The sequence below is a fragment of the Cibotium barometz genome, chromosome 10 (assembly GCF_041138505.1).
Source record: "Cibotium barometz isolate CiBa-2024 chromosome 10, ASM4113850v1, whole genome shotgun sequence".
Taxonomy (NCBI): domain Eukaryota; kingdom Viridiplantae; phylum Streptophyta; class Polypodiopsida; order Cyatheales; family Cibotiaceae; genus Cibotium; species Cibotium barometz.
In genome coordinates, this window is record NC_141055.1 from 32,441,284 (window position 1) to 32,585,462 (window position 144,179).

Consider the following 144,179-nt stretch of genomic DNA (forward strand, 5'->3'; position numbering starts at 1 on the left):
GATGAGACGTCGACACAATCATCAGAACGAGAGAGTGAATCTCAATTCCTCATTTGATGCATTAAAATGATGTAAATGCAGCTTCTTGATTGTTAATTTCCCTATTGTTACAAGACTTTGTTAAATGATCTTGAAGTGGACATGTCCCTTTATTCTTCATCCCATGTGCTTTTTATTTTTTAATGTATAAATATATTGTGTGCTCTTACTAGCAAATATATAACAAAGTGTATTAAAGTGAGTCAAGTAGACGCTTAATGTAGCTACTGTTGAAAGTCAAAATAATTAGAGAGGCATGGAAGAATTCATTCAACTTTGTGAGGTTAATAAAAAAGTTATTCACTTTTTTGAGAGAAGTGTGGGATTCTATAGTGAAGAAATTCTTATGAAGAGGTATGCTAGCAAGGTTTGAATGAGTGTCATTGAGAACAGCCTATTGTGCTTGCACCTTTAAAGGGAAATCCACGTGATGGGGTATATCATTGACCAAGCTTTCGCCCACCATGGCAAAAGCTTGGTGGGGCGAAAGGATATTGATGAGGATATGGTGCATACAAACTTGCATTTTTTTCCCGTGCCAATGGGTGAGTAATTATGTTTACTTTTGCTACTATAGTTGTTAGCCAATTGAAAGAAGAATGGTAAGCCGATCAAGAACTTATCTTAGCCTTGCCGAAGCATGTGTTGTTGGGTCTTGCCTTAGAGCCATAATTATAACTTCCCTATGGATGCACTAGCCATCACATCCTCATTCCATGGTCACACTGGAATGCTTGGCTGATGGGGTGAAGGGAGAACTTCTATGCCTAGATGGAGGTAACAAGAGATCCGTCTTCACAGTGGTTCTGTCTTATAATAGAGGAAAACCTACAAACAAACCTATCTAGCATGCATCCATCAAGTAAGCAAGATTCAAAGCAAGCAAGAGTAGAGAAAAAGGGGAGCTCACAAGTATTCTATTGTAAGGAAGTGATTGTGTAAAGGTAGGGAAAGAAGAAGATGCTAATGTTAGAGGAAAACCTATAAACAAACCTATCTAGCATACATCCATCTAGTGTGTATCCATCAAGCAAGCATATAAGCAACCAAGAGTAGAGAAGAAGGAGAGCTCAAAAGTATTCTATTGTAAGGTAGTGATTGTGTATTTCTTATTGTAAAAAATAACTATGTATTGCAAGGGAATGATTGTGTATTATTTATAATAAAAAATGGCATATACAAGTGACTAATTTTCACACAAGGAGAAGGGAACTCAGGGGATTGTAGAGAGTGTGATTTTGGAGCGAGCTTTTCTTGACAACCCTTTGACCCTTATTAAATGTGAGTTTATCCACCTATAATAAGAGGTGGTTCACACACGAATACTCTAAAGCACACTTACAGCCATTAAAGGGGTTGTTCACACACATACAAGCTCCGATATATCCCAACAATCGGAGTAAAGGTGGTGAGACCCGAACATAAAAGAAAGATACTACCTTCTAATCCCATCACATATTGTGTAAGAGTCAACTCATCATGCACACCTCTGTGTCATGATAACCCTCCAATAACATAATGTGACCAAGGAAGCAAGGTTAGAACTTCAGTCATCCCTTTGCTTCCCAAGTGGGATAAATGAGAAAAGGAGCCTTTTAAAGCATCAAGGCTTTTGTTACCCACAGGAAAGGAAAACACACACAAACAAAGATACAATCATATTTTCAAGGAAATTCCTAAGGCGGAGAAACCTTATTTGACACACACATTGATAAAGGCAGCTAGAATGCCCACTCATCATCTACCTCATCAAGGAAGACTTGGGCCATTGCTCCAAATATGTTTTCTTCAACAGGTTCCTCTTCATCTTCATCACATCAAGATTTGTGTGGTGGTGTTTCTCTTGCCCTTTCTCTGGCTTTTTGAAGCAGTTGGCCTCCTTATGCCCTATTCTCTTGCAGTAATTGCACTAAATCTTCTTGTTGGTCCTCCAATTCTGCTCTCCTACAAAAGCTTTGTCATATTTCACATTGTTTCTTATTTTACTTTCTTTGTTTCTTCTGTCTTTTTCAAGCAGCAGGTTACCATATCTTCAAATGATGTTGAAGCTATCTGCATGACTTTGATGGTTTGCTGAAATGGGGTAACATCTTGCATACTTTTTGTGAGAATTACCACCTTGTCCTCATCATCAGTAACCTGTTGAATTAGTGAGTAGAACTTGGCAAGGTGATCACTTAATTCTTCATTATCTAGCATTTTCAAATCATAGAACTTCAACTTCAAGAAAACCTTAGAATTAGTGATTTTGTTACCGAAAAGAGTCTCCAATTTTTCCCAAATTTGCTTGGAGGTTTGTGTGAAGTCTATGTGATGAGCGAGAGTGTCTACCAAACTGAGGCCGATTAGTGCAACAGCTCTCTCGTTGCATTGTCGCCATAGCTTCTGCTTTTTTGGCTCGTTGGATCCTCGGTATTCATCATCTACAAAGATTATTCTCCAGACACCCTCCCTCATCAAGAGAAGATGTATCTTTGGTTTGCCATGTAGGGAACTGAGCACCAAAGAACCCGTCGATTGCAGTGGTTGTTGTAGTGGCTTCAATGTTGATGCAGAGGGCTGATTGTTACCATATTATAGTAGTGATGTGTGTGAACACACTTAGGACCGCCGGGGCACTTTTTCCCTCACTAGGAGGTTTTTTCCCCCGTGCATTGTATATACGCCCATTATCTTCTAGGGCTTGTTATCTTTCATTTTTGGCACTCATAATACACTACTGTGTTGTGCTCAAGCTTCCTCATCTTCTTGAAGTTGTGTGTGCATTCCTGCAACCCTAATTCCAACAATTGGTATCAGAGCAGGCTTCCTCCTCCCGGGCAGCATCACCGGCACCTGCCGCTTCATCTCCTCCGATTGCGACGAGGTTTCACGAGCGTCTGCAGGTTAGTATATGCCGTGGGAGAATTTTGATCTGAAGTCATTTCGCCCTCCGTTTTTGCATTCCAAGTACTGCGCAGGCAAAATCGTCCTACTGTGCAGATTTTCTGTCAAGATTAAAATCTGCAGGACAGGTGCCCATTCGTCTGTTTTGGGCTGTGCTACATAGCACAGGTCGATTTTATACAGGTTTACCTCTTACAGACAGCATTTACATCTAGTAGTACAGTCATTGGCCATGGCTGACAACAATGATGTATTCCGCATGTTGGCTGCTGAGGATAAGTTGGATGGCACCAACTATCCATTGTGGGCATATATGATGCGACATGTATTGGTAGCAAAGGGGTTATGGAACATTGTGCAGGGTATTGATGCACGTCCTATTGTGGCTGGGAATGCTGCAAACACATCAGAAACAGGTACTGTTGATGATGGTGCAGGCACAAGTGCTGTAGCAGCTGTTCGAGAATCACCACTTTCAGCAGAGCAGATTCGTTGGGATGGTAGAGATGCGCAGGCTCATGCCTTGATTGCGCTGTCTGTCAAACGTACCATTATCCCACATATTCGCTCCTGCAGGACTTCTAAGGATGCTTGGGATGTACTTGCCACATTGTATCAGGCAAGAAATGAGGCTCGTGTTGCTTACCTCCGAAAACAGTTGGAGAGTGAGCATATGAACGAAGGTGATTCTATGGATAGCTTTTTGACAAAGATCAAGGATTTCAAAGAGCAGCTCATTTCTGCAGATGAAATCCTGTCAGACAGTTCACTTGTGCAGACTGTTTTGAATGGTCTACCAGATTCTTATCAGGGTTTTGCTTCCACTCTTCGCTTGATGATGAAAGGCAATCCCAATGCCTTATCATTTGAGGAGTTAGTTTCTGTTTTGCTGCAAGAAGACCAGTCAAGGCAAAACAGGAATATTATGCGTGTCGCAGATCAAGCTTTCGTTGCTAGTCAGAGAAGCGGGAAAGGTAAAGCTGGCTTTTCTTCTAGTAAGCAGAAATCTGCAAATGCTGCGCAACCAAAGAAGGAAGACAAAGATGAGAAGAAGGGTGACAAACAGAAGACATTTTGCAAGTACTGTAAGGGAAATGATCATGTCATCAAAGCGTGTCCTAAGCTGGCTGCGAAAGAGGCTAAAAAGAAAGAGGCTGGTATGGCTGTTGCAGATGCCTCTCCTTCTAACAATGAATCTGCTAATGTTGTTCAAGATACAGAATGGGCATTCAATGCGCAGTGCAGTTATGACCCATCTTTGCATGACACATGTATGTCTGCAATAGATTCAGATGTATGGTACTTTGACAGTGGTGCCACTAAGCATATCACCTCGCAGCGCAGTTTATTCACTTTCCTTGAGTCTGCTCCCACAGGGAATACTGTCACTTGTGCCAATAACTCCTCTTATCCCGTTAAAGGAGTTGGACAGATTGTGCTGAATGTTGCAAATTGCAACACCTTTACACTTTTTGATGCATTGTATGTGCCAGGGATCAAAAAGAATCTGCTGTCAGTCTCCGCATTTGCCAAAACAGGTTTGGTTGTAAAATTTGTGGATGACAGATGTACTGTTCATGATCTCTCTTGTGGTGACATCATTGTAGCATCTGGTTCACTATGTCGAGGGCTGTATAAGCTCAATATGGATGGCAAATGTGTAGAGGATTCAGCATGTGCTATTATGGATACGCAGGCTATTTCAAATGCAAAACTGTGGCATGCACGTTTTGGTCATCTGAATTTTGCAAGTTTGCTGCGCCTGCAGAAATCTGAAATGGTGTCTTCTTTGCCTAAGCTTGAGGCACCTGTCAAGCATGTTTGTGAGGGCTGCATATTGGGTAAAATGCAGCGTGCTTCCTTTCCCAAAGATGGATCAGTGCGAGCTGAACGCAGATTGCAGCTTGTTCACAGTGATGTTTGTGGTCCCATGCAAACTCCATCATTTGGAAACTACCTTTACTTCGTGACTTTCATTGATGATTTTACCAGGCATGCATGGGTATATCCTTTGAAGGCAAAGTCCGAAGTGTTTTTGTGCTTCAAACAGTTTTTGGTTATGGCTGAAAATGTGTCAGAAAGTAAGATGGGCACCCTCCGTTCAGATCGAGGGGGGGAGTATATGTCTTCAGAATTTAATGCATTTCTGGCTGAGCGTGGGATAAAACACCAATGTACAGTGCCGTATACACCACAGCAAAATGGTGTGGCTGAGAGAAAAAACAGGTCTCTCATGGAAATGGCAAGATGTATGGTTAAGAGTCAAAGTCTACCACATGGTTTTTGGCTTGAGGCTGTCATGTGTGCCACTTATGTACTAAACAGGTGTCCCACCAAAGCATTACAGGTTGTCACTCCATATGAGGCTTGGCATAGCCGCAAGCCATCTGTTGGCCATTTACGTGTTTTTGGTTGCCTGGCATATGCATTAGTGCCTGTGCAACATCGCAGAAAATTGGATGACAAAGTTGTCAAATATATTTTTGTTGGATATAGTGGTGAGAGCAAAGGCTATCGTTTGTATCATCCACAGACAAAGCGCATTTTGGTTAGCCGTGATGTTGTATTTGTGGAAGATGCAGTTCAGCCCTTGGTTTCATGTACTAAGGAGACAGATATCAGCTCACGTGATGTCTATGATACATTGTTGCCTCTTTTCAGTGGTGCACAGTCAAGTGAAATACCTCATGAGGCAGTTTTTCAGCCTATGCAGGTTTTAAATGATGGCACAGATCAGCCTATATCTGATGCAGATGTGCATGATGCACTTGAGGATGAGAGACAAGAGATTGAGGGCTCTAGGAACATGCCTAGATGGCCGGTGCAGACTTTGCGTGACAGCAAGTTGGATGCCCCTTTGTCTAGTCGCACTCGTTCTGGCTCTCATGGTGCCTCTTATGCGTCAGATTGTTATGCATTGGCTGTTTCTAGTATGTGCGATGAAAGTGAGCCTGTTTCATTTGATGAGGCACAAAGTTCAGAAAATTGGATGGCTGCTATGCAAGCAGAATACGATGCTATTATGAAGAATAGTACATGGTCTTTATGTGACTTGCCCCCTGGCAAGAAGGCCATTGGCACTAAGTGGGTATACAAATTGAAGCGTAAGCCTGATGGCACAGTGGATCGCCATAAGGTAGGCTTGTTGCAAAAGGTTATGCTCAAGAGAAGGGCATTGATTTTGATGAGACTTTTGCTCCCACATGTCGTATGACCACTGTTCGTAGCATCTGTGCATTAGCAGCTCATAATGGTTGGAATGTACATCAGCTGGACATAAAGACTGCGTTCTTAAATGGAGATTTGCATGAGGAGGTGTATGTATCGCAGCCTCGTGGTTTTGTTCAAAGAGGGCAGGAAAACAAAGTGTGCAGGTTAAAAAAGGCTTTATATGGTTTAAAGCAAGCTCCACGAGCTTGGTATGAAAAAATACATGCATATTTGACTGCACATGGGTTTCAGAATAGTCCAACAGAAAGCACTTTGTATGTTAAACGTGTGGATGGTGTACATCTAATCATTGCTCTCTATGTCGATGACATGCTGCTCACAGGACCAAATGAGAGTCATATTGCTGATTTTAAGGCTGATTTGAATGCCTCTTTTGAGATGTCAGATTTGGGGCATTTGCATCATTATTTGGGGATACAATTTAAGCAGTGTGATGGAGGTATTGCTTTGTGTCAGACAAAGTATATTGAAACATTGTTGCGGAGATTTGGCCTTGAAGACTGCAAGCCTATTGCTACTCCAATGGAGACAGGTTTGAAGTTGAGTCTTCATGATGCTGGAGATCACTTTGATGTCACACTCTATCAGACAGCTGTTGGTTGCCTCATTTATGTATGCATTACGAGGCCAGACATTCAGTTTGCAGTCTCACAGGTGAGCAGATTTATGCATAGCCCAGGCATTAAGCATTGGCAGGCAGTGAAGCGTATCTTTCGCTATTTGAGTGGTACTCGGCATCTTGGGTTGTTTTATCCCAAGGGGGGATCATTGCCGCCAGATTTACATGTTTTTTCAGATTCTGACTGGGCTGGTTGTTATGACACACGCGTGTCCACGAGTGGTTTTTGCTTCATGCTTGGAAGCTCATGCATATCATGGTTGAGCAAGAAGCAGCCTACTGTGGCCACTTCTAGTTGTGAAGCTGAGTACAGGGCAGCTTTCACAGCTACGGTTGAGTGTGTGTGGCTCACACGCCTTATGGCTGATTTGGGTGTTGGGCAGCCATCTGCCACCACCATCTTCACTGACAGTCAGAGCGCATTGGCAGTTGCGCGGAACCCAGTGTTCCATGCTCGTACGAAGCACATTGAGGTGCACTACCATTATGTCAGGGAGAGACTCTCTGCAGGAGAGATCAGTTTGGCTTATGTGCCAACACAGGATAACCTTGCAGACCTTTTCACAAAGGCTCTGCCTCGTGAGAAGTTCGAAGCTTTTCGCAAAGCTTTGGGCTTACTCCCTTTTGTGGATTCGTCCACATAGCTAGACACTTCCCTATACATGAGTGCTAGCTCTTGTTCACCGCATCACTCCAGGGGGGATTTGTTACCATATTATAGTAGTGATGTGTGTGAACACACTTAGGACCGCCGGGGCACTTTTTCCCTCACTAGGAGGTTTTTTCCCCTGTGCATTGTATATACGCCCATTATCTTCTAGGGCTTGTTATCTTTCATTTTTGGCACTCATAATACACTACTGTGTTGTGCTCAAGCTTCCTCATCTTCTTGAAGTTGTGTGTGCATTCCTGCAACCCTAATTCCAACACTGATTTTTACAAAAAGTCCTTTTTTTGGCAATTGCAGGCTTTGATTAGGTCAATTTCTCTTGTTTTTAGAGAAACTCCCAATTTTTGTAAAGTGTAGGAGCTTCAATTTTTACCTATTTTGCTGATTTGTTGAAAATAAAAAATGCCTCAATTTTTTGTAGTTGTAAGATGCTTTTTTTACCTTATCTTATGAAAGCCCCAAATTTTCAAACCTGAATTTTGTTGATTGTTGACTTTGGTGTTATTGCTGTAGATAAAGCTTCTAAATTTGCTGAGCATCTACTATTGCTGTGGGTGGTGATGAAATGTTTCAAAGTTTAAAAAAAAATGCCAATTGCACTGCACATAGGTAGTGTCGCTAAACGTAGGCGTGGGTTGCGACTGAGGTAGTGATTACTGGTGTGGGTGGTCATGCTCCAAGTAGCGTAGCCTCATAATAAAGGCTTAACACGCTACTACTCATCAACAGTTCGTGAAACAAAGGAAGGAAGAGAGATAACCATTAACATGGACTCGAGAAGACATCATTTACATGGAGTCCATACATGCATGAAAGCTTGCATGTGCAAGGCTTGATTGATATTGAGTAAAAGTGATTATTTACAACTTGGCCTTATAATTCTCTTATATACCTTTGGCCCCTTTTCACACCTATTAATGCCTTGGCCTCCACATTCGGCCATGCCCAAATCCAATAGTCCTTTAGCACTTCATTTTTACAAACCATCTCCACCTCAAAGGTTTCGTCCTCGAAACCTTATAACATTTAAGCTTCCATATGGGTTGGGTATGTGGAAAAAAATGACTTATGTGAGAACATTCCCAAGTGATTCATGGTTGTAAATTGCTTCCAACGGCCAAAACATTTGCATCTTAAGCATGCAAAATAGCCCCAAACTTGTTCTCCATGATGGTACCTCCTTTAGCAACACTTTTAAATGCAAGTTCCATGATCTCCAAGTAGTATGAAGGTCTCTAACAATGATTTATAGAAAATTCTAGCAAGCAAAATCACTATTATGCCTCCTCTTTTGATCCACTAAATACATCGATAATGCTCATAAGCTTCCAAGATTGAGGTGGGTTGCTATATGAAGCTTCGTCTCGTTGGGTAAACCTCTCCATTTGACAAGGTATTCCACCAAAGGACGGCTGCATGGCACCTTCTCTCTAGTGCCCAACACCTTTCTTGGTACATACTTGAACATACCTTCCTCATTCATTGGAGATAACTCACCTTGTACTTCCATTAGGGGCCCCATATACGCTTTCAATTGAGAGAGATGAAGCACATCATGTATATGTGTGGGTTTCGGTAGCAAGATCTTATAAGCTACTTGCACAACCCTTCTCTTAATCTTATATGGTCCATAGTACCTATGAGCAAATTTGGTGTTTGTACTACCCTTGAGAGATGCATATCTTGATTTTGGTATGTGTAAAAGCACCCAGCCACCCACATTGAATCCCACAAATCTCCTATGGGCATCAGCATATTGCTTCATACTCGTTTGGGCATTCTTCAAATTATCCTTGCATTGTTGTATGAGGATTTGAATTTTATCCACCTCATCCTTTGCATTTTAATTTGTAATCTCCTCTTTGTTGATCATTATTGGCACATTCACTTTGTATCCATAAGTAGCCTCAAAAGGTGACATACCAATGCTTACATGATTTGTGCTATTGAAAGCAAATTCTACCAAAGGTAACGACTCATCCCAAGCATGTTGAGTATCATGGCAAAAGTGTCTCAAATATGTATCCACCCACTTTTATTGACTCTCTTCGTTTGCCCATCCATTTCTGAGTGATAGGCGGGTTAACTTTATACCCATGAGTTCAAATAGCATTCTCCAAAATGAACCCATAAACTTGGCATCTCTATCACTCATAATTTGTTGAGGCATTCCATGCAACTTGAATACAAACTCCACAAATTGTCTTGCAACCATAGATACCGAATGGGTAATCTTGGTTGGAATAAAGTGCACCTTCTTTGTCAATCAATCCACCATCTTGATACAATACGGCCCCAATGCCTCTTCCACATGCATCGACTTATATTGTGAATGGCTTTGAAAAGTTGGGGCACACTTAAATAGGGGCTAATGTAAGCATTCTTTTGAGCTCTTCAAAACTCTTATTTGCAATTACATCCCAAAAGAATGTTTCCTTCTTGAGTTGTCCATCTCAATGATGTGGCCGTGTGCATAATTCTCAATGAATCTCCTATAAAATGAAGAGAGTCCCAAGAAACCCCTCAATTGTGTTGTATTGGTTGGAATAGACCACTTTTGCACATATTCCACCTTCTTGAGATCCACTCTTATACGTACTTCACTTCACTAACCATGAATGTGCACTTGCTTTCCTTGGCATATAATTAATTGGCATACAAAGCATCAAAAACCATGTGCACATGCTTAAAATGCTCTTCTTCACCCTTGCTATACACCAAAATGCCGTCAAAGAAGACCATCACAAACTTGTAGAGAAATGGTTTTGTGAAGAACTTGTAGAGAAATGGTTTTGTGAAGAACTTGATTCATCAAGGCTTGAAAAGTGGCAGGTGCATTTCATAACCTTGTTGATCCGACAGGGGTTGATTGGTGGGACTTGAGGAACTAGCTGGAGGATATAGGCCGACAATAAAAGGCCAATACACTAATAGCCGTGTATAGACAACAATGCACATGCATGCATGTTGTAATCATATGTACTTTATTGCAGTATTTTCATAACAGAATGAGTCTTATAATAGTAAGAGCAATGGCTAGATGGGACATGAAGAAGGTCCTTCCAAGATAGTAAAGAAGAAAGTAGTTAGCAGTTAGCAGTTATTAGGAGATAGATATATAGAGGGATAGAAGAGAATAGTAGACACAAAGTTAGTCTGGAGGAGCAGAATAGCATTGTACAAGTTTAACAGTAGTAGTACAGAGCCCTTAAGCATTATTTCATTATGTACTATCTAAGTGAGTGAGTGAGAGAGTGAGCTTTGTAGTCCTGGGTGCATTCTCTATTTAGGCTAATGGCTTGTGAGTTCTGAACCCATTCGACCTAGGCATTGCCAAAATTACTTCTAACTCTCACAAAGGCAACATTTTGGAGCAACACTCCAAAAGGGGGGAGGAACTTTTTGAAGAAGAAATAGCAAGACAGCTCATTACCCATCCCGTGCAGAATCAACTGCACCAGAAGCACGCCCCACTCGGCTTGGCAAACGCTTCACATCTCCCCACAATTCATCAGCATCAAATAGCTCACCAAGGTGGAAACAACAAATACCCAACTTTAAGGGTAAGAAGGCGAAAGACCCTAACACCCATGTCATGAAATTTGAGGTTGTGTGGAAGGTAAATCACACTTGTGCCAATGTTCTTGATCAAAGAAAACGGGACCAGTTCCAAGTCACATTCAAGGAATACCAACTAAATGTATCCCAGAATGACCTGGACCACTTCCACACCTTCCATGCACTAAAAGAAGAATTCCTCAAAAGATTTAGAATTGTCAAAACTAACTCTAAACTGTAGAACAAGCTGTAAAGTCTAAAACAGAAGATGCTACCAATGGAAGATTATGCAGCCAAGTTTCACACTCTACGTGCATGACTTTCTCTAGCTGACAGACCATCTGAAACAGTTCTTACATACTGGTTTCTGCATGGTCTCAACAAGAAACTAAAACCGATAGTGGCAGCCACCAACATTGACATAGAAGGGTTTAACAGGCTCGTGGAAGTTGCTAAAAGAGCGGAACACAACATTGTAAAAGAAGTCAAAAAAAAAGAGCAAGAAGTACTACTCTTCAGATAGTGACTCCGGAAGAGAGTCAGGAATAAAAAAACTCAGAATCTAAGTTAGACACTAAGGAGGAAACCAAACGCAGAAGAAGAGAAAACAAAAATGCAACAAGGTGGATGTCCTAGCCAAGAAGGTTGCCGAGAAGCTCGTTGTGCACTTTGGTAAGACCTCTAACTCTCTGACTATAGAACAGGTGTCTTCTGCCCCGACCTATAAAAATGAAGGACATCTGAAAGAGGAATGTAAAATGTAACCAACATGTGCCATCTGCCATACATTCACACACCTGACACATCAAGCTGCCGATACAATGTTAGAAATAGGGAAAGCACAACCGTCAATGTAGTAACAACAACAACACCCATAGCCACCGGCACCTTATAGACCTTACTATGGATAAGGGCAAGGTAGAGGACGAGGTGGCACTAGGCAGCCAGATGGGTTCCAATGTTATTACTGTCGAAAACCTGGACACCAGTGACATGATTGTTAGGTATTTCACAAGCACAACAAGAGCTATAAGAAAAGGTAGGAGGGGTGGATGCACTAGCCACCCATCAATAAACATCATTGACATCAAAGAGCTAGAAGGTGTATAGCCAACTATGGCCGTCATCACCAGATCCCAAAAGGGAAAAGAGAAGTTGGCTGTGTCAAATGAACTAGCTAGTCAGAAGAAAAATAATGTGGAATGGGAAAAACAAAAACAAGTTAGAGATTATGCAACAAAGGAGGTGCAAGAAGCACAGAAAAAGAATACCCTTCAGATCGGACAACATCCAAGAGGAATAGAGGGAAGCCACGAGAAGATAAGACTCACAAGGAGTCAGATGAAGAAGGGATGCAGGATAATAATCCTCACATGATGGCCATGACAGTAGACCAAGAGAAGGTGCGAGATGAGAAGGTAAGCCTTGCAAGGTACATGAACAAGTTGACAAACCAAAGGAAGAAGAGGAACCCAAGAAGCCAATGGTTAGCAGAAGACAGTGTGCTCATGAAGTAGGCACAACTTGCACAAGAGCAGCAGAATGGAGTGAGGGCAGACAAGTCCACAAAAAGAGCTCAAGCAACACAACAAGAAGAAACTATGAGGCATAATCCTCAGGTGCTATGCGGAAAGAAGACAACAGTAAGCAACAAAACAAGTTTTGCCACAAAACAATAGGCCATAGGAAAAGGTAGGATAATATGACATATGGGAAGATATGAAGGGGTTAAAACTAGACATATCCCTTGATCAACTTCTATCCTTAGTGCCCAACTATACAGGAGGAAGTTGCTGAGCAATCTGCTAGGTCCCAAGGAAGAACACAACAACTTGCATTAGAAAGCCTTTGGACATCTTTTGGGAACTTTGCTAATGACCCTCATTAGCAATGGACCAATGGGAAGAGAGCAGTGTGCACATTTGGTCTCCTCCAAAAGGAGGGGGCAACTAGGCTTGTCTTCCTCATTAATACGAATGTGGGTTCAAAAAGTAGGGGCTGGCCTTCATAAATTGGGGGGGGGGGAAGTAGGGGGCTCCATCATTTTCAGCCCCCATCAATCTCGTGGATCAAAAAACCCTAAATAATTGGGTTTTTTCAAAAATTTCAAAAAAGTGATTTTCCCTCCCTAAAAACCCAAACCAAACCATACTATATCAAAAAAGAGTTTTTTTTCACCTCCATCTTCTCTCTCTACACTCCAATATCACCCTACACTCCATCCCCCCCCCCCCAAAACCAACAGCTCAAATCTCCATAGCTCTCTCTCTCTCTCTCTCTCTCTCTCTCTCTCTCTCTCTCTCTCTCTCTCTCTCTCTCTCTCTCTCTCTCTCTCTCTCTCTCTCCAATTATTGTAGCATAAGAAACCATGGAGGATAGTGCATCTTCGCATCGAGGAGAAGGCCAAGAGACATAATAGAGTCTACGCTCTTGCACAATGTGAGGGATGAGCACGATGCTTGGATTGGGATGCAATTTCACAAGGGAGATTGGGTCTATTTGTAACCTAGTGCCACTAGACCCCATCGAGTTCGACGTCGCGAGATGTGGTTGAGCACCATTGGAAGGGGCGTCTACAAGGTTTCAAGGAATCAAGGCGTGATGGGTTGGTGGACCTTGTACAACATGTGTACTTAGCAAAACGAATGTTTCATTGCGGCCCCAATGGCTCACTCCTCTTTTTCCTTATAAGTGTATGGATTTCTCTCTAGTAGGTTGGTTTACATGGGCTCTTGTTTTCAACATCGTTTGATGGGTTTGTTTGTTTCTAGATATTTTCCCTTCCAACTTCATTGAGGAGCAGCCTGTATGAAGCCTAACAGGGACGTTCTATATCGTTGATGCTCATATAGGAGATGGAATACTATCCAACATTTCCCCTTCTAACCTTGCTCGTTGGAAAGTTTTCTTCTACACACACAACTATGTCGTGCCCACACAGGCCAACGGGTTTGGTAAGCTTTGAAGAGATCCCCTCCCCTCCTCTCTTTGGCATTGAGTGGCCAATGCCTGATGTTTGGACTGTGATTGGTCTTAAGGCAAAGATGGCTAGTGATATACAAGCCTCTTTTAAGTACATCAAGGCCTCAAGACAAGTGGGTCTTACTTGGGCATGCCATATGCATGTGTTTGCCCACATGTTTCAGGCTTTTGAGTGCACCCAAACACCCACCATGTACATGTGCAAGGTTGTGGGTGTTGAAGAGATGGTTAATTTACTTGGCCAAGGGTGGGACCTTGTGGAGGGGAAGCACAAAGGGGAGAATTCAAGTACAATGTAGTACAATCCAGTGTCTACATTGCAAGTGCAATATAGTACAATCCAGTGTCTCCTTTCTATTCTTCGAGCACGTGCCACTTTGTGCATTCGATTTTGTTGATGAGGGGTGGATGAGGAAGAAGGGAGCATGGATTCCCTTACAAAGCTCAAGAGGAGGTTGTGGAGTCCATAGCTCTCTCGATATGCTTACCAAATGTGGGGGTAGAGATTGTCCAAGAAAGCAAGCATTGGAGCCTATTGAATGTTCGTGATTACCTATGCATCCTGGGGTACGAGGGAATCAGTAATGCTTGCTTTAAATTACAAGGCAAGAAGGTAAGGGTTGTTTGCTCTTTAAATAAATGTATTTTCTCATAAATATCATAGTTCACTTACAATGAGGTGTGTTTGGATAGGTTGGAAGGCAGCTAGAAGTAAGGTGTCCTCGGATTGGGGATAGGATGACGTCATTAACAAGCTCTTGTAATAACTGAGGAGTTTTAGACTGCCTAGAAAAATCTCCAACTTGAGGTCATGCCATACCGAGAGATGGGTGGCGAGAGTCCAAAGAGGGAAAATTTGGATAAGACCAGGTCCAAGATTGATTTGGAACGCAAAGCTGACAAAGATGAAGATAAAAAGGAGGTCGATAGATAGGACATGCGAGGTGGGGGAATGAGTAGTTCCATTGACCTATACCCGGCCCTGAACCATTATATTTCCCTTCTCCATGTGGATAATTTTGTTATAATCCATAAGGACCACCCCATCTACCACTTTCCCACTTTTTTCATTCAAAGCGTTGTCAAAGCAACTGTGCATGGCCACTTTAGGCCGGTCAGTTAGCTATGTGATATTAGTTAAGAAGTCTCTTGTAATGACTACATTAGAGAAAAGTGTTCACCCAACAAATAGGAATTGCACAATCCGTAGGCCAAAACTTGCCCAAGGATATAGCAGAAGACATCTTAACAAGGGAGATACCCATATCTAAAAAGCGTCAGACAGACCTTGTAGGACGAATCTCACCCTCTTATATGTAAAGTCTTATGTAAACGATCTCTTTCAAATTGTTTTGTTGCAATCTCTATGAATCGTTGTTGTTGAACTGTATTGCAATCTATATAAATGGGCTCTTTCAAATTGTAATTCATCTTTTGTGGAGTTTGTATATGATTCATCTTTTTATATTCTTTGTGAGCTTCTCTGTGTGTTTGAATTGCATAAAACATCAAAATCCAAAGGGGCCAGAGGAGTATAAAAATGCCCTGTGTGGTACGGGCCTTTTTTGCTCCCTTCTGGCCCATCATGTGGATAGGTCTTCTTGCTAGTAAACATAGTATAGCGATCTTTGGACACATATTAAAGCGTTGATATGCACAAAAAAATCCACAAACATTGATATGTGTATCACATAAAGTCTCACGTGCGTCTAGAACCACATGGATGGCTTAGGTGTCAATAGAGAGAGAAGGCTTTTCACAAATTAAATGGTACCATTACTTTGAGGTGGGAATATGAATAGAATTAACATGAGATTTTGAGTTATTTAATTCTTACATGGATGTATTAGTGTTTTTTGATCCAACTTCAAGTTGGTCATTTGGCCTATAGATGATTAGATTGTAAGAAATATCATGATTGCATGCACTATTGTTACAAAGGTATGGAACACAAAATAAATGTATTTGAAAATCTTGAACTCAAATTACAAGGTATAACTGGAGAAACAATTGCTTTCCTCTTGACTTATGTGACAATGTATGGAAAATGGGTGAGGACTACAAATTTGAAGTGACTTAAGCATTAACTCTCATGCCATATTAAATGAAAGTGGTACAAAGCCCATTAGCTCCATTAGTGCAAAGGGCTAGTATAGTTGGAGCTTCGTATTTGCCTTCGCTCCAAACTTGTCTCGTCAGTGTTGAAAGACGATGTCAAAGAGCATTGTAAGTTAAGTTGAGCTAATTTTAAGTCATCTTAAATGTAAACATCACTATTTGCAGAAAAAATCCATAAACTTTACACAAAACATCGAAATCCAAAGGGGCTAGAGGGGTGCAAAAAAGCCTTGTGTGGGCCTCCCGCATAGGCCTTTTTTGCACCCTTGCAGCCCATCTTTTGCATACGTTGTTCTTCCATTTAAACGAATGTAGTGAACTCATAGACCGAGAATCGCGTAAATTTATCAATCGAGCGTAGGGTAAACTCATAGACCAACCATACCCTAAATTCATCAATCGAGTTTAGCGTAAATTCATAGACCAAGTATATCATTCATCGCATCAAACACTCAATTGCAGAATATGAAACAAAGACAAAAAAAGTTATCTTGCATTGATAATTGCAAAAATATTGCATTTGTACTTGATAGGCCAATTACATTAAAAGTTAGATGGCCTATTTTTGCAGCCCTTTTTCTTTGCGAATTTGTCGTGCCAATTGCATGTCCTTCATCACTCACTTAGCATGAATTGCGTAGAGGTCAGTGTCTAAAAAAAGAGCGACCATGTAGGCCTCTGCCGCCTCGTGCAACGCTTCGAGGGCAACAGACTGCATGCGACATTCCATCTTATAATCCTTACATGTCCGTGCAAATGGAGCTCTCCAGATTAATAGCTCCGTTGACTTATGCTAATGGTGTATCTCCTAGAATACTCTAAAGACAGAGCACATTTTGCATCATGGACCATGTGGAAAAGCTTGGGGGGGTCAGGCCATGCATGCGGGGGGCTTGAAAAACTTGCTCTTATAACGGCGGTGTTGCGGAGGTTACTCTGGCCGTTTGGGCTCTTTGGGAGTCTTGGTGGCCTATGGCTATCTAGGAGGGGCATGACCTTTGGGAAGAGTTTTCAAGGCTACGACCGGGTGTGCTGGAATCTCCATGCCAGCCCATGTGGGCTCCCCCAATGGCCTATTGTCCTCTAACTTAGTCCTCTCTGAATCGGTCTCCGAATGGAGTCACTCCTCTACATGGTGTCACTACTGCTATCGGTGTTGTCATAATCCACAATCACCCTCCTTTTCTTTTTATTGATGGAGGCGTTAAATTCCTCCGTGATGCCCTTGCCAGCTACTTCCCTTGTTCTTATCTCCTCTTCTATGACTTTCTTCACAGTCTGCTTCATGCGCACCGTAGCCTCAAATGTATAAATGGCCCAAAGAGAATGTATGCTCTCAAATGTATGAAATGGCCCAAAGAGGAAAATCTTCTTATATAGAGCTTTAAAAAATGTCATCATTGCAAGAAATCTTAATTTTAGGAGGTGTTTCACATGGACCAAAAGGGTGCGAAAATGCCCAGTCTGGGCACCTCGCACATGGCATTTTTGCACCCTTTTGGCCCACATTTGTTTTTTTGTCCAAAAATGCAATTCTACAATACTTGATAATCCACAATTTCGACATTAAATGACAGTTGGAAAAACTGAAAACAAAAATTGTGGCAAAATGACACTTGAATCTATACATGGCAAAAAAACAAAATTATCATTTATTGGTATTGTATTACATATAGGGTAGAAGTGAGTATTGCAAGCCTAAATTTGCCATCAAAATTCCATTCCTTATAAGATCCTAACTAGGGAAATAGATCATTCGAAGCAAGCTTAGAGCGACACTAGATTTAATTATGCTTGAAACAGTAGGGGACTCCAATACTTGGACAATGTTATGCACCATAGCTTCCCGGTGTTGTGCAATGTTTGCGGCAAAGCGCAAGGCCAAGGCTTGGTCTTCTTGTGGCACTATGGGGTAACTGGGGGCTCTACCACCTATGATGTGGTGGAATGCACTTCGGTTTACATTGCAAACTTGTAAAACAAGTTTTTAATCATAAAAAATTTATACCATGAAACAAATGATGCTCAGGCTCTTACACATTACTTACCCAAGAAGTATGGCTAATGCGGCCACCAAGGTTTTGCAAATACTGGATGTGGGAACACAATCACCCTCTCTCCAAGCATGCTTCTTGGGATAGGGAGGCAGCCTCCTCTTCAGTTAGAATGGGTAGCTGTAGGTCAACAAGCAAATATCGTGCAAGCTCCTCAGTGTTCATGGTTGCCATGACAAGGAGTGCTCAGAGAAGCAATGGAATGAAAAATGAGAGGGGGGGTCCTAGGGAGGCTATTTATAAGCATTGGAAGAGCCAACCCTATAACCTAACTCTTAGACCCTAGACCAAAACCCTAGATCATATAACCAAAACCCTAGATGTCAATAGGGGCCCAAATGTTTCCGACTCTCCATGTTATCCTCCATCCCCGCCCTCCACCATGGTGCATTCTTTCCCTTCCATGTCTTCTTGGCAAGCTGGGCCAATTTGGACCTTTGAGCCCTCTCCCTTAAAATGTTTCTTCCAAAGGTGTATCGAAAGAATCAATCAAACATTTCCTTGAGATAGTTTATGCAAGTTTTACTATCTCCATGTCGTGTGTTCTTGAAGTACACTCCTCTTGCACGGTAATGACTCTTCTCCATTCCTTGGGTACTCCACATGTCAAGGGAGCCATATGTGTTCATGAACCATGCGCCATGATTGTACAATATGTGCTATAGTCAAAGAACAAAACCACATTTCTCTAAAATGCATTAATAGAAGATATCTTTAGTGCAAACCTTAGAAATTTATGGAATACCATGTAATGCACGATATTCAATTCACCCCATGTGTTAACTACTGCTTTAATGAAGCTTTGCAACTCTGCTTGTGAAATTGTTTGCAACTCTGCTTGAAATTGTTTGCGTTACACACCAAAACGAAAGCATTGACATTTCGAACTTGGAAGTGCATTGATAGTGCATCGACATTACGAGTGGAATGGTTAAGAGCCATACCGTGTTGCGTGAACTCTTTGCTTACGAGCACTCCCTCCCACGTAAGTGTTTCAATGTGGTTGAGTGGCCTCTTACGCTCCCTAGCTCCAACAAGGGTGCTCTTCATGTGGTCGATGGTCTATCTTAGCTTTTCAATGCATGATGCACCCTCTTGATTTGCATCCTCAAGCTCCTTAACCTTGGCATGAGACTGAAGTAGGGCTTAGTACAAACCACCTAACGTACTGTGACACAAAGTTGGGGTTTGGACTTCGGTCACTTCTTAGAATCAAAACATACTTGTATGAAACCTCACAGTCTTCTCACCTTCCTTTCTCTCCCTAGGTTAAGATAAAGATATATACATCAAAGGTGAGATCATAATTCATGGAAGGAAAGATGAAAGGCTTAGGAGAAGCAAGAATTTCTGCCAGTCTGGTAGCTCCAAACAAGAGGGCAGTTCTTTGTTGAAAGAAAATCTTCCGACTCAGGATTATGTGAACGGAAACATACGGGGAATGTTGGTAAGGTTCATCCGTTCGAATTGGGTGATTTGGACGGAACATATTAAAGCAAAAGAATATAGCAATTACTTACAAGAGGATAAGACACATAGGATTGGCCTTTTGATAAGAGATTAAGAGGAATTAATCATTATTAAGAAGAAAGAATTGCCAAAAAGAGATACACAGAGAATTATAGTTTTAAATCCATATAGACTATGCAAAAGAGGATTACATAGGTACGTGAAGCTTGAAGAGAGCTTTGCACCCATGTAAAAACTTTAAAAAACGGACAACCGAGCGAAAAGTTATGAGCATTTTACTACAAGACTATAAAACTGCCAAAATTTGCCTAAAAGTTAGCAACTTTGGGAGAAATTCTGATTCTCAATGAAGTAAAGGATTAAGAAATTAGTTACATGAGTGGAAAGAGCATATAAAGAGCTTTCTAGCCATATGATCAATTTTAGAAATCAATACCCGAGTGATGAGTAATTACCGGTTGAAATTTGGATATTGGACCACAAAAACTGCACTTCCCTCTCTTTGCATGAAACCTCAATTTTCACATAGCCTCTTGCTTCTCATCTCCTTCATGATTCAAGCTAGAGGGTAAGGGTTAACATTGCTCAGTGGACAATCGTAAAGATTTACCTATGGTCCCCAAAGTCTTTCCACATGCTCATTACCGCTAAAACCCTTGGTATCTCCAAAGGAGGGCGGCAATAAGGCAAGGGCTACCTTGAGAAGTCACAGGCCCACCAAGATAATAACTCCTTATCCCATTATCATGAATCATCAAGAGGTCCAAAATTGGGTTAAGCATGAGGAGCTAATGCTAAATGAGATATTCACATGTAAAGAGAGTGTTTGAATAAGGGTTTGAAAGATAAGAGAATGGCAATGACACAAAATGCTCCATTAAGGAGGCTTCATTCATTGATTTGAAAGGGAGAGGAGGGCTCCTTTTATAGGTGGAGAATCACCCTCTCTTCCATTGTTACAAATTACAACATAAAAATCTTCAACCCTTCAGTGACATAAGGGTAGATGTCACCATCAATTGTCCTCTTAGGCTAAGTCTTCTATTGATTATTAAATTGAAGACTTTTTGACTTTGAAAGTGTGATGAGATAATAGCCAAGTCTAAGTGGCATGTAGGTGGAGATCCCTTATACATGGTGGAATTCTCCTCTTCCATGTAGGCATTCTAGAAGAATCTTTCCCAATTATGCACCTACACACACTCCTCCACATGCCTTCCACACTCTCCAACTTGTAGCCTTATGGGTGAATACCATATTAATAATACAATTAAAATCTATGTGAGCATAAAGGCCCACTTTTATTTTCTACATCACTAGCCTATCTACCATATCAAAGTATTTATTAAGCATACTTGTGGCATTTACAATGTGTGCACCCTAAATCAAGTAAAACCATTATATTTGAAGATAGAATGTTGTTATTAGGGTAGCCACCAATCCGCCGTATCACCAAGCCGCCGTTATTCCGTTGTGGGTGCCGCAATCTTCTTGGACAAGCTTCCACCTTATTACCATTGAGAAACCATTAAAATATGCACAAAATTGAAAATGAAAGATATCAATTTTTCATGTCACATCTTTCCAACCCCAGTAGATCCTCCATGCTTGTCTTGGGGATTTGTTGTCCATGGTGCTCGAGGGTAAAATATATGATATAGCCTTTGGAAATTTCCTACCCTTGGCCCACACCTCTTTTCCTCCTGGATCAAATAAAACTATTCCCCCAACCCCACATTGCCTGGAAGGGCTAAAGGCTCCATCAAAATGCATAGTGAAAGCAGTTGGTGGTGTCTCCAAATCTTCATATACTTCTTCCTTTGTTCCTGTTTCTTCTTCTTCTTCCTTCCTTGTAAGCAAATCTGCAAGAGAGGCCCTAGTAGTGTTTTCTATAATAAAAGTGAAAGAGAATTCTTGAAGCTCGCAAATCCACTTTACAAACTTCCCTCCTGCTGCCTGCAAGATTGGGTTTGCGGACCAAGAATTGTAAAGAAGGTTGAGATGTGAGGAAGAGAAAAGGGCGAGGTAACAAGTATGACCTGAACTTCTTTACTGCAAAAACAAGAGACAAACCACCTTTCTCCATTTCACCATACCTCTCCTCGGCATCAGTCAGTTGTCGAAAAAAGGGCGAGGTAACAAGTATGACCTGAACTTCTTTACTGCAAAAACAAGAGACAAACCACCTTTCTCCATTTCACCATACCTCTCCTCGACATTAGTCAGTTGTCGGCTTGCATAATACACTGGTTGCATACGCCCTTGCTCTCCCTTTTGCAAGAGTATAGCACCCACTGAATGTGATGAGACACTTGGGTTCACATAAAAGTCCTCCCCCCACCTAGGAGGCTGCACAATTGGACTTTGACTCATGCATTCCTTGAGCAAACAAAAAGATTGAATTTGATCGGGCCCCCATTGGAAAGAAACATTCTTCTTTGTTAATAGATTTATAGGATACATCTTCTCAGAGAACATGTCAACAAAGCGTTGGTAATACTTTGTTTTACCTAAAATCCTCCTTACCTCCCTTACATTGGTAGGTGGTGGGAGGGCCACAATTGCCTACACCTTCTCAGGATCTATCTCTATGCCTTCTTCTGAGATAACATGTCCCAAGAGAACCACCTTCCTTCGTGCCAAGCGGCATTTTCCAAGATTAAGACACCCTTTTGCATCATCAATACTTTGCAAGGTCAATCTCAACTTTTCCAAATGATCCATGCGACTTGAATAAATGCAAAAATCATCCAGAAAGACCCTTATAAACTTTCCCAAGTAAGGTATAAATACCTGACTCATGAAGCGTTGAGAAGTTGCTGGTGCATTGGTCAAGCCAAATGGCATCATCCTATAGGCATGCACTCCCCAAGGGGTGATAAATGAGGTTTTCCTTTGATCTTCTTCACAAATCCAGATTTGAAAGTATCCAGAGTATCCATCACACACTGAATACAATTCATAACTTGCAACTTGATCCAAAATCTCATCCTGAAAGGGTAGAGGATAATAATCCCTCTTTGTGCATGCATTCAAAGGGCGAAAGTCCACACACACACACACCATTTTCCACCCTTTTTGGGAGTGACTACAACTGGGGAAATCCACTCTGAATTCTCTGCCTACTGGAAAAATAAATCCAGCTTCAAGCAAATTAGTTACCTCCTTCTTAAGCACCTCTGCTTGCACTACTCCCAAACGCCTTAGTCGCAGTACCACTGGCTTACTTTGGGGCTTGAGAGATCAATCTTGTGCTCTACTAGGGTAACTTGGCATACTTGTGAGTAGCTGTTTGCAAAAAGGTTAGGAAATCCATCCAACATTTTTAAGTAATTCTCCCTTTCAGTACCTGCTATATGGACTCATCAAGAAGAAGTTCATTTTGTTGGTGAAGACTAGTGAGGTCCACATCTCCTTTCTTGTACATGGTTGAAGAAGCTTCCCCTTCCAAGGCTCCATTGTCTTCAGCGTCTCCTCGATCCCTTCCCAGGGAAAGACCAAATGCAACTCCCTCCACCTCCCCTTCTGAGATGAAATCCTCGGAGCTACCACTTGTCCCCTCTTCATCGGATGACTCTGACTCTGAACTTTTGGAAGTTGAAGGTTCACCTCTTATTACCACTTTCTTGCGACGACTCTTGATGTTGTAGTGGACCTTCTTATTCTCACCTTGTAGAATAAAATTACCTGTCTTCCACTTTTGAATTGCCTTCACTTGGCGAAGCCATGGCCTACCCAATATCAATGGGTAAGCCCTAGCATCAGGCTTTGTAGGAATGACCTGAAAAGTTGTAGGCACAGAAATACCACATACATCCACTCCCAAATTCCTGATAATTCCTAAGGTTTTCACCCTAGTATTATCAGCAAGTTTGATGCGATAGGGAGAGTTGGTAGAAGACAACTTTAAATCAGCATCTTTCATTATTTTTTCACTCATGACATTGATTGACACACCTCCATCAATGTATGCATTAGAAATTGTTTGCCTCTCAATGATGACATCAATCACAGGCACATAATCTTCTACATCAATATCCACCTTTTGAGCCATAGGAGTCCCATTATCCCTCTTCTTCTTTTTCTTAGATTCCCTTGTGCTAGCCAGCTTACCCCATTCCTTTCTGAGCTTTGGAGAGAGTGCCAAAAGCTGCCCAAATGTGATTTGTGCTGTTTTTTCCCTAAGATCTGTTAAGAGATCCTTGTCCAAGAGGAAAGTCAGATTGTCCAATTTTTCTTCTAGATGACTTCTTCTTCTTCTTATTTTTCTCCTCTTCTTTAGATTTATCTTCTTGTTCTTCTTCTTCTTGACTCCTAGTTTTATGACCCCTTTTTGCCATTAATGGCATCAATGTTTCCTCTTCTTCTTCTGAGCATGTTTCCTCTAAAAGTGCTAAACTTTTATCCTCTCTTTTCCTCAATTTTGGACACTCCGTGTGATAGTGCCCCTTCTCTTGACATTCATAGCATGTGAGGCTACTTCTATCCCTAGGTTTATCCTCAGCTCGTGGAACCCTAGGTGGCCTTGCATTGACTAAGTGTAACTTCAAATCAGCAAATTCTGCCATAAGTTGTGCAATGTTATGATCCAAGGATGGAGCTTGTACCTGAGATGTTGAGGCTATCTCTACTCGTGGTGGGGTTGGCACACTCGGAGAAATGAATCATCAAGAGGTCCAAAATTGGGTTAAGCATGAGGAGCTAATGCTAAATGAGATATTCACATGTAAAGAGAGTGTTTGAATAAGGGTTTGAAAGATAAGAGAATGGCAATGACACAAAATACTCAATTGAGGAGGCTTCATTCATTGATTTGAAAGGGAGAGGAGGGCTCCTTTTATAGGTGGAGAATCACCCTCTCTTCCATTGTTACAAATTACAACATAAAAATCTTCAACCCTTCAGTGACATAAGGGTAGATGTCACCATCAATTGTCCTCTTAGGCTAAGTCTTCTATTGATTATTAAATTGAAGATTTTTTGACTTTGAAAGTGTGATGAGATAATAGCCAAGTCTAAGTTACATGTAGGTGGAGATCCCACTTACACATGGGAGAATTCTCCTCTTCCATGTAGGCATTCTAGAAGAATCTTTTCCAATTATGCACATACACACACTCCTCCACATGCCTTCCACACTCTCCAACTTGTAGCCTTATGGTGAATACCATATTAATAATACAATTAAAATCCATGTGAGCATGAAGGCCCACTTTTATTTTCTACATCACTAGCCTATCTACCATACCAAAGTATTTATCAAGCATACTTGTGGCATTTACAATGTGTGCATCCTAAATCAAGTAAAACCATTATATTTGAACATAGAATATTGTTATTAGGGTAGCCGCCAAGCCACCGTATCACCACGCCGTTATTCCATTGTGGGTGCCGCAATCTTCTTGGACAAGCTTCCACCTTATTACCATTGTGAGAAACCATTAAAATATGCACAAAATTGAAAATGAAAGATATCAAATTTTCATGTCACAGTACCTTGAAGAGTGTGCAATTGCAAGAATAAATAGAATACTCTACCAGCATCACTTGTTAATAATCTCTTGCAATAACCAAGCATCCCATTGTTACCATCTCCCACATACTGAATAAATGAGGGCAAGTATTTGAAAGTTGGTGGGTGTCGTGTAGAAGGGTTTGCTGGGTATAGACTTCCATCAATCCACAGATCCACATTTGTGTGACCACCTTGTCTCCATGCAATCTTCTCTTACTCTATGATGGCACATTCGCATACTCTTCCAACACTCGAACATGTAAATACACCTAGCTTCTTGTGATGGAATATTCACATATTGATGATTTTGTGCAAGGCAACGATTCTACTTAGGTGAAAAGGCACACAACCGAGTGGAGAAAAGAATTAATAGGCCGAGTAATGTTGGATTAATAGCTCTATGTTGATGTTAAGCCAGAAAAGCACAATAGAGAGAGAGAGAGAGAGAGAGAGAGAGAGAGAGAGAGAGGAGGCTGATTTGGAGAACAAAAGGTAGGGTAGAGATGGTTTTAGGTGTAAATTGAGTTTAAAAATCAACTTTTATATATATATATATATATATATATATATATATATATATATATATATATATATATATATATATGGATTTAGATGTAAATTGAGTTTAAAAATCAACTTATATATATATATATATATATATATATATATATATATATATATATATATGGATTTGGGTTAAGTTTTAAGGAGAATTCAAAAAAGATGAAAAAAATCACTAATTTTGGTCCCCACCTAGTTGCGAGAATGATAATGTGGAAAGTGATAGGATAATTTGGAGGCATTAAATGAGGGTGATTTGGTGGGAAAGTGGAGGCAATAAATGAGGGAGAAAAAGATGTCACATTTAAGGGGATAGAGGAGGTTTTGGGGGGAAACGAAGGTTGAAAATTGATTTTTTGATATATATAAGGGAAACGGAGGTTTTGGGGGGAAACGAAGGTTGAAAATTGATTTTTTGATATATATAAGGGAAACTGAGGTTTTGGGGAGAAACGAAGGTTGAAAATTGATTTTTTGATATATATATAAGGGTCTTGGATAAGTTTCAAAGCTCAAAAACTTGCTAAATGAAAAACAAAATCACTATTTTACCCCCCCCCCTTAGTTACGAGCTTGGTGATGTGGAAAGTGCTTGCTACAAGAGACAGAAAATGACTACTTTAGACCCTAAACTTTTGGTGGGGAATTATAGGCTAAAAAGAGTAAACTATAAGTAGGTCTCTTTATTACCTTTGTCTCTAAGTTAAGAATGCTCAAAATTAACCTTAATCCCTAAAAATTAGGAATCCTTACAAGGCTACCTAATGGTCTGATTTCTCCAACAGCAATGAGTCAAAAGCCGAATGCAAGTCAATCAAAACAACAAAAATCACAATAACAAACAATGATGTACCCTAGATAACAATAATGTTAAAAGGGAAGCAGATCCATGGAGCGATACTAGATGGAGGCTCGGGAGTAAACATATTGTCATAATCCATAGAAAATAACTCAACCTCACAAACTATGACCATGCTCCTTTTGCTGTGAAGGTAGCAGATCAACACCACAGAGTCCAACCAGTAGGATTAGTCCGAGAGGGGAGCACATTTGGATCACTGGGGATATGATTTCCCTATTATTTTTCTTTTTCTCTGAATGGAAAATGAGGGATCGTACTCTGACAAGGCAAGATCAAACACAATTGGCATAGGGAACAAATCATAATTAGAAAAGGAAAAAAAGAAGGTAAAAATCTCCATAAATCCTAAGAGGGAATTCAATCCTGCTGTGTATGTAGAAGGACTAAACATGTTGGAAGGAATTGAGGAGGATGGGGAGGAAAGAATCCTCAGAGAAAACTCACATCTCATGTACTTATTCTAACTAGACATAGAAAAGATCGTGTCCAAATGCTCAGCAAAAGTACTAAACGTCTAGCTAGCGGAGAAACTGCAATAATTGACACACAATGAGCAAGGGAGCATACAAGAGAAGCTGAATCTTCAAAAAAAGAAGCTGCAACTCACACAGAAGTAGTGTCAGAAGAGCAGACAGCTGAAGAAGCTGAAGCCTCAGCAGGGAATACAAAAGAAGACCTATCAGCCAAGGGGCTAAAGGAATGGATGGAAGCAATGCGCTACAAAGACAGGGAGCAACATCAATCCATCCGAGTACAAGAAGAGGAGCTCATGGAGCTTAATCTGGGGACAGAAGAGAAACCATAGACAATTAAAATCAGTGTAACACTAGAAGAAGTAACGTAGAACAAACTCCAAGAACTATTGATGTAGTATGAAGAACACAAAATAAACATGAAGAAAGATGCAGTTCCAGGCAACAATGGTATATGATGAATCCCAACTACACAAAGCAAGTCAAGGAGGAAATCAACAAACTATTGGCAGTAGGATTCATCCAACCTATAAAAAAATGCAACTTGGCTAAGCCCCATTGTGATCATGCCAAAAATGAATGGCAAGCTCAAAGTATGTGTGGATTACAGGAAGCTGAATGCAGCAACCATACTAGATCCATTCCTTCGCCATTCATAGACTCTACTAGAAGATGTATAGTAGGCCACAAACTCAACTCACCAAGATCTTTCATGTCAAATTGCCCACTCAAAGCTTTCTTGACATGCATCACATCTGCACCATGAACACCTGTGATAATCAAGTCATCCACATAGATGACTAGTAAAACAATCCCATGCTCTGTCTTCTTCACATAGAGTGAAGAATCTACTGTAGAAATCTAAAAACCAAGTGAGATAAGATATCTGCTCATCTTATCACTCCAAGCATGAGGTGCTTGCTTTAGACCATACAATGCCTTTTTCAATCTGCATACGTGAGTGGGATATCTTGGGTGTACATACCCTTCTGGCTGTGCCATGTACACTTCCTCTTGTAGATTTCCATTTAGAAATACATTTTTGACATCCATATGATGCATTTCCCAGCCATTAGCTGCAGCCATAGCAATGACTGCTCTCACTGTGCCCATCTTAGCCACTGGACTAAAGGTTTCATCATAGTCCAAACCTTGGGTTTGTGCATAACCGTTTGCTACCAATCTTGCTTTATGTCTCTCAATAGAACCATCAGATTTGCACTTCACTTTGTAAACCCATTTACAGCCAATAACATTCTTGTTCTTTGGTAATGCAACCAAGTCCCATGTATCATTATGGACCAATGTGTCCATCTCAACATCCATTGCTTTCTCCCATACATGCTCTCCAATAGCCTCTGTGTAGCATGTAGGTTCCACATGCTTCACCATAGATGTCATATATGCATAGTGCATAGCAAAATCTTGATATGTCAATCTGTCTCAACGGGATATCTGACCCTCTGTGATCTCCGTAATGCATGCGGATCACTCTGTACACCTGTAACTCTAGCATGTGGTGGCACATATCTGTCTTGCTAGCACCAGGTGTGCGTAAAACAGGTATGCCAAGCTCCTCATCCAAACTCTCTGAACTAGATGACTCATAACTTGTGATTCCAATTCCTTCGACCTTCTTCTTTCCTTTGTCCATAGCACTACTCCGAGTGCTCACACTCTCATGCCTCAAACATCCTGACCATGGACATACACTGCTACTCTCAGCTTCTGCTTGCTGCTGGCCCAGACATAGTAGTAGAACTAGAACTTGCTTGTGGCAAGTTCACAGGCACATCAGCTTCAAGTGACTCAATGACTCCCTCATCTTTTGCTTTGTACCAACTAGTAAGCTCATCAAACACCACATCTCGTGAGATGACCACTTGTCTAGTTTGTGGGTTATAACATTTGTATGCCTTTCGATCCTGTGCATATCCAACAAATACACATTTCTCTGCCTTAGGATCCAACTTCCTTCTTCTTTCATCAGGCACATGTACATAAGCTATGCATCCAAAAACTTTAAGGTGTCCAATATCTGGTCTGTAACCTGTAAGCCGCATCTCTGGCGTGCTTCTATGAATGGCTGCGGTAAGTGTTTTGTTCAGTATATACACTGTAGTAGCACATGCTTCTGCCCAATAGTAATCTGGCATGCTCTTTTCATTGAGCATCGCCCTAGCCACTTCACATATAACTCTATTCTTTCTCTCAGCCACACCATTCTGCTGAGGTGTATACCTGCAAGTCAATTGTCTTCTTATTCCATGCTTCCTCAAGAAATGCTCAAAAGCTTTTGAGGTGTATTCACCACCTCCATCTGTCCTCAAACATTTAATCCAACAGCCATATTGCTTTTCTGCAAAAGCTTTGAAATCCATGAACTTTTCCAACACTTCACTCTTCTCTCTGAGAAAGTATATCCATGTCATCCTGCTGAAATCATCTATGAATGTCACATAGTATAAACTGCCTTTGATAGATGGGTTTTGTGCAGGACCCCATTCATCACTATGTACGATCTCAAGTGGCCTGCAACTCATATTTCCTTCTCTAGGAAACCTCAACCTTGCCTGCTTCCCAAACTGACAGGCTTCACAAACATGCATATGTCCATCATATTTGAACCTAGGCAATCCACTGACAATGCCTCTTGTTTGCATGTTCTTTAATCTCTGTATATTGACATGTCCAATCCTTTTATGCCACATATCAATGTCCTGTACCACATTTTTACTTTTAGAGAACATGGTTGATTTTAGCTCAGGAATTCCAGCATCCAGCTTAAACAATCTGCCTTCTTTCTTTCCTTTAGCAATGACTCTACATCCATGTTTGAAATCTTCAACGAAGCATCCATGCTTGTTTAAACGAACCTGTGATCCCTGTTCCACCATTTGACCAAGCTCTTTGTGATAGAAGGCACGTATAACACATCTGACATAGACTTTGTTTGACCATTGTGCATGACCAATGGTACACTTCCAACATGTGTAATGACATGCTGGGTATCATCACCTGTTTCCACATAGCCTTTGACATCCATAGGCTTCATATGCTCAAACCATTCACCATGACATGTCATATGGTTTGATGCTCTCGAGTCCATATACCATGTATCATCATTCTCAGCATTTGTCATCATCGATCCAACAACATGCTTCATGGCAAACAAATGATTTGCAGTGCCATCATTAATGCTTGATGCATAGTTTCCACCATGTTGTGTATAATTTCCACCATAATGACTACCACGTTGTGCTCTACCCCCTCTCAAATCATTCTGTTTGCGGAAACAATCTCTCGCCATATATCCAAATTTGCCACAATAATGGCATTCCACATCTTGCATAGAATTTTGTTGGCCTTGCCAATGTCCTCGACCATGGGGGTTACCTCTGTCTCTCTGAGGTGCATATCCACGACCACCTCGAGCACCATATGAAGGCTGAAAATTCTGTTGTGGAGACCTGTCCTGCCATCCACGACCATTACCACCACGTCCATGTGATGCGAATCTCCCCCTGCCTCTAAAGCCTCTTTGAGAATAGAAAGCCTAATTTCTGCCATCATCATGGCTAGTAGATGCATCCAGAAATGAATCATTGAGTTTGTATTCCTCAACAAGTAAGAGGGAAACCAACTCATCAAAGTCCGGTAAACCTGTACTCCAGATGTATCAAAAGATTTGTATTCCTTGCCAAGACTACGCAAGGTAATATCCACCAAATCATCATCAGGCATGGGGGCATTTATTGTGGCCAATGCATCTGCAAACTTCTTGATTTCTTGCACATAATCATGTATGCTCCTTTTATTCCTTTTCACATTATGTATCTGCTGTCGCCAACTGAGACTTGCGAGCACTCGTATCTGTATCAAACATCTTGACCAAAGTATCCCATGCATCTTTGGGATTCTTAGCATCATGTATGTGTATGAGCATAGCATCAGAAATATATATAGATAGATAATGCAGCACTTTGAATGCTCTCTCTGACCATTGCTTATGAGCAATAAGCTGCTGCTGTGTAGGTTGTCGAGGTAGCTCAGGCTCTGGCTCAGCACCTGTAATGAGATTCCAAAATCCTTTTCCTTTCAAGAAACTCTTTATCCTGTACTTCCATGCTTGGAAGTTCTTCCTATCCAGCTTTTCACCAACAATCTGTACTGGATTATCCGACATGTTTGCTCAATGTGCACCTTCCGCACTCGTCCAAATCTATAACCAAGCCTTCCTCAGCTTAACCACACTCCAATGAATACTCCAAATACTCCAAAGTGATCAACAAACTCCAAATTTGATGTAGAAAATCAACCTGTATGCATCCAAGATGAACTGTCTCACGCAGTCCGGGATACCCTGCTTTGATGCGCTTTCCAAGGCTCCAAATCACAATGTAGTGGTGCAATCAAGTATGGGCAACTTGCATTGACACCTAAACAACCTCAATGTAGAGTATCAACACCATCTGACATGTGTACAGATCAATTTTTGAAAACCCCTTTCTCTGTTTTGGGAAAAACCAGAAAAACCAGTAGTAATTTGGCTCTAATTTCTTCAATATTTGTCCAAATTGAGCAACCATGCATTCATTAGCTTAGCAATAGTGGTAAGAGGAATTTGTCCAATTGTATAAGACCAAAGATTAATTGCTCAATTAAAATGACCCTGTTTCTCTGCAACCAGTGGACAGCCTGTTTAATCAGCTCATTCTCAGCTCAATTAGGCATAATTCATCAATCCAATCACATATCCCTCTTCTCCAAAGTGTATAGCAATCAATTGCTGAAGAAAACTTGAAATGTATCAAGCAACCAATGATTAATTGGCCTCCTCGCTCCAAAAAGATCAAATTCTACTCTGTTTTCTCTGTTCTGGCTATGCCGCCTGCTCTACAGTGATTTGGGAAGGTTTATAATATTAATTGATGATAGAATGAAGTTCCCAACACACCTAGGCAAGTGTGTGACCCATCTATGCTTTGATTTTTGCCAAAAATATGCTCCAAATGCATCAAATCTTCACCTCCTTTTCTCTGTTTTGTGAGAGCTCAAAAAACTAGAGTTTTTCACTCAATCAAATGCTTCCAAATTGCTCCAAAATTAGTTTAAGGCTTGCATAGGGGTTGCCAATACATCCCTCTTTTTCAAATACATGTTTGCTTTGCCAGATTTACATGTATTTCCACCATACATCAATGTTGCCAAGCTTTAATGGAAAGCTTTCAAAAACCAGAATTTTGCTTTGCTTTGATTTGCTCTAACTTGCCTTGTTTTTGCCTGTATCACCTGCAATCCGCTCAAGGATGTTTAGAAGACCTTACCTGGTAGGCTAAGCTCTTAGATCCGATAGTATTTGGTGTGCTCCAAGCTTCACAGCTCCAATGGCAAGCTTCATAGCTTCTCTTCACAGCTTCTTCTCCCTCTTCACTCACTCACTCACTCATAAACCCTAATAAACAGCACAAGGCTAATGTCCACACACTATGACCAGCTGGACACCTGGTCATTTATGTCTCACATATGTTCCTACCTAATCTGCCATCACATAGCATAGCTAACTCATACTGACATCGAGCTTGAATCTCAACACTTGTTGTGGCAGAGGTGTTCGATGTATGGCTCACCTTTGAGTTGTGTATGTCATTCTCCAAAATTTACTACACCTTTGATTCACTTGCTAATCCCTTTGCATTGTGACCACCTTTTGCTGAAGGAATAGTGGGTGGAAAGTTTAATCTCCTACCTTGTTTCTTTTGTGGTTGGTTTTCCATGACATAATCTGAACATTGTGATGAGTTATCTTCCTCAAGATTTATAACTATGGGATTTCGACGTCAGTTAACTATAATGTTATCACCATTATAGTTTGGTTGTACATGTATTGGAGTGCCACTCACTACTTTCCCCACACCAATCTGGTTGGTTGATGGACTTGGAGCCTTTGACGTTCTAGCCTTCTTCAACTTTGTGATTGTAGGGCCTGCTTTGTGATATTTACCTTGCATGAATGCATTATTCTTTGTGGAGGGCATTAACGAGATCTGAAAGAGCATCATTATATAAAGAGATGGCTCCCTTGAAAACCTCTTCTGCTAACCAACTTGCATGTTTCATTTTTGCTAGATTGGTGGTCGAGATGTGCAAACTTTTGTTAGATTGGTGGTCGAAATGTTGTCCACCTCCTATAACAAAAGATTAACTGATGAGAATCAAAGTTGTACCAACCACATTCCATCAAAGATTAGCTTAACAATTCAAATTACAAATCCAAAAAAGTAATACTTACCCCTACAAGGTGCTTCCTTCAATGGGGATATCTAGTATGCCGTCAACTAAGGCAACAATCCATGGTTGGTAAGTTCACATCAACAACTTTAACGTTCATCCACCATGATCTAGTGTGTCTGTATTTCAAGAGTGTCTCTTCTTCACTCAATGCACAATGCCCTGACGATAGAGTTGCTTGTGCTCTTCTTAAAAATTCATGACTACATATTGTACTGTATGGATGTTCAAGTTTTGTTCCCAATGAAAAAGACAAGAATGGTCATGACCTTCCAATATATTCTCTGGTCCATTATTATAGATTGTTGTAATTGCCCTCCAATTGGCTTCAACCTCATCAACCACACCATGAAGCCGAAAAATTCTAGTTTGGAAAAGCCTTTTTGCACCACAACATTGTTAATCATTTCCCCAAAAAGAACTTGTGCCACTGTGTCCTCCTCTTTCATTTCACAAGTCACAATTATCATGAGCTCTTGCAGGCTACATGCCATCATATAGCAGTTAGAAAGCAATTGAAAAAAAGTTCAAAACAGCTGGAAAGTAGCTGAAAACAAGTTCAAAACAGTTGGAAAGCAACTAAAAACAAGTTTAAAACAACTGAAAATGAGTTTAAAATTTTGAAGAATTTTACAAGACCAAACCGTACCTTGGATTATATACATGTGTAACCATTTTTGTCCATCCCTGCACATGCCTGACATGATCTAGACAAACCCAAGCCTTCTTCAAATCACCATCTCATGTTTGGCAGGTCTAAACAAACCCAAGCCTTCTTTAAATCACCATCTCATGTTTGGCATACAGTTCACCAGATCTAAACCCCAATGCGGGTCCTGTGGTTGACATTTTAAACACATAACACCGCTCTAACTCGCTTGCCTAGGAAAATGACTACCATCGAAGAACTCAAAAGCGAATTGTCTCTTCAATTCTAAGATACTGGACTTTGCTCCTTGCACTGAACTGTTGATCCTAGAAGCAGGTACCATCCTCCTGAAGAGAATTAGACAACTTAACAAACTATGTAAACTTAAGTTGACAAGAATAATTAAAAAATTAAAATCAATATGGAATACGCATTACCTTTGACATTGAATTAGGGGATGTATGTGTTCCAATAATAGTGAGACGACAACTCCATGTTACTGATATTTGATCCATCCTTCGTATGCCTCCTGAACAATTGCATCTAATACAAGTTGTTTATTGATATCCATTTGTATCTTCCTTGGACTACTTGTAGCCACCTCTGAAATTTCCTCTTGTACAAGTTCTCTTATCTTTTGCAATGCATGCCTTGATGTGCCCCTTTACAATGTATGCAAATGTTCCCCTTGATGTATCATCAATCTGGTCATATGTGGGTTAGCAGACATACAATAGTACACCGTAGTATCATAGATTTTTCTACATATAGGTTTGTTCTTGCAAAAGTAGAAACAAGCTAGAGAGCTATATCCATCCGTTGTTAAGCCCACACAATGAGGGAAGCTTCTGTGTGAGGTTGCCTATTATTTGAAAAATTACAAAGTCCCAATAAATACTCTTATTAATCAAGGTTTATTGAAATTGAGCCAAGATAATAAGCTTACCAATCCTCCATGATATTGTATTCGGTATGCCGTTCATAGTTCTACTTCCACACAAGGAATCAGTGCACTCAAATAAGCCTCCACAGGAACTCTTTCATACTACTCCAGAAAACTTCACATAACTCTCCGTGTAGGTTTTACGCAACAATGGCCATCATGTGCTTGCTCCATTACTTACATTGGAGAGGCTGAAGGATCACGTACATTCGATAACTCAAAAGTCACATTGCCATTATAGATTTGGGAAATCTCTTCTACCTTCTCAATATGCGTGCTTGCTAATAACATTCTACAAAGAACACCTGCATGAGATTCCTCAGACAATAAGTATTTGACCACACTCTTGTGAAGTGGTGTACGTGTGGGAGAATCTTCTATTGTAAGATCAATAATGACTTACTTTGGTGTGCTTACTATAGTGTTGCTTGACTCTTCTATTATTGAAACAACTAGGTATTCTATTATTATATCTTTATCAAAGATATAACATCGTTCCTCTCTAGTGGGTCTAGCTGACTGGATGGATAGATATAAGATGATATAACCATCATCTTGTGGTTTGATTGGAAAAACTTTCAATCCAGAATGAGGACATAACATTCCATCAAAATCATTAAGTTTAGTAATATAAAAATGTCCCTACACAGTTCTAACAATAGGATCACTCTCCAAACCTCCTACAAAAATGTGAAAAGTTGTGTTCTCCATGTCAATGAAAAAAATATAGACTAAAAGAAGATAGGAGAGAGAAAGAGATCTGTATTTGACAAGCACTATATCTCACAAAATCAACTCACAAACACACAACAAACTAATGAAAATGAATTCAAAATTTGAACACTAAATCTATAAATATTAGAATCAATTTTAAAAAATATATTCATTTAAAAAAAAGATTATTTTTGACAAACATAAATACATTCTTCAATTATTATAAATAGTGTCATTAATATATAAAATCTAACATTTGTTTTCAATAACTATATTTAATAATAAATGCTTACGTAACTAACTCTCATTAATAATTACTTATTTAACTATCTTGAATATTCATGAATACATGTAATTTATACGTGATGGTCATATTGTTATGATTAAAATCATAATTTTGAATAATTATTCTATTTAATATATAAAATTTTGAATAATAATATCTCCTTTTTTTAGAGAGAGAGATGTGGTTTCCCTAAGTGAGGGGAGGGTCCCCTCACAAAGGGTGACATTGCCCTTAGTGGGGGGCCTCACTAAGGGCGACGTCACCCTTAGTGAGGTGTCCCCCACTAAGGACGATTGCCCTTAGTGAGATGTCCCCCCCACTAAGGGCGACTGCCCTTAGTGAGGGGACCCTTCCCTCACTTAAGGCCACAACCTCTTATTGAGATTCAAGCTCGATGTCAATGTGAGCCAGCTATGCTATGTGCTAGCATGTTAGATAGGAACATGTGTGAGACATAAATGACCGCGTCCAGCTGGTCATAGTGTGTGGACAGTAGCTAGGGTTAGATGTGTGTGGACACAACTCATAGAGTGTTGTCTGTATTATGGATTATGGCTTTATGCATTGTGTGAGAAGGGAGATGGCTTCCCTATATGGTTAGGGTTTGCAATATACATTAGGGTTTGCTCCTGTGTGTGTGTCTCCTCTCCCTCTACCACTTTTTCAACATGGTATCAAAGCCTTATGCTGTCTATTAGGGTTTATGAGTGAGTGAGAGAAGAGGGAGAAGAAGCTGTGAAGCTTGCCATTGAAGCTGTGAAGCACCGATTACTATCAGATCTGAGAGTTTGGCCTACCGGGTAAGGTCTTCTAAACATCCTTGAGCGGATTGCAGGTGATTCAGGCAAAAACAAAGCAAATTAGAGCAACTCAAAGCAAAGAAAAATTCTGGTTTTTTGGAAGCTTTCCATTAAAGCTTGGAAACACTGATGTATGGTGAAATAGAAGTGATTCTGGCAAAAGACACATGTATGTGACAAGGAGGAATGTATTGGCAACTCCTATGCAAGCCCTACTGTGATTTTGGAGCAATTTACATGCATTTGAATGAGTGAAAAATTTTGGTTTTTTGAGCTCTCACAAAACAGAGAAAAGCAACTCAAAATTTGATGCATTTGGAGCATGTTTTTGGTAAAAATCAAAGCATTGACTGGTTGCACACATACCTAGGTGTGTTGGGCACTTGTATACCTCATCAATTAGCATTTCAAACACTCCCAAAGCCCTCTACAGCAGGCGGCACATTCTGCACAGAGAAACAGGGTAGTTTTGTGATATTTTTGGTACGAGGAGGTCGATTATCACTTGGGTGTTTGGTTACTTCCACAATTGACTTAAAAATTGGTTGCTACACACACTAGAGAAGAGGGCTATATGGTTGGTTTGATCAATTATGCCTAATTGAGTTGGGAATGAGCTGATTAAAAAGCCTGTCCACTGGTTGTGCAGAGAAACAGAGTGAGCTTAATCGAGCAATTAATCTTTGGTCTTAAACAATTGGACAAATTCCTCTTACATGGAGTTAGTGGACATCATTGCTAAGCTAATGAATTCTTGCTTGCTCAATTTGGACAAATATTGAAGAATTTAGAGCAAAATTACTACTGGTTTTCTGGTTTTTCCCAAAACAGAGAAAGGGGTTTTCAAAAATTGATATGTACACATGTCGGATGGTGTTGATATTTAACATTGAGGTTGTTTAGGTGTCAATGCAAGTTAGCCATACTTGATTACACCACTACATTGCAAGTTGGAGCCTTGGAAGGCGCATCAAATCAGGGTATCTCGGACTACGTGAGCCAGTTCATTTTGGATGCATATAGGTTGATTTTCTACATCAAATTTGAAGATTGTTGGCTAATTTGGAGTATCTGGAACACTCATTGGAGTGTGGTTGAGCTGAGGAAGGCTCGGTTATAGATTTGGAAGTGTACGCAAGGTGTTTTTGCATTGAGCAACATGTCGGATAATCCAGTATAGATTGTTGGTGAAAAGCTGGATAGGAAGAACTTCCAAGCATGGAAGTACAGGATCAAAAGTTTCTTGAAAGGAAAAGGTTTTTGGAATCTCATTACAGGTGCTGAGCCAGAGCCTGAACTACCCCGACAACCTACACAGCTACACAGCAGGTTATCACTCATTAAGCAATGGTCAGAAAGAGCATTCAAAGTGTTGCATTATCTGTCTATATGTATTTCGGATGCTATGCTTATACACATACATGATGCTGAGAATCCCAAGGATGCATGGGATACATTGGTGAAGTTGTTTGATATAGACACGAGTGCTCGCAAGTCTCAGTTTTGCGACAACAGATACATAATGTGAAGCGGAATAGAAGGAGCATCCATGATTATGTGCAAGAAATAAAGAAGTTTGCAGATACATAATGTGAAGCGGAATAGAAGGAGCATCCATGATTATGTGCAAGAAATAAAGAAGTTTGCAGATGCATTGGAAATAATAAATGCCCCCATGCCTGGAGATGATTTGGTGGATATTACCTTGCGTGGTCTTGGCAACAAGGAATATAAATCTTTTGATACATCTATCTCGGTTCGGAGTACAGGTTTACCAGACTTTGATGAGTTGGTTTCACTCTTGCTTGTTGAGGAAATCAAACTCAGTGATTCATTTCAGGATGCATCTACTAGCCATGATGATAATGGCAGAAATCAGGCTTTCTACTCGCAAAGAGGTTTTAGAGGCAAAGGGAGATTCACATCACGTGGATGTGGTGGTAATGGTCGTAGATGGCAAGACAGGTCTCCACAATAGAATTTTCAGCCTTCATATGGTACTAGAGGTGGTCGTGGATATACACCTCAGAGAGGCAGAGGTAATCCTCATGGTAGAGGACGTTGGCAAGGCCAACAAACATCTATGCAAGATGTTTGGTAGAGGACGTTGGCAAGACCAACAAACATCTATGCAAGATGTGGAATGCCATTATTGTGGGAAATATGGTCATATGGCGAGAGATTGTTTCCGCAAATAGGATGATTTGAGAGGGGGTAGAGCACAACGTGGTGGACACTATGGTGAAAATTATGCACAACATGGTGGTGGAAACTATGCATCAAGCAGTAATGATGGCACTGCAAATCACTTGTTTGCCATATAACTGGTTGTTGGATCTATGATGACAAATGCTAAGAATGATGATACTTGGTATATGGACTCCGGAGCATCAAACCATATGACTTGTCATGGTGAATGGTTTGAGCATATGAAGTCTATGGATGTGAAAGACTATGTGGAAACAGGAGATGATACTCAGCATGCCATTACACATGTTGGAAGTGTACCATTGGTTATGCACAATGGTCAAACAAAATCTATGTCAGATGTATTGTACGTGCCTTCTATCACAAAAAGCTTGGCCTCAGTTGGTCAAATGGTGGAACAGGGATTACAGGTTCGTTTCAACGAGCATGGTTGCTTCGTTGAGGATTTTAAACATGGATGTAGAGTCATTGCGAAAGGCAAGAAAGAAGGCAGGTTGTTTAAGCTGGATGCTAGAATTCCTGAGCTAAAATCAGCCATGTTCTCTAAAAGCAGAAATGTGGTACAGGACATTGATATGTGACATAAGAGGATTGGACATGCCAATATACAAAGATTGAAGAACATGCAGGCAAGAGGCATTGTTAGTGGGCTGCCTAGATTCAAGTATGATGGGCATATGCATGTTTGTGAAGCCTGTCAGTTTGGAAAGCAAGCAAGGTTGCGGTTTCCTAGAGAAGGAAATATGAGTAGCAGGCCACTTGAGATAGTACATAGTGATGTATGGGATCCTGCACAAAACCCATCTATCAAAGGCAGTTTATTCTATGTGACATTTATTGATGATTTCAGCAGGATGACATGGATATACTTTCTCAAGAGAGAAGAGTGAAGTGTTGGAAAAGTTCATGGATTTCAAAGCTTTTATGCAGAAAAGCAATATGGCTGTTGGATTAAATGTTTGAGGATAGATGGAGGTGGTGAATACACCTCAAATAGTTTTGAGCATTTCTTGAGGAAGCATGGTATAAGAAGGCAATTGACTTGCAGGTATACACCTCAGTAAAATGGTGTGGCTGAGAGAAAGAATAGAGTCATATGTGAAGTGGCTAGGGCAATGCTCAATGAAAAGAGCATGCCAGATTACTATTGGGCAGAAGCATGTGCTACTGTAGTGTATATACTGAATAAAACACCTACAGTAGCCATTCATGGAAGTACGCCAGAGATGCAGCTTACAGGTTATAGACCAGACATTGGACACCTCAAAGTTTTTGGATGCATAGCGTATGTACATGTGCCTGATGAAAGAAGAAGGAAGTTGGATCCTAAGGCAGAAAAATGTGTATTTGTTGGATATGCACAGGATCGAAAGGCATACAAATATTATAATCCACAAACTAGACAAGTGGTCATCTCATGAGATGTGGTGTTTGATGAGCTTGCTAGTTGGTACAAAGCAAAGGATGAGGGTGTCATTGAGTCACTTGAAGCTGATGTGCATGTGAACTTGCCACCACAAGCAAGTTCTAGTTCTACTTCTATGTTTGGGCCAGCAGTAGCAGCAGAGGCTGAGAGTAGTACTGTATGTCCATGGTCAAGACGATTGAGGCATGAGAGTGTGAGCACTCGGAGCAGTGCTGTGGAGAAAGGAAAGAAGAAGGTTGAAGGCATTGGAATTACAGGTTATGAGTCATCGAGTTTAGAAAGCTTGGATGAGGAGCTTGGCATACCTGTTTTACGCACACCTGGTGCTAGGCAGGATAGATATGTGCCACCACATGCTAGAGTGACAGGTGTACAGAGTGATCCGCATGCATTGCGGAGATCCCAAAGGGTCATATTTCCAGTGGATAGATTGACATATCGAGATTTTGCTATGCACTATGCATATATGACATCTATGGTGAAGCATGTGGAACCTACATGCTATATAGAAGGTGTTGGAAAGCATGTATGGGAGAAAGCAATGGATGTTGAGATGGACGCATTAGTTCTTAATGACACATGGAATTTGGCTGCACTACCACAGGACAAAAATGTTATTGGTTGTAAATGGGTTTACAAAGTGAAGTGCAAGTCTGATGGTTCCATTGAAAGACATAAAGCAAGATTGGTAGCAAAGGGTTATGCACAAACCCAAGGTCTGGACTATGATGAAACATTCAGTCCAGTGGCAAAGATGGGAACTGTGAGAGCAGTCATTGCTATAGCTATAGCTAATGGTTGGGAAATGCATCAAATGGATGTCAAAAATGCATTTCTCAATGGTGATCTACAAGAGGAAGTGTATATGGAACAGCCAGAAGGTTATGTACACCCAAGATATCCCACTCATGTATGCAGATTGAAAAAGGCATTATATGGTTTGAAACAAGCACTCGTGCTTGGAGTGATAAGATGAGCAGATATCTTATCTCTCTTAGATTTCAGATTACTACAGTAGATTCTTCACTCTATGTGAAGAAGACAAATCATGGGATTGTTTTACTTGTCATCTATGTGGATGACTTGATTATCACAGGTGATCATGGTACAGATGTGATGCATGTCAAGAAAGCATTGAGTGGACAATTTGACATGAAAGATTTGGGTGAGTTGAGATACTTTCTTGGAATTCAAGTGATCAAAGACCATGTAGGTACATGGTTAGTACAGAGCCAATATGCATTGGATTTGTTGGCAAAATATGGCATGACAGGGTGTAAGCCTATGAGTACACCTTTGGAGCAAAATATGAAGTTGCGGGCTGATTTTGGTGAGGAGTTGGATGATCCATCTATGTACAGAAAGATGGTTATGGTAGTCTCGTTTACATGACTATCACACGCCCAGATTTGAGTTATGCTATGGGGCTAGTAAGTCAGTTTATGCAGAGCCCCAGGAAACCTCATTTGGATGCAGTGAGACGCATTATGTGATATGTAAATTATGGTCTACTTTATGAGAGTGGTAAAAGCTTGGATATACATGGCTACACAGCTCATATGACAGGAGGTCTACTAGTGGTTATACTTTTACACTTGGAAGTGCCGTGGTGAGTTGGAGTAGCAAGAAGCAACCTATAGTTGCTTTATCTAGTACAGAGGTTGAATATAGAGGTGCAGCCATTGCTACTTGTGAGGCAGTATGGTTAAAGAATCTCTTGGCAGATTTGGGTGAGCCTATTGATGGCAAAGTTATCATTCATTGTGACAATATGAGCAGTATACAGTGGCAAAGAATCTAGTGTTTCATGCGAGGACCAAACACATAGAGGTCCATTATCACTTTGTCAGAGAGAAAGTGCTGGATGGTACAGTTGATCTACAGTATGTGAAGACTGATGAGCAGGTGGCATACATCTTTACAAAGCCACTTAGCAGGGAGAAGTTTGAGTACTTCCGTACTATGTTGGGAGTACATGGGATGAGCTTGAGGGGGAGTAATGAGAGCCTTGATATCCCAAGCTCATCTACATCTTCATCTATGGCAGTACATCATGAGCTTGAGAGGGGCTGTTGAGATTCAAGCTCGATGTCAGTGTGAGCCAGCTATGCTATGTGCTGGCATGTTAGGTAGGAACATGTGAGACATAAATGACCGCGTCCAGCTGGTCATAGTGTGTGGACAGTAGCTAGGGTTAGTTGTGTGTGGACACAACTCATAGAGTGTTGTGTGTATTATGGATTATGGCTTTATGCATTGTGTGAGAAGGGAGATGGCTTCCCTCTATGGTTAGGGTTTGCAATATACATTAGGGTTTACTCCTATGTGTGTGTCTCCTCTCCCTCTACCGCTTTTTCAACCTCTCTCTCTCTCTCTCTCTCTCTCTCTCTCTCTCTCAAACGCCTCTCCTTTTCTTTGTTCCCTACCTCTCTCTCTAACCCTAAAATTTTTCAAGCCCTAATTTTTTTAATATTTATCTTTTTTTTTCTATTTATATCTTTCTCTCTATTTATATCTCTTCTTCCTTTTTTATATCTTCTTAGTTTCTTTCTTTTTTGTTCACTTTGTTTGTTCGGTCTCTTTCTTTGCTCTTCCAATATCCTTTCAAGCGGTCTTATTTAGCAATCTCTTACTTATCTCTCTCATCTCTTGCTACTCTTCTTTTCTACATGGCACCTTCCCAACTCGAAAGAGAGACACAAATGTTCTTAGTGTTCAATAATACCAAAGTAGCTACTGGGATGAGTTGCATGTAAACCACATTGTGGATACCATCCATGGAATTCCTTTGCCACACCTGGTTATGTTGGCATGTCGATTGAAGATGTCAAAGTGGGAGAAGTACCTCTTCCTTTTCCCCTCAAAGGTGGGGATATCGTCACGTTAAATCAAACCATAGCCTACATCATTGTATGCCCAGCAAAGCGATTACATAAGTGTTGTTATATCTCTCTCCCACCTTTGCAATTATGCTCTTTTTTGGTGGTTTTGCTGAGAGTAATTTGTAGCAAGCGATTGTGCTAGTGTTGTTATATCTATCTCCCACCTTTGCAATTATGCTCTTTTTTGTGGTTTTGTTGAGAGTAATTTTTAGCAAGCGATTGATAATTTATCTTGTATATGTCGATGTGTTTAGATTGATCCAAACATATAAAAGGAAACCCCACATCCAAAGCACGCACAACGCTTAAAGAGCACACTTGCCAAGAAGGATGTGAGGTGAAAAAAAGAAGAAAGAACCTGCCTCTATAGCCCTTCCACCTCCCAAACTTGGAAACACTACCACGAACGGGGCACCACCAGCCACCGGCTGGAACACTCTCTCACCATTTGCCACCCACCCACACCATAAGACAGCTCAAAATCACAACGAACAGATGATCATTCAGCACAAAACACAGCAACATACACACTGTATAAACACAGCAAATACACCAAAGACTAGGACTCTGGCCAGGATTTACTGGCAAGTGAGTCACACCCTTGCGTCTGACGACCAAGCCTCTGTCTCCCGGTCCCTGTAATCTCCAGAGGGCGCCCACACCAGCTAACCCTTCTTCACTTCCTCTGTAGCTCGGCTACTCTCTGTCCCCAGCTGCTACCTGCCAATTATCGTAGGCGAGCCCCCCTGTCTCCGGCCCACACATCAGCACCTCTACTGCAACCAATCCACACAAAAACCCAAGGCTCCCTCTCTGGTCACGCATCCATGCACTGCCTGCAATCATCGCCCACACAAGACCAGCTACTCTCACCAGAAGGTGCCCACACCAGCTAACCTTCAACTCAGCAGCTCCCACTCTTTGTGTGTCGTGACCAGCAGTTTCACCAACCACCAGAGCCTTGCACAATCTCTTCAGCACCACGAACCACTGCTCAACGTAGCATCACCAGATATCTAGCCCAAGCCACATCACCCAATCCTTTCCCGGTCGCCACCACGGCTCTCTTCTCATACGGCCCACATCAGCCCATGAGTTCACTTGCAGAACCCCCCAGTAAAACACTAGGTGGCCATCCTCTTCTGCACTGCCCCAGCCAGTGTATTTTCCTTTATCCGGCGGCCAGTTCACTTTGGTTCTCTTCGCATATATGGCTGCACTCCAGCCCTTCACACCTGGACTGTTCCACGCTGGTTTCACCAGCCCAAGCCAACCACTAGGCGGCCACCTTTCAAATTGCTCCAACTGCGCTTCACTTCGTTGCTATGACCAAGGTGCTTCACTCGTCCAGGAGGCGGCTGCTCCCAGTCGCTGCTAATGCCCAGAGCTGCCTCAGCCTCAGGGCTCTTCACGGGTCTGACTGCTCTTGGCAAGGCGATTCTACGTATCCTTTGATGACCACTATGCCTTCTTCATGCCCGTCTGCTACTTACCTCCACGCACCAGAGTCACCGAGGGAGGCCCACCACCAGCCTTTGTTGCATCATGGCGTAGCCCAGTCGCCTGCAACTCCTCTGCGCTCCTCAGCTCTTCACACGGAGGGCCCAGCCAATCTTCACGTCAGCTGCTCTCCTCTCAGTCCACTACTGCTTCCTTCGGCCACGAGCACATCAGTCAAAGGCGGCTCCTCTCGCACCTACACTCCAGCCCTTCACACCTGGAACTCTCTCTCCTCTTTTTTGAGCGGCCGTCTTATCTTCCTTTATGCCTTCGACGCCTTCACCAGCTTCTAGAGCTTCAAGCTGGCGACCACCTAAGCTTCCAAGTGGCCCCTTTGCCACCTAGTCAATATATTTTTATTATTTTTTTAAGGCTCCAAAATGATTGTCACACTCAATGCTAAAAAACCCCTCCTCTTCCTCGTACTTCGGATCATATCACCGCGTCCATAACCTTCCAATACCAGAACTACTCCCGGCCACCCTCATCAGCATCATAACTACCAAGCCCATCAATTTCCAGTCAGTGCTGTGCTTTTAGTAACCATCCGCACACCATGCTGATGCAATAAAAACTTCAGATCTCCAGCATTTTCTCCGGAAAAAAACACGTGCAAATACCGGCTCACAACCAAACCACTCGGCCTGTACACTTGCCAGGGCATTCAGGGCAAAGTTTATTCGCACACCACGCATCCCATATGTACACAGACCAAAAACACCTTTCAAATTTTAGTCTGACATACTTTGCCCAACCCCTAGCCTGCTGAATCATTTATGATCAGCAGAAAGCATATGACCACGTTTCCCTCCGTCTATCGTTTGAGCACCATACAGTGTAACCAACACATCTCTGTTCCAAATGATCCAAGAAACTCTTTCATCCTCCCCAGGTATAATTTTCCATCCCGTTTCCCACAACATAACACCAGAACCTCTGGAGACAAAGCTCTTGACATACACACCATCCTGCCTCATCTCAACTCCAAAATCACTGATATGGTCAGCACCAATATCGGAGAACCAATGCAGCAACTCCTGCTGAGGGTAAAAATTGATAAAAGCTTCATCAAGAAAAACCTGCCATGCCATAACATTTTCCTGTCCATCAGCATAAGAAACATCACCATCAAAACCAGCCACCACAGCAAAACAAACTCCCCTTCGAAAGGCACCATTGCCAAAGCATCCACCTCAGTTCCTGTATGCTCATCTTCATCAAGACCACCAAGAAATTCATCTATTATAGCATCCATAGACTCATCTATAACAGCAGCATCATTCAAAGTCTTCTGGTGTTTCTCTTCCTTCATAGCCTCAATTCTGGTCATGGCTTTCTTAACATTAATGCACATCTGATTATCTAACTCCGACTCAGGCTCATCATCCTGTAGACTGTCTATTTCCCACTCATCCCACACAGGTTCATCATCCAAAGACTTAAAAGCAAGCTCTTTCACATCACATGCATACCTTTGTTCATGATCCACTTGTACCTCCTCGCATTCTTCATGTATGGCTTCTTCCTGTTCAGCAACCTCATCACCAAGCACTTCCTCATCAATAACCACAGCATCCATCTCTGCATCCTCCTCACTGGATGAAGTATTCATGTTTTTCGTGGACATATAACCTAACTAGAACAATTAGGGTATTGATCAGGATATCTATTACAAATGATTATTAATCAACCCTTTTGCCCATTAGCATAGGTTACATCAACACTACTTTTCTAAGTTGGATTAACCCTTGCTTGATCAAAGTGTGATAGTGGCTCTTATGTGTATGAACATATCAATAGGGAGATAAGAAAATTGTTGCTTTGATATTTTGGTAATGAGCCTTCTTTCTAAGATAATATGTTCAGTAGAGTTGATTCCTACTTCTAAGAGATCGACAGATATTTTTGCAACTTCCGAGCGATGAATTTATAGGAGCTCCATCCTCAAGAGCAGATATTCATTTTTCTTCTCAGTAGAAAGCGAAGATATTCTTGTTGATTTGTCTAGGCTTTCCTCATGTCTACAATCGGTCTTAAGCTAATTTTTTTAACTAGCCATAAGTTGATTCTCTCATATGGCATTGTAATAGTAGTGGGAAAGCCTATTCAATTCTTCTAATTGTTTGCAAAGTTCTTACTTTAGATTCATTATCTCTTCATTACTTTGAGATTTCTTTTTCATGGGTACTCTGGGTGGTGACTCCGCTCTACTGCATGAAAAACCTTTTGTTATTTCTACAACTTGTTGGAGAGTGAGCTAATTTGTTTTTCCTCAAATTTGTAAGCATGTGGGAGGGGACCCCACCCACACTTGCAAAGTTCCATCACCATTACATGATGTTTAGTTAGCTAGGTAGTACCCAATGTGCGTTTTTTAAGTCTCTCGGTGCTCGAGAGACCTTCAAAAATCCCGGGCTTCCCATGACCATCATACCCAAATATCATCCAATGGTAAGGAAGCTTTGCAAGTATGTGGGGGGAAGGGGGATCCCCTCCACATGCTTGCAAAGTTCCAATATCATTAGATGATGTTTAATTAGTCAAGTAGCACCCAATGTGCATTTTTCAAGTCTCTCGGTGAGAGGCCTTGAAAAATATCTCTCTTACCCATGCCATCATTACCCATGCCATCATTCATTGGTGATAAAACTTTACAAGCCTTGAAAAAGCTCACTCTTTCCCATGTCATCATACCCAAACATCATTTATCTAGTGATAAAACTTTGCAATCATGTGGGGGTTATTGGAGTAGCATGCATAGGTGAAAGCATAGAAAAAGGAAGAGAGAGAGAGAGAGAGAGAGAGAGAGAGAGAGAGAGAGAGAGAGAGAAGAAGAAGAAGAAGAAGAAGAAGAAGAGACAAACATTGCAGACAAGAACACTTGTTTGATTAGAAGGAGGCTTACAATGGTGGGAATTACAATGTGATTAAGGATTGAATAACAAAAGTGATAAGAGGAGGCCTTTATAAAGGAGGCCATGAAGTTAGCTGGCGGGCCCCATAAAGCTGGCCGACTGGCCCATGACTAGAAAAAAAACATGAAAATACATGTGTGCCAAAATAAAGGCCATGTTCCCACAACACATGAGGCACAAAATTCTAACTCCCCCTCTACAACTCATAGTGTGCAAAAGTCTAAAAAGATAAGCTGATGAAGATGGAACCATGGACACTCCAGTATTGCACAATAATACCGGGTACACCTCAGAAAGAGCACGTGTCAACCTAACTCCTCGAAATAAAATGCCACCTTGAACAACAAAGAAAACTGCTCCGATATTACATACCATTGTGCAAGTGAGAATTCCAAGTATATAGAATGATGAGTTGTTTGACAAACCATGCCCATAATCCCCCAATATGGTGGACTGTGAACCATTCCCTTTTGACCCGGGTGGATCAAAGAAGGGATATGTTGACTATGATGATGGGTTACCATTGCCTATGTGTGCTTATCATGACAAGGACAATATGGCTACCCTATGCAATATCTCAAGTGATGCCTATGCTAGTTGAAAAGGGACAAATACATTAAGGTTGAAGGCATGCATTAATGGAAGGGTGGCACATGTTTTGAGTGATAGGGGAAGCACACATAGCTTTATCAACACCAAGTCCATGTCAAGTATGTATGCGGAGATGTGAGGTGGATTCTCACAAATGATGAGAAAATGATTATACTTGCAAGGCTGATTTACTTGTATTAGATATGGGTCCCATTGACATTGTTTTAGGATGCGATTAGTTGGCAACTCTTGGGTTGTTTCACATGAATTTACAGCAAGGGTATATGAGTTTCATGCATGAAAACCATGAGGTTACATTGACCGAAACTCATGTGCCAAGTATCAATATGATCAATATGCAACACAACTCAAGACGAAGCTAAAGAAAATGTGATGCATATATGTTTTACAACTTTGCAAAAGAAAGAAAGAAATGAGCAAAAGGGTGAGGTTATGCATAAAGGTATGAAGGAATTGTTGAAGGAGTATGAGGATATGTACCAAATGCCAAAGTTCTTGCCGCGGCCAAAAAGGGAGGTAGGTCATGGAATAGAGCTTGAGCTGCATACCAAGCCTGTTAACAAACCACCTTATAGATTGTCAAAAGTGAAGAAGGATGAAGTGGCAAAGTAAGTGCAAGAGATTATGGACATGGAATGGGTTACTCTTAGCCAATCACTTTTTACATCACTCGTTCTCTCGGTCAAGAATAAGGATGGCACTTTTCTATAGGGATTTGAATAAATATACAATCAAGAATAGATTCCCTATTCCACGGATTGATGACTTGCTTGATGAGTTGAAAGGTGCATATTTCTTCTCCAAGATTGATTTGAGATCGGGCTATCACCACTTAAGAATCACGGAAGGTGATGAGTATAAAACGGCATTTTAGACCGACAGAGGTCTCTACCATTATTTGGTTATGCCATTTGGGTTGTGCAATGCACCAACAACATTTCAAGCCTTAATGAACAAGGTGCTTGGACCTTTCCTCTATAAATGGGTGCTTGTATTCTTTGATGATATCTTTATATATAGCAAAGGGGAAAAGGATCACTTAATGCATGTAAGGGCTATTTCGGATGCTTTAAGAGCCAACAACTTGTATGCAAAGGAGAGAAAATGTACCTTTATGGCACAAAAGGTTAAGTATCCTTGACATAGTGAGCAAGGAAGGCATTATGGTGGATCCTAAGAAGGTTGAGTGTGTCAAGAATTGGCCCATGCCTATAAATACCACTCAATTAAGGGGATTCTTGGGCTTGTCATCATTTTATAGGAGGTTCATTAAGAGTATGCTCATATTACCGCTCCTCTTACCGACAAACTTAAGAAATAAGATTTCTTTTGGGATGCTATAGCTGATAAGTGCTTCCAAGAGCTCAAAGAAATGCTCACATTAGCCCCTATACTTGTATGCTCGGAGTTCCCGAAACCATTTGTGGTTCAAGCCGATGCTGCCTGTGTGGTGGAAGAGCCATTGGGGCTGTTTTGTTCCAAGAACATGGAGTGATTGCATTTGAGAGCCAAAAGTTTGATGAGAAAGAAATGGTTATGCATGTCTATGATCAAGAGATGTTGGCAATAATTCATGCAATAAAGACGTGGCATCATCACTTTTATGGGAGTCATTTCTTTGTGATCAAGAGTGATCATAGAGTGCTTCAATACTTCTTGACTCAACCTACACTCTCTTCCAAGCAAAGGTGGTGGCTACATTGCAAAATTATGATTTCTAAATCACTTACATGAAAGGGAAAGAGAATGTTGTGGTGGCGGATGCATTGTCACGTATATGGGCATGTAGATGCATGTCAATTTCGGAGGTACATAAAGATTCAATTTTGGATATCCAAGAGTCCTAATGGACTCATTTACTACAAAGACAAAGCCTACCTTGTGTCTACATCAAGCTACAAGAAGAGAGTGTTAGAAGAGATGCATTCTTCTCCATTATCGAGGCACATGGGGCTGTTTAAGATCTTTAAGAAGGTGCGGAAGAGTTTTTATTGGAAAGGAATGTGGAAAGATGTGTATATTTTTGTGATAAGTTGCTTACCTTGTCAAAACAAGACAAGGATCTCACACATAAGTGCAGTGCCTTGCTCCAGCCTTTGCCTATTCCCGATGGCAAATGGACACACATCTCTAGAGATTTCATTACAGGGCTTTCTCATAGAAGGAGGGGATTGGATAGTATATATGTGGTGGTAGATTGCTTGACAAAAGTGGCACATTTTATTCCTTCCAAGGTCAAATTTTCAGCATCTATGGTTGCAAAACATTTTGTGGATCGTGTTCAAGTTGCATGGAGTGCCACAACAAATTGTTAGTGAGTGAGATGTGAAGTTTATGAGTTGATTTTGGAGGACATTGTTTGAGATCATGGGAAATGTTTTGACACCTAGCACCACCTCTATCACCGTGAAACCGATGGACAAATCGAGAGGGTGAATAAGTGGGTGGAAAATTACTTGAGGCACTATTGCCATGATACGCAAGGTGTTTGGGATGAGTGGTTGCCGCTTGACCAGTTTGCTCATAATAGCACGTATCATGAGAGAATTGGTATGTCACCTTTTGAGGCATTCTATGGGTACAAAGTGAATATGCCAATGATGGTTCAAAAGCAAGAAGGGGTGAATCCTAATGCAAAAGAGGAGATGGAAAAGCTGGATGCACTCTTGCAGCAATGCAAAGCTAATATGAAGCAAGGTCAAGAAAGGATGAAACAATATGCTAATGCTCATTGGAGGCCATTAGAGTTCATGGAGGGTGATTGGGTATTCTTTAGGATTCCCAAGACAAGATATGGTTCTCTCAAGGGCAACACAAATACCAAGTTAGCTAATCGCTACTATCGGCCATACAAGGTGGTGAGGCACGTTGGTGACGTTGCTTATCAATTGGCACTTCCATCAACCTCAAAGATTCATGATGTATTCCATGTGTCACATCTTAAAGCTTACCTTGAGCTGGAGGTATTTGTGCAAGATGAATTACCTCTAGTGAATGAGGAGAAATGATTGAGTATGTGTCGGAAGCAATTTTGGGTACAAGAGAAAGAGTTCTTCACAACCGTACATTAGTGGAATACTTGGTCAAATGGCGAGGCAACCCACCTAAGGATTTGAAGGATTGCTGGATGCATTTTGGAAGTCCAACGAGGGTCATGAACAATGAATTAACTTACTGAAAATTCCTATAAATTCACTATGGACAGCCCTACACCCTTGAAAATTGGATGCATATTGATTGGAAGCTACTCAAGGTTCTCATGCCATTATGGGGTAGATGTTATGGCTTGTTTTGAGGTCTTATTGAGTAGTTTACAACCATATACATGCGATTTTGGGCTCCCATACATGGTGTGACATGAGCTTCAAGTTTGACATGAGTCCATTGACATATACTCTATCCATGAGGATTGTAATTGTACATATCAATGATTTCGAGGACAAAACCTTTTGGGTGGGGATGGTTTGTAACAAAGTGAAATGGTCTCATATGAATGATGGGCCTAAGGCCAATGGACCATGCCCATGGACAACATTTATGACTATTGAGGCCCCGAGGAGGGAGTTGGTTCTTATCAAAGAGAGGGGGGGAGAGGGGTATCTTATGCAAGGAAGGGGTGGTTCATGTGGATTATCTAAACTAAGAGATAGTGGAGAAGAGGGTGCAGCAAGAGGAAGAGGAGGGGAGCAAGGCTTGGATCGTTACTAATAGGACATGTTGCTCCACCCTCCTTTTCTCTCACGAGCTATCATTTTCCTTTCCTCCTCTTGAGCTTGGTGAACGAGAGAATGTAAAAGTCTAGTCTTATCACGTTTTTGACTCCTATGACTTTGAGAACCCATCCTCAAAGAAGCTAAGAGAGAAAAATTATGAGGGCTCAATGGTAAGATAGTACTAGAGATGTGTGCTTATATAGGAAAATTAGCTTATCCATCTCACATTTCATTGGATTTCCTTTCTAAATAGTACATGATTGATTGGATAATTAAGATAAATATATAGATAAATAAAAACATATTATTAAAATAAACATTTATATATTTATATATTTATCATATCTAAACATAAATTTAAAAAATAAAATTTATCTTTATTTTGATAATATAACTACATTTTCTTCCATAAGGTGTGTTTTTTTAAAAAGAAAGACTGTAAAGATATATTAAAAAGAGATAGGTAAGCATAATGTGTTTTTTTAAATTTAATTCAAAGGTTTTTTCTATAAAAATAATATCTGTATAAAATACTAAACTAAAAATTGTTACCTTTTTAAAATGAAATAACATGGACTTTTAAAAAATTTATTCTATTTTTAATTTTTAAAAAATAAATTTTAAAATTAATAATTTTAATATTTTAAATATTTTTAAATTAGATATTTTATTCTTTGAAATTTTATATTTATTTTTTATTCTATGTATATTTCTCATGTATGATGCTATCTTCAAAAGAAAAATATACAATAAATTAAAAAGTAAATAATTTTTAAATATTAAAAAATGAGAAATGAGAAGGGAGACATCCTGCCACTTGCCACATGGCACCACTATGAAACTGATGTTGCTACTCCTCTCTATGTCTACATGGTTGACATATGGATGGATAATGTGGAAGGGTACATGACATGACATTCCATGATGTGGCATGCCATGTCACCAAGTGTGAGGTGGCATGCAAAGGTGGGAAGATGGCATGGCATTAATGATGACTAAGATGATGAGGTGAAAAGTCAACTAGATTGACCATGGTGCCGGGGAGGATGGAGGTGGCAAGGTGAGGTGGCATTTGGGCCTATGTGGATCCTACCCAAGTTGATGTGGACCATGATGTCAAGGCTCAAACCCATGACCTCTTGGTTAAGGTGGGTCTTGTGATGAGCTCCGACATTATATGCTTAATTGAATCTACTCAATGTCTATAAACATAATCCTTTAACTAAAGGCAAATGGCTTTTGCGTGACTTTATTTAGCACATACAGTTCTCCATCTCTAGCGTGACAATGGGTCAAACAAAACCACCGCACATGTAGAACATCTTTGATCAATGTAGAATTCTTGTGTGATGACATGACAAGCCACCTTTACATTAAGGCTTGTGAGAAAGAACTATACATAAATGTGAATAGGAGCCAACAATGAGTAAAAAAAGAAATCCCATAAATTAAACAATAGGCACAACCTAGCAGCTAGAAAAAGGAGATCTCTCTCTCTCTCTCTCTCTCTCTCGATAATCAGCTAGCATAACGCCGCTTGATTTCTCATTTTTTTCTTTACCAAAACGAAATGGTACAACAAAGGGGCATGACCAGCACCCAAAAAAGGAGATCTCTCTCTCTTGCTAAGGAGCTAGCATGAGCCTACGTAGATTCTATTAGATCCAGCTTTGTGTACTCTTCTTGGTCTTAATCTGCTTCTATCACAAGGAATGATTTTTTAAAGGTCGAGAAGCCATTAGTATTAAAAACGTTTTTAAGTAATGATTAAGATTGCACATTTTCAATTAGAACACATTTGTTTTCCATATTTGCCCTTGTTTCCACTCCACGTTGACAAATTTTCAGTAGCCCATGCGCAAGTGTATGGGGATACCAAGTTACAAACTTGCAAAACATGTTCTCAGATTTAAAAGATCGTTTTAAAGGGTAGATCTTGTTTAATAACTTTGTTTTCAAGTTCAATTTTTAAATTTGCCAAACAATGAGTAAAATCTAAAAGATAACCACTTACAATTTGTACATAAGATTAGAATTTAAGAAGATAACTCATCTTAAAGCATCCACATCCTTCATCAAGTAACTTCAAAAATCAACATTTTTGAATAGTTATCTTTTGAGAAGGTTCAAAGGTTGGAAAGTGAAGTCTCACAACATACCACTATGCCTTCAAGCACACCAAAGACCATATTGCATGCCATCTCGCCGAGAAATACACACATTCCAAATGTGACTAGACAAGCTCAAAAGTAGACTACCACAATGTTCTATCTAGTTGCAAAAATGATTAATCTTTCATGTGTGGCATTGGTATCTTCTTGTATTCAAAGGAGTTAATATCCATTTTTTCTTGCATAGCCTGTCATTATGTAGAATGGACAAAAAGTGTTCAGGTGAATCATTATAGCATAACTATTATTCCAAGGTCCTTCCAAAAAGTTTGCCAATCCAATCACATCTCAATATTACTTGCAAAAGAGATTGTTTTATTGGACTAAAGCTTTGCTAACACCCTACGAGTCTTGATGGATCAGTCGAGACTCTGTGATCCTAACCTCAATGGTCATGTCCACTATGGTCATTGACTAAGTCATTCAAGAACCCATCATAACTATCCACAATATGCAATTATATGAAACTAAGCATGGTTGATCCCAAACACATTACGAGCTCCATATTCAAGTCAGAAGGGGATACCCAAGGAAAAGGGGGGAGAGGAGGAGGAATTGTGTGTGTGTGTGAAATTCCAAGACAAACCCCTTTTCTTCTCAACATCAAAGCGCAACCTTCCTACACCAAGAATAATTGTTTTAATCTTGATCTTTCAAGGTTATGAATTTAGATATTCGTTTTTATATTCAAATAATATTTTTAATTAAATTAACATCCTGACATGTAAAACCACAAAGTTCAATACTTCACTCATACGATACACCATACTTAGCATATGGTTTCTCCTTGAAACTAAGTTATAAATTCCTTGCAAACAATCATTAACACGTGGCAAAAGGATCTCATGTAAACGCATATTTAAAAGAAAATTTAGCCTCATGGAAGTTTATTAGCTCATAAGCTAGGCGAGAATCAAGCCCCCACCACCCCCACCCCCTAATCTTGATCTTTTAAGGTTATGAATTTAGATATTCAAATAATTTTTTTAATTAAATTAACATCCTCACATGCAAAACCACAAAGTTCAATACTTCACTCATACCATACACCATACTTAGCATATGGTTTCTCCTTGAAACTAAGTTATAAATTCCTTGCAAACAGTCATTTACACGTGGCAAAAGGATCTCATGTGAACACATATTTAAAAGAAAATTTAGCCTCATGGAAGTTTATCAGCTCATGAGCTAGGCGGGAAGCCCACACGAGATTTATTGGGCCCCAAACACTGGTCAGTGCCCCATGCCCAACTTTAATGAATGTGAACAATACAGGTTATAAAACCTTTACTATAAAGAATAAAGGTCTAGATTAATACTTACCACCTGTTCACATGCCACAAATCATGTTAGAATACAAGGCATTCACACAAACACATTTGTTTTACATATTTGCCTCTGATGCCACTCTATGTTGACAAATTTTCAGTAGCGCATGTGCAAGTGTATGGGGATACCAAGTTACCAACTTGCAGGACATGTTTTAAAATTTAAAAGATCATTTTAAAGGGTAGATCTTGTTTAACAACTTTGTTTTCAAGTACAGTTTTTTTAATTTGCCAAACAATGAGTAAAATCTAAAAAAGAACCACTTGCAATTTGTACATAAGATAAGAATTTAAGAAGATAACTCATCTTAAAGCATCCCTATCTTTCATCAAGTAGCTTCAAAAATCAACATTTTTAAATAGTTTTCTTTTGAGAAGGTTCTGAGGTTGGAAAGTGAAGTCTCACAACAACATACCACTACACCTTGAGAAACGCCAAAGACCATATTGCACCGAGAAATACACACATTCCAAATGAGACTAGACAAGCTCAAAAGTAGACCACTACAATGTTCTATCTAGTTGCAAAAATGATTAATCTTTCATCTCTGGCCTTGGTATCTTCTTGTACTCAAAGGAGTTAATATCCATTTTTTCTTGCATAGCCTGTCATCATGTAGAACGGAAAAAAAGTGCTCAGGTGAGTCATTATAACATAACTGTTATTCCAAGGTCCTTCCAAAAAGCTTGCCAATCCAACCACATCTCAATATTACTTGAAAAAGAGACTGTTTTACTGAACTAAAGCTTTGCTAACACCCTGCTAGTCTTCATGGATCAGTGTGATCCTAAACCTCCATGGTCATGTCCACTATGGTCATTGCCTAAGTCATTCAAGAACCAATCATAACTATCCACAGAATGCAATCATATGAGACTAAGCATGGTTGATTCCAAATGCATTAAGGGCTCCGTATTCAAGTCAGAAGGGGGTACCCAGGGAAAAGGGGGAAGAGCTGTGTGTGTGTGTGTGTGTGTGTGAGAGAAATTCCAAGACAAATCACTTTTCTTCTCAACATCAAAGCGCAACCTTCCTATACCCACCTTTATCCTCCCACTATCAGCCTTCAGCCCATGACGACTCCTCTAGGACCTCCACTGTCAGAACTACCCCCCTTCCCCTTCCCCTTCTTTCTCTTTTCTTCTTTCTCCTCTCTCCTCCATCTCATCTTTTTCTTTCCCTCTTCTTTCCCAAAATCCTTAAAACCCGTATCTACCAACCTTTTTTTTTATAATCCCATTACACTTTTTTTCCTTTAAATTTCCATTACCCGATCTCACTTCACCAGTTCCCCCAATTTTCCAAATTTCCCATAGATTCTTTAATTTCCTCTATTTACCCCAAATTGGCTCAACTTTCTCTATTTCCCCCTGATTCTAATCTCCAAATTTTTCCCGATTTCCCCAAATTCCAAATTTCTAAAGCTTGATCTTTTTAAGGTTACGAATTTAGATATTCATTTTTATTTCAAATATTTAAAACAAAATTAAATTAACATCCTGACGTGCAAAACCACGAAGTTCAATACTTTACTCATACCATACACATACCATAGGTGCCATACTTAGCATATGGTTTCTCCTTGAAACTAAGTTATATATATTTCTTGCAAACAGAAAAATTAGCCTCATGGATCATGAGCCTCCGTGAGAATCAAGCCGCTCAGCTTGGAAGCTCAAGCCCCCCCTACACCCCAAAAAAAATAAAAATCCCGGCATGCCACTCAAGGGTTTTAGAGCTTGCACGCCCTTTAATCTGCCACCTCAGCCTTTAGCTTCTGTTACAACTTACGGGCCCAATTGGCTGTAATGTCTGGTGTGCATTTTGAGGCTAGGCACCATCTTCTATGTGTTTGTTCTAGCATGTTTGTATGGGGCAGTTTCAATTGGTATCAAAGCCACTTGAGGGCTTTCACTTATGAGAACATCATCCTCATCACTGGGTATGTGTTGCTTTTCTAACAGCTGAAGGGGGGTTGTAACTACACGAGCTAGGTGTGAATGTCCTTGTAGCACCGTCTCGTGAATAATATGTTAAAATGTAAAAGCCACATTGCACAAAACAATTGAATGATACATCACTACACAAGATAATCCGCAAAAGAGACGGGCACTGTACAGTATACCACCACTGGGGCCACAAACGGGCCGACCCCCCCTTCATACTGAAGTATATTATTGGAGTATTTAAACGCATGCCTACGAGATAATCGAATGCAATGCAAGCATGAAGACAAGCTACCCAAACAAAAGTGTAGGAGACCGTCAATGCCAGACTCGTCGAATGAGTCAAAGTAGCATGGCCACCAATCTCATGCACCTGGAGGGAGGTGAACACAAAATTGTTGTTCCAAGACCATGCACAAGTAGGCGCTCCTGGCTCACACCCTAAGAGACCGTGGCTCAAGCCTTCCCCACACGAGTACACAAACACGTACAAGTACACGAACAGGTACTGGCACGCAGTGTTAATAGCAAGTACTCAAGCAAGTACACTTGGTGCCAGTTCACAGCATGTACATCTAGTACTCTAGATCTAGGATGATATTCAGGAGGTACTTGCCGGTACAGTAGGTTTTCAGCATGTACTTGCTCGTACAATAGGATTTTTCATGTACTTGCAAGTACAGCTAGGGTTTCAACATGTACTTGTAAGTACAATAGGGTTTCATCATGTACTCGCAAGTACAGTTAGGGTTTCAGCATGTAGAGGGAAGGTACAGTAGGGTTTCAGTATGTAACAGGTTGGGGAAGCCCACACAAAGATCTATTGGGCCCCGGGCACTCGTGCCTAATTTAATGAATGTGAACAGTAAAGGTTATAAAACCTTTACAATAAAGAATAAAGGTCTAGATTAATACTTACCACTTATTCACATGTAATAAACCATGCTAGAATACAAGGCATTGACATGGTTCATGGGTGCGCATCCCCTGCCCGTGAACTGGACACGTCATAGCAGGCAGTCACACGAAAACACGTCACGCGAACACAATTTCAAGCAGGCAGAGATGCGTGCATTTGCATTATGCAATGGATATATCTTCCGTTCCTGGAACCTATAAATAGTAGGTCCTCTTGACAACGGAACTAGCTCAGTGTGACTGGGAACCTCACAGTGGGTTCCACATCTTGGCCACACTACGGGCGACACGAGGCCTGACTTCCCGTATGTGACCAAACTCCTGGCCTTAGTCTGGGCGACACGAAGCTCCCTGGCCTCTCTTACCTTGGCACAAAATAGGGGAAAACCACTTGACAACTAGATGGTGACAGTTTGGATGAGTTGTGTGTGTTTTTTTTGTGTATAAGAGTGTGTGTGTGAGTTTTTTTTTTTTTTTTCAACTGGCTTTAGGCCCAAGATCCACCTGTAGTTATTGTCTTTTGCACGCTTTTTATCTGCCAATAGGCGATGCCGCCGAGGAAGCACCTTGAGGGGTTTTGAGCTCAAGACCTCCTGATCCTAGCAAGCACCTTTAGCACTTTAGCTATCACCTCATTGCCGTGTGAGTTCCCCGCCCCTGCCCCGAGAAAAAGATCCTTCTATTAGTCACCGATTAAACAACTAGAATGGCTAATTACAAACTCATCCCCAAATGGGAATCGAGAGTCAAGATGCATAAAAGTGAAGGATGCTCTTCTCCTCCGCTGGCCGCTCTAGGAGGAGAAGGCTGTCTCATACAATGTCGGTATGGTTTGCAGATTCCGGGTAGCTACGATGGGACGCTTTGCTTTGAAGTGCCCCTTTCCTCGCTTAGGCGGGGGAGGGGGAAACAACCACACAGGTGGTCTATAATGCCAAGTGGGCTCACCACCACTGTGTGTAAGAAAGGGACCGTGACACTAGATCCTCAGAAGGCCTTCCGATGCTTTTGCATGTGGTCGGGACTCGGAGCCACCCTGAAGCTGCCCCCACTAACCATGGAGGGTATGAATGATATCCAGCCAGATGCTTCGGTATCCAGCCAGATGCTTCGGATAGACTCCGTTGGCTGGGTGAGGGTGCCTTCAATGGCTTCGTTGCATCAAGCTCTCCATATATGCCATGCAACTATACTCTGGCTAGAATCTAGAGTCCAGCGACCCGGAGGAGGAGCTAGAACTGGGACTGCAGAAATACGAAGCTGAGAGACCTGAAGGGCTAGTCCCCCACCTTATGGCATGACGATCGCAGCTTCAATGGTCCAAGCAAATGTGCCCCACGTAACAATGGGCGAGGGCCTGATCCATAGTGAAAATGCGTAGGATCCTCTGCCAAACATGCTAAGCCTTCGGGCAATCCCAAAGACAATGACACTGAGACTCCTGGGGGATGGCCACACCTCTAACATAATGTTGGTCTACCCCCAATGGCTGACCAAGTGCCAATTGCAAAGCTCAAATGTGCCAGCTGACACATGAAGAGAGTGATCTTTTGTGGCCAAAAACTATCCCACAACAGTTTCTAGAAATCTGGGAGAAGTGTGGCGGGAGGCCATGGGACTGCCAGTGTCCTGCTGCTTCTGCTGGAGTTCCCTCAACCTCTAACATTTGAATCCTACGGCCTAGCCATGCAGTATAAGCAAAAAAGGGGGTGCCAGGCATCTCCTCACTATCCTCTAGATCATGCTGTGTCCACTCTCTTGGGTCCCACTAGAGACTCGTGAGAGGTTGGCTCTCCCAAATCCATAACCGCTAGAGTCTCTCTAGCCACCTTGGCCGGTGGAGGGTCGATGTGCCACTCATGTGCATGAAAAACAATCACCCTTACCCTCTGCAAGGTGCATCCCCTGAAATCCTCTAAGGGGGTCTCCGCTCGCTCCAATTTGCCATGAAGCTCAATAGAGAAGGTGAGTAAGGCGGAGCTCGTATTCTTGCCATGAACTGCCAGGGGTATATCGTGCCTGGTGAACACTCCCAGCCACTCCGGGGGAGGAGAGTCCGGTATAAGGGCCAGTCACTCCATATGGAGTCGTCGATGTTGAGGCTAAGTGTGTCTCTGCCTTGGATCCTGGTAAGGCCCCTCTCCTAGGCCTCTGAGGGCTATTATTTCAATGTGAGCCAATCTCCAAGTGACCTAGCGAGACCCGTACTCAAAGACGAGCCCCGAGCATGTGATCACTAGGCAGACAGAACATGGGGTTCCAGATCAAAGGCTGTCGGAGATGCTCCTCGAAGACTACTTAAACTGTCTGCCTAAGGGCCAACCTGAGATGATCCCAAGCACGCAAGAGACTAGCTGTAAATCTGTCCTCAAATGCTGGGCTAAAGCCACGTGCCCGCATCTCTATGAGAACTTGAGTGCCCCTCACGACCCACTAGCTGAAAAGCCTCAACTCGACACCAAGTTGGGACGGGCGATGAGCCAACCCAAAATCCACACTTGTGCCAGTTGATCTACACACCGGATGCATGACAAAAGATCTGAATCACCTTTGTGAATCTCTAGAGGAATGCTGAAGCTTGTAAATGAAGCAGATGGAATTGCAAAAGTAACTTTTCCCAAAACCTAATTATGCTATGGTTTCCCTCGTCCCCCGACAGGTATGGTGTCACTCGGAATAAAGTAGCTCCTCTTGCACATGGATGGGAAGACGCAATCCATGGAGTTGGTGCACTCTTCTGACATCGGAAAAAGCTGTAGTGAACTGACTACCCGGCACCCTGAGGGAGCCACCTGGCAACTCAAGAGGGAAAGCTTGCACCGAAGAGGCAACAATGGTCATCTCTACTGGTTCCGGGTCTGGCGCGGTCTGAGGGTGGCGGGAGTGCTCTGCAGAGGGGGAAGGGGGGGAGGAGGGGGTTTTGGTACAGCCGGAACAGAGGGAGCTGCAACCAGAAGAATTGGAGCGGTTGTCGGGCCACGGGGGGGGGGGGGGGGGGGGTTCTTCAAGGTACCGAGAGGGCCCCATCACCGTCGGGGGGGGCTACTGAGATAAATGCTCGTAACGGTTCTTTGACCCAACCGTATGCTCCTAGATCTGGCTAGCTTGGCACGTGCCGACACTTCCTCCTCGGGCTAGTAGTCTGCCACTCTCCTGTGCCGGTCTCAACCGAGATTGAATCCCAGTGCTCTAGTACGGGGGGGGGGGGGGGGGGGGGGGGGCAACTAGAGGCGGCCTCCTAGACTGCCAACGAGGACAAGCTCTAGCGAGGTCTCCCACTTGTCGATAAATGAAACATTGCCCTGGGAGCCCAAAGTACTCAACTCTCTACAAAATAGGGTCCCCCTGCATACTAGGGAGTGAAATGGTGTGAGGCACTAACTCCGAAGAGGCAATGCAAATACGCAAGGATGGAATCCCAGCCGTCCGTGCAAGAACCGAAGCTATGGTTGGGGGGGATTCCATCACTCTCCCAATAGCACCACCTATCACCAACAAGAGAGGAAGGTATTCCTCTCCTAAGACCTAGAAAGCAGACTATCTCACAGGATAGCCTGAGACGCCAACCAAAGGGTCAGATGTCGGGTCGAAGCTATGCTACCACCTCGCAAAGAAGGCTTGGTCCGTACACTGCGACAAGGCTCAGTTGCAAGACTATCCGAAGCTACAGGCGAATCGAACGCAACCTAATAGTAGCCACGCTCCAAGGAATGAATGTCAGTGAACTTTCCAGGCACGCTGTGAGAAGGCTTGCCTGTTAACACATCTCTAAACTGTCCACATGTCGGGTGGCTACCCACAATCTTGCATACCAAGGTGGAGGCCTCTAAAGAAGCGAGAAGCGGGAGATCCTCGTCTGCAAAGGAGAGGCAAGGGACGGCACCTTGGTCGAGGATGACGGAGCGGCTAACATGGAGTCCTCTTGGGGGTTCAAGAACAGAAGTTGCCAAAACTTGCCAAAGATAAAAACCCCGAAAGCTAAAAGCACCTAACCAACAAGACAGTAGAAAGAAAGATACACTAAGCGTCTACTAAAGACCCAATGGGCCTATGAGACCAAAGTGATACAATAATGTCCATGGCATATCTCATCATGGAATGGAAAATAAAACAGAAAGAAAACATAAACATAGATATCTCACTGGGTGATACAAAACTGTCCATGGAAAGGGAATACTAAGAACAGAGAAACATGAAAGCAACATCAGCTCCAAGTAGATGGTATACCACTCTCCAAAATATCAAGCATGGGGCTAGTGAGTATGGTCGAGAGGTCTCCCTCAGCTATGTCACGTGGAAAGTTTAGCTCGATGGCGGTGGAGCATGTCCTAGATTTGGAGTTGATGAGGTGATCGTGGCCGACGAGGGGGCCAAGGGCGTCGGGCACGCTGGAGTGAGGAGGCTTGGTCTGAGGTAACTCCTCTCGGGCAAGGTAGGTCCAGAGCAACTTGTGGAGGGTCCACAAGATCCACTATGTCGGTGTCCTCCACCTCCTAGGTCCGGAAGAAACTGGTGATGGTTGGCTGGCGAGGGAGGGGGCGGGGTGGCTGGGGCCGAAGCTCTCTCAAGAAGGTGTCCCTGTGTCTGCGGAGCTCAAGCAGGAAGAGGCCTAGGCAATGCTGGTCCTGGAAGTCAATGATCCTGGAGAGTGGACCAAATCCCTCACGAAATAGACAGTGAAACCTCCTGCGGATCTCATAGTATACTGGGCAACGGCATATGTAGTGCTCCTCCGTCTCAACCTCTGTGTGGCATAATCGGCAGATCCTCTCCTCTCTGGGTCTCCGTTTGAGCTTCCTGGCTCTGAAGATGTGCTCAGCTCTACCTGTCTCCACTCTGAGGCAGTGGGATGAAACCCGTATCTGGCCAATCACAATCCGCATGGCATGGGACATGTGAACACTCATGTAGCCCGTCTGCTAGATGAATCCATCCTCAGTGAGTGTGAGGAAGTGATCTCTGTAGAAGTGCATCTTCATGGGGAGCTCCGGAGGTGTGATCCATGTGCAATGGGTGTAGAGGTTGGGAAGATCTAACCGGATAACCCGGTTGGTATCCTCATGAGACAGCCGCCGGATAAAAGAGTAGTCCACACTGTACTACAAGAAGGGGGGGGGGGGGGGGGCACGGGGGGCAGGTAAGAGGCAACAACATAGGCTATGTAGGGGCGAAAGCGAAGGAGGAGCAAGGCGAGGGGGAGCGAGGGAGGGCTACAAAACAGGAGTGGTAGGCAGAAGACGGGGGGGGGGCGGGGGGGGGGGCAGCACAAGCGAGGGAGGGTGAGGCGGGCAGGCTCAATCACGTAGGGGGGAAGCTATGGCTGTATTTCGAATCGGAGGCACAATTCAGATGCACTTGGGTGTGTGTGAGTTTGGGTTTGTGTGTAAAAGTTAGTGTGCATGTGGGAGTGTGTTTTGTGTTGAAGGTAGAGAGGGGGGGGGGGTGCGCGCAGAGAGGGGAGAGGAGGGGGGATATTATTTTAAATTTAGACGGGGTTGGGTTGTGTTTGTTACAAGTGTATTTGTGTTTATGGATAGAGGGAGGGTTTTTTGTTTTGTTTTTGTTTTTAAATTTAAGTTTTTCAATCATTCCCAAGTATGTGTTTGTACAATTGATAGTAGGAGCTACGTAAGGCTTTCCGTTTACCTTGGGAGCTCAATGATCAAAGACAAAAAACCACTTGCCCATCCACGATAAACGTTTTAATGCTACCACTGCCAGCTTCGCTCTAGTACTCTTGCTTGAACTTTGGCCTTCTAGCTCGCGAGTTGGTGTTGCGGCATGGTGCACGGAGGTTTTGTGGGACCATGGTGCTTAGTTGTGCTAGTAGTAATCTGTGTGCGGCTCTCTTCGTGGTGTTGCCTCTTGCTGCTCGGTGTCCACAGACTTGTCGAACTCCATCAAAGGTGGTGCTGCTGGCTCATCGATCGAGGTGGTAGCCACTTCTCTCCATTCTTGCTTAAGCTATGGGGGTGGTGTCAGAGGCATGGCTTAAGGTCTCCATTGGTTTAGCATTGGGACTGCCTGGTTGTGCCACAGTAGTTTGTGTGCTGCTCTTTTCGGGGTTTGGCACCATGGGTGGCTCTTCTTTGAAAGGAATGGAAACAGGGCGTGGTGTTAGCTCTTGTTGCTTGGTGGTGGTGCCGCAAGCTCATGGATCAAGGTGGTAGCCACTTCTCTCCATTCCTGCTTAAGCTTTGGGGGTGGTGTCGGAGGCATGGCCTTAGGTCTCCAATCCATCTTTAGTTTAGCACTGGATGGCATGGTTGCAGAGGCTTGTAGTGCGGGTTTCTTTGACTTCAAGATCCAAATGGAGGGGTTTCCCTCGTAGAAGCCTTGAGCTTCTAGCAGCTTTGTCGGAATCCAGCAAGGTGTTGATTGTTGGTGGATGGAAAGGGGGTTTGGAGCCGTTGCTTGAGTCTCTTTGGCTTGGGCGATTCCAGTGCATACGAAAAGGTTTTTGCGACCCAAACGGAAGGGTTTCCCTCTTAGAAGCCTTGAGCTTCCACCGTATCAATCAAGTCATCCGCTCTCGGGAGGGGATACCCTTTCTTATTAGGACCCTTGTTCAAATTCTTATAATTCACACACATCCACCAACTCCTATAATTCTTGTGCTTCAAAAGCACGGGTGACCCCCAAGGAGATTTACTCGTGCGAATCTGACCCATCCTGATATACTCTGACAGTTGTCGAGCTATCTCATCCTCTTCCAGTTGACTCATCCCGTAAGGTAAAATATCATAGGTTGTGCCTGGAATGAGTTCAATCTTATGGTCAACAGCCCTACTGGGAGAAAGACCATGAGACAATCAACATGAAAAACATCAAAGAAGTCATCTTTGATGGTTTCTAAAGCCTTTGCCTCCCATGGATCTAACACTATTGAATGAAAAATATAATCCACATCAGATGAAAGGAGATCAAGCACACATCAAAACACTTCATACTCAGAATTTTAAATTATACCACAAAATCACCCTTGAGACAAAACTGGGCACCACCCATACTAAAGGAAATAGGTCTGACCCTTCAAAAAACATTCTTTATCTAATATCAAATCTATCCTATATAGATTCATAAGAAGAAAATCCACAGTATAATTTTGAATAGCTACAGGTAACCGGGACACTCGTCTATTCTAGACTTGTTCATGTCCCGCCGCCAAATTCACACTTGGTTGAGTCGCTACTCCCAATTCCTACACAAGCTTGGCATTACTGAAATTGTGAGTACTCCCCAAGTCAAAAAGGATGTGCACAGCCTTGACCGACCCACAAATACGGATCAAATCATTGGACCCAGAGACTGCTAAACACTGAAGTTACAATCTTCCTGGCTCTGAAGATGTGCTCAGCTCTACCTGTCTCCACTCTGAGGCAGTGGGATGAAACCCGTATCTGGCCAATCACAATCCGCATGGCATGGGACATGTGAACACTCATGTAGCCCGTCTGCTAGATGAATCCATCCTCAGTGAGTGTGAGGAAGTGATCTCTGTAGAAGTGCATCTTCATGGGGAGCTCCGGAGGTGTGATCCATGTGCAATGGGTGTAGAGGTTGGGAAGATCTAACCGGATAACCCGGTTGGTATCCTCATGAGACAGCCGCCGGATAAAAGAGTAGTCCACACTGTACTACAAGAAGGGGGGGGGGGGGGGGGGGGGGGGCACGGGGGGCAGGTAAGAGGCAACAACATAGGCTATGGAGGGGCGAAAGCGAAGGAGGAGCAAGGCGAGGGGGAGCAACGGAGGGCTACAAAACAGGAGTGGTAGGCAGAAGCCGGGGGGGGGGGGGGGCGGGGGGGGGGGGCAGCACAAGCGAGGGAGGGTGAGGCGGGCAGGCTCAATCACGTAGGGGGGAAGCTATGGCTGTATTTCGAATCGGAGGCACAATTCAGATGCACTTGGGTGTGTGTGAGTTTGGGTTTGTGTGTAAAAGTTAGTGTGCATGTGGGAGTGTGTTTTGTGTTGAAGGTAGAGAGGGGGGGGGGGGTGCGCGCAGAGAGGGGAGAGGAGGGGGGATATTATTTTAAATTTAGACGGGGTTGGGTTGTGTTTGTTACAAGTGTATTTGTGTTTATGGATAGAGGGAGGGTTTTTTGTTTTGTTTTTGTTTTTAAATTTAAGTTTTTCAATCATTCCCAAGTATGTGTTTGTACAATTGATAGTAGGAGCTACGTAAGGCTTTCCGTTTACCTTGGGAGCTCAATGATCAAAGACAAAAAACCACTTGCCCATCCACGATAAACGTTTTAATGCTACCACTGCCAGCTTCGCTCTAGTACTCTTGCTTGAACTTTGGCCTTCTAGCTCGCGAGTTGGTGTTGCGGCATGGTGCACGGAGGTTTTGTGGGACCATGGTGCTTAGTTGTGCTAGTAGTAATCTGTGTGCGGCTCTCTTCGTGGTGTTGCCTCTTGCTGCTCGGTGTCCACAGACTTGTCGAACTCCATCAAAGGTGGTGCTGCTGGCTCATCGATCGAGGTGGTAGCCACTTCTCTCCATTCTTGCTTAAGCTATGGGGGTGGTGTCAGAGGCATGGCTTAAGGTCTCCATTGGTTTAGCATTGGGACTGCCTGGTTGTGCCACAGTAGTTTGTGTGCTGCTCTTTTCGGGGTTTGGCACCATGGGTGGCTCTTCTTTGAAAGGAATGGAAACAGGGCGTGGTGTTAGCTCTTGTTGCTTGGTGGTGGTGCCGCAAGCTCATGGATCAAGGTGGTAGCCACTTCTCTCCATTCCTGCTTAAGCTTTGGGGGTGGTGTCGGAGGCATGGCCTTAGGTCTCCAATCCATCTTTAGTTTAGCACTGGATGGCATGGTTGCAGAGGCTTGTAGTGCGGGTTTCTTTGACTTCAAGATCCAAATGGAGGGGTTTCCCTCGTAGAAGCCTTGAGCTTCTAGCAGCTTTGTCGGAATCCAGCAAGGTGTTGATTGTTGGTGGATGGAAAGGGGGTTTGGAGCCGTTGCTTGAGTCTCTTTGGCTTGGGCGATTCCAGTGCATACGAAAAGGTTTTTGCGACCCAAACGGAAGGGTTTCCCTCTTAGAAGCCTTGAGCTTCCACCGTATCAATCAAGTCATCCGCTCTCGGGAGGGGATACCCTTTCTTATTAGGACCCTTGTTCAAATTCTTATAATTCACACACATCCACCAACTCCTATAATTCTTGTGCTTCAAAAGCACGGGTGACCCCCAAGGAGATTTACTCGTGCGAATCTGACCCATCCTGATATACTCTGACAGTTGTCGAGCTATCTCATCCTCTTCCAGTTGACTCATCCCGTAAGGTAAAATATCATAGGTTGTGCCTGGAATGAGTTCAATCTTATGGTCAACAGCCCTACTGGGAGAAAGACCATGAGACAATCAACATGAAAAACATCAAAGAAGTCATCTTTGATGGTTTCTAAAGCCTTTGCCTCCCATGGATCTAACACTATTGAATGAAAAATATAATCCACATCAGATGAAAGGAGATCAAGCACACATCAAAACACTTCATACTCAGAATTTTAAATTATACCACAAAATCACCCTTGAGACAAAACTGGGCACCACCCATACTAAAGGAAATAGGTCTGACCCTTCAAAAAACATTCTTTATCTAATATCAAATCTATCCTATATAGATTCATAAGAAGAAAATCCACAGTATAATTTTGAATAGCTACAGGTAACCGGGACACTCGTCTATTCTAGACTTGTTCATGTCCCGCCGCCAAATTCACACTTGGTTGAGTCGCTACTCCCAATTCCTACACAAGCTTGGCATTACTGAAATTGTGAGTACTCCCCAAGTCAAAAAGGATGTGCACAGCCTTGACCGACCCACAAATACGGATCAAATCATTGGACCCAGAGACTGCTAAACACTGAAGTTACAATCTTCCTGGCTCTGAAGATGTGCTCAGCTCTACCTGTCTCCACTCTGAGGCAGTGGGATGAAACCCGTATCTGGCCAATCACAATCCGCATGGCATGGGACATGTGAACACTCATGTAGCCCGTCTGCTAGATGAATCCATCCTCAGTGAGTGTGAGGAAGTGATCTCTGTAGAAGTGCATCTTCATGGGGAGCTCCGGAGGTGTGATCCATGTGCAATGGGTGTAGAGGTTGGGAAGATCTAACCGGATAACCCGGTTGGTATCCTCATGAGACAGCCGCCGGATAAAAGAGTAGTCCACACTGTACTACAAGAAGGGGGGGGGGGGCACGGGGGGCAGGTAAGAGGCAACAACATAGGCTATGTAGGGGCGAAAGCGAAGGAGGAGCAAGGCGAGGGGGAGCAACGGAGGGCTACAAAACAGGAGTGGTAGGCAGAAGCCGGGGGGGGGGGGGGGCGGGGGGGGGGCAGCACAAGCGAGGGAGGGTGAGGCGGGCAGGCTCAATCACGTAGGGGGGAAGCTATGGCTGTATTTCGAATCGGAGGCACAATTCAGATGCACTTGGGTGTGTGTGAGTTTGGGTTTGTGTGTAAAAGTTAGTGTGCATGTGGGAGTGTGTTTTGTGTTGAAGGTAGAGAGGGGGGGGGGGGTGCGCGCAGAGAGGGGAGAGGAGGGGGGATATTATTTTAAATTTAGACGGGGTTGGGTTGTGTTTGTTACAAGTGTATTTGTGTTTATGGATAGAGGGAGGGTTTTTTGTTTTGTTTTTGTTTTTAAATTTAAGTTTTTCAATCATTCCCAAGTATGTGTTTGTACAATTGATAGTAGGAGCTACGTAAGGCTTTCCGTTTACCTTGGGAGCTCAATGATCAAAGACAAAAAACCACTTGCCCATCCACGATAAACGTTTTAATGCTACCACTGCCAGCTTCGCTCTAGTACTCTTGCTTGAACTTTGGCCTTCTAGCTCGCGAGTTGGTGTTGCGGCATGGTGCACGGAGGTTTTGTGGGACCATGGTGCTTAGTTGTGCTAGTAGTAATCTGTGTGCGGCTCTCTTCGTGGTGTTGCCTCTTGCTGCTCGGTGTCCACAGACTTGTCGAACTCCATCAAAGGTGGTGCTGCTGGCTCATCGATCGAGGTGGTAGCCACTTCTCTCCATTCTTGCTTAAGCTATGGGGGTGGTGTCAGAGGCATGGCTTAAGGTCTCCATTGGTTTAGCATTGGGACTGCCTGGTTGTGCCACAGTAGTTTGTGTGCTGCTCTTTTCGGGGTTTGGCACCATGGGTGGCTCTTCTTTGAAAGGAATGGAAACAGGGCGTGGTGTTAGCTCTTGTTGCTTGGTGGTGGTGCCGCAAGCTCATGGATCAAGGTGGTAGCCACTTCTCTCCATTCCTGCTTAAGCTTTGGGGGTGGTGTCGGAGGCATGGCCTTAGGTCTCCAATCCATCTTTAGTTTAGCACTGGATGGCATGGTTGCAGAGGCTTGTAGTGCGGGTTTCTTTGACTTCAAGATCCAAATGGAGGGGTTTCCCTCGTAGAAGCCTTGAGCTTCTAGCAGCTTTGTCGGAATCCAGCAAGGTGTTGATTGTTGGTGGATGGAAAGGGGGTTTGGAGCCGTTGCTTGAGTCTCTTTGGCTTGGGCGATTCCAGTGCATACGAAAAGGTTTTTGCGACCCAAACGGAAGGGTTTCCCTCTTAGAAGCCTTGAGCTTCCACCGTATCAATCAAGTCATCCGCTCTCGGGAGGGGATACCCTTTCTTATTAGGACCCTTGTTCAAATTCTTATAATTCACACACATCCACCAACTCCTATAATTCTTGTGCTTCAAAAGCACGGGTGACCCCCAAGGAGATTTACTCGTGCGAATCTGACCCATCCTGATATACTCTGACAGTTGTCGAGCTATCTCATCCTCTTCCAGTTGACTCATCCCGTAAGGTAAAATATCATAGGTTGTGCCTGGAATGAGTTCAATCTTATGGTCAACAGCCCTACTGGGAGAAAGACCATGAGACAATCAACATGAAAAACATCAAAGAAGTCATCTTTGATGGTTTCTAAAGCCTTTGCCTCCCATGGATCTAACACTATTGAATGAAAAATATAATCCACATCAGATGAAAGGAGATCAAGCACACATCAAAACACTTCATACTCAGAATTTTAAATTATACCACAAAATCACCCTTGAGACAAAACTGGGCACCACCCATACTAAAGGAAATAGGTCTGACCCTTCAAAAAACATTCTTTATCTAATATCAAATCTATCCTATATAGATTCATAAGAAGAAAATCCACAGTATAATTTTGAATAGCTACAGGTAACCGGGACACTCGTCTATTCTAGACTTGTTCATGTCCCGCCGCCAAATTCACACTTGGTTGAGTCGCTACTCCCAATTCCTACACAAGCTTGGCATTACTGAAATTGTGAGTACTCCCCAAGTCAAAAAGGATGTGCACAGCCTTGACCGACCCACAAATACGGATCAAATCATTGGACCCAGAGACTGCTAAACACTGAAGTTACAATCTATGTAGAAACTATGATTCAAAACACATGTATCAATGGAAGTACTCTTAGGGTTACCTTTTTCTTTCGGTCACATGTGCCACCTTGGTACCACTCTGAGCCTGAGGACAATTAGCCTTCATGTCGCCCTTCTGACCGCAAGCATCGACCTTCCCGAAGATTCCAAAGTTTCTTCGTCACGGTCTTCTTAGGACTAGGTTCATTCTGGTTCTGGACGGCCTTCCCAGTTTAAACTTTTTTTCCCGCTTGAGTGTCAAATCAGTAGCCGTGGTCTGAGTATTCTTTGAGAAATTTGTGTTGGGACCCGCAAAGATATCGGGAGTGAAAGAAGGGGCAATCAAACTAGGGGTCACGGAAGGGAGGGGGTTCACCACAGCCCATTTCAAGAGCGTGAGCTGATACCTCATAAGTCGAATCTCCTCCCGAGGCTTCACCATCTCCACATCAACATAAGCTTTTTCCACAACTTCCACTTCTTCAAAGCTTTCTTCAAATTCTGGCATAAGTGTTGGCATATCCTCCTATCAACAATCCTTACCATGATCAACCACCTCTTTATTGGAAGTCACGGCCGCCGGTGTCGCCATGGCATAGAAGAAGAGGAATAGAAAGGTGGTATTCCAGCGTCAGAAAGTGGAAACTCCTGTATCGCAAGTCCAAGAAAGAGTGGACTGGTTTGTGATCCCAAATGCCTGCTCTTCAAGCCTTCAAAGCTGCAAATCGTCAAGATTCAGCCAGGGAGAGGGCTACAATTTATAAGGGTGGGCGAAAAAACATAACAGCATATTTCCTGTGCTTTTCCCACTTGTGCAAGGAATAGAGAGCTTTTAAAAAAGGTTCTTTTTTTCAAAGAGGCTGTAAAGTGTGTGCTCTTTTTTTAAAAAGACGTGCACATTTTTTCCCACTAAAAACTGCCATGCATGTTCTTTTATTTTCTCCTTTTCGCTAATTATATCGTGCTTCTTTTCCACACCATGTAAGGGTGCCCGCTGCCATCCACAGCCCCCTCCACCATACACTCCCTCTGCACCTCCTGCGCAGTTGTATGGCCATCAGCACCGCTTTCCCTCCCTGTGTACAGCTACGCCATGCCGCTGTGCACCCTCTACACAGCATGTACGACCTCCAGCCCAGCCTATACACCCTGCCATGCACTGGACAGACTTCTATGCATGCCAAAACTGTACGACCAAACACGTCAGCCCTGTATGAGCAGTATGCGGCCTTCAATTCGTGCACCGACACATAAATCTGTTTCACAACAAAATCCAAAACGATCAAGAACATAACGCAAACCTTGTCTTCTGCTAGCGTGCCTCTTGGTTTACGGCACTATGATACCAAATGTCACAGGTCTGCCTAGTCCAACCCCACCCAAAATCTCCTAAACACACGCTAAATCCAAGTGTAGTGGGCAAAAGCTCACCACCCAACCGTATGCCTACATCAGTAGGCCACCCTCAAGCCTAGGGGCTAAGACTTCGTTCCTCACAGATCCATGCCAATCAACCCTGGCATCCCATACCACCAGGGCCTGCTACTAAGGCCTTTTGTGAAGGCAATGGGTGTTAGGGTTAGGGTTTACAGGAGCTTCAAGCAGGCGTGGAAACCAAGAAAGAGAGAACACGACTTCAGTCTATTGCTTGATGATCAAAAGTGAAGTACAATAGCCACATAATAGTGACCCTAAAGATAAGTGTTCACATGTCCGGCCATAAAATGTGCCGGGTGGACCAAAACACTTATAAACTGCATATAAGTGAAACTGAACTAAGCTGGGGGAAAAAACCTCCACTAACTGAAGTAAAAAGTGCCCCAGTAATCTACTGATGATCACTAGCACTCCTCTGGGTGCATACACAGCATAAAACCCAACAAACCCCCCTGGAGTGATATGTGATCACTGTATATCATCCACCAAAAGGAAACAAATTCAAAGCATTGCAGAATGCTTCAAATTTCGGACGTGGTAATGCCTTGGTGAAGATGTCTGCCACATTCTAATCTGTAGGACAGCAGATCAGACTGATATCTCCTGCTTGGAGTCTCTCCCGAACAAAATGATAGTGAATCTCAATGTGTTTCGTGCGAGCATGAAACACAGGATTCCTGGCCACAGCAATGGCACTCTGACTATCAGTATAGATAGGTGTAGGCTCCTCCACTGAAATATCCATATCAGTCATAAGACGACGCAGCCAAACACACTCAACAGTAGTAGTGTAGGCTGCTCTGTACTCTGCCTCACAAGACGAAGTGGCCACTGTGGTCTGTTTCTTGCTTAGCCAAGAAATGCATGAAGAGCCAAGAAAGAAACAATTTCCACTAGTGGAATGTCTGGTATCAAAATCACCAGCCCAATCTGAATCACTGTAAGCGTATAACTGCATGTCACCTCCCTCAGGATAAAGCAATCCAAGAGACAAGGTACCCTGCAAATAACGGAATACACGCTTCACAGCTTGCCAATGTGACAACCGCGGGCTGTGCATGAATCTGCTCAACTGAGAGACTGCATACTGAATATCTGGCCTTGTATTACACAAGTAAATAAGGCACCCAACAGCCTGAGCATATGTAGTGGCATCAAAGGAAACACTGTCATCTTGTAGTGACAGTTTCATCCCAGGCTCCATAGGAGTACTAATAGGCTTGCAATCCTGAAATTTAAACTTCTCCAGAAGTTTAGCAACATAGCGTGATTGCAACAACCCAATGCCTCTGTTATCCTGCACAAACTGTATGTCTAAATAGTAATGTACAAGGCCCAAGTCAGACATGTCAAATGTCTGTTGCAGTATCTCCTAAAAAGCTGCAATTTTGTCATCATTTGATCCCATGAGCAAGAGATCATCCACATAAAGACTGATGACCAGCAGATCTGTCTCTTCTTTCTTTATATACAGAGTGGCCTCTGATGGACTGTTCACAAATCCCTGAGTGAGTAGAAAAGCATCTATTTTTGCATACCAAGCTCGTGGAGCTTGTTTCAAACCATACAAGGCCTTTTTCAGCCTGCAAACTTTCCCCTCATGACCATGTTCTGCAAATCCCATGGGCTGAAATACATAAACTTCCTCCTCGAGGTCCCCATGTAGGAATGCAGTCTTTATGTCCAACTGGTGAACAACCCAACCACGATGTGCAGCCAATGCAATGACACACCTAAGTGTCGACATACGGGATGTAGGAGCAAATGTCTCCTCATAATCAATGCCCTTCTTCTGTGCATAGCCCTTTGCAACTAGACGGGCTTTGTACCTGTCAATGGATCCATCTGCATGTCTTTTCAACTTATAGACCCATTTAGTACCAATTGCTTTCTTGCCTTTGGGCAGATCAACCAAATCCCATGTTTGATTCCTTTTAATAGAATCAAGCTCATCCTGCATGGCTTTGTTCCAATGCACATTATCTCGTGCATCCACAAATGAATCAGGCTCATCATCATCCTGTAAACTGGCTGCCATAACCAGATTCAAATCCATGATGTGTGCATGCTCATTGGTCCTTGTCTCCCTACGAGTACGACCAGCAAGAGGACCCTCTAAATGGCTGTCCTGTAATGTCCTCAAATACCATCTAGGTATATGTCTGACCTGTGGTGCCTGCTGCCCCATATTTGGTTCAGCTTCTGGCTCATTTGGCTGCTGAATTTCTGCACCACCTACATCATTTGCTGGCTGTCCTGTACCCTCATGAGTTGGATCACCAACTGTGGAATGAAACTCCATGGGTAGTAGACCTTCAAACACATCATTTTCAGCCTGATTTGCCTCATAACCAGCCATGGATATTTCTGATTTTTCATCAAAAATCACATCCCGATTAGTGAATATCTTCCTGGATAGTGGGTCATATAACCTGTAGCCCTTGCTCTCACGGCTATACCCAACAAAAATGCATTTTGTGGCTTTATCATCCAGCTTCCTCCTCAACTCTTTGGGTATGTGTGCATATGCAAGACACCCAAAGATACGAAAATGCGATACAGACGGCTTGCGGCCATGCCAAGCCTCAAAAGGAGTAATAGAAACCAATGCCTTTGTGGGACATCGATTCAAAATATGACAAGCACACATGACTGCTTCCACCCAAAAGATATGTGGTAGCCTTTTTGCCTTTAACATACATCTGGCCATCTCCATGAGTGACCGATTCTTCCTTTCTGCAACCCCATTCTGCTGTGGAGTGTCAGGAGTAGTATACTGATGTTTTATACCTCTACTCCCAAGAAAGGAATTCAACATATGTGACATATATTCCCCCCCTCGGTCAGAACGGAGAGTCTTCACCTTGCATCCTGACTCTGTCTCAGCAAGTGCTACAAAGGCCAAAAATGCATCATATACCTGTGATTTCTGTGTCAAAGGATAGACCCAGCATATACGAGAGAAGTCATCAATAAATGTTGCAAAATAAACGCAACCACCTAATGACTTCGTCTGCATGGGACCACAAAGATCACTGTGTATAAGTTGCAACTTCGCAGTTGCTCTTAGAGCCTGATCACGTGGGAAGGAAAACCTGTGCATTTTTCCCAAAATACACCCTTCACAAATGTGATCTGGAGGCTTCTCCATGAGAGGTAGATCTGTAAACATGTTATGTCGTTGCATAAGCATAAGACTACCAAAATTTACATGCCCCATGCGAGCATGCCATAACTCCGCATCAACCATAGCTGGAGTAAGAGTGAATGCATGATAAGCAGACTGATCCACTGGCTGAAATGCATCCAACTGATAAAGTCCATGACATAATGTACCAGTAAGCATCAAGGTCAAGGCATTAGCTTTGTCTCTGACCATGCATTTATCATCATCAAAGTGGACTTGCATTCCACAATGTGCTAAAGAAGAAATGGACAACAAATTCTTCTTTATCCCTGGTACATATAAGGCATCTGTAAGGCGGAGAATGGAGCCATCAATGGCTGTGAGCTGAATCTCCCCAATGCCACGAACTGGATATGAAGCATTGTTGGCACACTGAACAGTTTTGCCAACAGGGGCAGGGCCAACATGACTAAACAAATCCCTGCGAGATGTGATATGCTTTGAGGCACCACTATCAAAATACCAAGTACATGCAAGACCAAGAGACATCATAGCTGCATGTATAAAAACAGTAATCCCTGTCCTCAACAAAAGAAGCAGTCTCTGGAGGAGCTTTAGAAGCATCATTAACAGACATCCCAGCTTCCTTTGCCTTCTCTTTGGCAATCCTCTTCCTACATTCCGTGATGTAGTGACCTGGCTTCTTACAGTAATGACATTTGCCCTTCTTCTTGGGCTGTCCATCACTTTTCTTGGTATCCTGTGAAGAACCACCATCACCTGAATTTTGATTTGCACTCTTTGGCTGAGTTTTTCCTTTCCCCTTTTGACCTGTAGTAAATGCTTGTTCAGCATTTGTGTTCATATTCATATTCTTCCTCGTTTGCTCCTCTTGTAGTAAGAGAGCAACAAGTTCCTGATACTTGAGGGGGTCAACAGCATTCCTCATGCTGAGGTTCAAAGAGGTATGAAAAGCCAAGTAAGATCTTGGCAAAGAGTGCAAGATGGTGGACACAAGCTATGTCTCAGGAATAATCTCATCCACATTGATGAGTTGTTCTCTCAAATCCTGCAGCTTGTTTAAGTGGCTAGACATATCATCTCCTTCATTCATTTTCTGATTTTCCAGCTCTCTTTTCAAAAATGAGATTCTAGCCTCATTACGAGCAGCATACATCTGCTCCAAAGTCACCCATGCATTCTGTGAAGAGCCAGCTGAACGAATATGAGGTATAATGGACCTCTGTACTGACAATGCAATGAGTGACAAAGCTTGTGCATCCCTGGCATCCCATGTCTTTTGAGCATTTGTTCTTTGAACAGGCAATGGCTGTCCTGGAGCCTGTACCTGTTGTCCTCGTCCACGAGCACCCCCTTGGGGAGGAGTCTCTGGAGCCAATGGTCCTGGACGTGGTTCATCACCACTAACAAAATCCCAAAGACCTTTTGCCACAAGCACATTTTTCAGCATAAAACTCCACAAGGAGTAGTTCGTGCCATCCAATTTGTCTTCCTTAGACAAATATGTGAATACATCACTTTGCTGTTGATTTGCCATTATGCTTATGCACAATGTTGTACCTGTTTATCAAAAAACCCAATAGCAGAAACCCTGAAAATAACTGTACTCCACTGAATACAGTTCACCCAAATATGCCTGCACTCTCAATCCTCTGAATGTGCAGCTCAATGCACCAATGACTGAGTAGAGCAACAAATGGCGTACACAATGCCAAAATGCCCCAAAAATGCCCAAATTTGCTGCACCCAAACTGTGCAAAAAACCTGTATAGTTCTTTGCTAGAAAATCTGCCTGTTGTGCCTGTATATTTTCACAGAGAAAATAAAAATGCCCAAAAACTGAATTTTAATGCTTACCACTGAATGACTGAGTAGCTTGTGGTATTTCTGCAAGTACAGTCCACCAAAGTGCAAGTACAGTTGACTGTACTTCACAGGACTGATGATGTGGAAGTACTGTGCAGGTACTGTGATCGACGCTTGAAGGTACGGAAGTTTGAAGGCGGCGCTTAATGTACGGGCAGGTACAGTACTTGAAGGCGGGTACTGAACAGGTACAGAATGACTGAGTACTGCAGGTCGCCTGTACTGACAGCTGTACGGCTTGCTACGCAAGTGTGAACAGAAGCGTTGTCTGTGTACGGAGCAGACAATGCTGTACCAGTGTTGGGCGAGCAGGTACACGTCAGCTGCTGAAGGTACAGTACGGTGCTGGGCGAGCAGGTACAGTACGGGGTACTGAATGCGGCGCTACAACAGTAGTGTACAGCGCACAGATGTACGGCGCACAAGTGTACGGGCAGCAGCAGCAAAAGGTGTAGGTGGTGTACGGGCAGGGCTCTAATACCAATTGAAGGCAATGGGTGTTAGGGTTAGGGTTTACAGGAGCTTCAAGCAGGCGTGGAAACCAAGAAAGAGAGAACACGACTTCAGTCTATTGCTTGATGATCAAAAGTGAAGTACAATAGCCACATAATAGTGACCCTAAAGATAAGTGTTCACATGTCCGGCCATAAAATGTGCCGGGTGGACCAAAACACTTATAAACTGCATATAAGTGAAACTGAACTAAACTGGGGGGAAAAAACCTCCACTAACTGAAGTAAAAAGTGCCCCAGTAATCTACTGATGATCACTAGCACTCCTCTGGGTGCATACACAGCATAAAACCCAACATTTTGTAAGCTATCTACATTATGCTATGGACAAGCAGGAATAGCTCTCACTCATGGCCTAGGTACTGACCACAATACACAATAGCCACTTCACAACCAACCGCCCACTTATATAAGTGGATCCTGTAACTATAAATAGCCATACCTTGTGGGGTTATCAATATATGAGGCTTAACCTCTAATCAACCTGCATTCCTAATGCCTGGGTCCCCTAAACCCTAGATTAGGTCAACTAACCCAAGGTTAGCATCAGGTACATAACATCTTCCATGGCAGCTGGAGAAAAGACAATAAGAAGAAGGGCATGCAGTTCAAGGCCAAGGATGGTAAGGACAAACCCAATGGGAATCTTGGTTCCTTACCTCACCCTTGAAGAGTGCCAAGCTAGGCGTGCAGTTGGCCAATGTTACTTTTGTGATTCCATTGATCAAATTGGGAAGGAAAACCCGAAGAAGCAGTCCAATAAGGACATGGGGAAAGTGAGCTCTTGTCCACAGCAGTCGTATCACTGACAATTTGGGCCATCCTGATGCTCGAGGATCATAGCAATACGAACTGCGTCCAAAAGGCTATGGGACTTATGTGCACTTGAACTTGAGAGACTTCAGCATCTTCAACGTTTGGAGCCCGCCTCCAAATGCACACCACCGTGCGAATGGCGAATCCTTTACTGCTTTCATGCCAAGCTAAATGTTCCTGAGACTAGGATTGATGGTCAAAATGCCCCTAGCCATGATACTCGGAGTGCTCAGGCTAGTCCACCTCCTGCTTGTGATCATCCTCCGTGTTCCAGGAGTGTTGGCCACCAGCTGTGGAATTGAAATCTAGAACCCCATGGGCCTGAAACTTCTACCGACTTGAGTAGTGAACTCAAGCCAGAGAGCCTTCAACTGCACAAATAGCACATAGATCAAAGCCGCTATCTGCTCTTTGATGGCCATGGGTGATGAAAACATGTACAATTCTGCCTAGGATATATGGAAAATAAGCCCAAGTGGTCACCCACTATTTATAGGGCCATTTAGGGTCCTTGTCAGGGATCTGCCTGCTTGACCTGCTACCCAGTTGCTGCAACTGCTGCTGCCCAACATGCATTTCCACTGCCTGACCTGCCCACGACCCTACCACATGGCTGGTGAGGACTGCTGAGTCCTAATACAATGATAAACATAATAACATCACAAGAAAATGTCCCCAATAAGGGAAGGTGTTTATGGCTCCTCTTAAAGGCATGGGATGCCATTCTGCTTAGGGATGCATGTCACACGAAGTCAAGAGTCAAGACATCCATGCGTGATTCGCAACTTCATCATGAGAACTCAAGGTATCTATGGGATAACTCAGTTTTATCAGACATGCTCCACATCAAGACACAGGCAGAAGATAGAACTGACACAAGAACATCAAGAGCTATGTTATTCAAAGTATGTGACAAGAGACAGAGGAGCAGGCCATACAGTGTGGCATTACCAAACTTTCCCACTGATTTTTTCACTACTTCTCAAGTTTTTTTTTTTGCAGTTTCTTGTACATTTGGTTTAAGGTGAACTTTTGCAGGAGTTTTAACATTTCTATAGAGCTCATCCACAGAAGATGATTGTGTCACTTAAAACGTCCCTTCCCTGGTTCCGTTTCATGCAGGTTTCACCTTTACTAGGAGGGCAGATTTACAGTCTTGTAAAGCATAAGAGAAAAGTACTCAACTAGGTGTTAACCAAAGCATTGCATAGCGCTCCAATTTTAGAAAAAGCGATAGACCCTACCACCATGGCAGTACCACTTTTCAAGCATAGTAATGAATCTGAGCACATACCATTAGCTCTTCCTTCAAGTCCATCTTCTTATTCTTTCGATGCATGTTTTTGCCTACTGGACCCTCCCGAGTAAGCCCCTCTGTGTCTTTGATTCTCTCCCACCCTTGTTCATCCAGTACAGCTGCCACATCTCGCCTACAATGCCAAACATGCATCATGGTAAATTGGTCTGGCAAAAAGTGAAAGGGACATAACTTACTTCCAATTTGGCAATTAGCAGAAAATACCTGGTAAACAAAGCTCAGAAAGCATTTGTGCCAGAAAAATTTACCAAACTTAGCGATGGAAACAATTATTCTTTTAAGACATGCCACTTAAATGTCTGAATTGGCATTAGAAATCAGATCATCTTGAGGGCTCGAGATTTAAGAGGGTAGGCACACACAAATAGCCTAGGCACCCTTTGTGACATTTGCTCAGCCTGTGCACACACAAGATGACAGTTTCTGTAGGTTTTTAAGGGGTGATAATAAATGGTTTCAGTCAAATGGCTTTGTAACTAATTTATTGATTATAAAGAGATGATCATCACCAAGCGTGAGCTCTTTCAACATGCAAGCTTCTGTGGAGGAGACTTGAAATAGAAAAGATACACTAGCATGGCATAAGTTTAATGATCCACCCCTCCAACTTAAACCGATGGACTTTGAACCCACCAAGACAAACCATACTCACACGCCCATATCTCCCTTTGGTCCCCCATGCTATGCATTACTAAGTCCCTAGCCTTCTCACCATCTCCCAAGAACCCCATCTTTCCAGCCCAGCATTCACTTAGCACTCGCAAGAAATGGTGTGCAATCTCATGCTCCCTTGTTTCTATTTGCTATCTTTTGGGCCTCTAATCCTCAAGCACGTTCCATAAATCTCTCATCCCTACCATCTCATTAAGGTCGTGGCATTCTCATCTCTTTAACAAGAATCATTGTCATCGATGACAAACTCTGCACAAAGTTGCCAACTCACGAATTCCCAAGTTGCACCTCCTAACAATTTTCTTCATAGAATAACTAGGAAAAGGATGTCATTATCGTCTCACTTTTCATTCCAAAATCAACTATAGTCCATAATCAGCTTGATCTATTAGAAAGCCGATCACTTCTATCTGTCCAAAATTTAACTTTACATACTACCCATATCTACACTTGCTTGGTAATTTTGTCCCAAATAGCATACTTTTATTTTCAAACAAACCTAAATGACTCACATGAGTATGTGTATATTCATAGTCAGCCTGTAGAAGTGAATAATAGTGGATGGAGAAAAAGCAAGGCGCTGAGCTAGCGAGCTGCACTTCCCGCCCTCCTGTACTGCGTCGCTGCTGGCGCCCCCCTCACACCCGTTTTGCACCTGTGCCCGCCCCCCAGTCCTGACCGACTGCAGCAGCCCCCCCCACACTCCACACCCCCCCCCCAAAAAAAAAAGAAAAAAAAACTCCTTTCGCCGTCCGTGACCCCCGCCCCCTCTTCCTTCTGCGCTGCCCCCCCTACCTTCGCCAACTGTAGCCTCCCCCCCCTTTTGCCTTTTTTCTGCGCCTGCCCCCTTCCCTTCGCTACGACTGTCGCATCCCTAGAGGCCTCCACTCTTGTATGCAAGATTGTCAGTAGCCGCCCCACGCGTGGCCAACTCAGAGATCTTCTTCAGGCTAGCCTCCTAGGTGCGCCAGCAAAGATCCAAATATTCATCCTTTGGGGCGTGACTACTACCAGGTTGAGTTCAACTCACCAGCGGCGTATGATCTTGTCATGCAGTTGAGCCCCGTTGCACTGCGTACGGCCCAGGCCTTCTTTGCACGGTGGCAGCACGGCTTCAACCCAACATCCGACCCATTAGCTGGAGTTTCAGGCTTTCCCATGACTATCTTCTTTCCAAGCCTCAGGAAGGAATACCTTCCTCTTCTCCCGGTGATTGGTAGTGTCATCTCGGGAGAGTGATGGAATCCCCCCCAACCGCTGCCTCGGCCCTCGCATGAGTATTCGGGATTTCATCTCTCCGCATCTATGTTGCCTCACTAGATTATGTGCCTCACATGATATCTATTCCCAGTCTTCGGGGCGACCCCATTGTGCAGCGAATGGAGTATTCCGACCTTCCAGACCAATGCTTTATGTGCAGGCATATGGGTCATTTGGCCAGAGCTTGCCCTCGGCATTAGACTAGACGACCGCCCCCGGTGGTTCCCCCTCCTACTTCCCGCTCAGATCCTCACCAAGGGGCTGAGGGAGGAGCAGGTCCTCAAGCCGCGGAGCACCAGGTTCCGACCATGGATGACCCATCAACCGGAGAGTGGCAGACGGTTATCCCCCGCCCTGGTCGCCAGTTGAGCACCAAAGCTGAGCGTTGCCACAATGCATGCCAGGCTCGCAGCCTACAGGAGGATTCGGTTCTATCAGAGAACCGTTTCGAGCACTTATCACAGCACCCACCTATAGACGGCAAGCCCCCTCCAGTCATGGAGAGGTCCCCCCCCCCCCCCAATGTGGCAGTCGATTCCTCATCGTCGTGACTTCTTCTCTAGCCCTGAGTGCCCAATGGGGCAGGTTGACCCCACCCTCTCTTTGTCAAGCCTTCCCCAGCAGCCTTCCTCGCATATGGATACCTCTCCGCAGCATCCCTCTCCAGCCTCTCCGCCTTCCCGCTCCCCCTCGCCCCATCCCCGCCACGCTTCCTCCCCCACCCTCGCCTCCGATTCTACCCGTTGTCGCTCCATTTGCCCCTTCCTCTTCCTCCGTGCCTACCCCCCCCCTCTACCTCTCTAGAGCATTCCAGTCGACCCCCTGCAGCCCTTGATCCAGAGAGGAGACAGCCGGAGAGTACCATTCGTCCCCTGATTCATCGTTTCTCAGAGCCGGTGGAGATGACCATTGTGGCCTCACCAGTGAGAGGACTCTCCCACCTGAGTCTCCAGGTGGGCCCCCCCAAGATCTCGGGACAGCCTGTGGATTACAGTTTCTTCTGGTGTCATCCTACAGAAGGGACGGACAGGTTCAAGGAGACCATAGCCCCTATTCGAGTATGTGTGGTCTTCCACCACTCCAGACCCTCTACGCCAGAGAATGGCACGATGATCTTCTCTTTCCCCTTGAGCGCAGCCCTCGAGACAGAGTGGGATCCAAAGTCAGTGGCCGCTACCATTCAAGATCAGGATCTCCGCATCACCGACGTTCTTACTCATCTATGGCCCTTGGCCAAGATGGAGCTTGGTGGATCAGCCCATAGAGACCAGGGAGGGGAGATGGTGACCTCCAGCCTAGAGGTGCTACTTTTTCTGTTCATGCATACCTCTCCCCCCTTCTTACATATATCTCCATTGTGAACGATGGAGCACGGAGTATGCATACTCTCGCGCTCGGGCAGAGTGGCATTACATGGAGGCCAGGATCCACGCCCACTTGGTGCGACTCCGCACCAAGACAGATTGTGACTATTCCCCGTCTAAGCCCGCACCCAAGACTCTTTGAGTGGAGGGCAGTTCCGGTAGTTCTGCCTCGCACAGAGATTGATATGAGGATTGTCTCATGGAACATTCAGGGCTTAGGGGAGCCTCAATGCTTTCAAGGATGAGGCATCCTTAGAGGAGAGCTACATCGAGCTATGGTGGGGGGACCTATTGACATTCTTTTCCTCCAGGAGCACCATCTTACTGAGGGGTGTACCTGCACCTACTGCGAGAAGATTCTACCAGGCAGGAGTCATACTTTTTGGTCTCCATCCTTTGTCCCTTCAGGGACGTAGGGAGGAGTGTCTCTCTCTGTCGCATCTTCTGCCGTCTGTGACAGGATCTAGAGTCATAGTTGGAGGACGTGCTCAGTGGGTTACCATTCTAATTGGAGAGGATAGCGTTGGCTTCCTCAATATTTATGCCCCGAATGCGGCTGCAAGTAGAGCTATCTTTTGGAGCACCGTTCGAAACACCCTACCCCAGGCTAATTTCTGGTGCATGGGCGGTGACTTCAACATGATAGAGGCAACGGTGGATAGACTTGGAGGTGGCATAGCCATAGTCTCAGGAGCGGAGTACTCTGCATGGGAGGAGATGATTCTGATTCTTAGGGGACAGGACCCTTGGCATCTCCCAAAGTTTGGACGTAGCCCTGGGAATCTTAGCTTCTCTCGATCGGATAGGCGGAGCACTGGCCCCAACCTCTCTCGGCTGGAAGGGGTTTATGTTGACGAGTGGGCTTGTAGCCGTGGAGGCATGGTTGGTATTCTGGCAGGCACTACATTTTTAGATCATTCCCCGAATATTATGTCCCTAGAGGACCCATGGAGGCATGATAGACTTGCGAGCTCCAAGATTGCAGACAACCTCATTCAGGACCCCAAGATTTGTAGCCAGATTGAGCAGATATGGGTGGGACTAGACTTTTCCTCAGGACCTGCAACGTGCACTTTGGATGATGGCCTTGGGGAGGTCAGTATTTTCTTACAGGAGCCAGCCCAGAGTAGATTGGAGGGATTTTAGGAGCAGGAGAGGAGTCTAAGGAGGGGCCTAGCCTCTCTACAGCGTCTTCAAGAGAGTTCCCGAAGCAGCTCGTGGATTGAGAGTCAAATCGCTGCCGCCCGCACGGAGATTTGGTCCATTGAGGAGAGGAGGGTGGAGTATAGATACCATGCCAGGGCTTCATTTTGGACTCAGGCTGGTGACAAAGTTACTAGAGACTTCTTTGAGATAGCCGGCCCAGTACAAAAGCCGGCCTCTGGGGAAGGTGGTAGAGGAAGGAGTGTTTCCTCGCTAAAATATGGCATTGGTTCTATGGGAAGGTTAAGCAGACAATTCCGATTATGGAATTGCTCAATATAGGTGCTCATAGTGATCCAAAATTGACATGTTGAGGTTGGGAAAAGAAGGGCTTGCAAGATAGGTGGTTGCAAGTCATTTATGCATGTATCCCTCCATTGTTGTGCTTGAACCTCCTCAGGTAATCTACGTTGATTTGATTCTCGGTCTCCTACTCTCACATCAAGAAGGTTATGGCGTTGGGGTGTAATTCCCACAATTTGTTTCATTAAGCCCGTGCCATATCGTCGAAAGTAAGAGCGGCATAGCCAACAAATGTGTGAAGCTTCCCCTAATACGAGTCGTGCACACTGGCTGTCTGCACTTGAGCAAAGGCTACATCCAAGTCACGTACATACTCATTGGCTGCAAAAATCTCATCCTTTGTACGAAGGATGGGTGGCAAGACCACTCTGCCATAAATAATCTCAGACGGGGCCTTCCCATGGAGGCATGTACTATGTTATTGTAGGCAAACTCTACAAGTGGAAGATACTTCTCCCAGACACCTTTTTGATCTGCCACATAACACTTCAACAAATCCAATACAGCAGAATTTGCAACCTCACTTTGACCATCTATTTGGGGGTGATAAGCAGATGAGAACTCAAGCTTAGTATCCATGTTATCAAATAAAGCCCTCCAAAAGAGGCTCGTAGTCCTGGGATCTCTATCCCCAACAATGGACTTAGGCATATCATGATGCTTGAATATGTGAGCAAGGAAAAGCCTCACCATATGATCAACTTTAATGGTTTTCTTGACGGGCAAGAAGTGAGCTTGCTTGCTAAACCTGTTAACTATGGTCCAAATAGCATCATTCCCATACTGGGATCTAGGCAAATCCATACTGAAGTCCATAGTAATGCTTTCCCATGGCTGCGAGGGAATAGGCAAACCGGGAGGCTTTTTACTATCAAATTTCACTTTTTGGCAAGTAATACATGCGCGTACATATGCCTCAATGTCTTTACGCATGCTTGGCCAAAAGAAATATCTTTCGTGTCATAGAAGGTAAAATACCTCTATGACCAACATAAGGTGGAGCGTGACATTCCTCCATAACCTTTGGACGCATAACCTTCACCACACATAAGCAATTATCCTTCATAAGGTAACGCTCTTTAATCACATAAGAGGCATGCGAGTGACCTTTGGACGCATAACCTTCACCACACATAAGCAATTATCCTTCATAAGGTAACGCTCTTTAATCACATAAGAGGCATGCGAGTGACCAACCATCAAATCAGTCCATATAAGGAAAAAAATCAACATCCAAATGATACAAATCACGCAGGTAAATAAGTCCCCATGAGAGGGGTAGCTATATAAGGCTTCCTGGACAAAGCATCTGCCACCAAATTCTTCTTACCCATCCAGATGATACAAATCACGCATGGCAGACAAGTCTCCATGAGAGACAACCGAAATTGCTACTATATATGGCTTTTGTGATAATGCATCTGCCACTACATTCTTCTTTTCGGGGGGGGGGGGGGGGGGGGGGGGGGGGGGGGTAAGATCTGAATACAATCTGAAAATGAAACATGGAAAGAAAGTTTGCCATTCTCATTTGCTTCTCTAAAAGCTTTGTTTGAGATAGAAAATATCTCAAGCTTTGGTGATCTGTCTTGACTACAAATTCAGCCCCAAGACGGAGGCTCATCCTCCAGTCGGGTTTGACAGTCCCTAACCAACTCTTGAGCCGATTATAGCATTTCCTTTTCTTCAATGAGGTTAGGATATTTGGCTAACTTCTTGGTGGGCAGCTGGTTAGGATCAATCGGTTCTCTAGCTAGGGGGCTGAAGGTAGCAGTTCCTCCTCTTCAGATTGCCTATCTTTTTGGCCTTCTTCTTTCACAAGTGCCTTGTCGAACGTGCTTGTTCTTGGACATCTGTAGGGATAGAACTTTTGTGTGTTCCGGGTGTCCCTAATTTTGCGAGGTTGATGCCTCAACTGTAGCAACGTGAGCTGCGGGCCTTCTTCTACTTTGCGTTCTGGTCATTGCATCATTAAGAGGGACCGTGTGGACGAAGCCATCTCTTACACTTACCAAATTAATGCTGGTGCTAGGATTAGCTTCATGGGCTTTTTCCACTATGCCTTCCCTCAATGTGGACAATCCTTGTACATATGGTCAATTTCGCACCTTGTGCATAAAGGGGTTCAGGTGGAAGAACTCACAGGAGTACTTGCCATCCCTTTTTTGACCGGACACTCAGTTACTCAATGAGGTCCTGCACAATGATAGCATTGCATGGGTGGTTGCCAATCTTGTATCATATTCGGGATCTTGTGTATATATAGTAGAGTTACACGCCTCTCTCCATTGCTGTTTTTTCTGCACTCGCTCTTGTGTTCCCAGATTTGGTCATCATCTCCGCTGCGTATTCTGACAGTTCCGTCCTTTCCGATGAGCCAGACGTGTGTTCCAAAATGCCAATACATTACGTGTTCCATGACCGGGAGATTTACACATAACAAGGTTGCACATGCATACATGTTTGATGTTTGAAACTATTTGCACAAGGTTGCACATCCACACATGTTTGCATGTTTGACACTTTTTTCGTGTGACTGCTTGCTATGGATGCGGGGCCTACCCGTGAACCATACAAATGCTGTAACTACACTAGTTAGGTGTAACTACATTGGAGTAGGTTGGCAGCACATGGAATTATTTGGGGATTTTTTGTTGGTCGACTACTGGTCGGCTAGTCACCAGGTTTGCTTCAACCATTACCTATTCCCACGCATGTAGTGGCAGATGCATTATCACAAAAGCCATATATAGCAGCAATTTCGGTTGTCTCTCATGGAGACTTGTCTGCCATGCGTGATTTGTATCATTCGGATGCTGATTTTGCAACTATTTAAGCTGGTTTGATGGCTGGTCATGCACATGCCTCATATGTGATCAAAGAGGGTTATCTCATGAAAGATAATTGCCTGTGTGTGGTTTTTGACATGAGGCAAAAGGTTTTGGACGATTGCCATGCTCCTCCATATGCTAGTCATAGAGGCATGATGCCTGCTATGCACATGATTGAGCGGTATTTCTTTTGGCCAGGTATGCAGAAGGACATAGAGGCACATGTACGTGCATGTATCACCTGTCAAAAGGTGAAATTTGATAGGCAAAAAGGACCAGGTTTGCTTCAGCCATTACCTATTCCCATGCAGCCATGGGAAAGTATCACAATGGATTTATGCATTTGCCACTGACCCAACAGGGTAATGATGTTATTTGGACAATTGTGGACAGGTTTAGCAAGCAAGCTCACTTCTTGCCAGTCAAAAAGACTATCAAAGCTGAGTATATGATTAAAATATATCTTGCAGAAGTGTTCAAGCATCACGGAATGCCGAAGTCCATTGTGGGGGATAGAGATCCCAGGACTACAAGTCTCTTTTGGCAACCCTTATTTGATAACATGGGCACCAAATTGGACTTTTCATCACCCTCAAACGGATAGGCAAAGTGAGGTTGCAAATTCAGCTGTGTTGGATCTCTTGAAATGTTATGTGGCGGATCAGAAGTCTTCTTGGGAGAAGTACTTACCACTTGTGGAATTTGCATATAACAACACGGTGCATGCATCTACGGGAAAGGCCCCGTTTGAAGATTGTTTATGGTAAGGTGGTTTTGCCACCCATCCTTCGCACAAAGGATAAGATATTTGCAGCTGATGAGTATGTACGAGACTTGGATATTGCTTTTGCTCACGTGTGGATAGCCATTGCAAGGTCACAAGACAAGCATAAAAGGCCTTCCGACAAGCATAGAAGGCAATTGGATGTTGAAGAGAATGATTGGGTATTGTTGAAATTTGAGAAAGCAAGACTTGCAAAGAGGCTTGGCAAAGAGGGTGCATATCCTAAGCTTGCAACCAAGTACTACGGGCCTTTTCGAGTGATCGAGAAAATCAATGAAGTGGCTTTCAGATTGACATTGCCTAGTCATTGGCACATACACAATGCTTTTCATGTGAGTCTCCTTCGCAAGTATGTAGGGCCGGAGCCCAGTGAAACTCTCATTGAGAATCCACCAGAAGTGGATGAGCTTGAGGAGAGCTTGCAACCAGAGTAGATTGTGTATCACAAGGAACGCAAGCTTGTTGCAGGAAAAGTTGTCAAGCGTTTCCTTGTGAAGTTTAAGAACTATCTTCCCATTGATGCTAAATGGGTAGATAAGAGTTCTTCAGAGATTGCCTGCATGTGCTTTAGACATATTTGGATGCTTTTCAATTGCCGACAATTGTTTAGAAGCCGAGAGGGATGTCACCATTTGGCCACCCAATTGGTCCACCCGTGCTTTCTAATAATGTATGTACATTGGACTGGTGTCCATGGCAGTTGTATATGCCAGCAATTGATGCCACTCATGTGATACTGTGAAATTGGCTTTCTGTTAGGGCTTGTGCCTCTATGTACATGCCTAGAAATGCCTGGTGGATTGTTGTTCCATTGGGTCTGGTACCTCGTGTACTTGCCTAGAGCATGTCTATTTTGGTATAGTCTCATGAGCAGGATCAAGGTTGCATAAGTACGACGTATCTTATTATAAGGTACGTTTTAGTGTACAGTACGATATTGTGCCGTATTGTATGGATTTGTACGTGGCAAGTTTTCCCCCCCCCCCTCCCTCCCAAACTGGCCTTCGGCCCAAGATCCTCTCGTAGTTATCGAATCTTCACCGCCCATAGTTGAATGTTCAAAAATAAATTATTTTTCATTCATTTTTATGTATATATATATATATATATATATATATATATATATATATATATATGTAAAGTATAAAGTATTTAACGTACCTCAAAATCTCAACCCATACCTGAATGCATACCTTATCGTACCGTATCTTACCATACTTTTCCACCTTGACGGGGATTGTCCATACCAATGCTACATTGCATAGCATCTTTATGTGCTTGCTTGCAATTAAAATTGCATGTTGTTTTCATGCTTGCTTGACCAATGTGTAGTTCCGGGTAAGGGACGCCCGCCCGGGAACCGTGCGTGTGAAACTGTCTACTGAAAGTAAAATAAAACTGAAAGAAAAAGTAAAATGAAAACATCTGACAGTACATGTGATCAATAGATGATCCTATGTAGAGTGAGATATGATGTGATCAGCTAATGATGATACTTGCCTCGATGAGAACCGATCTGATGGTGGAGTGAATGTCAGGCCTTTGTGATGGGGGTGTGCCATGTCGGTCACGAATCCATCTCTGTGTGGTGGAGAGTCTTGATCCTCTGGGTCAGGGACGTCTGGCTCGCAGAATGGATCGAGCTCTCTCACTAAGAACTCCTCTGGGGAGAGAGAGAGAGAGAGAGAGTATTGCACGACGGTGGCTATGTGCCACTCTAAGATCTCTTCATGCTAGCGTTGATGTCTGTGTTGTTGGCAAGGTCCAGGGAGTCTAGGATGTCGGGCTCGTTGTAGTGCCATGGCCTGATCTAGAGTCACACTAGAGTGGGGTTTGGTGGGGCGTCGGGTAGTTGAGAATGTGTGACTCCATGAGTCTGTGGGTATGTCATCCATGGTTGGTGTGGCATCCTCTCGTGGTCGGAAGAACTAAGTAATGGTCGCTTGGAGCCAGGGTGGATGTCTCCCATGGGGTCTCGACTCCCTAATCAATGAGTCCCTGTAGCAATGAAGCTCTAGTAGGAAGAGGCCCAAGCATCGGTGATCTCGGTAATCCATGATGCTGGATAAGGGTCCAAACTCCTCTCTCAAGAGATAGTGGAACCTCCCTCGGATCTCAATATATATTGTGCACCAGCATATGAAGTGATCCTCTGACTTGACCTCCCTCTGCCATATAGTGCATACACTCCTCATGAGAGAAAGCTAGAGACAAACTTGATCAAAGAGAGAATATATGCACGACTCAATAATAATTTTATTGATTGATGTTTATAAATAGCTTCGAAGAGTATAGTGCTTTTATAGGCTTTAGAGCCTTATCTTTTGACACAACGTACTGGGGCAATGACACATGGCAAGTGCCTATGACATCACTGCTTATCACACTCACATAAAACTTGGCCTCTGGCTAGAATGGAGCTTGGAGGCTCAGCCCATCGAGGCAGTACAGAGAGATGGTAGTATCCAGTCTGGAGGTGTTGCTCTGTGTTCATGCATACCTCTGCTGCGGTACCTCTTCCCCCCTCTTACAAATACCTATACTGTGATCGACGGAGTCCGGAGCATGCATATGCGCGTGCTCGTACCAGAATGGCGTCACATGGAAAATAGGATTAGTGCCCACCTGGCGCGCCTTCGGCCCTAAACCCTCACCCAAGACTCTTCGAGTGGAGGGCAGTTCCACTAGTGCGGCATCACACCGAGATTGATATGCGGATTGTTTCATGGAACATTCAGGATTTAGGGGGGCCTCAATGCTTTCAAAGACGAGGCGTTCTACAAGGCGAGCTTTAGAGGGCCATAGTGGGGGGACCTATAGACATTCTTTTCCTCCCAGAGCATCATCTCTCAAAAGGGTGCACCCACAAATGTGGGAAGATTCTTCCAGGCAAGAGTCATACTTTTTGGTCCCCATCCTTTGGCCCCTCAGGGACGCAGGGAGGGGTGTGTATTTCTCTCAGTGAGCAGCTATTGTCGACCACCATTACTATTGGAGAGGATAGCATTGGCTTCCTCAACATCTATGCTCCGAATGCTGCTGCAGGTAGAGCCCTCTTCTGGAGCTCAGTACGGCAGGCCCTCCCTTAGGCTAACTTTTGGTGCTTGGGCGGTGACTTTAACATGATAGAGGGAGCAAAGGACAAGCTTGGAGGAGGCACAGGCCACGGCCACAGTTTCCGGAGCGAAGTACTCAACCTGGGAGGAGATGATTCTCGCAATCAGGGGACAGGACCCTTGGCATCTTCCAGAGTTTGGGCATAGCCTTGGGAGCCTCTGCTTTTCGAGATCGGATAGGGGGAGCACCGGCCCCAACCTCTCTAGACTTGACAATTTTTATGTGGATGAGTGGGCTTGCAGCCGAGGGGGTATGATTGGTATTTTGACAAGTATCTCCTTTTCTGATCACGCCCCGGTTATTTTGTCCTTAGAGGACCCCTGGAGGCATGATAGGCATGTGAGCTCGAGGATTCCGGACAGTCTCATTCAGGACCCCAAGATATGCAGCAAGATAGAGCACATATGGGCGAGATCAGATTTTCTTTCAGGCTCTACTGAGTGCACATTGGATGAGGGCTTAGGGGAGATCAACAGTTTCTTGCAAGAGGCAGCCCTGAGCAAATTAGCGGATTTCCGAGAGCAAGAGAGGAGTTTGAGGAGTCGTCTTGCCTCTTTACAGCGACTTCAGGAGAGGTCCCCAGATAGCCAATGGATCCAGAGTCAGCTCGCTGCCGCTCGCATGGAGATTAGATCCATAGAGGAGAGGAGGGTGGAGTACATATATCATGCTAGGGCCTCTTTCTGGAAACAGGTAGGCAACAGAGTCATAGGGGATTTCTTTGAGATAGCTGGACCCCACAGGAGAACAGATTGTATTCACAGGTTGCGTGGCCAGGATGGAGCTATCGTTTCAGATCCCGCCTCCCCCCCCCCCCCCGGCGCCCCCCAAGGTGAGCCATCGCCACAGACTTTTTTCGATCCCTCCTCTCTAGCGCCCCAGCATCTTCACATGTGGTGGATGCACGCGAGAGGATATGGAGGCATACAAGGGAGGTGGTTCCCCCTTCTCTTTGGTCATTTTTATTGACAGCGTTTATTGCTGAGGAGTTGGCGGAGGCATTGACGGCACTTCCAAGGGGCAAATGCCCAAGGGCGGACGGGTTTCCAGTCTCCTTCTTTCTTCGCCATTGGGACCTCATGGTAGGTGGCCTTCGAGCTTCCTTCAATGAGATTATGATTAAAGGTGCCATGCCAGAGAGGCTCTCAGACAACTTGATTCACTTGATTCCCAAGGAGGGTGGTGACAGATTGGAGATCCGGTAGTGGAGACCCATCACTCTCCTTGGGACAGCCTATAAGATATTGGCCAAGGCCATTAGCAGGAGACTTCAGCCTTTTCTCCTAGACTTGATCCATGACACTCAGACTAGCTTTGTTCAGGATAGGAGCATCCTAGACAACATATTTACCTTCTGGGAGGCCACAGCTTCAGCCAGGATGTGGCAGCAGGACCTCGTTGTGCTTCTCCTAGATTTCGAGAAAGCACATGATAGGGTGGATTGGAGTTTTCTGGAGGGTACGATAAGCTGGATGGGATTCCCCATGGAGTGGATTCATGTGGTTTTAGGACTCTACTCAGCCTCGCATAGCCAGGTCCTCATTCAAGGGGCCCGAGGTGACAGATTTCCCCTTTTCCGCTCGGTTCAGCAGGGCTGTCCGTTGGCACCTTACCTCTTTCTTTTCGTCGCCAAGGCCATAAGCAGTTTTCTCTCTGCCCAAGAGACCGAGCTCTAGGTATTGCATCTTCCCCTCCGTACACAGGAGGAGTTGCTTGATTCAGAGTTTGTAGATGACACAACAGCCTTCCTTTAAGGAGATGTTGGAAATCTCCAAAGATTAGTGGAGGCGATTGAGATTTTCTGCCGCGCATCAAGAGCGCAAATCAACTGGCACAAGTCGAGTGATTTCTAGGTAGGTTCAACACCCGCCTCGACTTGGAGACCAGTTGTGACTTTCCAATGGATCCCAAGGGGCACTACAGCTCGCTATCTCGGTTGCCAGGTTGACATTGATATCTCTCCCGAGCAACAGCTCGCTCCGCTTCTTCTAGGTATTCGGAAAACTTTTTATATTGGAGCTCGGCGAGGCTCTCCCTAGTAGGCAGAGTGGTGGTGGCGAACCAGGTCTTCTAGCCACCATGTGCTACATCACTTCGTGCTGGGCCTTTTCTCGGGCATGCATTGGCCAGGTACAGCGATTGATCCAAAACTTCTTATGGGCCGGAAGTGATGGGAGGCCAACCAGGGCCAAGGTGGCATGGCGAGCGATCATTCAGCCACGAAGCAGAGGGGGACTTGGCCTCATCGATCCTACTATTCAATGTTGTGCCCTCCTGGGCAAGTTGATTGTCAGAGGACTCCTTCCTAGTGGTGAGCCCTGGAAAGATTTCTTATTGGCCCGGATCTCAACCCGCACTCCGAGCCTTGGGGACCCGTGGCTGCAAAGTACCCGATGGATCTTCACAGAGATGCGAGCCCGTGGTTTTAGCCCAACTTTTGAGGACAGATTTGTAGCCAGTTTACTTTGGGCTTGGGATCATCTCAGGCCAACCCTCAGACAGACAGTACCAGTTGCCTCAGAGGAGCGACTTCGGCAACCTTTGGTCTAGAAGCCCCTGATCCGTTTACCCAATGGCCACATGTTAGGGGCCCGATCGCATGTATCTTGGGGAGCCTTGAGCACAGGACCAGCTAGGTCTCTTGGAGATTGGATTGCGCACAGGCAGTTACCCCTAGAGGACCAGGAGAGAGGCTCGACAAGGATACGGGGTCAAGATAGGCTCAGTATCGACATTGACTCAGCTATCCCTCAAGAGTGATTGATACCTATTCCAAACCGGACCCCCCCAGTGTGGCTAGGAGTGTTTACCAGACATGATCTCCTCATGGCCATCCACAGAGCAAATGAGGACAGTGGGCTGCTCATTATTTCGATTGGTTCCCAGGGCACATTAGAGAGATCAGAGAGTCCCTTGGAGAATTTCAGAGGCTGCACCTTGCAGAGGGTGAGGGTGATCGGTTTTTGGGCACGAGAATGGCACATAGATCCAGTACCGGCCAAGGAGGCCAAGGAGAGACTATGGCAGCTATGGATTTGGGAGTGCCGAGCTCTCACGCGGCTACAGTGGGACCCGGGAGAGTGTACTTGGCATGATCTTGCGGATCGGGAGGAGACTCTGGATCATAGTTACCACGGAACGGGAACGTTCCGGGAACGTCGGATGCTGGAACAGGAGCGGGAACGGGAATGGGAGCGGATCGGGAACGTCGCGGAACGCCACGTCATATGACATGTCAGCATATGACATAAAATGACAAAACATTTAAAATATCCAAGATTAAACTTTAAAGTCTTAAACATTAAAAATTTGAAGAGTCCAGACTCCAAATAGAAACTGAAAAGAAAGTACATCGCATGTGGATATATAGAAACCGAAAAAGAAAGTACATCGCATGACAAGTACAAAACTAGCCTCAAGGGCCAAGGTAACTGGTGAGTCAAAGACTAGTCATCAGCAAGTGGGATCCATCCTCCTGTCCAGGCTGTCCCTCAATCTGCTCATCCTCATGCTGCTCCACATCATCCTCTCCCTCTGGCTGATCCTCACCATCATTGTCATCAAGATCAAGGCAAAATCCAATAAATGGCTCTGAAGTACACTCAGCCCTGAACTTGTTAAGCAAACGCAAGTTTGCATTGACAAATACAAGGTCATTTGCCTTCTGGACACCAAGCCTATTCCTCTTCTTGCTTGCAATGTTCCCAAAACTGCTCCATAAGCGCTCACATGGCGAGGAGCTAGCACCCTGGCTAAGCACTCGAATGGCCAATCTTTGCAGCAATGGTGTATCTGCCCCATAATCCTCCCACCACCGTGCACTGGATATCTTGAACCTATCATTTTGTGCATCCTGCAAAGCGAAGAGGCCTCTCTTTTGTCGATAGAAGGAAAGGTCTTCACGAACCCTCCTCCTATCATCTGCACTGGGTACAAGCTTCCTCAAGATATCCTCCCAACCCTGCACAACCTCTGCATCTGTCTCTTGTCCTTTGCCTTGAAATTCTGGATCCACCACAAGTGCAGCAGCCTCTAATGCAGAGTGATACTCTGTCCACCTGCCTGTCGCAAGACGAGATAGCTCCTGTCTCCTACCCCCATCCAAAGTCTGTAGAGATAGGATTCTCTCAATCATCCTGTCCATCCCCTCATACACCTTGCCAATGCAAGGCTTATCTCCATCAAGAAGCCTCAACATAAGAATGATTGGCCGCACAACCTGCAACAATACCTCAACAGTGTCCCAAAAAGTATCATCAAGAACTATGGACCTGCATCGAATACCTGCCACCCACTGAGGTACGCTCTCGCCATGCATCCCACTCCTCACAAACTACAAGCTGCCTCAAATGATTCTTCACTTCAAAAAGACGCTTTAGCATAAGGAAATTATATGCAAAGCGTGTATCTGAATACTTTAAGAGATCCTTTGGGGATCTCTGTCGAAATACAGCCAAAATGTAGTGGTGGCGAGTGATAAATGAAACAATGTGATTGCCCATTTCAATAGAAGGCTCCACCCACTGCATCTTACCAATATCTTTGAGGAGATTGTTGAGCCCATGTGACATGCAAGGAGTGAAGCAAATATGTGGGTACCTATCCTCAATGATCCTCCCTGCTGCCCTGTTTGAGTTCTCTCCATCAGAAACAAACTCGATGACATTATTGGGACCCACGTAATCAATGGCTTCACTCCAAATATTTGCCAATCTCTCTGCAGTTTTGCCCGCCTCTGAATTGTCAATAGCTTTAATAAAAAAGCTACATCCTCTGGAGTACGCAAGGATACCCTGAATGGAGCGGCTCCTAGTGTCACTCCAACCATCACCCATGATAGTGACGCCACATCTACGCCATACATCCTGAATGGGTTCCAAGGCATCCTCTATGGCTGTCCTCTCTGTGGCTAGAAGTGTAGTGCGCAATGCCTCGGATGAGGGTGGAGCATAGCCAGGTCCGAAAGAAGCAATCTCCTTCACCATATCTGCAAAGTATGGGTTGCGGGCCTTTACCAAAGGAACATCTGCAGCATAAAAAAACCGTGCCACTGATGCATCTACTTGTGCCCTCCTCCCAGGGTGCCATGATGCCACAAGACTAGCCTGCACTGGACCTCGTGAAGCCTGCGTCTGGGAAGCATTTGTTCCATGTGCGGATGGCTGTGGAGCAGCCCCAAATAATGGGGTAGATGCACTCGCTGAAGATGCCACGCCTGCAGGTGTAGCTGATGATGATGTACCTCGAGGATCAAGAACAGAGGGCCGACTCCCTGCTGCATCAAGTCTATCTGCAAGTGCCTGCAATCGTATGATATCTGCTCCAGACACTGTAGGGCAAACAGAAATGCCTTTGCCTCTAACCCCCAACAAATGGGCTCGCACACGATCCGTGCCTCCAGTCTTAATGGATCCACAAAAGTGGCACTTCCACTTGCGTGACCCTCCTCCTCTTGCACTATCATATCTGGACACAAGATCCACCACCAAGGGGATCTGTTTTCTGCATCTATGCCACGAGGAGGTGCCATTGAAATTGATAAATGGCTGAAAATTAAAAAAACATGCAAAATGCCCTTGCATGAGACATAAGTAAAGTGTCCACAAAGTGGAAAAAAACACAGCAAACTAGAATCTCCAAAATCCAATGTTCATTGCGTCAAATTTTAAATCTTACCTGCTCAAGACTCGAGTGCCACCCGAGCAAAAGAAGGGGCCAACTTGCCAAGGCCCAAGAGGAGGGGCCAAGAGGAGGTAGGGAGAGTGTGCACTGTGGGGCAGCCAAGGCTCAAGGTAGGGAGAGTGTGGGGCAGCCAAGAGGAAGGGTGGGGTAGTAGGTGGAATGGAGAGTGTGGGGCAGCCAAGAGGAAGGGTGGGGTAGTAGGTGGAATGGAGAGTGTGGGGCAGCCAAGGGGGCAGCCAAGAGGAAGGGTGGAGTGGTAGGGAGAGCACTCACGCAGCAGGCTCAACCAACAAAACAAGCGCAGCAGCGAATAGAAGCCGTACGCTGGATAAAAACTGCCGCCGGCGACTTAGCGAAAATGCGCTTTTTTCGGAACGCCCGGAACGTGCGTTCCGCCCTAGCGTTCCGGCATTCCGACAGACGTTCCGCCACGTTCCCCGGCAACTGCGCCGTTCCGGCTCCCGTTTCCGCGTTCCGGGCACGCCTTGAGCTTCGGAGCGGCGTTCCGGCATTCCACGAAGGCGGAACGCCGTTCCGCGGTAACTATGCTCTGGATGCCCCCTTCTTTGCATATACAGCGCGGCTAGGCCGCAGGATCCAGATGCCTGAGATAGATGGCGCACCAACAGCAGCAGCACATTGGCAATCACGGGCCTATCACAGCGCTTCCTTTTAGATTTCTGGAAGAGGCTTTGGGACAGCTTTCAGCCTAGAAAGATCACTCTTTCTTTGGCTGATGGCACACAGGAGTTTGGTGGTCAATACTTGGCTGGCAGTTGGAGGTCGGTCAGCGGCTTGTTCGTGATGCGGCCATCGTTAGGAGTTTCAGCGACATTGCCTTTGGGATTGCCCGAAGATTTGGCAGCGGATTCTCCGCATCTTCGCTATGGAGCATCGACCCAGATCATCGCTTGGGGCACTATCACTTGGACCACGGAGGCTGGAGCGATCAGGGTGTATGAGGAGGATGAGGGAGGACTAGCCCTTCAGGTCTCTCACCATCGTATTGAAGCAGTACCAGTCAGCCCCTCCTACAGGTGACTGACAGCCAGGCTCATGCCAAAGATGGGAGATTTGCAATAGCATCGCAGCCTAGCACATTTGGCGTGCTAGATGCAGTGAGGCCATCCAGGGTAGCCACACTCTACCGACTGAGACCATCAGGAGCATATGGCTTGATATCATTCGCACCCTCCGCAGTCAGTGGGGGAAGTTACAGGGAGGTTATGACCGCATGCAAAAGCGGCGGGAAGCCTTCTTGAGACTTTGGAGACCTTGCCCTTTCCTCACAGACAGAGGCGGTGACCCCATTTGGCATTACAGACCACCTGTGTGGTTGTTTCCCCTCCTCCCCCCTCCCCCTATATGAGATAGCCTTCTCCTCACAAAGCAGCCAACCGGAGGAGAAGCATCTCTTCCCCTTATGATCACTTGTTTCCCACCCTTATATGAGGCGAGTTTGTGTTTAGCCCTTCGTGGTTGTACTTAGCCCTTTGTGGCTGTTTTCCTTTAACTAACTGAAGGATCTCTTTCTCGGAAAAAAAAATGGCTATAAGAGGTTGTTCACACACATAAACACACTAAGCCATCTAAGGGTTGTTTCACACATACGTGGACACAAAAACACATACAAGGGCTGGTTCCCAAATTACGCAGCTCTGAATGCCCAACAAACCCCCCTTCAGGGCGAAGGTGGTGAGACCCAACATGCAAAGGATTCTAACTCCATCACATGCTGCAAGGGAGGGATCTAGCCAGGTGCACCTCATGTGCCATGCTAATCCTCCAATCAACAAGTGACCAAAGAAGAAAAGTCAGCTCTTCGTCACCCCCTAGCTCCTAAACAGGGATAAAAGATAACATAGAGCCTTTTATAAGTGAAGACAATACAAACATATCCGCATCGGCAATTTGTAGTCTTAGGTGCATAATACTTATCCAAATGATGAAAATTAGATTGTGCCAATGCTAGGGAATAAAATGCAAGTTCCTAGCTCAATCAATGGTCCCTTATGTTTTTGATTTTTTGAATTTTTTGGAAAAAAAAAAAAACAACAACACTCAACCTGCTTCTTCACGTTGGTGTTTTTTGTGGTGCTAACATCAAACTTATCAAGAGTAACCAATGAATCCTTTCCTAAACTACTTTCCACAACATTCACAGCATCATGCATCACTACCTCCCCCAGACTTCAGTGAGAATTTGATGCATGTGTTCGCCACAATTGATGTGATGCAACCTAAGGGAACCCAGTATTTGGAATCTGGAAACATCTCTACAACTTCTATCTCCATGGTTGATTGGCAAACCATGGATGGGGAGTCAATGGAGGAGACATCAAGTACAGAAGGTATCGTGGCACGATTTTGTACCAATAATCAACGCATCAGGCGATGGTGGAGCCAAAAAAAGTACCTAGCCCGACGAAACGCATTGCTGCGAAGCAGACCTACGGATGCCCAATGGTTGAGATACCTTGAGGCTACAAGGGTACATGATGAATTCTCCAAGGATTGGGGCGAAGAGTTGAGTAAAATATCGTTGGAAGGGAGGGATCTAGAGAAAATCACCCTTAACGAAACCGATACACCCAAACTTACAAAATCAGGATGCCAAAAACGCAACAAAGCCTTGGCAGAGACAGAACGTGAGGCCAAGAAAATCATGGAAAAAACCAAAAAGGACAATGAGGACAAAACGGATGTACTCTTTGTGCCTGACCATTTCAAGAACTATATAATTGATGATCGGAGAGTGGTCCGATTAACAGCCACTAGGGTAAAAAAAGAAGGGTTGTCGGCATCATACGATGGCCCGGTAAAAGTCAAGGAGATTGATATTGCAGGATCAGGGGAAGAAGCAAGGCCCGTATATATTGCCAAAGATTTCACCTCTACAGAGGAAGAAGAGCTCGTTGCTCTCCTCAAGGAATACAAGGATTGTTTCACCTGAAACTATAAGGAAATGAAAGGGGTACCACCAGAGGTGGTACAACATACGATTCCAATTATGGAAGGATCACGACCTGCCAGGCAAAAACCATACCAGATGAATCCAAAGTATGCAGCAATTGTAAAGGAGGAAATTGATAAGCTCATTGCTGCTGACTTCATCTATGAAATAGAACATGCGGATTGGTTGTCACCTATTGTGATCGTACCTAAAAAGAATGGGAAACGGAGAGTATGTGTCGATCTTAAGAAAGTGAATGCAGCCACTCGGAAGAACCATTACCCATTACCGTATACCGAACATGTCTTGTAAAGTGTGGCTGGAAGGGAAGTGTACAGCTGCTTGGATGGGTTTTCAGCAATCAGGTGTCCATAGCACCAGAAGACCAACATAAGACTGCGTTCAATACCATGTGGGGAACATTCGCTTACAAGATTATGCCGTTTGGTCTCACAAATGCCCCGGCAACCTTTCAAAGGTTAATGTGCACAGCTTTTAAGGACTACTTGCAGAAGTGGTTGGAAGTGTTTATTGATGATCTATGTGCACATTCTCGATGGGAAGATCATTTGAACTGTTTAAGGAAGGTGTTTGAACGTTGCCGATTATATCGGATATCACTAAACCCTTTGAAGTGCCAGTTCTGGGTCAAGCATGGTGTGATACTGGGACACACAGTCTCAAAAAATAGCAAGGTCAAGTTGATCTTGGAACTACCACCCGCCTACGAACTACAAAGGTGTGCAAAGGTTTATGGGTCATGTGGGTTATTATCGACGCTTCATCGTATTTTATGCAAAGATAACCACACCCTTCTATAAAGGGCTCATTGTCTTTGAGTGGACCAAAGAGTGTCAAGAGGCTTATGATCGTCTCAAGCAAGCCTTGGCAAGCGCACCCATTTTGCGACCCCCTAATTGGTATATCATATTCCACGTACACATCGATGCGTCAAATTTTGCAATTGATTGCATGCTAGCCCAACCTAGTGAGTTCAAATTGGACTATCCAGTTTGCTTTGCTAGTCGTCAATTGAATGATGCAAAGGTGAACTACACCACTACCGAAAGAGAAGGATTGGCCATGGTCTACGCAGTCAAGAAATATCGACATTATCTCTTGGCTAACAAGTTTATATTTTTTATAGACCATCAAGCTTTGCTAGATCTAGTGAATAAACCTTGCACCACAGGAAGAATCACACGTTGGCTACTATTGTTGTTGGAATTTGACTTTATTGTCACGGTAAGGAAGGGAACACAGCATGTGTTGGCCGACCACCTGTCCACAGTTCCAAATGGAGAACCAGCAACAACTGGCGTCGACGATAACCTTCTTGATGCTTGTCTATTCAAATTGGATATGGTATCTGAGTGGAGTGATGAGATCTCAGAGTATTTGGCTTATGGCTTCCCACAGGATGTACCCTTAAACAAAGATAAGATGCGGAGGTTTATCAAGCTTGCGGCACCATATCAATTGATTGCCGGAGAATTATATAAACTGGGCAAGGACAATGTGCTTAGGCAGTGCGTAAGAGAGGATGAATTCGTGACCATACTAGAAGAGTCTCATTCTCGGATAGCAGGCAGGCATTTTACTAGAGAGATTACAACTCGAAAGGTGCTCCAAGCTGGACTCTGGTGGCCTACGTTATTCGGGGACGCCATAGAGTTCGTCAAAAGATGCGAAGAATGCCAATGTTTCGCTGTCCCACAAAAAAATAACAAGATGCCAATAACCTCCATCATTGTCAAGCAACCATTTGAGAAATAGGAAATAGATTTTGTGGGGCTGATTAGTCCAACGGCTCATCCATCACAAGTCCGCTACATAATCGTAGCCACGGATTATTTCACGAAGTGGGCAGAAGCCAGAACTTCAAAGAAAGCTGATGCACGAACAACTGCGAAATTTGTATACGAGCAAATCATATCACGATTTGGTTGCCCATTGGAATTGGTGAGTGATCACGGCTCGCATTTCATAAATGAGGTGATTAATCAATTGCTTGTAGGATTCTTGGTAATCCATCGTAAATCGTCACCATACTACCCACAAGCAAATGGTCAAGCAGAAAGTACCAATAAGATTTTGTGTACCATGCTGACAAAAACTGTGGAAGAAAATCGAACAGATTGGGAGTATAAGCTTACAGCAGCCCTTTGGGCCTATCACACACACATCATATAAGGTGGCAACACGATATACTCCTTTCCATCTAGCTTATGGTGTTGAATCGGTTATGCCCATGAAATACCTAGTTCCAAGCTTAAGATTTGCTATACAAGAACATCTAACTGAAAATGCATTAGCTAAAAGACTAATTGACTTGAAAAAACTGGATGAGACCCGGTTGATAGCATCACACGGACTCATGGTTGAAAAGTTGCGCAGAAACATTGGTTTGATAGAAACCTCAAGCAAAAAGAGTTAAAAACCGGGGACCTTGTCCTCATATATGGTGGGAGAAGCGCCAGAAAAAAGAAACTAAAATACCGAGGTCTGGGACCATTCCGTGTATCAGAAATCACACCTCAAGGGTCTGTCTGAATAGAGACAATTGGCGACATCCAAATGGAGGACTATGTCAATGGAAGTAAACTAAAAAAATATTTTGGACCATTACCCCAGTAGATACTCTTCCAAGAACACCTCTTAAAACAACAGAAACAATCAGCAAAAGAAAAAAACCCAGCAAGCGCAAGACGAGGCTAAAGCTAGGCAAGCAAAAGCTAAAATGAAGAAGGGCCTAATTCATGTCAACATGGCTTCCATAACCCTTGTGGACGAAGAGGATCTAAACATTAAACCAGCAAGACTCAAGTTGGGACTCACAAAAACAAACAAGGGCATTGCAACAAGTGTTGCATTGATAGATACACGTTCGAGCCACAACCTAATCTCATATGATACTTGGATAGCCTTAGGGAGACCAAACATTGAACACACAGATGCAAAAGTTCGTAGTGTGCACTTAACAACCACAAAGGCCGTTGGGTATTTAATGTTAACATTTCCATCAGTAATAATCTCTTGGTTGGAAAGGTTTTTGTAATGCCTACAGGTACAATGGACGAGGAGACGATCCTGGATCTTTGCCAACAAGTGCAATATCCAATGGGAAGACAGAACAGCATCGTTAACCATCGGTGAAAGGGTCATGTCCATACCATTATGGACCTGGACAAATCAAGGCAAATAAATCGCTGCAGAGGCAATACCTCAAAAAACAGAATCTAAACCCACCGTGTTGAAATTGCCTACACAAAACCCAACATACAAGAGTACATATAACTGGGTACCCAACATCGCCTACCCGACTTATCAAGGTGGAAGTTTTTTATTTTGTTTTTTTTCTTTCTTTCTTTCTTTTGTATGTATATATTTTGTGATCCGAAAAGGACGTGTATTGAGAATAAATCTTTTCCCTTCTAATGCATGTTCATGGATTGATCAAAGATTGACATGCATTATCAATAAAATGAAAAAAAACCGTAAAATGAACATCTTTCTAAGTAAAATCTACATCCACACATAGTTGTAGAAAACGAAAAAGGCAAGCCTGCATTTTCACGGAAAGTTTGTCATGTCTGCTATTTCACGTGAGACATTCACGTCCCCAAACTTCACGTGAGACATTCACGTCCCCAAACTTCACGAGAGATCTTCACGTCCCCAAACTTCACGTGAGACATTCACGTCCCCAAACTTCACGAGAGATCTTCACGTCTCCAAACTTCACGTGGAACATTCACGTCTGTCGTTTCACGCAAGACATTCACATCCCCAAATTTCACGTGAGACATTCACTTCCCAAATTTCACGTGAGATCTTCATGTCCCCAAACTTCACGAGAGATCTTCATGTCCCCAAACTTCACGTGGGACATTCACGTCTGCTATTTCACGCAAGACATTCATGTCCCCAAACTTCACGTGAGACATTCACGTCCCTGAACTTCACGTGGGACATTCACGTCTGCTGTTTCACGTGAGACATTCACGTCCCCAAACTTCACGAGAGATCTTCACGTCCCCAAACTTCACGTGGGACATTCACGTCTGCTGTGACATTCACGTCTACAAACATCACGTGAGACATTCATGTCCCCAAACTTCATGTGGGACATTCACGTCTGCTATTTCACCGCCACACTTTCACGTCTTCAATTTCACGTCTACTCTTTCACGCCTTGACTTTCACGTCACACTTTCACGACCCTAAACTTCGCGTGAAGTCTTTCACGCCTGCATTTTCACGAAAGACTTTCACGTCTTCAAGTTCACGACTGCTCCTTCACGAGAAGACCCTCACGAACCTTTTCCTCACATACCACCACTAATTTTATTTTATTTTTAACATTTTTTTTTTAAAAAGAAAAAAAAAGATAGCTTCCACCAGTCAGAATCTGAGTCCCGGGAGCAACCACCTCCAACACAAGCTAGCAGTGCCACACGGTCCCAGAGTGCCAGCAAGCTGGGACCAACATCTTGGGCCCTTACGCCCAGTCCTTCCAGAGTACTCTCATCAGAAAATAGGTCACTACACCACATGGGAAAATCACTCTGCAGTGCCACAGTAAGGAGTGCCTCCATTTATTGGAAGATGCGGAAGTAAAAGAAAAGCTGGAAAAAGTCGGCCTCGGCAAAATGGCTGCAATACTACCCAGAGGGATCGATACCGATCTCTGCGCACAGTATCTCCGAACTTATGACAAGCAGACAAAAAGAGGCAAAATTACAAAAGCAGATGGCACCACGGAAGAACTGCTAATTACAGAAGACCTCATCAGAGAAGCTCTACAGCTCCCCGCGACAGTGAAGGCCCACAGACACACAATAGATACAGTGCCCATCAAGGAGATCTTAAAGAGAGATTCTTATAACTCCAATGGGGCAGATTACCAGAACATCAAGGATGAAGCCACGGAAAAAGCCTGCAGAGCAATGTCGTTAATGATGCAGATCAAACCAATTGACAGATATAACAGGGCCATCCTGAACAGGATAGCAAAAGCCCATGAAGAGAAGGAGGACGATTGGGCCTTCTTCATGCATAAAGAAATGGAAAATTACCTCAAGGCACATCAGTCCAAGGTCAGCAACCCAAACCTGTTAACACAAATACTTAACCATGTGGCACAAAGGCCAGTAAAAGATGAACCAAAGGAAAGCCTGCCGCTAGCCCTAATCCTCAGTCAACTTACAGAATCTATTCGAAGGAAGAAAGAAGGACAAGCAGTGTTAATAGAGACACAATAGCTCATAAAGTCAATCAAGAAGGATCGAAAAAAGAAGACTGACAAAAGGATGAGAGGGCTACTAGTGGATGTCACCACAGAATCTCAGCAACCGGAAGCAGCTGTGGCATCGGAGATCAAGACATACCAAGAGGCTCTCCAAGAAAAACTACAATGCCCTACTATGCAGGACCAACACCAACAGCTCTCCCCTCCAACAGGCCCTGCACAACTAATATTCAAAGACCTCTCCCCACTCAAGGATTTACAACTCGAGGGTATACCAACAGAAGGAGCTGAAGAACAAATACAAAAGGGCCATACCTTGGAAGCACCAGAACACGAGGAAGCGTCAGTTGCACCACTAGAATTGGCGAAGCCAGCAAAATCTAGTAAGAGACCGCATTCACCAAATACATCCAGTCCAAGCAAACGAAGCAGGTTGGATGACGATGTGCCACTGCCGCATCTTGGCTCTGTCAAAGATGCGGATTCTCAAGAGTTCCTCCAGGATACATTGAAAGGCCTCGACGCACTACTCCATGATCCCCTCACAGAAATAGGTGCTGCCACTAGTACCAACTAGGAACAGGAACAGAAGGTATGGGGTTGTCATTTATTGACAACACACATGCTGCACGACCGGAATGCTAGCCTATGGAAGCAGCTGAAAAAAGCCAATGCGCAAGTACAAAGTGTAAAAGATAATTTGGTGGCAGCAGCAGAAAAAACACAAAGAGAAGTAATCATGAAAAGTTTAAAGGCTGCAGAAGAACAAGACATAAGATACAGCGCATTGGAGAGCAATAACTTAGTTATGAGTCAAACCATTGTACAAAAAATCAATGAGAATGCTGGCTTGAATGCAAGGCTGGAGCAAGCAAAGGAACAACTAGAAAAGGAGATAACTCACACACAGAACCTAACAACTGGGCATGCCAAGGAAATGCAAGAGTACCAGGAGGGCGCAAAGTGTAATGAGGATATGCTTCGACAACAAATAGAGCTCCTCACAGCCAACCTCAAAGCAGAATAAGAAAGAGTACAAGGACTGCAACAGGAACGAGAGCAAGCTAACAAAGCGCATGCGGAAAAAATCAAGGCTCTTAATGAGTTAATCATCACCAACCAAACAAAGGCGCAAAGAACCCAAGAGACAATATCACAACTACAAATACAATTACAGGATACACAAAGACTAACAGCACAACAAGTAACTCAAATTATTGAGGCCCATCAAAGAGAGGCTACTGCCAGAAGAGCACAGGAAGTGGCCACAAGAAGATTCGAAGAACTGGATGCTGAGTGGATGATCAGAGAGAGAACCATTTTCAACCAGCTCAGCAACGCTGATATCCGCATGCAAGAACTGGCCCACCAACTGGCCACACAAGAAAGGAGTCAAAGGCCGGAGCCCACAGATGATTTGCGTACTCTCCTTGAGAGCGCCTCGGAATTGGGACAGTTGCCAATAACCCCTCGGGCCCCTTCTCAAACTCTTACCTTGTTTTTATCTACACTAACACTCTCATTACTTCAATATGACACTAACTTAGCTGAAGATATTAGCTTAGGAGAATTGACCCTTATATTGATAACGAAGAAATCCCTGAAATTCAAAACTTTTTCAAAGCGCCTAAACCTAGCCACCCACCCCCTAGTTCGGGTCAAGGCGAAGATGAGGGTCCATCTTCCTTTTTCAAAAACACTTACCCTGTATATTCTAATATTGCAAGTAGGCTTCTTAACCCTTTTCCTAGCGCACCACCTACTAACTCTTCCCAAGCTGAATGTATATACTCTTCCTTCTCTCCGCCAGGATTAGATTTTCCCACTAACACTCTCGCCCCCGAGGAGATATTGACAGCTATCCCAACTCCAATACGGCAACCTCAGGAGGTACGTAATCTACCACCAGTTGATAATGTTGCACCTTACACTGACAATAATGTTTTGGATTCCTTGACAACTGCAGAATATGAAGAGTTTATACAACAAGGCAATCCATTTTTAAAGCCAAAGCTTATGTTCAAGATGCTAATGCAGATTACTCCGTTCAATCCTACTAGCAAGATTCTTCCAAAGGCATATTTTGCAGTCACACCCACATGGCAACACTATGTACCGTACCCTCTCCGTCCAGAATTAGAAGAATTACTTCCATTAATAGGAGAGGGAACATTATGGGCAAATGTCGCCAAACACACAAGGCTTGCGAACCCCCATCTCTCAGACTTGTTGGAAATTCGCCTGGTCACTTTCATGATCAGTTATAGTTACAGAAGATGGAGGAGACGACATCCGGTGCACACCAGATGAGGATACACCACCATCCACACAAATGAAGAAGCACCACAGCTGCCGGAGTTTGGAGTGCAACCTGCATGGAGAAAGGAATTCTTAACAGTGCCTGAATACAGCAGCATTTACATGAGTGCGCCGCCAATACTACGAGTGGATCCACTCTACATGCCTATCAAGAGGAGATGGACACCGCTGGAGTTTAAAGATGCCAAAGATAGGGATTCTCATATCTGCTACAACTTTCCTATATTCAATCCAGCAACATTTGTCAGTATTCAAGCACAAAGACAGCAACTGCTAAATTGGACCAGGGCTTGGCAAAAAATCCCAGATCCTGCAATCGTAGCCACTATAAGGTTCATGAAATTATTGATGGTTCTCATCGACCAACCTAAAGAACCTTATGATGGATTTGAGGCTCAACACCTACAGTTCCACATGAACCACGGGCCATCAGACAGGGGTATCATGCTGTATTACCACCGTCTAAAATGTCTTCCAGCATATATGCACCTAACATTTGAAGACATGATCGACACAGTATTCTGGAAGTCCCATTCGGCATTCCGTCTCACACTCCAAAACTCCAATCCCCCTGCAATTTCTACCAACATGAGTTCGGTGACCAGGTCTTCCGACCTCGGTAACGGGTTCCGAGGACAGAACCTACATCAGGAAGGGAGGAATGTTAATTCCATTCGGATTAACACCATGATCCTCAAGTGAGGACATTAATAAGTGTCATGTAAAGGCACTATAAAGGTTGTACATTATGAGAGATTGGCCACCCAAGGCCTAGTTAGTAAGTTTTAAGCGCCCAAGTGTGAATAAGGGCCAATTGTATATAAGGTATTTTCTCATAATGAAAAGGACACAATCCCCTTTGTGCTATTGAGAGCTCTTCCCTTGTACTTTGTGAGAGAGTGAGGAGTGAGCATTCTAGCATTGTGCCTCTTTCATGCTTGTGTATTTATGCTTGTATAAGAGAGTGAGAAAGAGTGTGATTGGCCTATGCGATGGTGTGAGCGACTCCACGGTGACAGTGTGGAGGTGGAGCTTGGAGTTTGGGGCATACAAGCGAGCTTGGAGGCCTCAAGAGACATGAGCTCGAAGCGTTGGTAAGTACCCCACGACGGTTGTGTTCTTCCGCTTGTCCAATAGGTGAATGTGTGTAGAGTTCACTCTTGGAGGTGTGGTATCCCATAACACCCGGTGCCCATAGTGCTTCTTTGACCAATGTCCATCCTTATGTTGTGCCCACACTAGAGTATGTGTGTGAACACACTTGGTTATAACTTCTTTTCTTGAGATTTTTGACTAAGTCCCAAAGAGTTTTGGGGGTTGTATTTTTATGTGTAAAACACAACCACTCATCAACAGACAAGGACACTCTCATGTGCCAGCAAGTGGGCATTCCCGACACTGTTGGGCTTTTACACAGCATCTCATGCACTAGACAAAAACATAGCATCCATCTCGTAAATCATCTAGATTACATGCAACCATGCATGATGCAAAAGCACATATACTTTTGAAATCCCCATGTGCTCAGTACTTGCATCTGGATATCTTGTCTCATTGGGCACTAATCAAGAGAAAGGGGTCAGGACCACATGGTACCACTTGTCGCCAAGCACCATCTAGGTCAATTAGGGTAAGGCAAGTCGTGCCCATGGCACAAGGTCAATGTAACCCTATTTGCAAGATGAAATGATTGTACAAGCTCAAGCAAACACTTCCTAGACCTATGGTCGGGTGTCTAAGAGAGTAAAGTGACAAGTCAGAGGTCGAGGAGTTGTCTAGATACGAGTCAAATGTGTCAGGGCATGTGCAATAACCATTGAGTTTAATGGTGACTAATAATACTCAAAAGTGGGGCCATGGTGCTGTAGACAGAGCCCATGGCTACCCAGGTAATGGATGGTTGGCTGACTAAAGGCCCTGGGCAGGTCTCCACTTTTAGAAGCTAGGGCTGTACGAGAAGAAGGCTCGCACCCTCTGGCCAACCCTAAGAGGCCATCTATCCCTATATATGGGACCTAGGCAGGTCTATGGAACACATCTGGGTGCTAAAACCCTCAGCCAAGGGCAAGGAGAGCAAATGCACAAGCCGCAGGGTGGCCAGGTTACAGCAGCAGCTTCAGTCCATTAATGCATCATACAAGGTGGCCTACTGAAGCAAAACACAAGGCTGAAGGGAGGGTCTTTTGGGCGCTTCTCTGCAGCAAAGATTAACGCACAGCAGGGTGACCTGAAGTAGCCCAAAAAGCGGCCAGCAGAGCAGTCCTTGTGAAACCGGACAGGGACTCGTTGTAATGAACAAACACTTCAGATGCCAAACTAAGATATGAAAACACAACGGAAATAACCATAAACTATACTAAAGGGAACACAACACTGAGCCGGAACGGCCGGCCCCTCGTAGGAGCTGCTTTATTCCAACAAACGGGTTACAATCAAACCAAGGTGCGGGTGCAGTACTACACCGGATTTTCCACAAGCTTCCTCGGCAGCAAACACTTGCACAGGAATCAAAGCACAAACTGCTCCAAGAACCAATACGAATCAGCAGCCTGATGCGGTGTCAAGACTCAAACCCAATGCCGAACGCTGTGCCAAAACAGCCCTGAAAAGGCTCCGAACTCTGTGCCAAAACAGCCCTGAAAAGGCTCTCAAACAGTACCACGTCTCTCCAAAAATAGTCCCTGATTCTTGCAAACATACCCCCTAAACCAATGCCCAAAAGGGAGTGGTGAAGAGAGAAGAAGAAATGACCCAGCTGCCGTACCACTGTACAACCTGAGCAAAAGACACAGATGAATCCGCCCGACCACTGTACCACTGTACGGTCTGCACTTCAGGAACAAGAGAGAGAATGTCAAACTGCTGCCCGCCAGTCACCCAGAAGAGGGAGAAGGTGGCTGTCCATGCTGTAACGCGCTGCTGTACTTGCTGTACGGCCTGTACCAGTGCAAGAGAGAGAAGGTGAGCTGGCTGTATGACCAGCGTAAGAGAAGGAAGGAGCTGCCCGCGACTGTCCACTGTATAGGCAGCACAAGGGGGACAAGGAAAAGCACTAATGTTCACCTGTATGGCCAGTGCAAGGGAAAAAGAGAGCCGCCGGCCTGCTGTCCACAGTCCACCTTTACAGTCAGCGTAGAAAGAGAAAACCACTGGTTTGCTCAAGACTGGGCAAAGAGAGTAAACAGGCCCTGTACCGCTAGCTCTGTAGAAAGAGAGTGCACAACTTCTGCCGGCTGAAGGTCCAAGCGCATTAGAGAGAGAGAAAACGCCAACTGTTGCTTGAAGGATCTGTACGGCCAGCGAATTCAGAGATAGCCATGTTGTCCACTTGCGCATCCCCAAAAACAGCCCCCTATCTCCTACCCCTTCATGATTCAGCCCCCCCCTTAAGATGGAGTCAGCCAGCTCTATAAATATGATCCATGCTTTTCCTTTTTGCCAAAAGCAGCCTTTCTTGCTTAAAATATCCCCTTTTAAGATTCAGCCCCCCCCTTAAGATGGAGTCGGCCAGCTCTATAAATATAGTCCATGCTTTTCCTTTTTGCCAAAAGCAGCCTTTCTTGCTTAAAATATCCCCTTTTTGCCAAAAGTGACCTTGTTTGCTTAAAATAACAACGTTCAAGCTTTTCCCCCAAACTTGCTCCAAAAACTAGAGCTAGGCGCCTTGTTTTGTCCACATAGACCTGTCCAAAAATAATAATATGTCCTCCCCTTTGTTAATAGGGTGTGAAAACACTATCTCCTCTCTTTAATGATGAAAAACCCATGGTACTTTTGTCCAAAGGCCATCTTTCAGGCCAAAACCTTGCCGGTATATGCTCCCGCTTTCTTATGTGGAAAAATCCCCATTCACACCTTGGTTCCACCTAGTGTATAAAACACTGGTCGAGACGGGTGAGGGACCAAATGGTGACACCTTGGGGCAGCCCAAGCACGGGTTCAGGAGTTGTAAACAAGTCTCAGTTTCAAGTCAGTGTATAGGTCGTGTACAATCCTTTTATCTTGCAATATATCAAGCAAATACACCGACCAGCTGTGGGGGCCCTTGAAGGGATAGTGGAGACCCAATTTAGTGTTCTTGTGTACTTCTCTCAACCCTACTTTATCATGTCACAGCAGCATTTTATGCATCGTTTTCTTGTCATTGAACGCTTCCGCATAAGGTGCATGTAACATTGGTATCAAGGCTTCAACTTTGATAAGAGCATCTCAGTTTTCAGTAGTTTTTTATGCATCGTTTTCTTATCATTGAATTCTTTTGCATAAGGTGCATGTAAGTTGGTTGGTTTACCAGGCTTCAAAAGCACACCCCTGGTTCCAAAGTGGCTCTGTGACACCTCACCCTAGGTACCCATGTTTGGCCTGTAGGTCGGGCATAGGAGTCAGGAAGCAAGCACAGGAGCACTCAAACATTAGACGCAGGAGCAGTCAGACAACGCAAGTGCCACGTGGCAGCAATGACATGGCAGGTCGGACAGCACTGACAGCATATTTGCTGGTCGAGCAGCGATACTGGTGCATATATAGATGTATATTGGAAAATCGTCATAATCATATGCTTGTCTTAGTGTTGGAATTGACATAGCGTTTCTCTTTAGGCAAAGTGCTGCACTACTAGCCAAGAGTGTACAGTAGGTTATAGGCTGTGGCTGGTGTGTTCACTCAACCATATCCTTTGTACTTGAATTTCAGTTGTACTTCTTTCTTGTACATACTACAGACAGCAGTTTAGGGCTTGTGTGTGTGTCTTGTATGTGTGATTCCACCGCACTCTTTTTATCTTTGAAAACCCTAGCACAATGTTCTACAGGCTCCCATCTCTCGAATGGTGGTTGGTTTACTAGCCTTCCGAGAAGCAACCATTAGAGCCTCCCACACCTCATAGATGGTTTATTTGCATTCGGGCACGCCGCACGAGCACCGATGCTCCCACTATGAGCCACTTCAAAGAGCAATCAGAAGTGGAGAAGGGCCAGCAAGAGTCCTCTGTTTCTCCAACCCAAGCCTCTACTCCGAACCCTATACCTTCCATAGAATCCTTTTTTGGCTATGATGCAGAAATCCTTGCAAAATCAACAGACTTTTATGCAAAATCAGCAGGCTAAGTTCCAGCAATCTGTGCGTCCACAGCCTCAAGTGGATGCAGAAGAGTTACAGCACCAACATGCCATGGAGATGGAGCACTTGCGAGCATAGTAGTTAGGAAATGCGTTTCCTACAGGGAAGGAAACATGGAAATGTTTCCTTGTAGGAAACGCGTTTTTTTCACACAAGTTTTATAACATTTTTTTTTCCCCAAAATCTCACGTCAACATCAGGTGACTTTTTCGATAAATAGTCTCTGGTTTCCCTGCACCGCTTTTACCTCATCGTCAACATCGAAGACAATGCTGCCCGGCCTGCCCCAAACTTGCACATTTCCTCCCTCGGGTCGCGTGTCTACAGCCAGGTGTGTTTTTTATCAAACCTGCTTGCTAATTTTGGCCAATTGGGGCAAGATGGAGATGCTGCAAACTGGGGGTTTTCTTCACAGAGACCCCATTAAGCCTCCAACATTTTCCATAGACTCTGCCCAAGGGTCTTACGCAGCTATGTAATCCATTACATGGCTACTTTTTGTCAATTGAAGTGGTTTGAAAATTGGAGGTTTCTCTACAGGCACACTCCTTCAACAAAATGCCTCGCACAAGCGATGATATGTGGACCCATGTGATCGAATCAGCCTCCTACAAGGGTGGAGGTGCTTCCAAATGGCAGTGCAAGTATTGTGGTTTGCAGTCCGATGGCAACATAGACCGGGTGAAGGCCCATTTCACAGGTTAAGCGGGGAAGGGAGTTGGCTCTTGTCTACTTGTACCGGATGCTATCAAGGCATCATAACAAGAGTCGAAGAGAGCCAAATTATTAGGCCAAATGAAGTTACTGGTAGAAAAGGAGAGGAATGAAGATGAGGAGGAGGAAGATGTGGATGTGTCAACTACAGGTAGTACAAGTGTATCCAAGAAACAAAAGGTAGCTTTGCACCACAAGCACAAAGGACTCCCATCCCCATTGCCAAGGCCTTGCAAAAAGAAAGCATCAAAGCCAGTCTACAGATGCAGGCAAAGCAAGAGGCCACCCAAGAGCTGACAAAGCTCTTCATACAATGTGCTTTGTCTTTCAATTGTGCGCACCGCACAATGGAAAAAGGCCATGAGGGCAATCAGCCACATAGGACACGAGCAGGAGGGGCCCTCTTATGCGGCCTTGCGCACACGAGAGCTTAGAAGGGAGAGACAAGCCATGGAGATGGAGGTAGAGCCTCTCAAGAAAACATGGAAAAAATATGGATGCACTCTTCTATGTGATGGATGGTCGGATGTTAAAAAGAGAAATGTTTATAACATCCTCGTTGTTGAAATATATGTGCTACTCGTAGCTTGGACCTCCTCATCGAGGATGTGGCAAAGATAGGTTGGGTGTCAAACATCTTTGAGACCTCTAACATGACGGTAAAGTTTGTGACAAAGAGGCTGAAGGTGCTTGCTATGTATCGGGCACACAGTGACTTAGAGCTTCTCAAACCTTCTACCACTAGATTTGCATACACATTCATTGTGGTTGAGAGGCTGGTGAGAGTCCGCCATGGACTCCTACGCAAAGTGGTTTCCAGGGAGTGGATGACTTGGGATGATCGTGATAGTCCCAAGGCCGTTGCATTTGTACGTGTTGTCATGAGAGACACTCGGTGGCAAGAGGCTGAAGCTCTCATAAAGGCCATTCAGCCATTCAGCCTACGCACAGTGGTTTCCAGGGAGGGGATGACTTGGGATGATCGTGATAGTCCCAAGGCCGTTGCATTTGTACGTGTTGTCATGAGAGACACTCGGTGGCAAGAGGCTGAAGCTCTCATAAAGGCCGTTGCATTTGTACGTGTTGTCATGAGAGACACTCGGTGGCAAGAGGCTGAAGCTCTCATAAAGGCCATTCAGCCTATTTATAGTATTCTTTGCATCACGGACATGGAGGGGAGCACTCTCGGACTCATGTACCAGTTCATGGATAGAATTGGTGAAGCTTTGAACCGCTGCACTGTCTTATCAGCAGCAAAGAGGTATACTGCATTATGCATGCACTCTTAGTCTCTTAGACTCTTTGATTTCAATCTTGGATAATATCAGGTTTATGACATTAAACTGTATACATTTCATGGCTGTTTTTTTAGGATTCAAGACATCCGAGCCGTGTGGAACACACAATGGGATTGGTTTCATAGACCAATCCATGCAGTTGCTCACATATTGCATCCTCTTTCGAGAAATGAGAAGCAATACAATAATGAGGAGCTTGAGGATGGATGACAGCAGTACATCCAGAGATACACAGGAGGGGATGTGTACCTACTAAGGCAGCTCGAGGATGAGCTACTTATTTTCCAATAGTAGCTTTAAATTTGGTTCAGTGATGGCCAAAATGTGGGAGACACAACTACAGCCAGTGTCATGGTGGGAGAAATATGGCATCAGCACCCCACTTGGTGAGTCTTGACTCTTGGTTCTTGAATCTTACATAAGAATCCACTTATAGTATAGTTATTACTAACAAGGGCTTCAACTTCTTTTGTTGCATGAATTATGACAGAAATCCCTCGCCATTCAAGTCCTATCAGAGGATTGTAGCTCAGGTCCTTGCGAGAGGAATTGGAGCACTTGGGCCCTCTTCCACACAAAAAAGAGGAAACAGTTGTCCACTGTTCAATTAGAGCAGTTGGTATTTTATCATTGCTACCTCCGCCTAATTGAGCAAGTAGGCAATCCCATCGATAAAATCGACATTGAGAAAGTGAAAGAAGTCGCAAAGATTCCTCGTGAGGAGCGTGACATTTAGAGATCACAGCACCTCTACGTGTTAGTCGTGTACATTCATCTACAGCAGCAGGTGCTAGTACCAGTGCAGTAGCTGAGGCGAGTGCAACAGCTGAGTCTTCCTCCACGTCTGATTCAGATTCTCACAATGAATCTGAGTCTGTCCAGTCAGCTTCCCAACCATCGTCATCGAGTTCAATGGCACTTCTAGAGAAGATCCAATATAGTAAGTACAATGATAAGTTGGATGCTAATGTTGTACATTCTTGGCTTCATCAATTCATTCATAAATTTTCATTGTCAAGAGGGCCGACTAGGATAGGATTATGCTAGCCGCTATGCACCTCACGGGAGATGCCAACATATGGTGGCATGATTGATTGATGCAAACATATGGTGGCATCAAACATCAAAGGTTCATTAGAGAGAAACCTGAGCATTATGGCTACCTCTACGTAATATTTCCCACTCACGACATCCTATGCACATGGTTGCAGTACTTTTATTGTATTTCCACGGTCCTCCCCCTCCTAATATATTCCCTTGGTCTCATAGTTTGGTCTCATAGTGTCATGTGCACAGAGTGTATCTAACGTGGGCAGCATGCACACAAGACTAGCTTCGAGGCTTGGGGTAGCTTGGAGCTAGGCAAGCTGATTGATGAGCAAGGCTAGGAATGGACTGATGGGTGGGCGCCTAAGTGGGGACGCCCAAAAGCCTATAAAAGGGTGGCCAAGGTCAGTCCGTTAGTCATATAGTTTCGCGAGTCTTAGCGAGAGCTCTGTGGTCAGGAGCCTAGATCTAGTATAGACGTGCACCTGCTTCATGCAACCGAGGCCAGTAGCTATCTCGAGGCCCGCGAAGGTAGCTCCGTGGCGGTATGGGACGTCATGGAGTAGAGATTGGTTGGTGCATCTTGCTAGTTAGCTCAACTCGTGGCTCGATGGGGACAGCCAAGACTTGTGGGTTCGCCCACAGCTGTCATGAGGGGAGTATGTCATGTGCACAGAGTATATCTACCGTGTGCAGCACGCACACAAGACTAGCTTCGAGGCTTGGGGTAGCTTGGACCTAGGCTGGCTGACTGCGAGCTGGACTAGGAATGGACTAACGGGCGGGCACCCAAGTGGGGATGCCCTAATGGGCGGGCACCCAAGTGTGGACGCCCAGTGACCAGCCAAGATCCTATAAAAGGGTGGCCAAGGTCAGTCAATTGATCATAGAGTTTTGCTAGTCTCAGCAAGAGCTCTGTGGTCAGGAGCCTGGATCTAGTGCATGCGTGCACCTGCTTCATGCAGCCGAGGCCGGCAGCAATCTCGAGGCCCGCAAAGGTAGCTCCATGGCGGTATGGGACATCATGGAGTAGAGATTGGTCAGTGTGTCTTACTAGTTAGCTCAGCTCGTGGTTCGGTGCGAACAGCCAAGACTTGTGGGTTTGCCCATGGCTGTCATGGTTGGGTGGTGGGTCAGGCCTACACCCCCTTCACGTTGTTTGGCTTTGTTTTGAGGTTTTGAGTCATGTTTCATGATTGCTCTACAAGGAGATCCGTGGGGATTTGACACATAGACCCTCATTTGTTAGCAAGAAGCCTCCTAGACCTGCATCACAAAATTCCTTCGATCATAACCACTCACTATAGTGGCCCAACGAGAACGGCAGCAAGACCAACCAAGTCCATGACAGCCTACACAGACACATGATCCTCTGGCCCCACGTACACAGGGTGTCACTAGAGAGCATGTGCAATCCCTTTTGAGAGCCAGACACCCCATATCTCAAAGGGCTATAGATCCAAAATTATCCTTCAATGACATGGAAAGCTCCCATCACAAAGGGGAGATGTTGTGGCTGCTTTGCATTCTATTCTGGAGGATGAAATCAATGTGTGACCGCACATTGTTATCATGTAGATCACATGGATACTTTAGCTTATGTAGTTAGTTACGTACATTTATTTCCTTTTCAATGGTTCAATATTCACCATGGATACATCATACATTGTATTATCCTAGACCCTCTTGGTCTTTCGAAGACATTAATCTCTCTCTCTCTCTCTCTCTCTCTCTCTCTCTAAACCGCACCTAGACTGACAACCCAAGTCTTTTCAACCTCCTCCCATTTCATACCCTATTCTCACCCTGTACCCTAATGCAACCCCTCAACTCCTTTATACTCACCCTCCCATCAACAATCCTACGTTAGCAAGTAAGGGAGAAGAGAGATAACATAAGGTGTGTCTGTTAACATCATAACCATTCTAGCGAAGAAGAAATATTCCATATGGTGAAGAAGTGCAGGGAACGTCACTGAAACCTGGGATGAAACCCAATGCCTAAACCGCTACACCAGCATAGCGAGAAAGAGAGAATCATAATCATGCCAGCTAACCACGTCTCTCAAGGAATTGTAAACGACCGGAAGCCCACATAAGATCCCATGTATCATCCATATGCTATAAGCTCAAGCTACATCGGATGGGTTAGCACTGCACAAATAGGCACATGCCCCAACACATTGCAAAGAGAGAGAGAGATGTTTTAATGTCATAGTTACATGCCAAAAGACTTTGAAGAGAGAGAGAGAGAGAGATACCTGCCTTGGTGCAGATGGCCGAGGCCAAGGGCACCCACGATTGTTAAAGTGACGAGTGGCAATCCAAACTGTAAGAAAGGGTTTGTTCGGCCTACCCTCTTGTAGGCTTTATCGATCCTCATGCTGCAATTTGATTACGCACAATAATACAATCCTGCTCGAAATGCTTCAGAAAAAAAATCCAGGCCTTAACGTCTTTTTCTTTCAATCTGTCTATGCAAGATTCCAAGGTGATGAAAACACCATATTGCTGTGAGAACAGCCGTTTCAGCTGGTTTGAAACCAGAGAAAAGTTCGTCTACGTAGGGAACCTCCTTGAGAGAGCTAGAGCTAGAGAGGGGGTTAGGACTTCTATGTAGCACATAAGGAAAAGGAGTGTAGTATTTTTTTATTGTAAACAATAACTATACTTATACAAACATCCTAACTTCTTATTGTGAACAATAACCATACACATACAAATAATAAATGCTAATCAAAAACATATCTCACCAAATAAAAACATATTCAAAAACAAAATTTATAAAAAAATACATAAAATTTCCTTCCCTTGATGATTGACCACAAAACACATTGATTGATCCATGCACCCACTCCTCACAATGTCATGTGTTAGGTAGGACCAAAAAAAAAAATTTGTATGAAACACTAATTAGGTGCTCATGGTCAGAAGTCTTAAATCACGACATGCTCATCCCACTATACCATCCATTTCCCAAGCTCTTTTACATCCTTTACTTTTTGAGCTTAGACTATTTATAAGAGATGAAGTCGATCTTCTCTTGTTTTGAACTCGCGGAAGGCTTGATTCTTGTTCGTTGGTGTGATAAACTCCACTATCTGTAAGTATGGGTGTTGCGCTTTTTATCTGTTCAAATATCCTTTTAATTTCTATGGTGTCGCCTCGAGCCACTCCTCATGCCCACATTCAAGGCTAACTTTTACTCTTGTTTTCAAAGTTTGAGGTCACACATGTCTTGACTTGTGCACATGCAAGTGCATAAGATGCAAATGTGTGTGTGCAAATGTGTGTGCACATGTGTGTATAAGATTTATGTGCTAGGTATCCTCAAAAAGCCATAGTTATGTGCATCAAAGTAACCATTGGAATGCTAAGCTCCTCTTAAAGGCTCATCTTAAAGCTTCTAGAGTCACCAATGTCCACATAAGAGTGACATGCTGACAAGTCAGGCACAAGAGGTTGATCTACCTTTTTCTTCCTTTGTGTGATACATGTGTACCAGCACCCGTAGTACCATGAGACGATGACTCTACAACCTACATATATATAATACATCCAAACACTTTCAAGTGAGACACATCTAGTTTTATACCTATAAACTTATCAAGCATCGTGCTATAAACAAGTGTAGTGGGGTCTTGTTCATAATGTAAATAGCAGTTGCTAACTGCTTCAACCCAAAAATAATATGGCATATTCTTTTCAGACCTCAAGGTATGAGCAACTTCTACAATGTGTTTTTCCTTCTATAACATCATTCTATTGTGGACTGCACTTGTATCTTGATTCTCTCTTTCTAAGGAAATCATTAAACTCCTTAGAGAAATATTATCCCCCACTGTTCGATCTTAGTAGGCATTTGATCTCTGTATACCGTTTTTCCTTTTCGACCAAGGCTTAAATTTAAATCTTTGAAAGTGAGCAAATACCTCACTTTTCTCCTTAATGAAATAAACCCACACTTTCCTAGTGTGATTAACTAATGAATGTAACATAACACCTAGAACATGCAATTATTACAATCTTGGTCGGTCCCCATACATCAAAATGTATAACATCCAATGGCCTTGCATTGACATGTTTTTTATGTGAGAAAGTATGTTTGGCCTGCTTACCAAGATGGCATACATAATTTGTGCATACCATTCATAGACTTCATGTGCTATATATTCACATGACCAATGTGCTTGTTCCATATGTCAATACCTGTAATGAGACATGTGCCATTTGCAACAATGGTTGTACCTTTACCCCAGGCATGTTAACATCCAAAGTAAACATCTTGCCATTTTTTTAATCCTTTGTAACCAAGCAACGTTAATTTTGAAGTCTTCCACAAAGCACCCTTGAGGATTGAACCTCACTTACAGGCCCTGCTCAACAATTTATCCACCAATAGAAATTTAGTTTTTCTTAATATTAGGAACGCAAGTACATCTGCTAGGTCTTCATTTTGCCATCCTCCATAGACAATGGCACTTTACCAACATGTGTGATAGAGTGCAAGTATCATCACATGTTTCCACATATCCGAGCTTTTTCATTTTTTGCATATCTCTAAACCACTCACCCATGACTGGTGAGGCACTGGGATCCACATACCAGATATTCCCGATCCTAAAAAATCTCCTATGTAAGAACAAAGCATGTGCTTCATAATAACAAACAACTGCTCACTTCTATCATCATCCTATTTACTTGATGATACATAGTTGGCTTGCTAACAACTTTTTGCTTTTGATATCATTTTACTTTTATAACAATCCTTTGCAATGTGCCTTGGTTTTTCACAGTAATAACACTCCATATGCTATTTGTATTTTGATTTCTTTGCCACCACCTTGGCCTCTCTGTCTCCCCTTATCTCTAGAGTGGCCTCTTCCACCTATTTGTATATTAGATTCCTATTATTACTACCCATGATTTCTATTTCTAAAATGGCTTATACCTCAACCTCTAAATGATGATATGTCTCTAAGAAGAAGGCACAATAGAAGGCATGTTCATGTGAATTTTTTAAGGATGTACTTCCCCCAATATTTATATCCTCACAGATGTGGAGAGTAATCTTGTATGAGAAGCTTGCATCTTAGAGTCATCTTGGTAGCTTATCTTCAATGACTTTATGATGATTCAGCTCCAAATGTCTTGTTTCACATAAAGGATTCCAAGGGTTTCTATGTAATATTATGTATTAGGTGAGAGAACGAGTGGAGCGCTCATTGTAAATACCATGTGTATAATTTATAAATACATTGGTATGCATTATAGTGCTAAACATATAAAGAAATGGTGATGATTTATAAAATAGAAGTGGGTCAAAGAAGAATCCTCTAGAAGTCCTATGTGTACTTCTAGAAGGAGTCCACATAAGACTTCTAGAAGAAGTCCACATCGTCCTATGTAAGGAGAATTTTGAAATGTGTACTTGAGAGGCATTTGTGTGGGCTCAAGGTGGGGTTGAGCCTATCTTCCAAGTTAACAAATCTTTGAATTAAGAAACCAAGAAGACACCTATCAAAACTAGCCAAGAAGAACATGTGATAGTGACATTCGTGCTTACACAATCCAAAGTTGAATGATTCTTCTATATCTTAATGTAATTCTTGAGATGAGGGTGAGAGGTCTATATATAAGGATCCCTCTTGCTCAGTTGAGATAAGAAGCCCTCTTTCTAAGGCATATTGAGATATATTGGATATGTGTTGACATATATAACCATATTAGCATATTGAGCCATATAGTTTTTCTAGATGTTAGAGCTACCCTCCTCACTCTTGTAGCTTTCTTTCCTAGTCATTAGAGCTACCCTCATTCTTGTGACTTATTGCTTTCCTATTAGCATATTGAGCCATATAGTTTTTCTAGATGTTAGAGCTACCCTCCTCACTCTTGTAGCTTTCTTTCCTAGTCATTAGAGCTACCCTCATTCTTGTGACTTATTGCTTTCCTACTTGATGTGTAAGTAATGGAATTTTAGTTTTCTTGGGTCTTGATGATGATGTTTTAATTTAGCAAGCTTTCCTACTTGATGTGTGCAAGTAATGGAATTCTAGTTTCCTTAGGTCTTGATGGTGATGTTTTAATTTACTAAGCTTTTCTATATATATATATATATATATATATATATATATATATATATATATATATATATATATATATGAAGTGACTCATGCTTATATTTGTGTTCTCTCTTATTATCTCTCCTCTCATTACCTCTTCGAGCATGTGTCTAATTGAATCTTGTTCATCACTTCTCATTGTACTTCAACAAATGTGCACCCAACAATGTCACAAATGAGATGAGCCCTAGCATTTAGATTGGTGAGAGTATATAGGACCATATACATCACTATGTAGTATAAGTTGTAATTTATTGATAGCTCTTACTGATCCATCTTTAAGGAATGAAGCCCATTGTATTGCTCAAAATTCACCCCTTGCATACATGTTTGATAGGGGCCTCAAGATTTGGCAACTGTGACACCATCTCTTACCTTTTAAGGCACAACAACTACCAAAATTGAGGTGACTAAACCACGTATGCCATAGCTCCATGACATAGATCCGTATTAGATCTAGCACATGATGGTGAGCCGATCCATTTCCTAGTTTTGACAGATCTTCTCATGGCACAACCACAGTTGGCCATGCAGCATCGGATATGCTCCAGAGTTTTCCTTCATCCAAAGTATTATAAAGGATACCAAAAATTCACATTTAGCCATCACTGATTTCTTGGTTGTTGCGAGGACGATCCTTGCCATCATAACTCTCCGCTAATCTACCATCTTGACACAAAGGGCATTGGTTGCATCTTTGTGATGACTAATCTGTGGGCGATTTCTTTTGACAGTACATTGACTCTAGATCCTCCATTGATAAGGACACCAGACATTGCTTGATCTTTAAATGTTTCTTTGATCTCCAAGACTACTTCATTATAGTCCACAACTGGTTGTACTTATCCACATTGTAACTACGTGCACCTAATTACGGATGATGTCTGCTGTCTCATAACTCTCCGCGCTGATTTGCCATCTTAACACAAAGGGTACCGGCTACATCTTTGTGATGCCTAATATTTCTTTTGACAATACATTGACTCTGTATCCTCCATTGATAGGACACAAGACACGATCTGACCTTAAAATGTTATTGTAACCTCTGGGACTACTTTATTATAGTCCAAAACCAGTTGTACTTATCCACATTATAACTACACGTACCTAATGGCTTCAATTTTCACTAATTTCTCCATAGCTACTATTCTTTTTAATAGCTATTTTCCTAATAATTAGGCACTAAACACAAGAATTAATCCAATGCAATGTTGAGCTTCATCCTCCCATCGATCATATTTAGATGATTCTTTAGCTATATGTCCCTTGCTTCTAATTTTTAAGGCAAACTATACACCTCTCTCTTGGTTAAGCACTGCTCCTGGATGTCACTATCCATAACTGAGCTAAATTTTTGGTTTCCTCCTTCCTTCTAATTGTGCTGTGTTAGACAGTTCCTTTACCACTTTGCAACTCTGCGCAACTCTGCCTGATTCTAATGCTTTCAGCACTTTTTGGCCGTATTGCACCTATGCTCATTGATTCTAATGTGTCCACACCAGACATCCTATTGTAATCTATATATCTAGCTCCTCCCACTTGCATCCTGAAGCTTAGTCCATGCTATCACTAGTCATTCTTTGGTCATCTCCGGCTTCTAGATTTTCTTCTTTCGGTTCCTGTACTTGGATTCTAAATCTGAATCCACATCCAAGTCATCATCCAAAGTGTTATCCTCTTGCTCGTCCTCTTTTCTTTCTTGTCTTTGAAGTCAAGCTGTCCCCTAAACTGCTTTCTAATCTTCAAGGAGCTTCCACTCCCATAAGCACCTTAGTTGCCCAATCCACTTGACTTCGCAGAGTGTGGAACTTAGCTACGTAATCTTCTACCGGCAAGGTGTTATGCTCCATGCGATGTAATTTCTTCAGCACCAGCGAGACGACGAGGATATCTTATCCTTCCAAAATCAGTGCAAAAATGCATCGTATAGTTCTTAATATGTTGAAAATACACTGGGGCCATACTGTGCATGCCAATTGGTCGCATGTGTATCAAAAGTACCATTGAATGTAGTACACTTCTAAGTAATTGTAACTGTAATACTAAGTGGCATGCCATTGGCTAACCAAGTGTTCTCAAAATTTATCATGTGTGTATCCGGATCCTCGTCCTTCTTACTATGGAAATTTGGATATGGATATTTGAGAAAGATATCCGTTGAGCCATGATAAGTAACGGTGGAGGTAATGATGTACCTACAAGACTACATGGGCCAAAAACCACCCCAAGAAAAATTGGAACATTCACACACCAGGTCAAGGATAAAATTGTGCCTAAGCTGACAAGCAGCAATCCGAAAATCAACAGGTTTTGGACTATGTTGGGAACAGGTACCGGTGAGTTAACTCAATTATGATCATCCATGTGTCAGTTTTCTACCAAATGTTCACTGATTGTTATTTCTCTACTGTAAGGGTTTTAAAAATTGGGACTGGAATTTGTAGGAACTTTAAAGCCCCCAACTCAAAGAACCGGCAATAAATATATTTTGGTGGCTACGAATTACTGCACAAAGTGGTTTGAAGCCAAAGCTCTTATCTAGATAACAAGGCTACATCACTAGCAAGAAAATACAAACCGTTTTCCAAAAGAAAGCCTTTTAGGAAAGTCTTTAGAAAGAAGCCAGTCAACATTGGTGATATATGCTTTCTCTATTTGGCAAGAAAGGCCACTATGCAAGCGACTACCCCAAGGCCAACAAGAAGAAGGTTAAGCCCTTGTCACTCAAAATAGAGAATATAATTTGGTCCAAACTAACTCAGAAATTCTTAGAGATATCCCTGAAGAGATACTCCTAGAATCACCAAAAATAAAAGATAAACCTAGTCTTCCTCCATTGATTAATGTTGATCCCTCCTCGTCATCCTCAGATTATGAAGAAGAACTAGTCAAATCTATTAAAATCAATGCTTTTAGAGCTAAACCTAATTTTCTTGGTTCTTATAAAATAAAACCGTATACCATCAAAGAAATATCAGCAAAGCACAGGTGGACTTTCCCAACAAAAAGATGGTGGAAATAGCAAACAAAAGGATAGTAGCCACCGCTTCAATGAAATGACTTGGAAAGAATTGACATATGAAGAAGATGATGAATTATTATACAGAAGAAAGTCTTCCCCAAAGGAGCAATAGAAACAGCTTCAAAATCTTTTCTTGTAAATAGATAAATGTGAAGAAGAGGACCAAAAGAGCATCACCAGTGGACGATATTTGGGTAAATGGCATGGGGAAGAGCGCATTTTCCAAGCCCTCTCGAGTACGACGAGACTTGAAAAATGCATATTAGGTGCTCCTTGACCAAAACTTTGTTTGATGGTGGCGATGAAACTTTGCAAGTATGTAGAGGGGATCCTCGCCCACATGTGTGCAATGTTTCATTACTATCAGAGGATGCTTTGGTATGATAGCATGGGAAAGAGCCGGATTTATCAAGGCCTCTCAAGCACTGGGAGACTTGAAAAATATGCACTAGGCACTACTTGACCAATCAAAAATCCTATGATGGTGATGAAACTTTACAAGCATTTAAGGGGGGTTCCCCCTCACATGCTTAAAAATTTTCATCACCATCGGACGACGTTTAGATATGATGGCATGGAAAAGAGTGGGTTTTTCAAGGGAGAAACTTGAGAAATGTGCACTAGGCACTACCAGATGAATCAAACATCATCCGATGGTGACAAAACTTGATAAGCATGTGGTGCTTGCAAAGTTTTATCACTATAATGGACGATGTCTGGATATGATGGCATGGGAAAGAGTGGGATTTTTTAAGACTTCTCAAGCACTAAGAGACTTGAAAAATGTGCACTAGGTGCTACCTAACTAAAGCATTTTTTGATGGTGAGATGAAACTTTACAAGCATGTGAAGGGGATCCCCCTCCATATGCTTGCAAAGATTCATCACCGTTGGAGGATGTTTGGGTATAATGGCATGAAGAAGAGTGAGATTTTTGAAGGCCTATCAATCATTTGTGAGACCTGAAAAATACGCACTAGGCACTACTTTACCAATCAAACATCGTCTGATGGTGATGAAAGTTTACAAGCATGTGGGGGGGATTACTACCCGTAAACTAGACACATATCTTCCAAGCCGTAAAACATTTCATGTAAAAACAATTACAGGCATGCACAAGTATGCTATCCTACCCACATGCTTGCAAAGTTTCATCACCATCAGACGATGTTTGGGTATGATGTCATGGGAAGAGCAGGATTTTTAAAGGTCTCTTGAGCACTAAGAGAAATGAAAAATGTGCACTGGGTACTACCAGACCAATCAAAGATCGTCCAATGGTGATGAAACTTTGCAAGCATGTGGAGGGGTCCCCACCACAGGATTACAAAGTTTCATCACCAATGAACGATGTTTGGGTATGATGGCATGGGTAAGAGGGGATTTTCATGGCCTCTTGAGCATTGAGAGTTGAAAAATGTGCACTGGGTACTACTAGACCAATCCAACATCGTTCGATGGTGAAGAAACTTTGCAAGCATGTTGGGGTCTCTCCCCACATGTTTGTAAAGATTCAATAATAAATGATGTTTGGGTATAATGGCATGGAAAAGAAATTTTATAAGCATGTTAGGGGGAGTGTCTCCCCCCAGATGCTTGCAAATATTCATCAATGAATGATGTTGAGGTATAATGGCATGGGGAAGAGCGGGTTTTTTCAAGGCCTCTTGAGCACTAGAGAGACTTGAAAAATGGAGCATGCAAACTTGAAAAATGTACAATGGGCACTATTTGACCAATTAAATGTCATGCAATATTGATGAAACTTTGCAAGCATGTGGGCAGGGTCCCCCCACATGCTTGCAAATTTTCATCACCATCGGATGATGCTTAGTTACGATGCATGGTGAAGAGTGGCATTTTAAAGGCCTCTCAAGCACTAATAAACTTGAAAAATCAAAGTTTCATCACCATCAGACGATGTTTGGGTATGATGAAAGAGTGTTTAGGTATAATGGTATGGGGAAGAGTGGGATTTTTCAAGGCCTCTTGAGCACTGAGAGACTTGAAAAATGTACATTGGGCACTACTTGACTAATTAAATATCATTTGCCCTGATGTTTAATTACATTGGGCACTACTTGACTACTTGAAAAATTTACATTGGGCACTACATGACTAATTGGGCACTACTTGACTAATTAAACATCATTTGCCCTGATGTTGATGAAACTTTGCAAGTATGAAATGCCTCAAAGTACAAACATGAAATGAACAAAAGTATTATGATGAAGTGTAGACTCCCTATCATGATAGAGATTGCGGCATCAGTACCCTAGCTCTCAAATGCTCCAAAATTCTCTCATGGTTGGTCATCTACTCGAAGCCAAAAATATGGGCAAGATCTATGTTTTTTACTCCGTACTCGATCAAGAGTACTCGATCAAGAGAGAGCTCGATCCACGTTTTTTACTTCGTGCTCAGTCAAGAGTGAGCTCGATCGCAAATTGAAATACCTTTAACTCCACTGCTGCTACCACTGCTAGAACTTAAAATTCCCTCGAGACTCTCCCAATGATGTCTGATCTACTCGTAGAATCATCCTGCCACAATCATGTTGTGGGCATCAAAAGAAAATTTAGATTGTTAGTGAGAAGCTCTACAAGAAAAACTTCCATGCATGGATGTTCATAATGACCAATGTCTTGATGGGTAAAGGATTTTAGGACTATGTCGAAGGAGACAATGAGAGGAGCCTCCAGAGTTGTTTGAAGAGAATGCCACTCTAGCATATATAAAGGCATTCAAGGATTGGAATTAGGGTGCAAGGAAAGTCATGTATTGGATTTTGATCAGTGTCACATACATAATGATAGGACACATACAAGATGCCAACACTCCAGCATGTAGACCGTGCATGTGGTATCATTGAGGACACCTTGCATGTGCTTCTGATGGAATGCAAGCCCAAGGTGCCTGGTACTATGTCATAATCATGTGGGCATCTATAATTAATAAGGCCACCACCCATATACCAAAAAAATATCATAACAATCCTAGTATCATAGGAGAGATAGAATGAGGCTATGCTCCCATACGATTACTAGAAACACCACTCGATTACATGGCACACATCTTTGAACTACTCTCAATACCTTGCTGCAATTGATGATGTCTCAAAGCACATTTCATGCATGTGCCCACACCATCATGCTCACCCTTCCCGTGACCAGTCTCCTAGAAGCTCCAAATCACTAGGATACTAGACTACACATGCCACCTATTAACCCATAAACACAAGTCTTAGCTATTTTTTTCTTTAAGATGTTCTAGTGACTTTAGGTTATTTATGGATCCTTAAGAACTATAATTACCACCTATAGAGCTAATAGAACTATCATGCCGACTTAAACTATGGACCACAACCATTCGACCAACCCCATCATTTTGTCACCATGTTACCTGTGATCTTGTAAAAAATAATCATGGAGACAGAAATAGTGTTGCACAAAATGGGCATCATGTGAGCATCGATGATGTGCACCACAGCCATCTGACCACACCCATCATTGTCACCATGTGTGATCTTGTAAAAAATCATCATGGAGACAGAAAAAGTGTTGCACAAAATGTGCATCATGTTAGCGATCATTGTTTTGCTGATGTAAAAATGATAGTCTCAAATAATTGCACAGACCTTAGAGGTACTCGCTATCCCATCTATATGTGTCTCTACATGTCGATAGCTAACGCGGACCATAATAACAACCTGGTGAGGTTAGGGGGAGACGTGATTAGGTCACAAAAATCAATTATATGATATAGCTCAAATATGAAACAAATAATATAAAATACAATCATTACCTCCTCCGAGAAGTAATACTCGGATTGTATCTCCTAAAAAGTTGTGACTGTGTAGTTCTTTGCAAAATCGCAAAATCAACTACAAAATTGACTACTGAGATAACTACACCAATAAGGAAATCCACCATGCATGCCTGTAAGCCATGTAAGTGAACCACATATAGTACAACTGCTCTCCACAAAAGGCATCATATAGTAATGGGCATCCCTTGTATGTGCACACAAAAGAGAGGGGATGAAATGAAATCACAAGGATTGCGAGGCAACTCTTTGTCCACTAAGAGAACAGAACACATCATAAAATAGTTGGAATTCAACATGGTAGTGACAACAACATGTGTCATGCTATCGTGAGTACCTTACGAACCAAAGCTAACACCCCTCAAATGACCTTTGCTAATTTTAAGGTTTGGAAATGATGCCACAAATTGAGGATACAACTTCGTTTGGGTCATTTCAAGAAAGCAAGCATTGTGCTTAATAAACACCCCTCTTGTGACTCTTGCACAAAGATTTCTTGACAAAGATTTCTTGAAAACTAGTGAGGTGCAGCATTTCTCCTCCTAGAACCTTTGTATCAAGCCTCTGAGGATGGTAGTCATCATACTCCACAAATGCACCAACCTCATTGGTATCTAAACTTTATCGTCTACAATAGGCAACTCTATAACAAAAAGAAATGGTCTCATATGAATAATGGGCCCAAGGCCAATGGATCATGCCTAGCCACACAACCACTACTATCTCCCACAAACGCACAAACCTCATTGGTATCTAAACTTTATCGTCTACAATAGCCAACTCTATAACAAAGTGAAATGGTCTCATATGAATAATGGGCCCAAGGCCAATGGATCATGCCCATGGACAACACTTATGATAGCATGAAAGGGGTGGTCATGTATATATGTCACATATGCCGTATTTGGGGTACCTTTTGATAATCTTGATAATACAAGTCAATTACTCTCTCTTCTCTCTAAACCTAGGCTAATCATCCTAATCTAGGCTTATCCAATGTATGTGCATCGATGGCATTTTTCTTTCTCGTCATAGAAAGATTTACACAGTCGTTGTCGTCATTCTTCCAATCCATGGTGCTACACCCGATTTTTGCATTTTTTTTCCTTTCTTGGCCATCTAGAACCGATTGCTGCAGTTTCTCTCCTCCACGGTCTGCGCGTTTTGCCGCCTGCTGTGCTGCTGCTGGTAGGTGACTTCTCTCAATCAAATAGCCAAAATTTCCCATGAATATTGCTTAAAGTGTTTGTCCTACATGACATAAGCATACAATGCTTAAAGCTTGTGTGATTAGCATTATTTTTGGTTCAATATGAACAAAACGGGATACGTTTTTGCCTATTAGGGTTTCTCTCTTACCAATGTTGAGTGGTTACAAGCTACATTGCTAGATTTGAGGCATCTTGAGCATTCTTGTCATTTCCTTGGATGCATTTTGGGATTTCATAACAATAACCCTAATTTCTTGCAATTGGTCAAATACTCATGCCATTCTCTTATATTGAGAGCTATACTCTGCCTCAATGATGACCATATGCAATCATATATCTTCAATATTGAAGCATTAGGAAAATCCTAAGCAACATTTGGGGATTTGGATCCATTTTCAGCATTGCTTGGTAATTTAGGATTTCCATGGTTCAATCTATGGCATTGAGATCCTTTCATGCATTGTTACATGCCATTGGAAAGTTGTAGATGCCATTCATAGCCATTGGAAAGTTGTAGATGCCATTCATAGCCATTTTCATGCTATGATATGTCACATGACATGTATCAATCATGCTATGCTTTCATGTGAGCTTATGGAATGAGGATGTATGCCATTGATCATGTTTAATGCAAGTGATATGAGGCATGCCATATGCTCTTGTTTAAGAGGCCCATGTTTGAGTATTGTGAAAGGCAAGTGATTGAATTTGTACATGGAAAGACATCCTTTTAAAGCTCACCCTTGCAATCCTCATCATCACCACATTAAAATCTTGTATTGATGGAATTGGCATGTATCTATAAGTGCCATTTGTTAGTGACCCACACTCTCATCCATTTCTAAGCTTTCATTTGATTCTTGCATAACTAGAAAGCTAGATATGTGGTGAGTGTACCTTGGCAATAAGGAGAAGAGGCCAATGAGAGTGTGTCTTAAACTCATCGTGCCATGGTAAAGTGGTACAGTGGGGGATTAGGTACAATGGTGGTGAATACTTGTCTCCCATGCCCTTGCCCTTGGATTTTAAACTTGAGCAAGGGGGTTGGAAGATCTTGGTCGGGAGATCGGCAAGCTTCAAAGCATTACATCTGTGGGAAATTGCATTTGGAGAAAAGCAATGGCACAAGCAAAGTGGCATTGACAATCATTTTGTTGGTAATTTCAATTGGAACAAGGCAATGACATGAGCAAAGGGGGGAAATTTTTTCGATCATTGGTATTTACATATTGCCTATGCTTGGTAATCAGTTGTGATCACATTTTGGACTGAGTTTCGGTCGAAATTGTCCAAAGGTTATGATGTCAAGGATTATGGGTAATGTCAAGGATTATCTCACTCAAATGGGTAATGTCAAGGATTATGGGTAATGGCAAGGATTATCTCACTCAAATGGGTAATGTCAAGGATTATGTGCACAAGTTCATGAAGTTCTTACTTCATATGGAAGGCTTGAGTGAGGAGTACAAATTGAGGAAGTTTATCAAAGGGCTACAAAACAACATCAAGGTTGATGTGGATGCTCAAAGACCTAAAACTATCAAGGAGGCCATGCTTCTTGCGGAGATCTATGAGGCAAAGTATACACATGCTAGTGGAGCAAGGCATGGATTGCTGATATTGGCAATTCAACTTTGGGAAAATTGTCAATTGGAGTTTCTTATCACACAGGCCCTCCTAGATTCCCAACCATCTATGGAAGAGGTGGAAGATGAAATTTTAGATTTGGTAACTCTTTTCCTTGACCTCCAAATGCTGATGGGAAGCAAGTTGATGCGAAAGCATATAACAAGAGCAAGGTTATTGGGGAAGATCACATTAATGATTTGAAGGACAAAGGTTTGTGCTTCAAGTGCGGTGACAAATGGAACAAGGATCATTGGAAGGTTTGTAAAGCCAAGAAGATGACCCTAAGTATGATTCTTACGGAACCTTGCCATGAAGACATTAAGGAGGATGTGGATGAATATGAGGAGTATTTTGAAGATGCCAACAATGAAGTTGAAGATGTAGAAAAGGATGGTGAATCCCCCAATAGTGGACTGTGAACACATCACATCCCAAAACCTCAGACAATGAACTTGGAATACGTCCAGTCCATAATCTCTGCTACACTGAGTAATGAACTTGGAACACATCTAGTTCATAGCTCCCAAAGATGATGTTGTCCTACCATATTTTCCATACTTGGAACTCCAACTCACGGTTTCCATGCACCAAAAATGTAGTTGTTAATAGCCCCCTCTCCCACAAGCCTCCTTTATAGGCTAGATGTGCATGGGGGGAGATATCTGTATAACTAGAGAAGAACATCATCTTCATCCTCCTGGGATTTGAAAGCACCCTGGAACCCTAGATGAGTCACTAGAAGCATCTGAATCATTGTCCTATGTCTTGTCTTTACCCTTCTTCTAGGATGAAGACTTGCCCTTGCCCTTGTCTTTCTTCTTGGACAAGCCGTCCTTAAACAAATGTCCTTTCTTCCCACAAGAGTAGCATCGGCTCCAACCTTTCTTATGTATTGAAGCAAGTGCATAATCTTGACCATTAAGACATCTTGACCTTCCCTTCGCCCAAGAGAAGGGAGCTGAGGTCATCAAATACAACTTGTTTTTTGTGACCTAGCATCAGAAAGCTGGAGAAACCACATCATACTCTGGAGGGAGCTTTGTGAGGATAAGTGCAGCCAACTAAGCAAAGAACAAGGAAACACCCATTGCCTCTGTAATAACTGGTCATGGATAACCTTGGCCTTCATTAAAAACGACTGCATCAAACCACCAAACAAAAAATACCAAACTATAGAGTTCTCCTTGTAGAGTAACTTCCCTCATTGAGGAATCTTGAGGAGATCCTCCACAAACTTGATGTGCACTGGCAAGAGTATGAACTTGTGGTCTGCATAAGCACTTAGTGCACCTTCTCGAATCATGATCCTCCAAGTCTTGTAATTCCATAAGGAATTCATCCTACTAAACCTGGGTCTAATTCCTAGTAGGATGGATGGCAATATCACTTTTCTATAAACAATTTTAAACGGGGCCTTTCCTGTGAGGCATGGATGGTGTTGTTGTATACAAACTCTACCAATGGTGGTAGATACATTTGCCAAGCTGTTTTTTGGTTTGTAACATAGCATTTGAGAAGATCCAACATAGGTGAATTTGCAGCCTCATTTTGCCTATCCTGAAAAGCCAACAAGAAGTCCAGCTTAGTGTCCATATTCTCAAACAGAATTCTCCAAAAAAGAGCCTAGTAGTCCTTGGATCTCTGTCTCCCACAATAGATTTAGGCATACCATGGTGTTTGAACACTTGTACCATGAATATCTTGACCATATGATTAGGCTTAATGGTCTTCTTGACTGGCAAGAAGTGTTCTTGCTTGCTAAACCTATTAACAATGGTCCAAATAGCAAAATTGCCTTGTTGAGTATGAGAAAAATCCATTGTAATACTTTCCCATGGCTACAAGGGAATATGAAAAGGTTGAAGACCAAGAGACTTTTGCCTGTCAAACTTGACTTTCTGGCAAGTGACTTTCTAGCAAGTGATACATGCATAGACATATACCTCTATATCTTTGCGCATTTTTGGCCAAAAGAAGTAATGCTAAATCATGCGGGTAGTATGCATTATACCTCTATGCCCTGTGTGTATGGAGGAGCATGGCACCAATCAAGGACTTTTTGCCTCATGTTTGACACAACACATAGGTAGATATCCTTGATGAGATACCCCTCTTTGATCACATAAGAGGCATGTGCATGTCTAGCTACTAAGTTAGTCCATATATGCCCAAAATCAACATCTATAAGGTACAATTCACGCATTGCAGACAAGTCTCCATGTGAGGTAATTAACACTACATCCACATATGGTTTTCTAGACAATGCATTTGCATGACCACATTTTTCTTTCCTAGAGTGCATAATCTAAAAATGAAACACAGATAAGAAGTTTTCCATCCTCATATGCTTCTCCGAAAGCTTTGTTTGTGTCAAGAAGTACCTTGGTCTTTGGTGATCTGTGTGACCATAAAATCAACCCCAAGAAGTAGTGTTTCCAAATAGTCAAGGCATGAATCACAACCAACAACACCTTCTCTCATAAAATACCAAAGAAAGTTCTGCATCATGTAAATGACGACTTGCATAAGCTATGGCATGTCCTTCTTGGTTTATGACAGCCCCAATGCAACTTTCGGCGGATGCATCACACTTCACACAGAAAGGTTTCTGCAAGTCTTGAATGACTAAGACAGGCCCACCCATAACGACATCCTTGAGACGAACGAAAGCCTCTTTCTCATCAACTGTCCATTTGAAGACTCCCTTTTTTTTAGTAAGTTCGCAATGGCAAAGGAATCCATGCAAAGTGTCTGATAAAATGCCTGTAATATGAGCATAAACCCAAAAGGCTTCATACTTCATGTACAGAAGATAGCGTAGGCCAATTCCGAATGGCTTTAATATATGCAAGATCCATCCTTACGCCATTCTATGATAAAATATGCCCCAAATAATGAATCTAGGAAAGGAAAAATTCACAATGAAGAGCTTGTGGTTACGAAGCTCTTCAGAAACAATGGCCAAATGTTGGTGGGCAATGTTCTTGCTCATTATTAGAAAATACCAAGATATCATTAAAAAACACACCTATGAATTTTCGATGCTCACAGAAAATGCAATCCATCATTCTTGGAAAATACCAAGATATCATTTTAAAAAAACACACCTATGAATTTTCGATGCTCATGGAAAATGTGATTCATCATCTATTTAACATGGCTGAGGCAATTGTAAGACCAAATGGCATAACCAAAAACTCATATAGTCCAAATGATGTCCTGAATGCCATTTTGGGTATATCCTATGGTGCCAAATACACCACCCGACGATACCCACTCTTAAGATCAATGTGGCTGAGACCCATCAAGTTTATCGAGGATGTCATCTATGTGTGGGATTGGAAACCAGTTCTTGGTAGTAAGCTTATTTAAAGCCCAATAATCCACACACATATAGAAGGAACCATCCTTCTTCTGCACTAGCAAGATTGGTGAGAAATACGGTCTTGGCTGAACCAAACCTCGGTCTAAAAGCTCTATCACCTGTTTCATAATCTCGTCTTATTGTGATCCGCTTACCCTATATGCAGGTCTATTTGGTGGGGCGCTACTTTTGCACCAAATCAATACGACAATCCTCGGGTCTCTCAGGAGGTAGCTCTTTTGGTATTGCATCTGCAAAGCAATCCTTGTATGCATCTGCAAAGCAATCCTTTTGGTATTGCATCTGCAAAGCAATCCTTGTATGCATTTGAAAATTTCAACCTTTTACTTGTGAGAGTATCAACACATACATCATTACATTCAACCTTATTCGAACAAAGACCAAGTATGTGGAAACACTCTTTCTCATTGCTTTATTAATCTGAACATAAGGTACAACTGGGATGGAGTCTCCCTCTTAGCCAGCATATCAATAACATGCATGCGGCCTCTATGCATAAAAGTAATCCGGTTGGTCTTGTACTCCTTTTGTGGCTCAATGCGGTGATTCCACGGCTTTCCCATCAAGACGTCACATCCCTACAATGGTGCAACCAAGAAATTCTCATGATCAAGATACCCCTGGGATGTGTATGCGCAGCTTTCCAATGATAGGGGTTGCTTGCACTTGTTTGCACTTGTTTGGCCACAAAAGTGGCCTCTGCCTCAATATGGGGTCCATGTCCCCTAAAATGTTCAATGCAGATGCCATCTCCACAAAAATGAAGTTGTCTATGGCACAATCATCAAACATAAAGAGTGTGGGCTGATCCTTAAGTTGTCCCCATGCTTTGCAAACCATCCTGTCTTTGTCATCTTGACCTGTATTCCCTTGCACATCGGGAATGGCATGCACATTATCCTTTTGCTACTTCTCATTGTCCTTATTCTTGCACTTAGGACATTCATGAAACATGTGATCTTGGCATGCACATTAGAAGCACTTACCCTCCTGGGCATATTTCTCCCTTTTCTCAGGAGTTAGGCTAAGCTTGTACTTTTTCTAAGAGGCATCCTTTGACTGCTTATTTTCAGCCTTCCCACCATTCTTTACATCTTTCATGAAAGGTTTAGCATGTTGTCCGCTCTTTTGCATGCTATATCCTTTGTCGGAATGCTATAACTTGTGCTCCAATTTCTCGTGGCAAGAGTGGCTGCACTGTAGTCCTGCAAAGTGGCATTATGATGCGTATCAAGTTTAGATTTGTAGACCGGTTGGAGCCGAGACTTGAACTTCCTTTTCTTCTCAAGTTCACCCATTAAAAAATGGAGAGACCTCCAAATAGATCTTCCAAAATTTGTTTACATATGCCTACACATACTCATTGTCCTTTTGCTCTATCTTGTCCCATTTTCTCATTATCTATTGGGAGGAAAAAAATTGTGCATAAAACCTTTCTTTGAAGTTCTCCCATGTCTACGCAGGGCTACTAGAAAGCTTTTTCATAATCCACCTTTCTCTTCCCCTTGTCCAATGGGGTAGTAGTAGGTACATGCATATGTCCATGTGGCGGGAAACATGTGGCACAAAGGCATGTGCCCTATGCGATGGGGATCTGTGCAACAGTGGTCTCCTAGTACTTGTATTCACAAAAGGGTCCCTGCGTGAAACTTGTTCACCATGGGCATACTTGGTGGCATGAGTAGTGGGTGACACATGGTCTTCCTTGGCTTTCCCAAAAATATACATAGCTTTTAGCCCATCTGCCTGCCGCCACTCATTCTGCCATGTACATCTCTTTCTTTTCTCAACCCATGTGGAATGGAGGCTTGCTTTGAAGTCACTGAATCCTTATCCTTGTGTACATAAGATTAAACCATGTGAGATACATCATTTTCCTTATCCACATGTGGGGGCTCTTTAACACAAATTTCCTCTGCAAGTCCTTTCACCACATCCCCACTGCATATGAGATAATTTGAGAGCTATCTCATGAGGGTTCACACCCAATTCCTTTTCCATAGAATCCATTGTGCGTGCCACCATAGACTCGGCCTTTGTAGCCTCTATAAGCTTGTGAACTTGTGGGTTCTCATACATCATTTTGAGCTCTTCTTCCTTGGCAAACAATTGCCTCTTCATGTGCTCCATCTCAGCCTTCAATACATCTGGGTCATCTTCATGCATCTTCTCTTTGCCTTGAGAAGGTTGTTCCACATGTATTTACGTCTCTACGTAACTTGTATGCATATGCTTATTGCCCAAAGCTTCAGAAGCATGAGTGCCACTTGCTTGGCCAGTTGAACTACGCCCTTATCCATTGTGTGCATGGCTATCCATAGTGAATGAAAGCTGTTCACATGATGCCCGATTCCCAAATTACCGTTTCCCAATGAGAAGAGGGAAACAACTACACTCTATACCACTGAAACTACATCGACTAGGTGTGAAAATCCTTGGGCACCATCTCATGAACAATACGCTTGTCAACACTAAAATGAACTAGCCACAATACACATAATCACTAAAAGATACATCATTGCTCTCAAGACAATCTACAAAAGCGAAGCACTACATAGTACACCACCACTGGGGCCACAAACGCACCCCCCCTCAATACTGAAGTATATTATTGGAGGATTTTATTTGTGTACAAAGTTCCAAGGGCTTGCTAGCCAGATAATCCATGCAATGCATAATATGAAGGCATATTACCCAAACAAGTATTTTCCAATGAAGAATGTCGAATCCGAACTTGTCGAATGAGGCAATACAACCAACCCCGACTCCTTACACACCTAGAGTTGTGTGAACATAAAATTGTCATTCCAAGACCATGCACAAGCAGGCGTTTTGTACTAGAGACTGGATCACAGAACTCGTTGAGGAACGGGCTCAATCCTCCCAAGTTTAGGCACACAAATAGCTCACACTCTACAAGTACCTCTACAAGTACATGAACAGGTACTTGTAGAGTAGAAGATCCAGTACACAAGCTTGTAATATTAGGGTTTTAGCAGGTACAACCATGGAATATAGTTTTGATTTTCAACAAGTACAACTGGTACAGTTTGATTTTTAGCAAGTACGGTTGGTACATTTAGGGTTTCAACAAGCTACCGAAGGCAAATGCAATGATATAATGTAATTCTTAAAAGCTAGGTTAGTTTATACCACACAAAAATATAACCACTATTATTAGCATCAATATATTATAAATATTTATCATGCTTAATAAAGCATATCTTTACGCAGGATGGAGATTGAGATGGAAAAAAAGTCGTGGTGACGCAACTCCTGTAAAATTTTAAAGAAAGTTTCGCTTATAAATGAACAGCTCGCACTATATACCGAATATTACTTTACAATAAGATAAATACTATGTAACCGATTTTTTTTTTCAATACAAGTAGGAAAAGTCTTCTTTAAAAAAGTCTTCTTCTTTTCCCCTTCTTCCTCTGTTTCTCTTCCTCAAAGAGTTTGCCCTCCTTTTCAAGGTTTTCTTGGGGTTAAGGGTAGTCCTCTTTGGATAATTGTTTGCCCTCATCTTCTTCGGGTAGCTTGCCTTTATATCTTAGTAACTTTTGGTGTTGGTAGCCTCCAAGAGAACGGGTATTCAAATCAGGAACTGACGTAGCATAAACCGTATAACATAAAAAAACCTTGCCCTCAATGCCCACAACCCTGGACCATATCTAAATATACGTATAAATCCTTTCAACGTGATCTTTTCTACATTATGTTGTATCTTAGAATATCCTAAGTATGTTGACAAAACCTTTAAGGCCATTAATAGAATGTGTGGATCATCTGAATACTTTGAATGGTAAATGATCAACACGTCTAGAGGTATCTTTGAAATATAGTGTCCGTCTCGAGGGACGAATCTCTGCCAATAAAAGTACGTTTACCTCTACCTTGGCCAAGGAATCCATCTTCATCTGCTATCTCAAGCTACAAATAAAGGAAAGATAATTTACCCTACAAAAATAAAAGCTTGAAAAAAATACATTCTCAATTTATTCTTATAAATACCTTTTTGATTTCATCTTTAACAAGTCATCATCCTTTCACAAGTCAATTGAACCTTGTGGAAGAATCTCTCCTCCTGAGCATGGTGTCTTTGGTGGATCTCTTCCTATATTAGAAATTCCCATGCTTTCTTGAATAGCTTTAAACTCTTCTTATGTGGAGAGAGTTTTTTCTTATTCTTTAATCTTTTTAAGGCACATTTCTAAAGCCCTTTGTGCATCAATCAAATTGCTTCCTTCTACTGACCCGCATCCCCCTCGCCTGCTTTTGCCCCTTCACCTGACCTTCATCCACCCGCTTTCTCCCCTCCATTTGTTCCTCGCACCACGCCCACGGTTACCCCTCCCCCTGGCCGGGCTCCCACACCTCCTGGCAATGCTCGACGATCTTTATAGAGCTCCTTCTTGGTGAGCAGAGCTGTGCAGGAGGGTAGCTCCTCTCCTCCCCCAGTGGTGATCAGTACTTCCCCCATGGCTTCTTTTGACTATCACCTACGGTTTGCATTGCATAATGATACAAGATAAACATAAAAAACCCAAAGAAACTGTCAGCAAAACATTGAAACATGTTGCTCACATGGAGCAAGAAGACCTCACGGACAAGCTCATGGCCCCAGCCATGAAAGAAGAAGAATATCTCTTTCCAAGAAGAAGATCCATACCAAGAAGATCTAAAGGAAGACATGGACATGAGAAGAGAAGCTGCCCCAAGAAAACTGAAAGAAGAGACGGACGCGTGGAGAGAAGCTGCCACGATAAGAAGACTGAAGACAAGAGAAGATGTGAGGCTCCAAAGAGTGAGGAGCCATGTGAAAATCTCTGAGAGAGAGAGAGAGAGAGACCCCACAACCCAATGTAACCTGCCCCCAACAAAGTAAAACCACCTCTGAGCCACCGATGATGCAGGCCACGTGGTAGATAGATGTATATATCAAGCACTGAAAAGTCATCAACCTCGTTTGGATCTATAAAGTCTAAAGCAACTTGACAACCATCTACTCTATCAATACAAGGTAATAGTCTTCTCTTAAATTAAAGGGTTTTGGGATATCTATGAGGAGTATAAACTTTTTATTATCCTTGAGTGGAAAGGATGGTAGGCATGGAAGAGTGATCTCCTTCTATGAAACCTCTCTAATAACATTCTTTTCCTGTGGCACAATTAATCTTACCTTGAAATCAGCAACATCAAAATCCTTGCTCAATATTCCCTCCTCTCGTCTTTTCTGTTCCTTATCCAAAACCATTTCTACATCATTCAGTTCTTCTTGATTTTCAATATCTCAGTACCTTCTCTACACCTATTATACCTATTGTACCCTCAACACCTTCTATACTCATAGTACCTTCTGTACATGTAGTACCTATGGTACCTTATGTTACCTACAATATCGATTGTACCTACTGTACCATACTGAAGAGCTCTCGTAATGTTTTTTTTTCCACCACCATGTTGAGTTATACAAAAATAGTTGATAACGAGCGACATAGTGTGATTTTTTCTTGCCTTGAGTATTCCATGTAATAACAAGAGGCCCTTGGTTCTTCACAAAGTATGAGCTTTGTGCAAATAAAATATGCTTCACATAGAAAAAAAGAACATATTAATAATCGATTTATGTAATAGAAATAGTCAATGTACGAATTACATAAATCAAAATATCTTACTAAGTAGAAGGTTATGTCCTTGTTCCCCCAGGCAAGTACAATTGTTTTCACAAGTGTCGTGATTGTTGTTTCAAACTAACTTGCATAATCACCTTTAGTCGTTTGCTTACATAAGAGTTTTATAAAATTATCAAGCTCTATCTAAACTCTCATGCGAAGCTTTGTCATCCTTGGATCACTAGCTTGGTTAGTTGTGTGCTCGCATAGAGCTTTCCAACATTCCTATTTTGTTGTAGCTTGTTTGTTCTCATAGTTTGACAAGAACCTCCTAGCCACGTCTCCTTCAATCAAGTATCCCATTACTCTAATTCATAATATGACAACTAAACAATCAACCTAGTGTTTCTCCTTTTCTAAGTTTTGATGTCTTTCTATTGTGACTTCTTACTTTAGCATGTTTTAGCTCATTGGATGTTAATAAAAGCTTTCACATTAGAGCACCACTTGATTAACCTAGATTCGTAGATAGGAGAGTTTCTGGGTTTGGTGTAAGCCAGTTTTGGAACAGTTAATATAAATAAATATTATTGGTCCCCAAAAAAAAAATTACATTCATAGTAGATTAAAGCCTTGCATTGTTGAGGGAAGAAAACACATTTTGAACCTAGCAAAATGCTTATGTATAGGGGATACTCAAATGTTTTCATAAGGAGAGGTGCAAATTGTAAACGAGTAAGGAGCATTTGAAATTGTGCTTGTGGAGAGACTAATGCTGAAATCCGCATGACCTTGGTGGTCCGAGGGAATTGAGTTGCAAATATGTATATATATATACATGTATATGTACATATGCATCTATAAGCATCTAGATATATACATATATCTAGATATATGTATATATGCATCTAGATATATACATATACAAATACAGACACATATAAACTTGCCATCATTCATTGTGAGACAACTCACTCCCCTATTATACTTGCCATTTTAATTTGATGAATGACACCCAAAAGGCAATGGGCATGGCGAATGGAGTGCCGGTGGCATCGTGACTCGCGAACGTGACTTACCATTCAACAATAACTTATATGCTAATTTTCCTTTGTACGTAAAATGAAAACGAAGTGAAGTGCCACTATGGAGAAACATGATTGGATGATAGTGATTGTGTTGAGAAAAACGAGCATGCTGCCTGCGATTAGCAATTTAAAAGACAAACCTTGACTATCGTGAGTCGGATTCGTGACTAAGCATCGTCCGCAACCATGAAGTGTGCCAGTTTAAGCTTAATTATGATCTATACGTAAACTAGCCATCCGGGAAGCCTGATTCGATCACTAAGTGAGGCAACCTGAGCTCAATTATCACCTTTTCAGTAGAGGTGACTGCGCCAAAATAGAGGCTTTAAAAAAAAAATCCGTGATCTTCGACGGTCACAAAGGAAGGGTGGTTATAGAAGAAACATTAACTTGAGAATTTTGCATCCTTTTGTACTCCACAAATTACACAAGATTACACAAGAAAAAGTACATCATACCAAGAGGGTTAGGGGGCGAGGGTCTACCTATCTATCTCGAGGGCTGCAAACAGGGGACTCCGGAAAGAGGCTGAGCAGAGTGGGGCTTGCTTTCTCAACAGTAGGGGGCCTTGCAGGAGGGCGTTGCATGTAAAAGCTAGTTTCCTGTGGAATTGTGATGGCTTGCTGCTCTCCCCTTCTCTCTACAAAAACATTACCACCATCAGTGTTGGGCTTGTTGGCCCTGTTAATTAAGGCTATGGGGGAATTGATGGCTGAATTGCCTTGGCTTGTAGGGGTGGTTGCATTGCAAAACCTCTCAAAATCAGAAGCAAGTGGTGTAACCGGACTTGGGTTGAGAGGAGATAGCTCAGCATGAAACGCAGTTGACAACTTTTCCAAGTTCTTCATGCTGCTTTTCCTCCTCTCATGCAGCTTTAAAGGAGCTTTCCTAAGTCCCAGCTCACAAACAGCCTTGCTTGCTGCACTAACCTCTGCATTAACACCACCATTACTGGAGTTAATTGTGTTGTTAAAACCACGATTTGCTAGCCTTGCAGGTAGTGTTACTGGTAGCAAATCTTGATCATCACTTGATGCGCCTGTGAGCTGCCTCACCACATCACGGAAATTAGAAGAATGGGTGTGTACAATGGTTTCTCTCTCAGTCTGAGATACTGAGATTTTGGTCTGCATAAGACCACCCTCAGATTGTGAGTTCAAGTTAACCATGGGTTTGCTCAACCCAGTTGATGATGTTGAAGCTGGGGCACATGATGCTGGTGATGGATTTACTCCACTAACCACACTTCCCCCCATTGGCTTAACCAAATAGGTAATGTTGGTAGAAAGTGGGTTCTTCTCCTTGCTGGAAGCTGATGATGCAGCCATGGATGACGGTGAAGATGGAGGCGAGTCGAGATTGACCACCTCTTGCCGCGCTCCGGGATTGGGCCTGGCATGGGACCCATGAGTAAAAGTGGGCATGTACAAGGCATTGTTTTCAACATACTGGGTGATGGGGAGATTAGAGCTAAGTGCATTAGGGGGTCCACTGGTGCGGGCAAGGGGGTTAAGAGAAGGGTTCACTGTGAGAGGGAAGCAGGTGGTTGGATTAGAAGGGCCAAGTGATGACGCTGTAGATACAACAGGGGGCAAGCAAAGCATTGCAGGAGAGGTAATAGGGTTAGGGTTGGGGGTAGAATTTGCAGGTGAAGAGAAGCCCACAAACTCTAATACAGCATAGGTTGGCTGGCTTGTATCAGGCATGCTAAGAGGGACATATATTCTCGGGCCTGATCTCTCCATGCTGCTGCTGCTTCTGTTGCTGTCAACAAGCTCGCATCTCTTCATGAGGGATACTTGTTGCCTCAAGATAGTTTGCAAAATGATGGAAGAACGGATTTATGCTTGGGGAATGGATATGGCAGGCAAGCTGTGTGTAGCTTGATTAGAAGACAAAGAGCTTAATTGAACACATATTGGATTCCACAAGGGGCGATGAATGGTGCGAGGAAACAATGCCTAATTTAGGCTACACAGGTAACGGCTGTCTTGCAATGTAACCATTGTAGAGAGAGAGAGAGAGAGAGAACCTCTTGAAATGGGAGAGAAAAAGAGAGACAAAGAGGCCACCTTGAGAGAGAGAGAGAGAGAGAGAGAGAGAACCCTTTGAAGCCTTCAGGGAGAGAAGGCAGACCACACTCTCTACTCTCTCAGAGAGATGATCAGCATTGAGCAAGAAGGAAGAGGACAGGCAATGGCTACTACACTGCAAAAACAAGGTGTACCCTTTGACGACTAAAAGGCAGAGGAGGTGGGCAGCATCGCTCAACAAAAAAGACAGTGTGGCAGCCCAACAACTCTTTTGAAAAAGAAAATGGGAGTTTTTATTAGTGGCCCGCGTCGGAATAAAATATACCCCTCTTCATTGGCCTTCTCCCATGAGTCTCCACAGTGGTTAAAAGGATGAGCTTCTTGAAAGGGGGGGTGTATCATATATAGTGGCCCCTTGGACCTCCTCTCGTGAGTGGAAAATAACAAATGCCATCTTGCCCAATTGTAGATGGACAG

General features: G+C 43.2%; 2 protein-coding genes across 2 annotated transcripts; both read right to left on the reverse strand.

Moving 5' to 3' along the window:
* Positions 1-55,810: 55,810 nt before the first annotated feature.
* LOC147634793 (uncharacterized) lies at positions 55,811-118,404 on the reverse strand. The gene is made up of 3 exons (XM_086803970.1): positions 118,031-118,404; positions 79,831-79,966; positions 55,811-56,082 (listed from the first exon to the last, which is right to left on the reverse strand). Exons 1-3 carry the CDS (start codon positions 118,150-118,152, stop codon positions 56,011-56,013), a joined length of 330 nt encoding a protein of 109 aa, XP_086660096.1. The 5' UTR covers positions 118,153-118,404; the 3' UTR covers positions 55,811-56,010.
* A 23,678-nt stretch (positions 118,405-142,082) lies between these two features.
* Positions 142,083-144,013, reverse strand: LOC147634794 (uncharacterized). The gene has a single exon (XM_086803971.1). It carries the CDS (start codon positions 143,457-143,459, stop codon positions 142,155-142,157), a length of 1,305 nt encoding a protein of 434 aa, XP_086660097.1. The 5' UTR covers positions 143,460-144,013; the 3' UTR covers positions 142,083-142,154.
* Between the last annotated feature and the right edge of the window lie 166 nt (positions 144,014-144,179).

Bases quoted from the DNA above. Each gene is read 5' to 3' on its own strand.
- LOC147634793 (XM_086803970.1), bottom strand. From the start codon at position 118,152: ATGAGGATCGATAAAGCCTACAAGAGGGTAGGCCGAACAAACCCTTTC. The intron at 79,967-118,030 runs GTATCTCTCTCT...TTGGCATTGTAG, and splicing joins GGCCATCTGCACCAAGGCAG to GCGAGATGTGGCAGCTGTAC. The intron at 56,083-79,830 runs GTATGTGCTCAG...ACATGATGACAG, and splicing joins ACTTGAAGGAAGAGCTAATG to GCTATGCAAGAAAAAATGGA.
- LOC147634794 (XM_086803971.1), bottom strand. From the start codon at position 143,459: ATGAAGAGATGCGAGCTTGTTGACAGCAACAGAAGCAGCAGCAGCATG.